At 40.1% G+C, this 144,179-nt stretch overlaps 3 protein-coding genes and 2 pseudogenes across 6 annotated transcripts in view; 4 read left to right on the top strand and 1 right to left on the bottom strand.

Annotated features, from left to right (window-relative positions):
• fkbp8 (FKBP prolyl isomerase 8) overlaps window positions 1-15,206 on the top strand; it is an 18,321-nt gene extending 3,115 nt beyond the window's left edge. The window contains exons 4-9 of the mRNA XM_088349757.1: window positions 1,569-1,657; window positions 1,745-1,965; window positions 2,284-2,456; window positions 3,922-3,999; window positions 11,530-11,664; window positions 13,893-15,206. Coding sequence (XP_088205883.1) covers window positions 1,569-1,657; window positions 1,745-1,965; window positions 2,284-2,456; window positions 3,922-3,999; window positions 11,530-11,664; window positions 13,893-13,979 — 783 coding nt within the window. The 3' untranslated portion in view covers window positions 13,980-15,206. The remainder of the gene's footprint in view (window positions 1-1,568; window positions 1,658-1,744; window positions 1,966-2,283; window positions 2,457-3,921; window positions 4,000-11,529; window positions 11,665-13,892) is intronic.
• Window positions 15,207-25,376: 10,170 nt separating this feature from the next.
• On the top strand, window positions 25,377-90,694 carry ell (elongation factor RNA polymerase II). The gene is made up of 12 exons (XM_088349119.1): window positions 25,377-25,609; window positions 51,175-51,219; window positions 60,721-60,842; window positions 62,824-62,987; window positions 66,879-67,129; window positions 67,209-67,333; window positions 76,047-76,125; window positions 79,428-79,992; window positions 85,031-85,094; window positions 85,922-86,093; window positions 86,178-86,222; window positions 89,282-90,694. The coding sequence occupies exons 1-12, from the start codon at window positions 25,475-25,477 to the stop codon at window positions 89,384-89,386; spliced, it is 1,872 nt and encodes a 623-aa protein (XP_088205245.1). The 5' UTR covers window positions 25,377-25,474; the 3' UTR covers window positions 89,387-90,694.
• Window positions 90,695-98,524: 7,830 nt separating this feature from the next.
• On the bottom strand, window positions 98,525-98,653 carry LOC148355862 (U2 spliceosomal RNA; annotated as a pseudogene).
• Window positions 98,654-102,788: 4,135 nt separating this feature from the next.
• Window positions 102,789-133,369, top strand: dot1l (DOT1-like histone H3K79 methyltransferase). Of its 4 annotated transcripts, none has more exons than XM_088349739.1 (29): window positions 102,789-103,091; window positions 113,056-113,099; window positions 113,184-113,258; window positions 114,131-114,194; window positions 114,325-114,553; window positions 114,634-114,728; window positions 116,203-116,265; window positions 116,339-116,394; window positions 116,475-116,554; window positions 116,683-116,751; window positions 116,839-116,945; window positions 117,115-117,156; window positions 117,234-117,329; window positions 117,441-117,654; window positions 117,735-117,848; window positions 117,926-118,017; window positions 119,590-119,691; window positions 119,939-120,076; window positions 120,966-121,091; window positions 121,208-121,623; window positions 121,691-121,796; window positions 121,869-122,018; window positions 122,090-122,132; window positions 123,384-123,979; window positions 124,047-124,252; window positions 125,212-125,285; window positions 125,363-126,004; window positions 127,646-128,290; window positions 131,854-133,369. In XM_088349739.1, the coding sequence occupies exons 1-28, from the start codon at window positions 103,011-103,013 to the stop codon at window positions 128,194-128,196; spliced, it is 4,671 nt and encodes a 1,556-aa protein (XP_088205865.1). In that variant the 5' UTR covers window positions 102,789-103,010; the 3' UTR covers window positions 128,197-128,290; window positions 131,854-133,369. The 4 variants fall into 4 exon arrangements, with proteins under 4 accessions (XP_088205865.1, XP_088205866.1, XP_088205864.1 ...); XM_088349740.1 differs by having other exon boundaries at window positions 117,438-117,654; window positions 121,691-121,790; XM_088349738.1 differs by having other exon boundaries at window positions 117,438-117,654.
• On the top strand, window positions 131,156-131,245 carry LOC148355861 (U2 spliceosomal RNA; annotated as a pseudogene).
• Window positions 133,370-144,179: the final 10,810 nt, after the last annotated feature.

Below are 144,179 nucleotides of genomic sequence, written 5' to 3'. Positions count from 1 at the left end.
GGTTTTGTGTTCTGCATTCTGATTGGCCTTACAAAGTTGGACCTCTCCACCCACTAAACTTGCTCTGGATCCACATGCAGGTTTTTGCCGCCCCCTAATGGCTCGCTAGCGCTTTCTCAAAAATGTTTGATAATGGATATGGTTTCTGTTGGACCCAGCCAAAAGGTATATGCAGTTTTCAAAAATGTCCACATGATGTTGTCAAAGAATCATGTAAATTGAAGTGTATCGTGTCCCAAATCCATAAAGTTGTGCAATACAAATAGCAAGATAATGAACTTTCTGTTGTGCCGTGCATAGTCTTAACAGGTCCTAGTTCAGCTTAGTTATTAGAGCACCGGACCACCAGTGGTGTGGATGACTTACGAAAAGGGCGTCGATTTTATTTCGTCGCACCGTTTCTGGTCAACTTACCAGTGATAAAAGGTTAATTCAATTATGTGTTTCCCATGTTTCAATCACAATAAAGAACATTTATTCCCATCTAGATTAACATGCGTATCTGGTACTGTGACTTAAGAAAGTGTGATAGTGGAATAAAACCCAATGCCGCGCGACCCATGTTTGAATCCCGTTACAAGCAAATACGCTCACCCAGACTGTTATCTTGGAACAAATACTGTATAGGAGAGAAAAATTAAAATGCTGTCCTGCATTGTTGACGGGCTGGACCAAATATGGAGGTGGGCTGTATAAAACCCGCGGACTATAGTTTGGGGACAACTACTATAAAGTATGAATGAATGAAAACTTTATTTCGAACATTAAAATAAAAACAGGACAAAAACAATGAGTCAACAACAAAATAATGTTACATAACATGTTCGAAAAGGGGTAGTCAGGAGCAGATGCTTATTTTCCCTACCCCTTCATCTTCCCTATTAAATACATTTTACAAATCCTCTTCTCCTCTTGTGTCTAATATAACAGAATATCATCAATATACTTATTACATAGCTCAGATATCAATAATTATAATAATTATAATAAACACATATTTTATACACTAATCTTCGTAATACCCATCCCTCAATGTCATAATGCCACTAGTTACCAAATATCACTGCGGCACCAATGATGATCACAACAATAAAAATAAACCTAATATTTATAACAACAGTTATGATATAATAATGGCAACAATAACAGAAAGTTAACCATAGTTTTAAAGGCAGTATTTCCAATCTCAACTCATATCCCAATTTCTTCATACCTGTATTTCGCCAGTAATGTTTTTTTGTATTTAAATTTGAACACATGGATAGTTGGACATTGTTTGATCTCATTTTGTAAATTATTCCAAAGTTTGACTCCACACACAGACACACACATACTTTTCCTGATTGTTCTCACCTTTGGGATTTTGAATTTACTACAGCCCCTCAAGTTATAATTTCCCTCTTTCCGAACGAATAATTTTAATAATAAAGTAAGCCATATATGCAAGCCTTGGCCAACTCCAGCTACTCGCTCTTTCAGCTGCTCCAGGTGTATGAAGTTCGATCAATGCTTGGTTGTCGCCCGCTTCAGCAATGTCCATGTTGCATTGATGTATTTTCCCCTTCCAGGCCCTGGATCTCACAGTGCTGCTGATGGAATTGGGCGAAAAGGCGCTGGTCAAAACTACGGCCTTATATGCGTACGGCACGAGGGGAAGGTGATGGTGTTTCCGCTTTATCAATTGAAACGTTAAACAGGCACAATTTCGGCATATCACATGCAATTCTGGATGTGTTTTCTCCAGCTGTGAACCAGAAGTGCCACCCAACGCGGATCTGTCCATAGAGGTGGAGCTAAAGGAAGTCCGCGACGCCCCGGACCTGGAGATGCTCCCACCACGCCAAAAGATGGCGCTGGCCAACGAAAAAAGAGAAAGAGGCAACGTCCATTATCAGCGAGGAGACTTCGCCTTCGCCATCAACTCTTACAGCATCGCCCTGCAGATCACCGAGTCCAGCTCCAAAGGTAGCCTAAAAAGTTCCGCTTAGTTTGAACAAGGGGTGGGCTAACTATCAGGCCGACCAATGGATTTAATACGGCCTGCGAGAAGCACACAGAGTTCGTACGGGTGCTTGAAATCCTTGAAAATAGTTGCATTTTTGCTTGAAAATGCTTGCCATTGTTGCCATTGTCATGTTTCTCGGCAGTCTGACTACACACCATGCAATAAATTAAGAAAAAGTTGATAAAATGACGCCGCGGCTGAAAAAGTTTGCCCACCCCTGGTTTCAACGTAAGTGCGAAAGACACTAAGCATCAGCGGGTTGTTTTTTTTTGTTCCAGTGGACATCACGGCAGAGGAGGAGAACGACCTCATCGACGTGAAAGTCAAGTGTTGGAACAACATGGCGGCGGCGCAGCTCAAACTGGACCACTACGACGCCGCGTACAAGTCTTGCGCGGCCGCCTTCACGCACCAACCCGAGAACGTCAAAGCACTTTTTCGAATGGGCAAGGTACACGGTTCGATTCTTTACATGAGAAGGCCGTGCAATGTTCCTTCTAAGATTCCTCGGGTCTGAGCGATCACACACAAGTCTGTGGGCATCGCTTGGAACAACAGTTGGCAACATCAATCCAGCAGGGGGCAGACAAAGTTATTATTAAACGAGTCAAGTCATGTTTATTTGTGACGCCCTTAATCACAAAGTCTCAAAGGGCTGCACAGATCAAAGACTATTGCAAACTATTATTACAGACTATTATTAGACCATCCCCTCATCTAAAACCTACAGGAGGGCAAATGATACACATATTATAAATTAAACCCGAGATCAAATCAAGTTACATTTTGGAGGCATTCCGGCAACTTTAGTTAGTTTTTTTAAAGAATAATGGAATATTGGAAAGCTGACACGGTCTATGTACATCAGTTGTTTTAACAACAACTATTATGAGATTTCCGTTTTTAAAAAAGTATCTTTTGTTCCATCATACTAACATTTGGGGGATTTATTTAGTTGGTTTCACAATACGGAACTGCATTTGATAAAATTCTTAGTGGAAGTACAATGATGGCAAAAGACTGTTACATTTGAATCATTTCCAATTTTTTGAATGTAACTCGAGCGATCAGAGACCCCCCAAAAATTGTTTTTTTACCCTTTTTCCTTCTTTTTTTCATTGCTTTTTGTTTGTTTTTTTCCTAGCTTTTTACTTTTTTCCTTGCATTTTTTCTTCTTTTGTTGTCTAGTTTCCTTTTATTTGTTACTTTCTTTTCTGTTTTATCCTAGCCTTTTCTTTTCTCTTCTTTTTTGCCTTTACTTGCTTTTTTTTTTTCCAATTTTTGACTCTTTTTTTCTTATGTTTCTTTTGCCTTTTTTTCTTTATTCTTTTTCCCCCGTTTTTAAGTCATTCTGTGCACAATGCTACTTAATAATTGGTAATATATAGATGAAAGCAACAAAAACAATCTGGAGAGTCGTTTAGTGAGCTAAGTCGGTTCTCTGAAAGAAAATACGAAAACTTGCACGGCAACATTGACCTAGTCACGGAGGTAATAAAGGTTACTTAGCTACGTAGATTTACTGTGCAGGCAATAATTGAAATAAACCACACTTGTCTCTTTATATTTGTTTGTCTTCGTAATTATAATAAATACAATACTAATAAGTTTTTAAAACACCAACTCTGCCATCCCGTCGAGCCATCCCGCCTCTCTTTCGCAAAAACTCGCTTTCATTTACTCAATCTCGTGCTGACATTGACTTCTAAATACCACGGAGGGAACCTTTTTTTGTTTTTTTGTCTTTATCCACTGTAATTCTGGTCGAATTTGCTTGTGAAATAATTTCGCAATTTTGAGTGCTGATTTTTAAGCGTAGGATAGCTTTTCTTGTGCGCTGAGAAGGTCGCAGCTTAGAGGGAACATTGCAGCCATGTGAGCATTTCATTGGACCGACAACTGCATTGTAAATACAGGTGCTGGCCTTACAAGGCGAATATGGAGAAGCCATTAAGTTTTTGAGAAGGGCCCTGACGCTGGAACCCAGTAACAAGGTATTGTGCAAACTGTAGTACTACTGGAATTTTACAGACTGATTCGAAAATGTATCAGGTAATCAGAGACATTACCATCCGAGTCGGAGCCGAAGAGATTAATTGGATAGATAGATTAGAGGTAAGATCGGGCCCAAAAAAAGCACCCGAACCCGACGCAGGCCCGAGGGGTATTAAACCCGACCCGGACCCGGCCCGACTAATTAACTGGATTTGCTGGCCCGGCCCGAGGGGGCCCGAAATTACATATTTTATTTATAAGGAGGGGTGATTTATGATAACAAATTAAACTCTGCCTTTTGTTACAACATCTAGGCCTAAGTTAAATAAAACTGTATAAACATTTACATCTTTTATATTTCTGTGTCTGCACTGCAATCTGTCATTGACGTTTTTTTTTTTTGAGGTAGCGAAAACATTTAAAGGCGTCCGTCATTTTGACGACTTGATCATTGGGCCATAATCCACAGCAGCAGTAGTAGTACGCCTTTAAGATTTTAGCGCAGCACTTACATTGAGAGGGGATGTTGACGTGTTGTGCCGACTCCTATGCAAATCCACCCCCCCCCCCCCCCCCCCCCCCCGATCGTATTCTATATAAAACGCTTATTAAAACAATAAAGCGAGCTAATTATAATCATTGGGAGATCCTAGTCTATATAATGCGTTTATTTAAACAATAAAGCGTGATCGTATTCTACAAATTGCGTTTTTTAACGCGGATGAAAATCTCACCAACGTCAATGTACGCTTCCGACAAAAGCGATCGTATTCTATATAATACGCTTTAAAACAAAATAAAGCGAGCTAATTATAATCATTGGGAGATCGCGTTTATTTAAACAATAAAGCGCGATCGTATTTTACAAAATGCGTTTTTTAACGCGGATGGAAAAGTCACCAACGTCACTGTACGCTATGATTTCCGCAATCACAACTAATTGTACACAAATAATATTTATTTGATTTACTATAATATCCGTATGTAATGTCTTTTTTATTGTGAATGAAACCCTGGTTGCATTGGATCCTGCGGTGTAAACAAATTGTTGTTTTTTTCATTTAAAATCGGAGGGGGGGAGGAATTTCCATAGGAGTCGGAAAAATAGCGATTACAGCTCCTTCTCCGTTTTATCCAAATTATTTATTTTATAACAAGTATTCCTTGGTCTAGTATCCATACATAGTTTAAGTATATATTTTTAATGAACATTTAACACATTATTAATTAATTTAAAAAAAAAAAAAAAAAAAAAAAAAAAAAAAAAAAGCAGGACCGAACCCGACCCGACCCGACCGTATGACTGACATTTCAGGGCCCGACCCGGCCCGAAATTGCCTCGGGTTCGGGTTCGGGTTCGGGCTCGGGCCATAAATCTTACCTCTAAGATAGATGGATAGATAGATACTTTATTCATCCCCGTAGGGAAATTCACACTTTCAGCAGTATCCTTGTGTTGAAAATAAAACAATAATAAAGTAAAAGGAATATAATACATAAATACCCAATGTAATGTGTTGATATAGAGTATTTGAATAGTGCAACATAAAATACACACTGTAATAAAAAATAGGGTAATATGCAATGTGGGGGTGTGGTTTAATGTGGGTTTTTACTCCCCCGGGTGGAGTTGAAGAGCCTCATGGCATGAGGAAGAAATAATCTCCTCAGTCTGTCCGTGGAACAAGATTGTGACAGCAATTAAACTCACTTTGAGATTTGAGATTGTTTTAATCCCAATGTACATTTTCAATAATGTACCCACATGATTTATACCAGGGCTTGTCAATCCAAAATGTTGAAAGAGCCATATTGGATCAAAAAAACAAAAACAAAAAACCTTGTATAAGCGTAATAATGAAGGCAACACGTATCTATATTCGCTATATTAGCCTACTATCAAACTGACTAAGTTGGTTACAAATACATAATGAGCCGCCATGAATAAATTAGCACACATTTTGAGGAAAAGCACAATGTGACCACTCAGTTGAAGGATGCAATAAGTTCAACTTCATTATAATATTTATAAATTTTCTCCCCTCAATTATCCAAATATGTTGCAAAATATTCCATGTGCCGCTGGACTCGAGAAATCTAGTTTCAAAGCCGACCGATTGGCTCTCATCTTCTATAAATGTGATGTCATCGAAGGAAAGCAACACTTTCAAAATGGCGGATCCCGATAACACAACATGTGAGGCAACTCTGAAACAGACGATTTCAGTGAACGGCGATTTCATTCCGCTCATTTCTGCTTGAAGAAATCGAAACTTAGCATACCGTGTCGCTGAAGGCCTTTGTGACTTGCTTTGACCTCCATAAGCTACGTTCCTTCTTTACCTTCGTCATCTTAGCCCTCGTCATATTTGTTTTCGCCTTCTTTTAGGTAGGTATTGTGGGTTTTCGTGTTGCCGTTCGTATAATTTGGACCGACTAGCTCCCCATTAGTGTCACGGCTGCCGAGCTCTTACCGGTTTAGTTTGCTCCCGGCTGCTGTAAGTTGCTTGGCTGGCTAGCCTGGCGTTTGCGCCGGTTTTGCCGTGTCCCTTGGTTTATTACCGGCCCATTTTGCGTTTTTTGCCGCTTTTAGTCGTTTGTTTTGAGTTAGCCTGACCGCTCAGCCTCTTTTTTCCCACCGAGGTTGTGGCCGCCTTTGGTTGTTCAGTACCGGTTAGCCCCGTTTGCCAGCTCTCTGTGTGTTTTTTAGTGAGTTAGCCTCTTTTTGGCTGCTTGGCCCTTGTTTTACCCTTACCTTCCACACAACACTGAGGCATTCTCCACAAAAACTACCGAAACTGTAAACACTTAAAACCACTTCGAATGGTGGTGTTCCTCCAATGATGTCACAGCTCGGGATGACTAAGACAAGACATGCCGTCTTCAAAATGCTCAGAATAATCGGAATACAGTGGAACCTCGGTTCTCGACCATAACCCGTTCCAGAACCCTGTTCGAAAACCGATTTGTTCGATCACCGAAATCATTTTTCCCATTAAAAATAATGTAAAATCGTTTTAATCCGTTCCAACACCTTCAATGTTTACCTTGAATGTTTAACGTAAACACAAAGCTAACCCAGGCTAATCGTACGTCCGCGTTATCGTAATCTTCCGTACGAAAGATTACGCTAACATGAACGTGTAAAAATAAAAACAATTAGGTCGTTTACAGGTCATATAGCACCCGGGTCTCCACAATAAGTGGTTAGCGGTTCATTGGAAAGGGGGCTCCGTTCCAACACCCTGAATGTTAGGCTCCGTTCCAACACCCTAAATGTTTGCCTTGAATGTTTAACGTAAACATAAAGCTAACCCAGGCTAATCGTACGTTTGCCGCTTGCACTGACTTTCTTCGGAGGCATAATAAGGGGCTAAAACACCCATACGCCGCTTAGCGTCGCACCCTAGCGTACGCACTCACGCATTACCGGCGTTCGAACTCCGATTTTTTTGACCGAACAGCGAAGCAAGAATTTTTCTAAATTTTGGGTCGGACTCTGATTTGTTCGAACTGAGAGGCGTTCAAAAACCGAGGTTCCACTGTATACTGATGAAATTGATAGAGATTTTGAGCAAAAACCATGTGCAGTTTCCTCACATTTTGCTTGTAAAAATATTCGGAATAGCGTTTCCATTGAGTCCACTAGAGAGCGCCACATTGCAAGCTATCTTATCCCCCAATCTGATTTATCCTCGCAGAGGATCTGCTTTCTTTCAGTAGCTTTAAATAGGTTTTGCCTTGCCCGCCGCTGCCACCTCTCTTGCCTTCTGCTCTTCCACTCCCACAGATGGACATACAAGGTTGTGCCACAGTGTGCAACTCAGGACACCAAACCGCCTCCCACAACAATCTGTCAAACACCACTCTGCTTTTTCTGCTTTCTCCAGGGTGTCGAGCGTAGATGAATGCGCATTTCATTCAGTTTTTTGCATTAGCTAGTACCGTTAACTGCGTAAAAACTGATTTAAGTTATTCTTGTCTGGTCATATACACAGTCAAGTCAGGTCAAGTCACATTTATTTGTATAGTCCTTAAACACAAAAATGTCTCAAAGGACTGCACAGGATTACAATGACACCATCGCCTGATCTTAAACCAACATGCGGGCAAGCAGGGTTGGGTAGGGTTACTTTAATTGGATTACTTTTGGATTACTTCAATACCAAATACAGTGGAACCTCGGTTCTCGACCATAATCCGTTCCAGAACCCCGTTCGAGAACCGATTTGTTCGATCACCGAAATCATTTTTCCCATTGAAAATAATGTAAATCTTTTTAATCCGTTCCAACACCCTGAATGTTTACCATGAATGTTTCACGTAAACATGAAGCTAACCCAGGCTAATCGTTCGTTCGCGTTATCGTAATCTTCCTTACGTAATATTACGCTAACATGAAAGTGTAAAAATAAAATCAGGTCGTTTACAAGTCATTTAGCACCACAAGTGGCAAGCGCTTCATTGGAAAGGGGGCTCCGTTCCAACACCCTGAATTTTGGGCTCAGTTCCAACACCCTGAATGTTTACCTCGAATCATAAAGCTAACCCAGGCTAATCGTACGTTCGAAAGATTACGCTAACACGAACATGTAAAAAAAAACAAAAGATAAAGAAAAGAATTATGAATAGGATTTCTTACCTTTGTGGTGGTCAGCAGAAGGCGCAGGCAATATCAGACACTCGCACACACGGACTTTCATATTTGGCTATTATGTCTTTCTTAAAGGAAATAGTTGTACAAACAACATCGCACCCTAGTGTACCGGCGTTCGAACTCCGAATTTTTGACCGAACAGCGAAGCAAGAATTTCTCGACATTTTTGGTCGAACACCGATTTGTTCGAACTGAGAGGCGTTCGAAAACCGAGGTTCCATTTTATGCTAATAAAAGACAAAAGAAACTAAATATAAATAAAATGATGACTCACAACACGTGGTAAGCTTTCTCGCCTGGCTTTGATCTCCGGCAAAACGAACATAAAATGCGTCAGAAACAAAATGAAAAGCAATCCAAACAGCTTGCCGACATCATTTTTGCCGTTCCGTGTATTCCGTTACTCCCCAAGCCTGCACAAAATTTAGTCATTTTATTCCTATTTAGTTTCTTTTGTCTTTTATTAGCATATTTGGTATTGGAGTAATCCAAAAGTCATTGAAAGTAATCCAGTTAAAGTAACCTTACGCAACCCTGTGGACAAGGAAAAACTCAAAACCTCAGCGTGAGGAAAAAAGGATGTTTTTTTTATCCATAAATTATCTTGAAAGCCATAAAGTATTATATAGTAACCCCTAGTTCTGTAAAAAGACTTAATGTACATCTTGTTATAAGGCGCACCCCCAAAAAGTCATCTTTTGTCATGTTATTCATACATGAAGCGCACCGGACTATAAGGTGCACGCAGTTGAGACCACAGCAAGAGCTACCAGAGACATTTTGGGATTTCTGTACACTTTACGGTTCACGGATCCCTTAACCCACATGTGTCAAACAGGCAGCCCGTGGGCCGAATCAGGCCCGCTGAGGATTTTAATCCGGCCCGCTACACAACACTGAGCGAAGCGCAAGAGAAAAATGAGCTGTAGTTTAAATAGCAAAAGCATCTGGTGTAGTATTTCTCTCCCTCTTTTTCTCTCTCTCATTTTTCTAATATTTTTTCTTTCTCTTTCTTGCTCTCCTTTTCTCTTGCTTTTTTTTTCTTTTTCCTTCTCGCACTCTCTCTTTCCCTCTTTATTTTCTCTCTCTCTCTTTCTTTTATTTTTTTCTCTATTGTTTTCTTTCTCTCTCTTGCTGTCTTTCTTTCTCACCCTCTCTCCCGCTTTTCTCATTTTTTTTCTATTTCTCTCTCTTTTGCTCTTTCCTTTTTTCTCACTGTCTCACTCTTCCTCACTCTATTTCTAATGCTCACTCTTGTTCTCTCTTTTTCTTACTCTATCCTTTTCTCCTTTCTTGTTCTTTTGATCTTTCTCTTTCACTTTCTTTAATTTTCTTTTTTGGTCTCTTTTTACTCTTTTTTTTTTTCTCTCAATGTGTTTCTCCTTTTTTCTTACTTTCTGTCTATCGCATTTTCTCTCTCTATTTCTCTCACTTTTTCTCCATGTTTCCGTCTCTCTCACCTTCTCTGTCTCTTACGCTGTCTCCCATGTTCTCTCTCTCTATCTTTCTCTCTTCTTTCCCCCCTCCTTTTCTCTTTCCTTTTCTCTTTCTTTTTCTCAAACCTACTAGTCCGGCACCCGTGAAATTTTTCTTTTAACCATGTGTCCCACAATCTACAACCACCCAACTTGAGGAGATGGCGAGGTCCCTAAGAATTCCAGCCCTTGGGAAAGTGACGACTTCCCTCTCCTCACAGAAGAAGTAGAAGCAGAAATGAACTCACTGAAGAACGGAAAGTGTCCAGAATTTGACAGCATCCCATCAGAACTCACACAAAAGGTGGTGAGGACACTGTAGACGTGTGGACAAAGATTTTCAAAAAGATCTGGCAATTTTGCAAAGGTAGCTCGTCCTATTGGTACTTTTAGCACGTTACAGCCACTTGACTTCCACATCAGAACTCTGCATGTGATATTCAACAAGTCCCATGATTCAGGCATTTTTAATATTTTCCACGGTTTCATTCTCTAGTCACTTGGCTGCAGGCTATGACTCGCCGTTACCCGCTGTTCTCATTGTTAGCTTCTCCTTGTCTTTTAGCATCACTCTGCTTCCTTAGATGGACATCGCCAAATTTTGTGACTCATGAACCCGACACGTGACAAATGTAGTATTTTACTGGCTTTTTTGTAGCTTCTGCTAGCCACTAAAGTAAGCCATTTATACTAGCTCTGACCAACTCCAGCTTTTCACTCTCTTCAGCGGCTCCAAGTGTATCCAGTAAACCGAGCCTTGCGTGCGATCGTGGCAGAGTCCCGTGATTCAGATGTCAGATTTTTTTTTCACTGTTTTCTTCTCTAGCCACTCACGTTTGCCATCCTGCTGCAGGCCGTTATTGTTGCCTGCTCCAATAAATAAGGCTTTCTTGGTCTTTCAGTGTAACTCGCGTTTAACAGCTGGTTCTGCAAGCTAGCTTCTCTCGCCAGATCTGACCAACTCCAGCTCTTTTCAGCTGCTCCGGGTCGCTCGGTCTTCAGTAACGGCTCGCAGGGATTAACATCCGTTTCCATGTTTGAGGCGTTGATTCACACAAACGCGTGGTACAGGAATCTTTCGATAATGGAAATAATTTTGTTAGCCCTGTCGGTAGTCAGTCTATTTTATGTATCACCGATAGCAGCGCCACACTGCCGTTAAATTGCGTGGGAGAGAGCTTTTTTTTTTTAATGGTAATTTTACACTTACAGTAGCGCGGTAGACGGAGTGATTCTCAATGTGTGCGATACAAATGTGATACTATTAACACCACCGAGCTTTTTTTTCCCCCCAATTTGTTTTTCTGATACTATATACTGTATAGCAATACTACTTCTATTTCTCTCTGCCCAGTTTTTTTATTAAATAATGTGTTTCCTATTATGCTCTTCTGCAGACTATCCACGAATTGTTGTCCAAACTGGTGAAGAAACACTCTGAACAAAGAGGGGCAGAGCAGGCCATGTATAAGAAGATGCTGGGGAATCCCGCCAGTAGCGGGACACAGAAGAGCTGGAGCAAGGCATCATGGGTAAGTCCCTCTCTGATGTCCTCCTGTGCAGTTTTTAAATGGAGAAGCGATAGGGTAAAGATTTCAAATTTTAGATGATAGGTCAAAGAGTATCTGCTCCTGACTAATTAATTGGTTATTCTGTAATCCTTTGCACTGTGCAACCTCTGCAATCCATTATCCCTCATTGCATATTGTTGCCAGCAGAGCTTAGCTGAGCATACTTCTACGGACCCGGCGTCTTCTTTGCAGGTCTGTCCAGCAAAAGAGTGAACTGCACTCAGACGGCCGCGATCCGTTATCACTAATCGCATATCCCTGCAACGAGGGGCGAGCAGAGTACATTTTTGTCCTGCATTGTGGCTCTTGTTTAGGGATCCGTTTACCAAAATATGTACTCCACTTGTGTGGCCACGTTCCATTACCCTCAGTCCCCTATTGCTGCAGAGCGCAGTTTTCGTCAGGCCCGGTGCCTTTTTTTGACATATCTGTATTCCTGCCTAAAATGAACTGCACCCGTGCAACCGCGATCTATTATCCCGAATCGCAATATTGTTCTGAGGAGTGAACAGAATTTGAAAATGATTTTTAAAAAAGTGTATTTATTTTCTTAGTTTTTCTGCAATTGAATTATAGTAGTATTTCTTAAGTATTTTATGTTTTTTAGTCTTACTGTAGTTTTAAATTTGAAGTATTTCTGGAAATGGTAAATGGACACTTTTCAAGTCACTGAAGACCTAAATCGCTTTACAATGTGCTTCACACTTACCCGTTCAGACACACACTCGCACACCAATAGCAGCCATGCAAGGCGCCTACCTGCTTATCGGGAGATTTAGGCGTTCAGTGTCTTGCCCAAGGACACTCCGGTAATTATCTCGAAGGAGCTGGGAATCGAACCTGCCACCACTCTGGTCCCAAGCACTCCACCTCTTGAGCTACTGCTGCCCAATTAGTATGTAGTATTTCAGTGGGATTTCTGCAGTAGTATTTATGTAGTATTTCAATAGTAGTACTTTGTAGGATTTCTTTTGGATTTCTATATTTTTTTTGTAGTACAGACGCTGCCTTACTTACGAACGAGATACGTTCCGGACGATCGTAATTTGAATTTGTTTGTAATTTAGCTTCGGTGCTAGATTTTGTATGTTTAAGGTTTATATAAGTATGTTGAAGGAAACGAATAAGTAACCATTATTGTTTTGTACGGAAAAATAAACATTTCATAAAATAATATGCTCTATAAAGATAGATGAGGTGAAGTTTAACTTACTTTTAGAATATGGGCTTCAAGAGTTGGGCAACTTCCTCCTGCGTGGTGAGAAAATAGCCGAAAAAAAGCGATCCGACCATTTTCTGAACCTCATCAAGCTTTCCTATTCCACTTTAATTTCAAAAGAAACGACTCACTTCTTCTTTACACTTTACACCAATCCTATTGAATGGATGCACGAGATATTTAACAATAATAATGTCAACGTTACTAGCGCGCTAGAGATACAGTGCAGTGTGTTCGGGGAGGATGCTAGGTGAGCTCCCACAGCGCCACACGCCGGTAGAGGCGGAAAAAAGGACTACAGTACTGTCCTGTACTCTGAAAAAACTGCAGAATACAAAATCTAACTTACAGCAATGTCCGCTTATTTTTCGACATCCCGAAAAAAAAGTTCGTATCTACCGTTTTTCATAAGTCGAATGGTCGTAAGTAGGGGAGCGTCTGTATTTCCATATCAGATTTTTTGTGTTTTATCTCTAGTATTTTGTAGCATTGCTATATTATATGTTTCTTTTCAGAATAAAAGCAAAATAACATTTTATCGCCTGCTTTTAAGGACTAAATTTGATGATTAGTTTTGAAGGAATTTTGTAGTATGATTTTTGTTGCAGACATAAAAAGGGGCACAGGGGACACAGTTAGCGCAGATAATATACAGATATTAGTAGTAATTTACTTAGTATTATATATGTCGTGTTTAAGGGGATTACCTCATGTGCAGTCCCTTCTCAAGGTTTCTTCATTTTCCTCATGTTGAGGTTTTTGAGTTTTTCCTTGCCCTCATGTCAGTTTTAGATCAGGGGATGGAGTCGCAATAGTCTGTGGTTTGCAATAATCTGTGGTCCGTGCAGCCCTTTGAGACTCTTTCTGATTAAGGGCGTCACAAATAAACATGACTCGACTTCATTATCGTTTGGCGAACCGCAGTTTGCCCACCCCTACCCACGATGCCCTTGTTTCTGTTTGCTCACAGGGTTTCAGCTGGAAGTGGTTATTCGGCGCCACGGCAGTCGCCATCGGCGGCGTGGCCCTGTCCGTCGTCCTGGCCGCCAGAAACTGAAGCCGGCCTCCGTTCTCATTCCGATTCATTCCCGATTTCGTTTCGGTCGGACCGAGGAAGAAGCGCGCCCGACGGTAGAGTTTGTTGTTTTTATGGCCAAATGTCGCGCAATGCTTGGATTGATTTTGGTGGAATTGTAGAGAGGATCTCAGTCAATCCACAATTTGGGCTTGCATTGTTATGTACTGTGTTCTTTTGTACTTTATAATCCCATGTTCCTTGTTTTCCTTTTTTATCTTTTTTTCCTTCTTCCTTTTTTAGTTTTTCTCTCACCTCTATATTTTCTATTTTACTTTTTTGGATTTTTCCTTTTCTAATTCCCTCATTTTATTTTTGCCCTTTTTTCGTTTTTTCTTTTATTCACTTTCAGCCCAATTTTTCCTTCTTTCATTTTTCCTGCTTTTCATTCTTTTCCCTCTTTTTCTTCTTTTCTATTGTTTTTTTTATTGTTTCCAACTTTATACTTTTTCCATTTTTCATTTCTCCTTTATTCTTATATTTCATTTTCTTATTTTTTTCTTCTTTTATTGTCCTTTTTCTTTTCCATTACTTTTTTGGTTTTTGTCTCTTTCTTTTACCCTTTTTTCCTTTCTTCTCTGCATTTATATATTTTCCTCAATGTTATTCTTATTAAATTTTTTTCATCTTTTTTCTGTTTTTCTCCCTTTTTCTTTGTTATTGTCTTTTCTTTTTTTCTACTCTTTCGCTTATGGTTCCCTATTCTTTTATTTTTGCTTTCCTTTCCCCCTCACCTTTTTAGTAACGAGCCGAGTCTTTCCAGTTCCCACCCTACAAAAGAAAGTGTGGAATACGGCACGAGGTACAAAACGCTCGAATGAAAACAATGAGGGCGCTCTATGCGGTGATCAGGAATGCGGTTTAACCGTCCTACCTCCCCGTTTGTCGTCATCCCATTAACACTGTTAAATTCCAATTGACTCACATTGGCTGTGAAGACCGGGGCCAGGGTGCGATAAGGACCAGTTTTTGACAAAATCAGATTATTTATTTGGGGGGTATTTTTGTCACGTGTTGCTCAGGTTTTGACCGCTGAAGACCAAATGTGGACCGGTGTGACATCCGACGTTCAGTTTCATGTCAGGTGTTAATTTATTTGAGTGGCTTTGTAGGAATGCATTCAAGAAATGTAACTTCAGGAAAAAAAAAATCCCTCCATGATCGGTTTGTGGCAAAATTTTCCTCTCGGAATAAACGTTTTGCTCATTATCGATGTGTGCTGGGTTATTTTTAGGATGAATTGTATATTTTGTTTTTTCTGTGTACATGTACACACATTTTCCATCAATCAAATGTATTTACCTTCTGCCAGCAAAGGCCTTTTGGGGTTTTGCTGACTCGGTCAGCTTTCCGAGAAAGACATTCTACTCTCCTAGGGCAAAAACAATTTGTCCAGGATCACAATCTGTCACAAGCAATCAGGTAGGGCACGCTAGGGGTGACTATGCCAAAAAATAGCACTTGGTTTAGTTGACTCAGCAGGTAGACATTCCACTCTCCCAGACCACATCGACATTGAATGGAAACACCATATTTTACAGACAGTCAGGTTACCCTAGATGTGAAAAAATGACACCCCAAAGACCTGGATCAGCATTTTGGGTTTTACTGACTCAGCAGGTTTCCAAGAAAGACGTTCTACTCTCCAAGCACAGCACCATTATGGCCAGGATCACAATCTTTCACAAGCAATCAGGTAGGGCAACCTAGAGCGGAATATGCCAAAAAATTGACTCTGCACGATTGGTTTAGTTAACTGACTCCACATGTTCTCCCAGAAAGACATTCCACTCTCCCAGACCACAACAACATTGAATATCAACACCATCTTTTACAGGCAAACAGATAGGTTACCCTAGATGTGCATTTTGGATTTTGCTGACTCAGCAGCTTTCCAAGAAAGACATTCTACTCTCCTAGGGCAAAACAAAATACCGCTTTGGAAATACATCAATTATACTTATAATGAAATACTAAAGAAATACCAATTCTATATTTTAAACAACTACTAGAGAAATATTACTACAAAAATGCTACTACTAGAGGATTACAATAGAAATACTGCAAATGACACCTATAGCAATAATCACAAAAATAAAACTACAGTAACACTGTACTACAGAAATACAACAAATATTCTAATATGGATATACTACAAAATATAACAGAAATAGTACAAAAATACGGGGAAAAAAATCTACATCATAAAACTGTAAAAATACAACATATATACTCCAGATATACAACAAAAAAATCATCTTTCGAAATACAACAAAATTAATACAGAAATACATAAAAAATGACTACTATGGAAATACTCCAGAAATACAACAAAAATACTATAAAAATAAAAGTACAGTAACACAGTCATACAAAAGTACTACAGATATACAACAAACATTCTTGTATGGAAATACTGCAAAATACAACAAAGACAGTACAAAAATACTACAATCATAAAACTACTGTAATAATACAAATACAACATATATACTCCAGATCTACAACAAAAAATTTACTTTCAAAATACTACAAAATTACTACAGAAATACATAAAAAAGGACGACTATGGAAATGCTCCAGAAAGACAACAAAAATACTACAAAAATAAAGGTACAGTGACACTGTCATACAAAAATACTACGGAAATACTAGATATGCAACATTCTTATATGGAAATACTACAAAATACAACAAAGACAGTACAAAAATGCTACAATCATAAAACTACTGTAATAATACAAAAATACAACATACATACTCCAGAAATACAACAAAAAAATTATTTACTGTAATAATACAAAAATACAACATATATACCCCAGATATAAAAAAAAAAATCTACTTTCGAAATAGAACTAGTACTACAGAAATACATAAAAAAGGACTACAGTACTATGGAATTACTCCAGAAATACAACAAAAATAAAACGACAGTCATAAAAAACAACAGAACTTCAATAAAAATCAGACTTCAGAAAATAAATAAACTACAGTGATACTACAGTAACAAATGAAGTACCCGGTACTTAAAACAGGAACCTAATATACGATTTTGCTCTAATTGTTACAAAACCGGCAGCACGGCGGCGCAGTGGTTAGCGCGTGTGCGGCACAGTTCTGAGGTCAAGAGATCGAACCTTCCTGTGTGGAGTTTGCATGTTCTCCCCGTGCTTGCGTGGGTTTCCTCCGGGCACTCCGGTTTCCTCCCACATTCCAAGTAAAACTGATTACCCCCTCCCTCTGGTGGGATTCTTTTTTTGTGGCGACGTCATGATGTGACATAATACTCCCTGCTTCTTTAAAAATAAAACGCTGCTTAGAAATGCTTTACTGTAATATTTGTACACAAAATATTGTAGGCTAGGATCGAGAATATCCAGAAAGCGGGTAGTCGTTCAAATTCAAAGTATTTATTGTCATATTCACAGTAAAGAACCATGTTTCCCCGGACAATTAAATTCTAACTTTGCTGTCCACACAGTTGCCAGCGTAAAAATAGAAACTAAGAAACTATACACATGTATCCATAAAATAATATTACAAATATTCAAAAATACAAACTCAAGATGAGTGTTTACTCTATTACATTGAGTTTTGGGACATTTTATACTTCTAGGAGTATTTTTAAATCACTACACTTTTACTTGGCTAGATTTGTGAAGGAGAAACTGTACTCCTACTCCGCTACATTAGGCTACGTTGAAGCCGTTACTTAAATCCCCTCCACGTAAATACGCATCTGTCTCTGTTAGGGTAAGTTTATTATGTCAGCGACCTCATTTCTTGTATTTAGATTTGACTAGTGACCCTAAAAAACACCAGGTGGCAGTTGTGTCAGGGTTGGATAGTTTTTTTTGTACTGTATGCGCAGTTTATATAACTAGCCTCACACATTTTTGGATCCAGAGACGGTTCACTCAAACAAACTGAGTACACAGACTTACAATTACTGTAATAAACTAATTTAAGTTGCTGGACTTTAATGATTTCAGAAACTGATTAAATAGGTGTTTAAAAAAATCTATAGGACATTGCTATAGTTACTCAGTACTTTTTTTGCTTTTACTCAAGTAATTATTTGGATGACTACTTTTTACCTCTACTTTCTAAAGTAAGAGTACTTTTCCTTGATTACAGCATTTTGACTACCCAATCTTTGATAATCCCATATAGTGTATGCCAAAATGTTGACATTAAAAGGGTAGATTTGATCATGCACAAATTTTGGCCCTTTTATTTGTTAAAATTATTTTCACAATACACCAGGCCTGGTTAAAAAAATCACATCTTTGACAATACCCAGCAGTGGAGAAGAGGAGTGGTTTGAAGCCCAGAGACAAAATGGATATGGAGTGTCTCAGCTAATTGAGTTGTCTTTCTTGTCATTTATATCAACGTTGTGATAAGTGGTATGCAACAAAATTGTGAACATGTCACTCTAAGGTAAACATTTAATAAAGATTTTAAAGAGAAAACAAGATAAAAGATTATCAGTATAAAAAAAAGAACATATAATATTTGCAACATAGTGTTTAGAGATAATAGTGAAATCATAGTGAATGAGAAAGAATAGCGCATCGAAACAATTGGCAATGAAAAGAAGTCCCAGGTATATATTTTCACAGTTTCACTTAGCAGCAGCAAAGATATGTTTTCACAGTTTTGTGCACTCTTTTAGGGTGGTGGTGGCCCTGGGAAGGGGCTGTCTCAGTGGGGTTACTGAGTTACATTTTGAATAAAGTAACTAGTAACTGTAACTAATTACTTTTTCCAATATGCGCCAACACTGTTGGTGAGTATCATGGGCATAAGCAGCCTGTTTTTGGGTGTGCTCAAGAATCCCCGAAATCAATTTAAGGACCCCCAGAAATTATAGCCTATTTAAAACTATTTTCGTTAATGGACAGGATAGGCTTGAATAGAATGAAAAATGCTAGCTAAAAATGTTTTCTAATGCAAAACAAAACGAAAATGTAAACAGCGCAGTGTCGGAAACACCCCACTGCCTTGAAATGGTTCAGTTCATTTGATTCCTAGCAGAGCTCTCGCCCCGTTCCCCTGCTCCTGTTTCGCTCAGCTAGTGTTACTTGCGGCATAGCGGCGGAGTCTGTGGAGGCTCCAATGTATTAAAAACGCTCCCTTACTTGCGACCATTCGACTTGCGAAAAACAGTGCATAGAAACATTTTTTTGGTATGTCGAAAAATCTCCAGACGTTGCTGTAAGTTAGATTTTGTATCTTGCACCTTTTTCCGAGGTCAGGACGTACTGTAGTACTCCTTTCCGCCTCTACTGGAGTGTGGCGCTGTGAAAGCTCACCCAGCATCCACCCCGAAGAAGAAATCTGCTTCCTCTTCCTAGTTCGTGTGTCAACATACTATAGTGTATCTCCAGCGCGTTAAAAACGTTGACATATTTATTGTTTAATATCTCGTGCATCTATTCAATATGTTTGGTTTAAAGTGTAAAGAGGAGGACAGATGTTTCTTTTGAGATGAAAGTGGAATAGGAAGGCTTGATGCGGTTGAAAATATGGTGGGATCGCTTTTTCCCGCCCACTTTTTCCCACGGAGGAGGAATCGCCTAACTCTTGAAGCTCATCTTCCAAAAGTAAGTTAAACTTCACTTTATCTTTATAGAGCTTATTATTTTATGAAAATATTAATTTTTTTTAGTACAAAACAATACAGGTTACGTATATAAACCTTAAACATACAAAATACAGCACTGAAGCAACTTACCAACAAATTCAACTTACAAACAATTGTTCGTAAGTAGGGCAGCGTCTGTACATTGAGAGTATATTATTATAGAGGCCCAAGAGTGCCACAATTCACTTTAAAAAAAGAAACATCTGAAGGATTTTATACATTTTACTATAAAGGATTTTATACGATTAAATACAAGGTACATTTATCGAGTGCAATGAAGATTTCCCCTGAGTGGGCTTCAGGTCACGCTGTTCCAAATTCGGTATTTTTTTAGGCTGAGGAATTTTGATATCAGAAGGACGTCAGGCATTGTTTTGATAAACGCTCGGTGTTGTTTTGAGTTTCTCCAGACATGGAGGCGAGGGGGGTGGACCCCACGTGGGGGCTTTCATTGGCACGCCCATGGGAGGAGCCGGCACACCAGCTTGCGGAAAAAACGTGGGCAGAGGAAGAAAGGCAGAAGATCGAGAGACGAGATTTGACGGAGAGCAACACTAATTCGGCTAATTTGGCCATATATTCGATGGAGTTCACTTAGTTAAATTGTGTAAGAAATTAAATCTGTCCCCGTGTGGAAATGCCGGCCTCTTGTCCATCTTTTCCATCAAGAAACGAGCGCGCATTGTTAGGAGAATGTAGGTTGTGTTTGGTTAATGGAGTCAGATAACTCATTCGAACAATTTGGTAAACGGTACATTTTTAATATTTTATTTCCTAACACATCCAATCAATAAAAACAACCTTAAAACAAATATTCTATTGATAAAAAACATTTTTAAAATGAACAAAATATTTCAGTCTGCTTATGTTCCAGCCCGGCGTTTTTGATTTTATATAAGCCTATCCTCATCTCATCTCATCTCATTAGCTGCACCGCTTATCCTCAGAAGGGTCGCGGGGGTGCTGGACCCCATCCCAGCAATCATCGGGCAGTGGGCAGGGGACACCCTGAACTGGTTCCCAGCCAATCGCAGGGCACACAGGGACAGACAACTCATCCGCTCATTCACACCTAGGGACAATTTGGACCAGCCTGAAATATATGTTTTTGGAGTGTGGGAGGAAACCGGAGTGCCCGGAGGAAACCCACGCAAGCACGGGGAGAACATACAAACTCCGCACAGGAAGTCTGGAGCTGGATTTGAACCCATGACATGAACTGTGCCGCACAAGCGCTAACCACTGCGCCGCCGTGCTGCCCCATATCACCCATGTTTTTTTTAAATTTATTTATGTTCCCTATGTTTTGTGTACTGTCACCCAATGCTAGATCTACTCCACCCTGGTCCTCCTGGAAGGGGGATTACCACTTATGAGGCCTCTTCTCAAGGTTTTGAGTTTTTCCTTATCTGCATGTTGGTTTTAGATCAGGGGATGCAGTGTTCTCGTTTACCCGCGTCCCTGCGTCCTAGAGGCATCATTTTTGTTCGGGACACATCGGGTCAAATCAACATGCGTCCGCGGGACGCAACGTTTTTGACACCAAATTGTCATTATTACCCGGTTACTTTTTTTTTTAACAAAGATTTACCGCACTCCAAACTTTTCGTCAGGCAGATCCGCCATTGTTGTTTTGGTCTCGCGCCGATCTCGGCAAACGAGATCTTGTTGCTTCGAAATGACGTCATTGTTGCGGCGGTTGTCGAGTGAAAGAGAAGTATGCCTCCGTAAAAACAGTTGGTATTAGGTGCAAATCAACAAAAAAATTGGTCATTTCTTCAGTGTCGGTAATAAGTCGAAACATAATACAGAGAGTGTTAACAACGTCAATCATTCCGGCACGAAAAAAACGGCGGAGAAATTCTTCAGAAGACCGCGATGGCAAGGAAAACACACGTGTTGAAGCGAACGATTTGACGAAAGATAATAAACAAAAGAATACTCCTAGCAAGAAATGGACTTTTCTGCCAAAACCGACTAAATTATATTCCTGGTGACGCTATGAGGAGGATGATAATGGATTGGACTTTGAGAAGGCATTCCAACTGTGGCAGGACAGCAAACCACCAAGAATATATGAACTGAAAAATCTGAAGTGATAACTGCTTTGTATTACCAATTAACTGTGATGATTAAAACTGAATGAAAATATAGATTAATATAATTATTTCAGCAATAATATTTTGTATAATGTACAATATTGTTGTGAACTGAAAAATCTTGAAGTGATAACAGATTTTTATTACCAATAAACTGTGATGATTAAAACGGAATGAATATATAGATTTATATTATATATTTGTCGCCGAATTACAATTTCAACCTGGATAACACTAAATTTTGGGGAGCCATAGATCTCTGTTGGGACCCATAGATTTTTGAGCATGCGAGTCCCTGGGACCCATTACCTTTCACTGGTCAAATGAACACTGGGGATGGTGTCAATGTAACTTGTCCTTTGAGGCATTTTGTGATTGAAGGCGTCACAAATAAATGGGACTTGACTATCATTTCTGGAGGTGATTGAGCACCCCCAAAACCAGTTACGCTCATAATTTAAGTGTTATAATACTTTAAGGGCAGCACGGCGGCGCAGTGGTTAGCGCGTGTGCGGCACAGTTCTGAGGTCATGAGATCGAACCTCCTGTGTGGTGTTTGCATGTTCTCCCCGTGCTTGCGGGCACTCCAGTTTCCTCCCACATTCCCAAAACATTTCAGGTTCATTGGCCGGTTCAAATTGTCCTTAGGTGTGAATGAGCGAGCAAATTGTCTGTCCCTGTATTCCCAGGTTGCATGGACGGGTGCTGGAAGAAGTTGAAAGTTTTAGGTACTTGGGTTGTGATGTGGCTGCAGTTGGTGGAATGGAGTGCGAGGTATTGCACAGAGTGAATCAAGGAAGCAAGGTTTTGGGTGCTCTGAGGAGAGTGATGAACAACAAGAGTATGAGTATGGATGTTAAGAGGGGACTGTATGAGAGTGTGATTGTGCCGACTGTGTTGTATGGTGCAGAGACTTGGAGCCTGAACGCAGATTTAAGAAGGTTGAATATTTTTGAGATGAAGTGTTTGAGGAGTATGTTAGGAGTGACAAGATTGGATAGATTGAGAAATGAAATTGTGAGAGACAGAACTGGAGTAGTCGTGGAACTGAGCAAGCGTGTTGATAAGAGAGTACTCGGTTGGTTTGGACACATGGAGAGGATAGATGAGGAGAAAATGTTGAAGAGGATCTACAGAGCAGAAGTCAATGGAAGGAGACCAAGAGGAAGGCCGGGATTGATGTGGATAGATGGTGTTATGAGTGCTCTGCAGGAAAGAGGTCTACATATAGTGGAAGCTAGAGCTCTTGTTGGTGATAGAAAGGAGTGGAGAGGTGTTGTGAAAGGATAGTGGGATTGTGGACGCATTCTTAAGGATGGGCTGGGCACCCTTATGATGCGGCAGGGGTAAACCAGTGAAAGGTGTCGGGCCCTGCTGTTGAACAGAAGAGTGTGTTGTGTCACCCTGACCCGAGTGACATGGCCGCTTTCTTGTGTCCCGTTTTCATCTGGAGGGACAAAAGCATGACCAACTTGGGTGCCGAGGTGCCTAACTTGTTTGGGTGCTTGGGCAATTAGGTTGGCCATGGTCCAAACATTTTTGTGTGTTTTTTTTTGCTATTTATTTCCCTTTTATGGTCTTTGTTATTGTATGTGTTTGTCTCTCTGTCGGTCACCCCTCTTGAGGGATATGACGTAGGTAGGTAGGTAGGTAGGTAGGTAGGTAGGTAGGTAGGTAGGTAGGTAGGTAGTATTCCCTGTGACTGGCTGGCAACCAATTCAGGGTGTCCCCTGCCCACTGCCTGGAGATAGCTGGGATGAGCTCCAGCACCCCCGCGACCCTACTGAGGATAAGCGGTGCAGATAATGGATGGGTATCACTTTAAGAGAAATTAAATTTGGTTTTACTTCGCCAAAGCTCAGAATCTAGAATCGCCCCTTGTGAGGACCGTATATAATATTAAACACTTGGCATTTTAATCAACAACATCGTTCAGTTTTCTCTAAAAATGGGTTTGGTTCTTTGGTTTGCACAATTTTATTGACACTATTAACAGCAAATAAACAATGTGAGGTTTGAACAATTTTTCTCGACAATTTTAACAGCAATTTAGCATATTCACAATTTCGTTATACTGTATCTGACAATATGACGTTTTAACCATTTTTTCCGACATTTTTAACAGCAATTAAAAACACAATTTCATTATATCATATCCCAGCAATATGAGTTTTTATCGACACTTATCTTGCTAGAACGGTTGGAAAAATGGATTGGTCTCTCAGGAAACGTCCTATTATGGTTCAGATCCTACCTCTCAGATAGGACACATTGCGTTAAATATGGCGAATTGACATCTGAGCCATTTAGTGTTACTTGTGGTGTTCCGCAGGGTTCAGTGCTTGGCCCCCTTCTTTTCAGCATTTACATGCTTCCACTAGGTGATATTATTCGCAAGTATAATATCAGTTTCCATTTCTACGCAGATGACACTCAACTCTATCTCCCGATGGAGGAATCTGCCACACTAAACTGTGGAGATTTGGAGGCCTGCCTCACTGAGATAAAAGAGTGGATGTCACTCAATTTCCTGCTTCTTAACTCTGAAAAGACAGAAATGTTAGTTATTGGTCCATCTAAGTCCCGTGACTTATTCTCTAAAACCGCTGTGAACATAGACAATTGCCACATCACACAGAGCGACTCACTTAAAAATTTAGGTGTCATTTTCGACCCCGATCTGTCCTTTCAAACACATGTGAAGAAAATTACTAGAACCGCTTTCTTCCATCTCCGTAACATTGCTAGAATTCGTCCTATACTGTCTCAGTCGGATGCGGAAATCATAATTCACGCGTTTGTTACCTCCCGTCTCGACTACTGTAATGCACTACTTTCCGGTCTTCCGATGACCAGACTCAAGAGTCTCCAGTTGGTACAAAATGCGGCAGCGAGGCTTTTAACAAGGACAAAAAAGTACGATCGCATCACTCCAATTTTGGCTAACCTGCATTGGCTCCCTGTTAGCCTAAGATGCGATTTTAAGGTTCTCCTATTATTATACAAAATCCTACATGGACTTGCTCCCTCTTATCTTTCAGATCTGATTTGCCCCTATGTCCCGGCCCGAAGCCTTCGTTCCGAGAGCGCCGGTCTTCTGGTGATCCCAAGATTCAAGAAGTGTTCCGCTGGTTCGAGAGCGTTCTCCATCCGGGCACCGGTGTTGTGGAATGCTCTTCCCCCTGAGATCCGATCTGCAACCTTGGTGGAAATGTTTAAATCTAAGCTTAAAACTCACTTTTACTCTATAGCATACGAATAACCTAAACTTCTTATATGTCATAACTTGTGAAGCCCTCAGAGACTAATTGTGATTAAGGGCTATACAAATAAAAATGACTTGACTTGACTTTTAACAGCAATTAAATACATTCACAATTTAATTATTTTTACAGTATCTGGTATTTTTATTACGTAAATATTTTTTTAAAAATAGACACATTTAGATAAAATACACCTCATATTCTAACAATATGAGGTTTGAACAATTTCACAATCAATATTCAAAAACTAACATACAAGGCAACCATTGACGCGCTTGTATGTGGGCGTGTCCATTAAAAAAAAGTCCAGTGACGTCATCAAGTGACGACAGTATTTGACTACGCGATTCCAAAGAAACGGGAAAGCTTTACGGCAAGGCTTGCGTGCGCGTGCACGAGTGCCCGCGTGCTTGCCTCCAGCGTGCCCGCGCGCGCGTGTGTGCGAGCAGAAGGGCAGCCAAGATGGCGGCGCTGAAAGAGGAGCGGAGCTACGGGCTGTCCTGCGGAAGAGTGAGCAACGGCAACAATGTCTCCGTCTTCCACGTCAAACTCACTGACAGCGCGCTCAGGGCCTTCGAGGGTTACCGAGGCGGCAAGGTAAGAGCAACTCCCGGGCTGCCCTTTCCTCGGGTGGGAGGAGGAGGGTGTTGAAAGTGTCCCCGCGAGGGCTCTGACAGGCGGCGGTGGTTGGTGCTAGTCAAGCCTGAGTGTGGAGGGAGGGGGGTCCGTCCACACCAACTCGCTAACCCGCCTCTGGAGCCCCCACAGGCGGCTACACTAGGGGGAGCTAAGCGGCCCCCGCCGGTTCTCACTCCCAGTCGAGGCGGCTAGCTACTTCAACCAAGCGACACCCTGATTTGAGTCTGAAACCAGCCAGGGAAATTCGGTTTTTAGATTATATTTCCCCCTTCCATGGTGAAATGTCGTATTTCAGTCCAAACTCTGTCCTAGAAAGTTTTAGAAGTCTGGTTAAAAAGAAAGAAAAGGTAAAGTTAGCAAGTGGCAGCTTGTTCATTAAACCGTACGACAGGTACTAAATAGTTCACTTCTGCCTTGACATAAGAGTTAAATAAGTTCTTAAATGCCCTACACTACTTAATTACTTGTATCTCTATTATAATATCCAAATTGAAAGAAGTAGACTTGACTTGAATTAAGAGTTGAATAAGTTCTTTCCTCATAACTCCAAATATCCTCATTAAAAGAAGTGGAAATTACTTAAAATCATTTCCAAACCACCTTCAGATCAGTAATGCCGTCACTTAAGTGCCTGACCTACCTTCACAACCTCAAATACTTGTATGTCGATTAAAATATAGCAATTGAAAGAAGCAGAATTCCCTTTTAACCAGTTTTGAACCTTCTTAGTTCATTTATGCCTTGACAGAAGAGTTAAATAAATTCTTAAATGCCCTACACTACTTAAATACTTATCTCGATTATCATATCTAAATTGAAAGGAAGTGTACTTGACTTGAATTAAGAGTTGAATTAGTTCCCAGCTCATAACTCAAAATATCCTCATTAAAAGAAGTGGAATTTACTTAAAATCATTTCCAAACCACCTTCAGATCAGTAATGTCGTCACTTAAGTGCCTGACCTACCTTCACAACCTCAAATACTTGTATCTTGATTAAGATAGAGCAATTGAAAGAAGCAGAATTCCCCTTTAACCAGTTCTGAACCTTCTTTAGTTAATTTATGCCTTAAGTTAAGAGTTATAAGTTCTTAACTACCCTACACTAATTAAATACTTATCTCAATTATATCCAAATTGAAATAAGTGGACTTGAATTAAGAGTTGAATTAGTTCTTACCTTCATAACTCAAAATATCCTCATTAAAAGAAGTGGAATTTACTTAAAATCATTTCCAAACCACCTTCAGATCAGTAATGCCGTCATTTAAGTGCCTGACCTACCCACATAACTCCTATTCCTATTTCAATTAAAATATCGGCATTAGTAGAAGCGGAATTTAGTTAAAATCAGTTCCAAACCTGAGTCAGTTATGCTGTGCCTTGACTTAAAAGCTAAATAGGTTTTTGGCTACCCTTCACAACCTCAAATATTTGTATCTCAATTAAAATATAGCAATTGAAAGTAGCAGAATTCCCCTTTAAGTTCTGAACCTTCTTTAGTTCATTAATGCCTTGACTTAAGAGTTAAATAAGTTCTTAACTGCCCTACACTACTTAAATACTTATCTCAATTATCATATCTAAATTGAAAGAAGTGTACCTGACTTGAATTAAGAGTTGAATTAGTTCTTACCTCCCAACTCAAAATATCCTCATTAAAAGAAGTGGAATTTACTTAAAATCATTTTCAAACCACCTTCAGATTCAAGTGAAGTCATTTTTATTTGTATAGCCCTAAATCATGAAGAGTCTCAAAGTAATGCCGTCACTTAACTCATACTCTCATCTCAATTCAAATATCAGCATTAGTAGAAGCGGAATTTAGTTAAAATCAGTTCCAAACCTGAGTCAGTTATGCTGGGCCTTGACTTAAAAGCTAAATAAGTTCCCGACTATCCTTTACAACCTCAAATACTTGTATCACGATTAAAATATAGCAATTGAAAGAAGCAGAATTCCCTTTTAACCAGTTCTGAACCTTCTTTAGTTCATTTATGCCTTGACTTAAGAGTTAAATAAGTTCTTAACTGCCCTACACTACTTAAATACTTATATCTCAATTGAACTATCCAAATTGAAAGAAGTGGACTTGAATTAAGAGTTGAATTAGTTCTTACCTCATAACTCCAAATATCCTCATTAAAAGAAGTGGAATTTACTTAAAATCATTTCCAAACCACCTTCAGATCAGTAATGCTGTCACTTAAGTGCCTGACCTAACCACATAACTCATACTCTTATCTCAATTAAAATATCAGCATTGGTAGAAGCGGAATTTAGTTAAAATTAGTTCCAAACCTGAGTCAGTTATGCTGTGCCTTGACTTAAAAGCTAAATAGGTTTTTGGCTACCCTTCACAACCTCAAATACTTGTTTCTTGATTTAAAATATAGCAATTGAAAGAAGCAGAATTCTCTTAACAAGTTCTTTAATTCATTTATGCCTTGACTAAAGAGTTACATTACCTCCCGACCATAACTCATACTTGTACCTCAATTAAAATATCCCCATTAAAAGAACCTGACTTTCTTCTAATAGTTTCCGAACTTTCCTTTCAGTGGACTTCAGAGTTCAGTTAGTTCCTGACCACTTTGCATAAATCAAATACTTGTATCTTAATCAAAATATTCCAGTTCAAAAAAGTTCAGTTATGGCTTTACTTAAGAGTTAAATTAATTACTGACCACAGTTCATAACTAAAATACTTGCATCTCAATTAAAATATTCCCATTACAACAAGCAGAATTTTATTTAAATCAGCTGAACCATCTTTAGTTCAGTAATGCCCTGACTTAAGAGTTCAAATAGTTCCTGACTACCACACATAACTTGAATACTTGTATCTCAGTTAGCATATCCCCAATGTAAGAAGTTTGATTTATTTTAAATGTCAAGTCATGTTTATTTGTGACGCCCTTAATCACAAGGAGTCCCAAAGGGCTGCACAGACCACAGATGATTGCAAAGCACAGACTATTATGACAACATCCCCTGATGTAAAACCTACATGAGGGCAAGGAAAAACTCAAAAACCTCAACATGAGGTAAATGAAGAAACCTTGAGAAGGGACCGCACGTGAGGTAATCCCCTTCCAGGATGACTAGGCTGCAACGGATCATGCATTAACAAACAATAAAATTAAGAAAAAAAAATCTAAAATAAGTAAATAAAGTAAAATATTAAATCAAAAGGGTGACCACGTTGCAATGGATGTAGCATTAACAAACGGTACACAGATATTGTCAACATGAAATATAGGTCATAGGATAGAAGTGTTTTTTAAGCCTAGATTTAAACAGTTCCACTGAGGTTGCAGATCGAATTACAGTGGACAGAGCATTCCACAGCACCAGGGCCCGAATGGAGAACGCTCTTGAACCTGCGGATTTCTTCTTGGTTCTTGGGATCACTAGTAAACCAGCATTTTCAGAGCGAAGGCTCCAAACTTGAACATAAGGGGAAACTAAATCTGAAAGTTTTGAGGAAGCGAGTCCATGCATGATTTTGTATACTACCAACAGAACCTTAAGCCAACAGGGAGTAAATGCAGGTTAGCTAAAATCGGGGTAATGTGATCAAGCTTTCTTATGGTTTCCGAACATTCTTTAGTTGAGTTTTGTTTTTCCTCAAAACTTCAATTAGGTTTCGACCACCATTCATAACTAAAATACGTGTGCCTCATTTAAAATATCCCAATTGAAAGAGGCAGAACTACCTTTTAAATCACTTGCAATCATTCTTCAGTTTCGTTATGCCTTGACTAAAGAGTTAAATTAGCTCCCAACCACTCTTCGGAATTTCCTTGAGTTAATTTGTTACCAACAACAATTCAAAACTCACACTTATATCTACATTCAAATTGGTTATTGACTATCCTTTACAACCTCAAACACTTGTTTTCAATTAAATCATCCCATTAGATATAAGATTTATACTCTTTAAATCAGTTCCAAACCTTTTTAAGTTTTAGTTATGTCCTAACCACCTCACATAACACAAGTACTCATATCTCTAAGTATCATTGAATGAAGTTGATTGTACTTTAAATGAGTTGTGCCTTGACTTAAAGGGATACCAAAACTAAAATATTCAAAATGTGAACGAATAGTACGTTTTTGCATGATCTCAATATAAATATATGTATATAATATACCGTTCCAATTACTTTACGAGATGATGAATTTTTAAGACTGTCTGTCCTGTCTTTGACTTCCTGAGCGCTGACGTCATGTGAAGCACCCGAGCAAGCCAGTCACCATATTGGTTTACATGTTAACTAGTCGAAAAAGCTTTTAGTGCTTTTAGCTAGGTTTTTGTAGTTCTTATGGAGAATGCCTGGGTGATGTGTCGCAGGTGGGTGAAGCAATGTTACAGATGGCGATCAGCCAAAATGGGGTGAACTGGCAAACGGGGGCTAAACCAGTTGGTACACGGCAGGCCAAAAAACAGGAGCCTGGCTGAACGAGAACATGCAGTCAGCAGCCAGGATAACCGCAAGCCAATGACAAAGAAAACGAGAGAAATAACAATGAGCTCGGCAGGCAAGCCAGCTAACCGGGCTAAGCTAGACTACTCAAAACTGGAAGCCTTCGGGAGCCCGCACGCTAACGGGAAGCTATTGGACAATATTATATCAATTGCAACACATGAGGCCAAAAACACGAAAGAAAAAGTCACACATGCCTAAAAAAGGAAGCAAAGACAAAATAGGAATGCACACTTTACAAAACGGCAGGTAAACTTACCGCACAAAGCACACTGCTTGGACAAAAGAGTCAGAAGTCCTCCAGCGACACAGAACTCAAACTTCCAATTACTCCAAGCAAAAATGAGCGCTATTTCGCTTTTTGCTACAATTGCCGTCGGTTTTTCAATGGGACCCGCCATTGTTTTGGTCTTTGTTGTCTTCCGGTGATGTCATAGCTCTAGGGGATAGAAGATCAAACTGTCTACTTTGAGAATTCTAGATCCATGGCGCGTGGAATATTTTGAAACATCTGCATAATTGTGGGGAGGAACATTACACGTTCTGTGCCTTTTAGTAATCTCTTTAAGAGTTAAAACCGTTCCTGACCACCATTAAAAACTCAAATACTCTTATTTCATTTCGAATACCTCCTTTGAAATAAGTGAAATTACCTTAAATTAGTTTCCGACCACCCCACATAACTCAAGTACTTGTACCTCAATTTAAACATCCCCTTTAAAAAAAGCGGAATTTCCTTGAAATCAGTTCCAAAACCTCTTCAGTTCATTTGTGCCCTGACTTACGACTTAAACTAGTTCTTGACCACCCTACATAACTCAAATACCCATAGCTTGATTAAAATATGCCCGTTAAAAGAAAGGGGAATTTCCTTTAAATCTGTTCAGAACCGTCTTCAGTTTAGTTATGCCTTGACTAAAGAGTTTAAATAGTTAAATCCGTTATGAACCTTCTTTATTTCAAGTTATAGCTTGACCTGAGTTAAATTATCCTTTGTATCCGTTCCGAACCTTTTTTAATTATACATTGAGTTAAGAGTCAGATTAGTTCTCGACCACTGTACTTAACTTAAATTGAAAGACCTGGAATCACCCCATACAACTCATATACTCGTATATCAATTCGAATATTCCCATTGAAAGAAACCGAATTTCCTTTAAATAGGTTTCAAACTTGCAGTTCAATTATGCCCCAACTGCCCCACCTCACTGAAAACACTTGTACAGTATCTCAATTAAAATATCTCAATTGAAAGAAGTGGAATTTCTTTGACTTAAGAGTTGAATTAGTTCCAGACCTCCCCTCATAAATCAAATACTCATATCTCAAAGTATTCCCATTGAAAGAAAATTAAATAGGAGTTCAGTGTCTTCCCAACCACTTTTATTTCTCTTAAACTCTGATCTAAATTAAAAAGTTCGTATTTAAAGAGGAACTAATTCTTTAAATTTTGTTCCGAACCTTCTTTAATTATGCCCTGACTTAAGAGTTAAATAAGTTCCCGACCACCGTTCATTTTTTTTTTTTGCAAGAACACGGAACTGGTGTATTAACTTTGCATGAAATTCTCAGCGCCCGATGTCTGATCACATGACCTGTCATCATGGTGATCGCGTTCCCTCAGGCAGCCCTGTTTCCACAGACGTGCACGAAACGTTTTCCCTCTCTGGCCAGACAATGACGATGGAACTTTGTCATCTTTTTCTGATAGGGATAAGTTGTGTTGAAGAGTTAACTGCCTCTTATTATTAAGTCCATATCTTGAAACTCTCAACACACTGCTTCACTTCGCCTACTCGCCATATAAGGTAGCTTATACATGCTCATTTGCCAAATAGATACTTTATTCATTCCCGCAGGGAAATTCACATTTCCAGCAGAATCCCTGCGCTGAGAACAATACAATAATAAAGCAAAAAGAATACAATATACAAATACCCAATGTGACGTGCTAATACCCTTTGTAGCGTGTTATATAGAGTATCTAGATAGTGTTACACAGAATACACATTGCAATAAAATTCGGTAATATGCAATGTAGGGGGTTTGGTTTAATGTGGGCCTTTACTCTGCCGGGTGGAGTTAAAGAGCCTCATGGCATGAGGAAGAAAATATCTCTTCAGTCTGTCCGTGGTACAAGACAGTGACAGCAGTCTGTCGCTGAAGCTGCTCTTCTGTCTGGATATAATGCTGTGTAGTGGATGTGATGAATAAATACAGGAAGCAACACTAGGAAGTTGGGCATCTTTGATGTGTGGACACATATTTGTAGTTACATAGGCATATGCTATATCAAAAGAAAGCATTCATTAGGAAAAAAAACATTTTTTCATAACTCAAACCCTTGCTTCTCAATTAAGATATCTCCATTCAAGGAAGTGAAATTTCCTTGACTTAAGAGTAAAATTAGTTCCCGTATACCATTCATGCTTTTAATACTGTATACATTAGAACAGGTGAGCTCTTATCAATGTAACTTTCCACATTCCAAAGACTGTAATTTGTATTAATTTTTCTACTGAATTTTACAGAGGAAAAAAATTATGAGTGCCTGACACACAGTATTTTTAGGTTTCAACTGAAAAAGAAAATAAAACCGAAAAGTATACGGATTCCAGGAACTCCTCCGACTGTTTACCGGCAAGATAGTCTCAAAAGCTTGTGTCCTTCTACTTCCACGTTTTTGATAGCTGCTAGTCGGACTTTGGCTAATGTTTACCTGCTAAAAATACAGAGCTAACTGTGTGCAGTTGTCATTCGTTTGACTTGCAGTCGGTTGGTCCCAGAAGTCAAATGTTTCACACTAAGCTACGTACATTGAGAATTCAATGGAATTGTATTATTTTATTTCGAGTGTGACTCGTTAGTGTTGCTCCAACAACCGCACCATCTCAATAAATTCCCCCCTACTCCGGTTTTCTTGTCACTACTGACTCTCCTGTCCATTAAAATCCGAATCCCATTAAAATATCTAGTCATAAAGGGACTGTTCAGTGCACTAGGCTACAAGCTATTTATTTTTCAAGCGTTACGGCACACTTGAAAAAAGTACTAAAGTACAAGGAACTTTCATGTGTTATTTGCACTTCAGTTTTACTTCATCTGTTTGTTGTCTGACGGGACTTTCTTACGCACCTACCGTAAATGCATTTTTTTGTTTTATGAGAATTTACTAAACGTATTTAAAATGAGCAGTTAGTAAAATGCCCGTCAGCTGTGTACAATTTTGGGCACGTTACCTTCAAAAAGTACCGTAACTTCCGGACTATAAGCCGCTACTTTTTTCCCAAATGTTCAGCCCTGCGGCTTATTCAGTGAAGCGGCTAATTTATGGAATTGGCAGGAGTTTAAAAGGTAAGATTAAGACCAGTAAAATATGTGCGCAAAGAAAGACAGCAATCTCTGTTTTAGCACATATTTTCTGTAAAGTTAAGGTACGTTCCGATACTGAGAACGATGCCCTTGATAGCGATAGTTATGAGGAGGAGGTTGAAGACGATCTACCGTGAATTTCACATTTATGGGAAGCTTTTTCTTCACAGGTGTGTTTGATACATTGCGAGCGTGATCCTACTAGCGTGTTGGTACCTTTCAAAGGCACGGTTTGGGATGAAAGTTATATTATTATTATTAAAGCTTTGAAGACTCTCTCAGTGTAACCATGTATAATATGTATTTGCAACTGTATATTTTTGTAATGTATTTATTTTAGAGATTTATTCTGTTATGTGTTCTACGGACGAATCAAAAATAAGGGGCGGAGCAAACGCCGGCTGATGGGAAATGTGGTAAAGCTGAGTTACCGGTAGATCTGTCTGTTGTCGCAGCAGACAATAGTGGATATATATTTTTCCCACCCTAAACTTTGGAAATTTGGTATTCCTTGGAATACTTTCAACGGGATCCCGACTTTACAAGTCTGCATTATACTTTAACTACGGGTATCATTTTCTATTTGTGTTGTCAACTGTGGTTCTGGAATCGTGAGCTATCTATGAAGTTACAATTGTGGAACTTACAGCCTGGCCCGGTTAAACATGTGACCTTGTCGCAAGCTTTACTGCGGGCGCCCGCGGCTTATACATGGGTGCGGTTTGTGCAAGTACAAAAGTGCCAAATCACTCAAAAACCGGTGGGTGTGGCTTATAAACAGGTGCGCTCTGTAGTCCGGAATTTACGGTAATTTGTTAGTTACTCACGACTTCCAAAAAGTAACAGTTAGTAATTGAATTGATCTGTAATAATACTAACTAGTTACCAGGGAAAATAATGATGTCAATTACTTTGAAAGAAAATTTTGTATATCAAATCCTTCGAAACGGCTGAGCAGTATTCGAGTCAGTTGAATAGAGAAGAACAAGCAGGTGATTGTGTTATAATAGCTTGTAATATTTATTGCACCTTACCGGCAACAGATTTATTCTACTCCTTGACGTTCAACAAATATAAACAGTAAACAATGTAATAAAAATAAAAATCCGCAGTCCACGATATCAAGTGAGTTTAATAAATTAAATAAAAGGAAAAGAGATAAAAGAAAAAAAATGAACTTTACGTTTTTATAGAAACACTTTAACACTGAAAAACAGGAAATAAAATCAAAATATTTATGAATTTACAAGAAAAAGATAAAATGCAAAACAATGTTTACCTTTTTGACCCTCAACAAATTTAAAGTCAACAGACAACCACACAGAATCCCCCAAAATGCATATTGATTAATCTTAAGAGAAAATACGCGTCTCAAAATAAACCAGCTGTTGATTGGTGGGATGCCGGCTCCCTTCCTTTACTTACGAAAACTGGCTTTTAGAGACTTTTAGAGGAATGATATGAGGCGATTGCCCCAGCATCCACCAATGACTCAGCCCTCATTTGCCTTTTCTGTCGCAGTGTTAGTAAATACCTTTTTCCTAATCACGATACGGTATTCGCTATTTTCACTGGTGACGAAAATAGATAGATGGATAGATAGATTATTCATCCTCGTACGTAAATTCACGATTCCAGCATTATCATTTTGTTGTTTATTAACAGATTAACAGGATGGCCTCGGGGTGCTGTGTTGTAGTTTAGCAGCAGCGGAGTGGATGACGCCACACGCTAGGCCAAAAGTTCGACGTCCCCGCAGCAGATGGAAATCTTTGTGCCACCTCGTGTTCACGTAGATAGCGAGTCCGCCTCCTCTCCGCTTCCCGCAGGCTTTTGTGTCTCTATCTGTCCTAACAGCGCCGAAGCCGGGTAGCTCCACGTTAGCGTCCAGGATGCTAAGACGTGAGCCACGTTTCCGTAAAACACAGCAAACTGCACTCCCTGTGCGCTTTGATGTTTTTCACCAGCACAGCCAGTTCGTTGGTCTTATTTGGTAGAGAGTTGACGTTTATCATGATTACGGAGGGTACGGAAGGCTTATAACACCGCTAGCCGCTTAGCCTTAGCTCCGGCTTTGCATCCACGATAGGGCCTCCTCATCACGCCGGCACGAGAATTCTTCAGGGCAAGGAGTTGATTCCTCGAATAAACGCATTTTTGTGCGTTAAAACCTATAACGATAGGATAGAAAGTAACCCAAAGTATAGTTGTCAAACGGGACAAAAAACACCAAAGATAGACGCAGACACTTAAAACAATAAATCACAAAAAGAGCGAAATAACACAGAGCTGCTGGAAAGGCTTCCGCTCGCGGCGGTGCCTATGATGAGAAGTACGTGACGTAAACAACCCTGAGGAAAACCGCACGCTGCAGTTGGCGTTCTGCAGCCAACGAAATACACAGCATTTCATTGTCGGTAACGGCGGGGAAAAAAAAAAGGTAGATTTCTCCATTACTGAAAAAATAACAGTTACGTAATTGTTTTTTATAGCAGCTTTATTCCCAACACTGGTTATTTATCACTTTATATTCTGCCTTCTTGGCAAGTCAGGTCAAGATACCTTTTAATGTTTTTTGGTGGCTGGTTCAGTTGGGACTGCAGCCAATGAATTCACATTTTCGGTTTGGCTCAAAATGTTAATCTCTCTGCATTCTGTGTACATAGATCAAAACGATTGAGCCGTTTCCAGTTTTCAAATAACTTTTTTTTTACAACCGTATTGTTGGGCAAATTTCCATGCTAAGGCAAGGTTTACACTGCAGACAAATGGGACCAGGTTTCAATCGGATATTTTTCAGTCAATGCAACCTCGATGGGACCTTCCTTAATCCCGATGTCGGATTGAATGAAAAACGACTGACACAGACGGTTTAATCGTCCGAAAGAGTCGCCACTTGCAGAAGCTGCGTCTGCTTGCCCGCAGGTTTGCCTTCTAGCATTTCAGCCTCTATAAATATTTGACAGGAAAAACCTGGTCGGTCAGAGACGAAGGTTTTATCTGCTCATACAATGTTTGCGCCGCTAAACGCTGATAAGCACCAAATATAAATTGCTGGGGATAGTTGGCGTCTTGCTGATGTTTCGTTGCTTTTTGAATATGTGATCATACAAATGGAAAACGTTTGAACTTATATTTAATGCTGCAGTGTGTAATATTGGACCACAAGATTGTTCTGAATGGTTTTGTTTTTCTGAAAATGAAAATGAAAACGAAAATGAGTGTGAGGAAGCACCAGAAAAAATACAAACTACAGAGACGCAACAACACAACCTTTCCTCACTTCTTTGCCTAGGCTTTTCGGGAAGAAAGAAAAAGTAAGATATAAAAGTAAGGAAAAGAAGAATGAAGAAAAAGTGAAAAAATGAAAAAAGGAAAAGGAAAATAGAAACAAAAAAGGAAAGAAAAATGACAAAAATAATACTTGGACAGGAACATTTTTTACTTTTTTGTATTTTATATTTTTGGAAAAGGAAATCATGAAAATTATGTGCAAATGAAAGAAGAAAAGTTTTTGGAGGGTAGCCTTGGCAACAAGATGGCCGCAAATAAGGTGAGGATCACCTTATGTTGAATAAATGCTAATTTCTTGACCACCCAGTATTTAAAAAAAAATGCATGTTCACGCACTAGTTGATACAGTTTTGCTTATTCTTCATAACAATATTTTTTTTTTTTCAAATGTTTTTTTTTTTACCACCAGGAGCCGCCAATTAAGACACACTGTCACTTTAAAGTTTAATTCACATGATTAGCAATGTTAGTAGATCTTTTTGTTTTTAGAATGTATTTCATATAATTTTCCGTTACCCTTCCTTCCCTAGCTGTCAAGAAAAAAAACAGGTGATCTATTAAGTAAATTTAATCATTGTTGAAAATATTAATATGCATTTTGCTCGTAATTAATATGCTCGTAACTAAGTTGAATAGAAAGTTAAATACTCTTTCTACATTGATAGCATTGAGATAAATATCTAACGTCAAACCTAGACAAAACCACAGGCATAACCACTGAACTTTTAGGGGTGCTTAAGCATTTTTAAAACACACTTTTAAAACACTCTTTCCTTAAAGGACAGTAAAGGCTTGAATATTATTAAAATAAAAAAGGTAAAACAAAAAATGTGTACGCAGCGTCGGAAATACTCCACTGCCTTTAAATGGTTCATTCCATTTGATTCTTAGCCCTGCTGTCGCCTTGTATTTGGCTCCATCCATCTTCCCACCAACTAATGATCTTTCTAGTCCCTCAGAAGAATAGCAATCCCAGAGCATGATGCTACCACAACCATGTTTAACAGTGGGTATGGTGTTTTTGAGGTAATGCTAGTTTCTCTTTTCACAGACCTCTGAGACCATCACAGAGCAGGTGCATTTTAACTGAGACTCAGTATTAGTTATTTAGGTCGACATTGGATCATTCAGAAATCGTCAGGTGGATTCAGTTAGCTGAGCTGAGAGAACAGGGGGCCAATATTTTTACAACACCTACTTTTCTTTTTTTTCCCCCCTTTTTTTTTTTTACCCGTTTTAAATTATTCGCTAGACACTGTACGTTATGGGTTTGTTGCGTCACGTCTTAGTTTCAAGCAGGGGTGTCAAACAGGCGGCCCGCGGGCCGGATCAGGCCCACTAAGGGATTGAATCCGGCCCGCGAGACAACGCTGAGGGAAGCGCAAGAGAAAAACGAGCTGCAGATTGAAATGTATCCACTTGATGTTGCCAAAGCCAGGTGCCTCCCATAAATGTACTTGTATTTCTTTCTCTCTTTTCATCCCTTTTCCTCTCATTCTCTTTCACTCTCTTTTTCTCTTTATTTGTTCCACTTTGTCTCTTTCTCAGAGTGTTTTTACCTTCTTTTGCTCTCTTCCTTTTTTCCTTTCTCTTTTCTCTCTCTTGCTTTCCTCTTCTCTCTTTCTCCTCTTTTCTCTCCTTCTCCCTTTCTCTTTTAATTGTTCTATTTGGATATCTTTATTTATCTCTTTCTTCTCTCACCATTTCTTTTTATCACTTTTGTTTCTCATATTCTCACTCTCTTTCTCCCTTTCTTTGTCCCACCCTCTCTCGTTTTCTCTCCCTGTCTTTATCTTATTTATTCCTCTCTAATCTAGTAGTCCGGCCCCTGAGAGAATATTTGTTCTATCGCGTGGCCCCCGAGTTAAAATGAGTTTGACACCCCTGGTTTAAAGCATGTATGCAGGTGCCTCTCGGTAGCATCAAGGGGGAAGGATTGAGAGAGCGTGTGAGTGATATAAACTGTTTTCGCGATGACGTCCGACGCTCGGCAGCTTTCATCAAATAGCGAGACGAGCGAGGCATTTTGATGCTTCCTGTTTGGGACGTGACTGTCAGCTGCTCGCGCTCTCATTACGACAGCACACGCCAGAGCTCGCCTCCCCCACTCCCGGTTATTTTATAAGCAACAAGTGAGCCAATTAGACAGACGCCGGGAGCTCAAGACGACTCTTGATCACACGCTTTAGGATTTAGACGCAAAGGATAAAGTAATTGCAGCGCAACGATTTTGCAACGTTTGCCTGTAATTTCCAGTTGGCTTTTTTTGTTGTTGTTTTTAAATGGCGTTTTGAACTTTGGCAACTTCTGCCTCAGCGCACGTTTTTTTTCACTAATGAGCCGGTTGGTCTCGAGATCTTTAGCATAACGTGATATGCAAAAATAGGAGAAAATTCCAGGTTAGTTGGCTAAGCCTTGCGTAGTAAGATTGTTTAGTTCATAATTCTAGTACCATTCCTCAAGTTTTCTTCTGGATGGTTGCAATGTGATGAGACACATTATTTGCATTTTAAATTCATGCAAAAACAAATTAATCCACTCTGAGGGGAAATTGTTATATGGCGGTTGATGGAAACCTGTGATCGTTTGCTAATGCTTTCCAAACCCCTGCTACTCCATTAAATTATATATACATACCTAAGATTGCTTACAAAATGTAACATGGTAATTACTACTTACATGAAATATATGTGCGTATGATTGAATAGCAGTACAAGTAAGTATGCGGACGCCCACGAGGAGTCTCAAAGGGCTGCACAGACCACATACTTATAACACTATTCCCAGATCTAGAACCGACATGAGGGCAAGGAAAAACTCAAAAACCTCATCATGAGGAAAATGAAGAAACCTTGAGAATGGGATACAGGAAAAATGAAATTTAACTTTTTAGGTGTGACATGACCTGGTCGAGTGGAATAGCAGGTGGATGGAAAGGGGGGAGTAGACGATAGACTGTTTGAAAATGACACTGATTTTAAATCTTGAACTTGCGAGGATTGTCATGCCCTCAGATGACTTTCTTGCTTCAATTACCTCTTGATGAATGTCCGACTTTCGAGGATTTTCATGTGCCTTTTTATTTCATCATCAGCTTTGTTAGCCTGGGCATTATATTTTTGCTTCTCCGTTTAGCATTACAGCAGGTTTCTGGACCCATAGCGATTAACTACCGTACCAAAGTACTGTATTATATCGCAGTAAGTTGACAAAGTTTTTACATGGCACATAGATTGGGAAGTGAGCGAAAGTGAGCATCTTGGAAGGCAGTTCAAGTCAATAGCATACTGACATCTTTATGAAGCAGTGACGCAAACCAATAAAATGCCACAACTGTAGTAGACGGGCATCTTAGAGACAGAACTTCACAAAGAAACCAAGTTTTTGGGCACAAGAAATACTTTATTGTTCGTGTCACACAGTGAGGAAACGCCATAGTGAGGGGGCTGAAAAAATATCACAGGAACCTGGGGGACAAAGCAGTGTACCTACCACCCCTCATCTGCTGCCACAAAATATATTTTTTCACACTGTCCTGTCCTCTTACTATGGTTTTTATTCTACCTTTAAAGGTCGACAATTGGCAGCTGGGTTTTACCGTGTCATGTACAAGGAATATCACCCTATGAAGGCAACATAAATCGGGGAGCAGTGACTTGCAGAGTCAGATTACTTACCAGTACCATATACTAAGAATAAAGATTTCCAAAGGACGGTGGTGGAGGGCCACATATGCGTACTCGCTGTCCTCAAAGGACCTGATATCACTTATAAATGTAACGAAATGTAATTGAATGATATGTAAAATAAATATGAGGGTTTAATGAAATATAACTCATTACACACGTTACATTGGCATTGAAAAAAGTTGCTCCACGTATGTGAAATTATAAAGTAAATATATAAAAAAAAGAAACACGGAATCTTAATTTTTGGGGATCACGTATTCCTCATTTCCAATCATTGGGACTGGTAAGGAAACACGGCCGCATAGTTGTCCTGAGCCGTCACTTTGTGGGTATCGTCAGTCTTGTTCCACAGACAGACTGGGGAGATAATTTCTTCCTCATGCCATGAGGCTCTTTAACTCCACCCGGGGGAGTAAAAGCTCACATTAAACCCCACCCTCATATTTGCATATAACCCTATTTTTATTACCTTGTGTATTTTCCGTAGCACTATTTAAAACTATATCAACACGTTATATTGGGTTTTTTTGTATTGTACATCTTTTATTGTGTTTTATTTTTCAACACAAGAATACTGCTAGAAGTGTGAATTTCCCTACGGGGATGAATAAAGTATCTATCTCGTCGATGGGCTTTGTGGGAAATGTAGTGTTGCTCAAAGCACTCATGTTTAGACGCTCAGAAATTTTAAGCCCTCACGCGGGCCAAATAAAATGATGCTGCGGGCCACATTTGGCCCTCGGGCCATGAGTTTGACACGGTGAGCTCTTGGCTTGGCATGAAAATGGCGTTTTTGCTATCTTTAGTGTTTTTGGGTTACTTCAAATGCTAAACCTCAAGTTATAATGTAGTGCTACAACAAAAATTGTGTCGAAATGTAAAAGTTTCAACAAAAAAAAGTCAGTAATCATTTGTTACTGACTTTAAGTATTGTTTTAAAATCTGATATTTATTCTGAAAAAGACGAACAAATAATACAGGAAGCAATGGAGAAGGGCTTAGTTGGGGGGGCCCGTAAGCTCGAAGCGTGTTTGCATGTGCCGCTGCAATGGTTATTTAAGGAATGCTGACTCTCCAGTTTCAGCTGATCATGGGACACGGTGAGAGGCAGAGAGAGAGAGAGGGATGACCGTACCCGCTCAGGCCAAATATGACTCGAAATGTCACAGTGATCCTCGCTCTTGTGTGCCAACCTCCTCACCGGCGATCGCGTCGCCCCGGTGTCACGCCAAACGCACTCCCCGACCCACAAAACGGAAGTGACGGCGCTCGCGTCACGCGTTGCCCCGGGCACGCTTGCAGACTCCAGGCGGCATGCCAGCAGAGTGAGTTTATGCACAGGCAGGCTTTATCTTCCCGATAAACCTTTTGTCACATTAATGATGTTGTGCCACTCACCGGGGAAGTACAAACGAAACAATCGATGGCGGCGCCTGTCTCAAAGGTTCTTTCTTTATGAGAACGGGTGGAATGAATAAATGGGAAGGGCTGACTTTAGCCCAAAAAGTATTTGCTAAATTGTCGTTTATTTGGAAATGACTGAATTAACATTAAAACTGATTTTTAAACTTCCTCTTGCAAGGATTGCTGTGCCCTTAGACTTAATTGCCTCTTAAGTATTCTGATCATTGACTGGTTACAGGCATATTCCTTAGCGAGGGTAACAATTGTTGTACCATCCATCCATTGTCTTCCGCTTATCCGGGGTCAGGTCGCGGGGGCAGCAGCCTTAAAAGGGAAGCCCAGACGTCCTTATCCCCAGCCACCTCCTCCAGCTCATCCGACGGGATCCGGAGGCGTTCCCAGGCCATCCGAGAGACATAGTCTCTCCAGCCTGTCCTGGGTGGGACATGCCCGGAACACCTCCCGAGGGAGGCGTCCAGGAGGCATCCTTATCAGATGACCGAGCCACCTCAACTGGCCCCTCTCAATGCGGAGGAGCAGTGACTCTACAGAGTCCCTCCCGGATGACTGAGCTTCTCACCTTATTTCTAAGGGAAAACCCAGACACCCTGAGGAGGAAACTCATTTCGGCCACTCGTATCCGGGATCGTGTTGTTTCTCTCTTAACCCAAAGCTCATGACCATAGGTGAGTGTAGGAACGTAGATCGACCGGTAGATTGAGAGCTTTGCCTTTTGGCTCGGCTCCCTCTTCACCACGACGGACCGTTACAGGGTCCGAATGACGGCAGACGCTGCACCGACCCGTCTGTCGATCTCCCGTTCCATCCTACCCTCACTCGTGAACAAGATCCCAAGATACTTGAACTCCTCCACTTGGGGCAAGATCTCATCCCTAACCCGGAGGGAGCATGCCACCCTTTTCCAGCTAATTGTTGTACCTTATTTGTATTTCATTATCATTTTAAGCTTTGTTTCCATTATTACCATTGCTGCAAGTCATTGGACCCATAGCTAATCAAACTAAAGTTGGTCAATAGAGATTCTCAACTAGACTTGGCATTGTGGGAAGGAGTTCGGCCAATTGCAAATGAGCATTTTCATCAACGAAACCAGACCAGAATCTTACATGAGGTCGAGCAATCATAAACAAAAATCTTGAAAACATCAGCGGCTTATAACTTGCACAGTCATACGCACGAACACAGCACAGTATGAAGGTTGTATGTATTTGGGCATGCAAAACAATTTATTATGCGGTGGGTAAAATGCCCTAATCAGGGGCAGAATAACATCGCATTCCATATTGTAAAGGCTGCCGTAACCCAGGGGTCTATTGTTTACACATAAGTGAGAAACAGGATACACACATTCCAATATTTGTGTCCTAGCCAAGCTGTTAGATGTTTTTGCTCTGTTTGGAAAATAGTCGGTCTACAATGAAAAATCCTTAAAATTGCAAATCTTGTGTGTGGTTCACATATTTGGTGCGTTTATGACAGTTTCCAACTTCCATCCACAAATTTGTTCCCAAATTTTCCAAGAATTTGGGTGATAAACTAAATCAACCTAATCCAGAAACAAAAAAACAATATTGGCAAAGTACAGAGAGGAAGAAAATGGCATCTGAATGATGTAGCAAATAGAAGATGCAAGCAAATACACATTGTTATTATTATATTATTATGATTTTTATAATAATTATCATTAATATTGTCATTAATTGTTGTTATTATTGTTGATATTGGTGTCTGAATGAAATTAATTGATTACTTGCATTATATGTTTAACAGATGGGTAAGACTAAATTAACCTGGTAATATAACTGTTATCATTATTACTTTTAGAACATTTATGTGAACTATCCAAATAATGCACGTGACCAGAAGCCTTATCTATAGATGGGTCAAGCTAATAAACTTTTTCTTAATTCCAACGACTATTATGTTATTGTTATCATTATCAACTATATGTCTATGCTTATTGCTATTGTTAAACATTGTTATTTTATACCTGTCATCATCATATTATGCAAATCCATCACAATCTGGACCTATATCTATGAACAAAAAACTATGAGGTGAATAAATGTTGGTGAGCATAGTGAAAAACAAAAAAAAAAACCGTAATCTTAAAAAGAACACAAAACAGACATAAACTTCACATCTCAGAGTTGGGGCAGACAAGTGGGAGCTTGATGCTGGAGGCATCTGGCTCAAGCTCCTGTACCTTGTCTTTTTAATGCACGGATCAGGACATGTTTGACATGTAAATACACCGAGGATCTAGATGTGGGATGCAATTGTTAATGAAATCTCGGGGTAGGATTTATTAAGCATATGCTTCTTTCGAACATGTACGATAACATTGTGTGTTTTATTGTCTTTTTTTTAATTTGTTTTGTTTTTGCTTCGTTCTGTTATGTTTGAAATCAAAGATTCATTCATTCAAATTGAATTGTGTGAACATACATGAAAAAAAGAGACCTGACGTTTATCTTCATAGGGATGTTTTTAAAACCACATAAAACAAATGCAAATTGCACTGAAGAAACTGGTTTTGGAAATAAACAATGACGGGACTTGCCATCACGTTGCACGTGCACATAATATCCATTGTGTGACAGTCATGTTGTGTTACGTTTTATATGCAAAATGAGAAGTGATATTGTTTTGTTTTTTTTTTCAACAGAAACCGCGTTAATGTTTGCCCTTGGTGAAAGCCTTGTTTCTTTCTTGCATTAGCTCCACATTTTCCGATGAGGATATCTTGTGAAACGAAAAGCCCTAAAATTGTCCAAAGGAGCTTGACGAGGCAATTTTGAGCGCAATCCTTAAAAAAGTTTTACGCTAAATCAACTCTTAAGCTTTCTTAGAAGCATCGCCTCACACTCCTTTTAAGGTCATTCTAAGTATGACTTACTGTGTGGTTCCCAATTGTATCTGGATTTTTAAATCTATTCATTCTAATCCTCCAGCGATCCTCAGCAATATATCCCGCACGCCTGACTCACCGTAACAACTACATAAAAACATGAAATGTAAAAATAAGTCTTTAAGATTATTTGAATTACATGTTTTCAGTGCGGAACTGCCACTACTGTAGTGGCTATGCAATTTATTTGTATGTGTAGCCCGCCTCCCTATTTTTTTGCAGCAATATATCGATTCACTGTCAAGTAAAAATAAATATTTAATGCAAGGTACAAAGATACTGGGATACTAGGGGCAGCAACCTTTTTGCAGTTGAGTTTTTTTTACTTCTTGGCATCAAGGGCTACCAGTTTGATATGCATTTTGAAAATATTGCAATGCTGTTATTTTATTAGTACAGACTCTCTTGGTAAGAGAACCTTGTGGCATTTGAAAAAAAATATATCTTCCTTAAAGGACAGGTTAGGCTTATATAATGAAAAGACGCTGGCTAGAACATATGCAGAAATTTGAAAAAAAGGAAAATTTTTATAATTTCTCTACACCCAATCGTTGTATAATTGTATAGTTTGGGGCTCAGCAACAAGCGGCTTTAGAGCCATATGTTGCTCTTTGCGGCTCTCTGGTGCTTTTCGTAATGGAAAATAATATGGTCTCTTTTGGAGGAAAACATGACATTCGTAGCGTTTGTTGTTAGTTGTTTTCAAGGATTGAAAATTACTTGAAGTTTGGGTGTTGCCTGAAACTGTTGCCGTGTTTACCATTAAGTCTGCTTAAAAATGACACTGGCAATATATTTTGGTGGCTTCGCTTTGGCATTTCAATAATTTTCCCTTTTTGATTAACTGCAGCTTGCATTAGTTTGCATGGCATTGTCCTACTAAAGGTCAGCGCCCCATACGGGTCGCGCCCAATAGGACAGGTAATGCTACACCTAAACTGAAATTTGCAACTATGAAATTTGTATTAGTGCAAGGATTTTTTTTATCAACTATGGACATTTATTATGGGACATTCAAAAAAATTGGTAGATTGTAATGGGAAGAACTTCCTGCATACTTGTGGCTCTGTAATATACATGATTCACACCGGATTTCTTTATTTTAACGGTCCTGGGGTAATTGGAAAGTTGGCTTTGAAAGTGCTTGAGTTTCTCCATTAAAAAGGTGTTCGAACCTTGTAAAGAACATACTTATGTGGCCATAGCCCCTGATATCACAAACTTGAATCGGATGATTACAAACATGATGATATCAATGTCCGTTGATGTGTCAAGTACGTGTCGGGCATTGCCATCCACAAAACTGTGCGGGAGAAGTGAATCCCAGGTGTTAAATATAACACGTCTATCCAGGCATCTCGGAATTCCTTGACACTCCGACGTCGGCTCTTTTCGGCTCCGCTATAAATGCAGATTCTAGTCTAGGCATCATCGATCCCCCAAACCTGTGCTCTGTCCCCAAGGTTAGCTGTGTGGAACATTCTGGGATCAGGTCCCACACAATAGTGGCATGTCAGCAGCCTATTCAAATGAACAGGCTGATGGTAGCACTCTGCTCCTGGAGCTCGGAGGGGCCTGGGGGCTACGGTGCTAAAACTGGTTCGGCTTCAGAGGTAAGATCAGGAGGGGGAAAAATAACCAGCCCGACCTGGCCTCGCAGGTTTTAATGCCCGTCCCAGCTTGAACCGTAACCAACCCGAACGTTCATTTTATTTTTGAGGACTAGGGAGGAAGAGAGGTGAATTAATATGCAAAGAAAGGCTACACAAATAAACATGACTTGACAACAAATTAAAGCCTGTCTTGTATCAAAGTTAAGGTTAACCATTTATATTTGTGTGTCTGCAGAATTTACAATAACAGACCATTTCCATTATTGAATTCATCTTGTAAAGGTTTTTAAGGTTGCCCGTCATATTGCTGGGTTGAAAATTGGGCCATGAACCACAGCAGCGAAACATCCTTAAGAATTTAGTTCAGTACTTTAAGAGCGGGAGAGAGACAAAGAAGTACGATGACGGCCTGTCAAATTAATTTTTATACATATTTTTTTTTATCTAAAGAGTTCTTATTGTTTTAGTATACATGTTTAATATTTGTTTAAAAATGAAAAGTCAGCAAGAAAGGAATTCGGCCTGACCCTAACGTAATGATTGACATTTTAGGACCGACCTAGCCGGAAATTCGTGTTGAGCTAAGATTTTGTCCTGGTCTTGGAATGAGATTTGACCAAGGCTAGTGCTCTTTCATAGATTCTTGATTTTTCTCTGAGGTTTTAAATGTATGAAATCATCCAGATTTGGGAGTTTTCTTTACATGGTAACTAATATCTGGTGGTAAATTTAATGCACATTTATAAATAATGGGTGGTCGTTGCATTGGTCACGATCTATCGGTCAATCATTGCGTAACATTAATAATTATCAGCCAATAGGTGGGTGATATTTTTTTGGTGCTTTTTTTGCTTCTATTTGTTAGTGTAGCATGAACATAGTGAAAGTAATAAGAGTGCTGATTCGAGTACAGACAAAATAGCAATCTAAATTCCAAGGAAGACCTATTTAGCTCTGCAAAATACGTGATTCACACCAGATTTTAATGGTACTGGAGAAATTGGAAAATTGGCTTCGAAAGTACTTGAAAATTGATTGAATTTGACCATGAAAATTGTTAACAAACCCTGTAATAATTACTGGGAAACAAATATATTTTATTTGTATTACGAACTTTAAATCCCCCAGTCTGAATCAAAATGACCCAATTAAATCCTTTTTAATAATTGAATTTTAAGCTAACTCAAATGCATATTAACATTTCTTGTAATTTTGAGGGAGCTGATTTGTAATTTCCCGGCATTTGACTCACCAATCTGTCTTTAAAGCAAGTTGCTTTCTGAGTAAAGGCTGTCACGTGACCAGTTAGTTTTGCAGAACCAGCTTCACTTAGTCCGTCAGGAATGTCATGGCAGGATTTGCACCACCTCTTTCTCTCCCTCAGTCTCTTAATCGTATGACGGGAATACAATTCCTTTTTTCAAATGTAGATTAGAGCCCAAAAAAGCTTTGGAAAAGTGTATGTTAGTTCTACATACCACTACACTACAATTCAGGAGGACCAATTTAAAGTCAACTGACTGATTAATGGATAGCGGGTTTTGTCCAGAAAAACACGGGGCTTTATAAATGGAAACAAATCATACTAGTGACTTGCCGTTAAAGTCAAAAGTCACAAAGAACCTTTTGTTGCATTTCACTCACTCGTGATGGAAGTCGGTTGACTATACATTCCAGAAAAATCGGTTTCAAGTTAAAAATCAAGTAAATTATAGGCTCGACAGAAGATCGAGTGTTGCGTATGAGAAAGTACAACCTTTGATTGACTTGCCCTCACGTGAACTTTGATTTTTATTTAGAACAATATTGTTTGGAGAGGGAACAGCCAGTTTGACTTCCTCTTCGTGGTGTGTGCGTGTCTTCTCTCTTTGTAGGAATCCGATTTTTAACATTTTCTTCTGCAAAGAATAGTTTCGATTGGTCTGTCTTTTGGCTGAAAATGGTTTGCATTTTCTGGACTAAAAGTCACTCTGAAGTAGTAGATGCACCAGACAAAAAAAAAAAACCAAGTTGCGCTGAAGTGCAAGTCACATTTTTGGGGGAAATGTATTTGATAAAATCCAACACAAATACTAATGGCAAACAATTTAAAATGAAAATATGAGGGGCAACAGAGGGCTCAATGGTATGCTTACGTCACATGACACAACCGAGAAAGTGCCTGGTATGTTAACATCGAGAGTTATTCCGATAACTCATTTAAGGCCAGTCTACAAGTACTATATACATTTGCGTAACATTTTTTTTCTCTTCTAAGTACTATCTCAGCTCATCTCATCAGCTGTACCGCTTATCCTCATTAGGGTCGCGGGGAGGCTGGAGCCCATCCCAGCCATCTCCGGGCAGTGGGCAGGGGACACCCTGAACTGGTTGCCAGCCAATCGCAGGGCACACAGGGACAGACAGCTCATTCACACCTAGGGACAATTTGGACCGGCCAATTCACCTGAAATGCATGTTTTTGGAACGTGGGAGGAAACCGGAGTGCCCGGAGGAAACCCACGCAAGCACGGGGAGAACATACAAACTCCGCACAGGAAGTCTGGAGCTGGATTTGAACCCACGACAGGTTCCCATGACATGAACTTCTAAGTACTATATTAAATGTTTATGTCGAAAAGCAGGTAGGCACCTTGCATTGCTGTCACAGCTATCCATGTGTGTGTTTGTGAGATTGAATGCATAAGTGTGAAGCACATTGTAAAGCGCTTTGGGGAGGTCTTCACTAACTTGAAAAGAGTATATAAATGCAGACCATTTATCTTGAAGTTCCACATCTAATCTTAAACGATGTTCACTAAATCGTTATCAAATACAATAAAAACAATTCTATTTGTAATTCTATAGATCCAAAAACTTTTACCATAACTCCCACTGTTGCTCTAAATAATCTGTAACTAAAATCTTCATCTTTGGGGTCATTTTTCATCAATTCAGCCGACTCTTCGATTGCAGTTATGGTAATGTCTGAAATAACGTCTTCCCGGACGCCCGGGGCGTGCATCTTATACGTCGGGCGTACAACTTACAAAACGTCTCCGTCTCCGATTTTGAAATGTTCGTTCGGTTTGGAAATTTCGGGATTTCGGTTTGTTTGGCAATTTGCATACTCTGCAGCCAATCAGAAGCCTGCAATGAATAACTTCGTGCATCCGGACTTTCCCGAGCGTTATAAGGTAGTGCATTTGCATATCATTTTCCAAAGTAGAGGCACAGAGAACACAAGAAAATGGATAAGTGGTTAGGAATCAAGCCAAAACCTCGGCCCCAGAAGGAATATTCAAAAGAAGCTAACAAAATTGATGACGCTACAAAACGTAAACGTACATTAAAAGCATCGTGGAAAAAGGAGTTCACGTGGCTTGTAGCAGACGACGCAACACAAATGTTTTATGAATGAAGATGAGTACATACAGGTACATACTGATGGCAGATGGAAAACAGCCATGTCATATACATGCAATGAATGTTATAAGTAGATTTATAATAAACTTATTTTAAAAGTGGTGTTATGTTGTATAGTCTGATTATCAATCCTTAATACTTTGCAACGTTTTTTTGGGGGGTTGTTGTTGTTTTTTTGGGGGTTTTTTTGTTGTTTTTTTTTGCGATGAGTCGTCTTAATGCGTTTCAAGTTGTGAAAAATGGGGCAGGCAACTTAATGGCTGGGCAGGCAACTTTTCCGAGTTGTCTGCCCTGGTGTCCGCTAACTTTTTGTCATGAGTTTCAGACACTGGTTATGGGCTGCATATTTTACCACTTGCATCTTGTAAACGTCAGGTTGTTTTCTTTTCGTTGCCATTTTTGCTAAACCCTTCTCGGTTGTTTTGAAGTTACCACCGTTGTTGAAATCATTAGCGTAGAGCGCCCTCTAGGAGTTCAGTATCAAAATGTCCATAGAACGGTGCTAATTTTGCACAAAAGCTCCAGAGAATAAGATGTACCCCCTGCCAAACTAGAAATACAAATGCGACCTATAATCCAGTAATTTGAATCAGTTAGTATTCACATAAATACTGCTCTTATTTTGCATCTGGATAAAATAAAAATGCAAACTCTTCATTGATAACGCTACTTTACAGCTAATCATTTATATGCAGGGTTCGTACAGGTGCTTGAACGTCTTGAAATGCTTTCATTTTAATGTCTCGTTTTCAAGGTTTGAAAACTGCTTGAATTTTGGGCGAAGTGCTTGTAAATGCTTAAAATTGTTGCCATTTTTGTCAACAAGTCTGCTTAAAATCAGTCAGACGCTGACCTCTGGTGTCTTCGCTTTGCCCTTGTATTTATTCTTCCCGCGAGATTAATTGTTATTGGGTGTTCTTCTGTCTTGGGTGATAATGACTCTTGTTTGCTGTGTCGAAAGCTTAAAGTATTTAGAAAATTTTAACTAGTTTATAGTCAATGTGTCACACCAACAGACCCCTTTTTGGCTGAAAATCGTGAAATAATCCTTTATATGGAAGCTCATTAAATTGTTTATTGTTGAGACACTTTAGGATGATAAGCTACACAACAAACTTTAATTACCCAAAAGCTTTAGCAAAGCACATAAAGCAATTTGATTGGGTGACCGGTAGGAATAGGCGGAGCCTCAACACTCTTGAGTAACTACAATTGAGCATTTATATCTATTTAATGCTCAGTGAAACTGTTTTTTAAAAAATGGGATTCGAATTTTGTTAATTGCTGGATTGTGGTGACGTTTGTGTCTTTTTCTGTCGTTTCAGGTCCTGTCATCACAACCATTAATCACATTTAATGGAAATCAAGGGGTAAGTCTTGCAAATCACACACTTGTGACTTATGTGTACTACTTTAACTCGATGATTGAATTAACTAATGTTGGGGTGGAGGAAAATTGGAAAAAGAAATCGCATCACAATTATTAGTAGATGAAAACACAATCTCTTTTATGACATTTGTTTTTTGGGGCGGGTTGGTGGGGGATATAATTTGCTCACTTATGATCACTTCCCTATGTATTTGATTTAAAAGTGATACAAACAAATATGAGTTAGCCCTTGCTATAAAACTGTCTCGCTAATTCCCCGATTTACAATGTGCTTACTGTGTTCTGCATTCTGATAGGCTAATCGGTACACTTCTCTGATTACTATTTGACAGTACAGTACAATGTTTATAGAGTACATTCAGTTCTTAAACAAATGCTTGGAGCCTGTTAAAGGGTTTATTGGTTGCTCCCTACGTCATGGATTTAGCCTATTACTGGTCTCTTTTCACTGTAAACCCCGCAATAAAGAGTTATCTGTATTAAACCTATTGTTGTAGTAGGATTTGGCCCCACTGTTAACAGCGGGTCAATTTTGACCCATGATTTAATGGCCCCTGAAACACATAAGTTATTACATTTTACAACCTTTACACGGGTCACTGGGGACCCTAACACAACTACCTATGCCCTCTAAACATTTGGCAAGTTTAAGAATAACACCCATATTCAATAAACATAATTTCTACTCGTTTCAAATTCCATGGAGGGCTCCTTTAAAGTGCTGAACCCCTCTCTATAACAGATCATATTTGATGAAATAATAACAATTCATTACATTTATAGGTGTTTTTTGCATGCATTTTAGTTAAGGATTTTTACAATACTCTGGTTCTAGGTTAATTTAGAAAAAAACTTGTTATTTACATTAGAAAAAAAATGACTATCAGCCTCCCCTGACACTCAAAAGAGCGATTTAGCAATCTTTAGGCTCTGCCCATGTTTAAAGCCTCCAAAAAAAAACAAAAACTTCTTGCAGTTTTTTTGAAGATCACACTCTTGTTAAAGGCTATCTTATATTGTCACATCACAAACCTTGATAATATTAACCCCATTGGGCTTTAAAGGCTTCCAGACATCATTTATCAATGTTTTCGTCCACAATTGGCAGCTTCCTTCATGATCTATTAATCATTACACCCATCCCAGTATCAAGTTGAGATCAGTCACTTTGACACGTTGCAATTTCTTTTGCCTTAACACAAGGCCAAACAAACAAAATTTCAATAAGCTGTATGAATAATATAAGATTGGATGCATTAGTCACTCTGAAATCAAAAAATCGAGCTATCCAACTTGCCAGTATGTTGTTTCAAAAGTTTTGTTCCTTAGACACTTTTGAGTAGAGCATTAACACAATTTTTGCAATTATTCCGTTCCATAACCATTAAGTGAATTTCTGCAAAGTAGGAACCACATGAAATATAATAGAAGCTTGACACTATGAATCTGTTTATTTGTGCGCATTACTGTGCACGCGCAGTTTCACTCATCAGAGATATTTTCATGCTGCATAACACGTGAGACTTGGGGTGCTGAGACGAATGATCCACACAAACTCTGTTTAACTTGCTCAAAAAGCCTCATACGTATTGGTTGATTCTGATCCTGATCAGAAAAAAATTGTAGCGATCCTTTGATGTAGCGCAAGTCTATGCTTCCAGTGAGTCACGTACGAGCATGGCTTGTAAACACGGGACGCAGGACTAGAGTACATTGTTGAAGTGAGTACAAACAAGCATGGTACTTTGTTGATCTTGTTTAGTGAGGGATTTAATACTCCACTACATTGTAGAATCCTCAAGTTCGTATTTATCCCACACAAACCCAAAGTTTTTCTGGACTTTTGTGATTGGACGCGAGTCTAATAATACATTGAATGCCTTCCAAAGTAACTCAGCAGACTCTCTTCTTTCGGAAAACGTGTTGCCGCTGAGGTCAGAATGTTCAGCACTAGTGTGAAAACGACTAAATGACACAGCAGATGCTTTCACGACACCATTTCAAGCATTTACTCTCGAGTCTCGACAACTCGTGTGCACCAAGTTTTTAGATTTGGAAAATAGATAATGTCATCAATTACTGATATCTGAATCATGTGAATCAGATGAAATTTCCAAGTTTCGGGTAAATTTGCCCATGAATGTTCAAGATGATAAAGAACTTGGCTCAAAATACTTGGGTGTGCTTCTGAAAGGTAGGGCTAGGCACATTGTGTACCGATGTAAGAATCGCCTTCCTTTTTTAACCATACAGTTTTATTACACATTGTCTTGCGGAAATGCCATGATGTCACACTATGCTATTCAGAGGGCGGAGTCAGTCAAAAGCTGGTATTTGAGGATGCCTGTTAACAGTTTATGGTGCAAATCTCAACATTTCTTTGTCATCATCGGTAGTGTCTCCACTGTTATTGAAAGACAATAGTTGGACATTATCAGATAATGTAGAACGATAGTCTCTCCCCCTTTTGAGCTGGATCAAAATAGTTGTTAATTAAAAAAGAATTGTGATAAACTACTGTAAAATTTTGACTTTAAGGCGCACCTGATTATAAGCATCACACAGTACAAGGTTTGATAAACTAATACGTGTCTGTACGATGTCACCAGTCACTGAAATACGATATGCCACATATCATTGAAAAGCTACAACTCTTGTGATTCATTTCAAAATATACTCATCAGAGAGAACTTTCACAATCAGTCTGAAACAAAATACCTGAAAACTAGACAGCCGAGGTAACTCACCAGTACGTCTTCTGGCCGTCCTCAGCTTCTTTAAATGTCTGCCAAAATAGCTTTGTGACTTCAAGGAGACTCCATAGAATCCAACTGTGTGAAATATTTACTCCAAAACACACAATAATGCCGACAGATAATTAGGAATCCGCCTCAAACATTTCTGCTTCTTGTAATCCGTTCGTTTCGCCGTATTATTTCCCTTTACAAATAAACAGACTCTTAAAATGATTCCTAATATGTTAGTTAGCGCTCCCCTTACAATTGACACCTTTTCCATGATGAGGGTATATTCATGCTAAAAGCGCTAAGTTACATTGAACTTGCGTCTTCCTTAACACATATATTCCACCTGTCTGACTCTTACAATTACTGCTCGGGCGCCCCTGAAGGCCGTTAAAAATTCATTAATTGGCTGCAGGGTTGAAAGCTTGGGGAAAAGTCGCGGCTTATGGTCTGAATTGTACGGTATGTTTCTGTGCATCACCCAGCCGTTATTTGGAATTCCTTAGGAGTATATTCAGTAAAATGTATCTATTATCTGCACCGCTAATTCTCAGCAGGGGTTGCTGCTATCTTTTGGCAGTGGGCAGGGGACACCATGAATTGGTTGCCATCCAGTCGCAGGGCACACAGAGACAGACAACTCACTCACTCATTCACACGTACGGACAATTTCTGACCTGCCAATTAACCTGAAATGCATGCTTTTTTTAAAAGGGGGAGGAAACCCATGCAAGCACAGGGAGAACACGCAAACTCTGCAGAGGAAAACTGGTAGCTGGATTTGAACCCATCACCTCAGAACTGTTCTGTGGATGGGGGCGGTATTGCTTTAGAAATATAATCCGATACGGATACCTGTTGTAATGAGTAAGGTAATCCAAATACAGTGGAGCCTCTGTTCCCGACCATAATCCGTTCCAGAACCCTGTTCGAAAACCGATTTGTTCGATCGCCGAAATCATTTTTCCCATTAAAAATAATGTAAATCGTTTTAATCCGTTCCAACACCCTGAATGTTTACCTTGAATGTTTAACGGAAAAATAAAGCTAACGAAGGCTAATCGTACGTTGGCGTTATCGTAATCTTCCGTACGGAAGATTACGGTAACATGAACGTGTAAAAATAAAAAACTCAGGTCGGTTACAAGTCATTTAGCACCCGGGTCTCCGCAACAAGTGGTGAGCGGTTCTTTGGAAAGGGGGCTCCGTTCAAACACCCTAAAAGTTGGGCTCCGTTCCAACAACCCTGAATGTTTACCTTGAATGTTCAACGTAAACAAAGCTAACCAAGGCTAATCGTACGTTCGTGTTATCGTAATCTTCCCTACAAAAGATTACGCTAACATGAACGTGTAAAAGTAAAAAAAAGGATAAAGAAAATAATTATGAATAGCATTTCTTTCCTTTGTGCTGGTCAGCAGAAGGCACAGGCGGACAGTGGGGTTTTCCCTAGCAAGATCAGACTCGCGCACCTCCTTCATATTTTGCTATTATTTCTTTCTTAAATGCAATAGTTGTACGCACTACTTTTCTTTTTTTCACCTGTAGCAACTTTGCTGCTTGCACTGACTTTCTTCGGAGGCATAATTAGGGGCTTAAACACTTGGTACACCTATATTAAAAGCGAAAGCAAAACGAAGCACGTCCGCACGCGATAACAGTTGGTCACGAAAAGAGCGATCTACACCTATACGCCGCTCAGCATCGCATCCTCGCGTACTCACTCACGCATTACCGGCGTTCAAACTCCGATTTTTTTGACCGGACAGCGAAGCAAGAATTTCTCAATTTTTGGTCGGACTCCGATTTGTTCGAACTGAGAGGCGTTCGAAAACCGAGGTTCCACTGTACCTTAATATTGCAGTAATGTAACTTTATTATTTTAGATTACTTTGGGATTACTTGTGAAAGGTAGGCCTAGGCATATTGTGTATCTAGTTAAGATTCAGCTTCTTTTTTAACCAGAGTTTTACGACACATTGTGTCGCAGTAATGCCATGATGTCACATTATGCGAGTAAAAGAGAGGAGTCGGTCAAAAGCAGATATTCAGGGATGCTTGTTCACAGTTTAGGGTGCAAATCTAAACATTTCTCTGCCATCAGATGTAGTGTCTCCACTCTAATTGGAAGACAATCGTTGGACATTGTCATAGCCAGATCGTCTCTACCCCGTTTGACCTTTTGTCCACATGGCGTCCATTGTCACTTTGCTTCTTCGTCTTTTAGTCGCCTCCGCAGCTTTGGAGGAGGGAACTGTGCGATTTGTCGTTTTTCTAATGAGTCCATCCTGAAAAGCGGTATTGTTTTTTTGATGCCAAGCAGAATGAAAAGATGAGCAGGCTTTCAGGCAGGACAAAGCAGTCGGGGGGAGGCTTGTTCGGACAGCCTGTTTAAATCCACTTGTACCAGTAGCCAAAGCTATAAACAGGGCATTGTTTGTAGACAGGATGTGCTGTCTCATTTGGTGTTTTAGGGATGTCTTAACACTTACTTCATCTGTTTTGTGGTTGCAGTGAGGAAAAGCACTTTAGGTGCATTTTAGTCTTCGTTCTGTAATAAATCCAAATTGTTTGCTTACACTGTTGCTGCGTCTTATTGCTGGACTCTGGAAGTAGTTATACTACTCGGCTCTGGACAAGCAAACCTCCCCCAACCTCATATTTTCTGTCTACTTAAAGTAAAACAGTGCTTTCTTATAGTCATTTTCTTTTTCGAATACCTTTCTGGTTCGAAGTTATTTTTTTGCTTTAAGGGGGGTATTTTTTCCTCTTATCATGCAAATGAAATTCTTTGCTGTGCATTGATAACCCTTTTTGCTGATATGCTCCACATTGATCTGTTTTTGTGAATTATTTCTAAGTAGACGCCCTAAATTTTAATAGTACATTTTTGTTCCCCCCTGAAGATAAAAAATGTTCTTTTTGTAATGGCAAGTATATATATATATATATATATATAGATATATATATAGATATATATATATATATATAGATATAGATAGATAGATACTTTGTTCATCCCCGAAGGGAAATTCACATTTCCAGCAGCATCCCTGAGCTGAGAACAATCGAAAATAACACGGGAGCTGCTGGAGTGGCTGCCATTCGTGACGGCGCCGGAAGAAAAGATTCAATTTGAATCATGTACAAACAATTGAATCATGTACAAACAAACAAAATATTATATATATATATATATCTATCTCATCTCATTAGCCGTACCGCTTATCCTCATTAGGGTCGCGGGGGGGCTGGAGCCCATCCCAGCCATCTTCGGGCAGTGGGCAGGGGACACCCTGAACTGGTTGCCAGCCAATCGCAGGGCACACGGGGACAGACAACTCATTCACACCTAGGGACAATTTGGACCGGCCAATTCACCTGAAATGCATGTTTTTGGAACGTGGGAGGAAACCGGAGTGCCCGGAGGAAACCCACGCAAGCACGGGGAGAACATACAAACTCCGCACAGAAAGTCTGGAGCTGGATTTGAACCCACGACAGGTTCCCATGACATGAACTGTGCCGCACAAGGGCTAACCACTGCGCCGCCGTGCTGCCCCTTATATATATATATATATCCTATTAAGTAGTTGCCATAAAATGTAAATAAAGGTATAAATGTGCATTCCTGTCACCTCAAAGATAAAATATTTATTTTTTTAAAAATGTAGATTTTGTGTTGGACAATTGTTTGCCAATATGCATTGACCATCCATCCATTATCTGCACCGCTTCTCCTCGGTAGGGTCGCAGGGGTGCTGGAGCCCATCCCAGCTGTCTTCGGGCAGTGGGCAGGGGACACCCTGAACTGGTTTCCAGCCAGTCGCAGGGCACACAGGGACAGACAACTCGCTCGCTCATTCACACCTAGGGACAATTTGGACCGGCCAATTAACCTGACATGCATGTTTTTGGAATGTGGGAGGAAACCGGAGCGTCTGGAGAAAACCCACGCAAGCACGGGGAGAACATGCTAACTCCACACAGGAAGTTCTATCTCATGACATCAGAACTGTGCTGCACACGCGCTAACCACTGTGCTGCCCTTATGCATTGCCCACCTGTTGTAAATCTATTTCAGAAGATGTTGTAAAAGTGAATATGTATTTTCATAAATTAACAAAGAAAAAAACGTTCTTAATTGAAACATAGGGATAAACAGTTACGTATCTGTACATCTCCCATCTGTTATGGTGAATTCTGTTCTATAGCATATAAATAACCTATTATTTTATGTTGACAATATATGTGTATTATTTGCCCTCATGTAGGTTTTAGATCAGGGGATGGTGTCATAATAGTCTGTGGTTTGCAATAATCTGTGGTCTGTGCAGCCCTTTGAGACTGTAATTAAGGGCGATACAAATAAACATTACGTCAAATTGTTTCACTTATATATATATATATATATTATATATATATATATATATATATATATAAATCAATGTGGATTTTGGGTCACAGAAATGCAATATTATTCCGTGCAAGGAAAAAATGGAAGGGGTAGGCACTTGAAAGCTTCAGAATACTCCCTTTTGTGTATCATATTATTGTAAAGCGTTTTTTGTACAAATATTTTCTACCTTTTTTATTAAGTTCTGCGTTTTCTTGTGTTGTACCTAAATAAAAAGCAACAAACAAATACAATTTAATTTAAAACATGTAATTGTTCTGATAAACAAAAGTCATTGTTTTTTTGTGTATAGGGATATTCACATTTTACTTTATACATATGGAAATTTGACATAATTCACAATATTGAAATTGTAACCTGAGGACGATTCCAGTTTTGAATTTAATATTAGGCCCAGCAATACTCACACTTGCAAATTGTGCACATGTGGTGATTTTGGGCCTGGTCACCATTTGGTGAGGGGGAGCCTCGCTCTCGACTCATTCTTTATGGTGAGTCATTGAGTCAACTGCGTCAGTCCTCCGCAACTCCTTGCATCACAATCACTCTCGCGTCCATCTCCTCTGCTTTCTGACTTGTCCCATTCGAAATGCAGCGTCACGTTTTACGTCCGTGTAATGTATACCTGCAAAGCAGTGAACCAACTTTCTGCCAATGACATTAAATTATCAACATGTGTGATTTATGTGGGCCGTGTTTTTATGTTTTGTTTTTTTGATCAGTGGAATTCATATAAAATGGAGTCTTTACAACTGAACAGTCATAAAGAGCCCTAATTATTTCAGACCAAGCCATTTTGCCAAGTTTCAGCAGCTTTGATGCAATAAATGCAATTAAATATACAAAAGAGGATTCAATGTATGATGGGCCCCAGCACTCCTGTAACCCTAGTTAGGATAAGCGGTGCAGATGATGGATGGATTAATATATCAAAAGTTTCTTGGGGCATCACATGTTATACGAGTCTCTTTCAATAATGTTATAGGTTTGAAATGTCATTCCTTTTTTTCTAATAGTTTTTTTTTTGGTGGGGTCAAATTGTCCTTTCTTGTTTTGATTTTAAACGTCCTCCCCGAAAGGAAAAATATGGAACAGGTGTCGCGGCTGAAACCCTTTGGCTTCAGCCCAATCACTATGGACACATGTTTATGTATAATAATATTGTATCGTGTAGTTGTTTGTGTGCAAATAGTTTATTTTATTTTGTTAATTAATGATAGGTGCTGTATTATGCTGTGCCTACATAAAAAGCCACAAACTGGAAGAACCAGTGTAAAGCAATGATTAAAATCAGCAAAATGTGCAGGAAATTGAAGACCTGCATTAATAGTGAGCCACCTGCACTATTCACACATGCCAGTCCTTTGGGTAAACAGAACTGAGTCAACTGCCCTTTAAATGCCTGTGGGCAGAGGTATGAACTAAAATCAAATTAACCAGTTTTCCGATATCAAATCACAGGTTTGCCAAAAACGTCGCAGAAAAAAAATACCTTCTTATATATATATATATATATATATATATATTTCTTTTTGTATGGATGTATTGTATGAACATTTATTCTTCTTTTCTATTAATAGTATTTTTTCTTCTTTGTTGTTCCTTCTGTTATTTATGAGTGTGTCAAGTGTATATATTTTGTGTTGATGTAAGATGGTGGAATCAAACCTCTGTCAAAATTGGTGTAAGAAATAAGTTAAAAAAAAAAAAAAAAAAAAATACCTTCCGTAATTCACAGTAATAAAAGCAGTTCTGTAACTTTAAAAATGTTTCCTGTTTTCTTTCAGTAAGAATAAGTCTCGTGCACATATGCTTAAGCCTTGGGTGGATGTTATAGTTCACAATTCAAACAATTACGTGTTTTAATTGAAATAAGATGGAAAAGAACATATTACATGAATTCCCACGCTGTGTGGATAGCAGATGTTTCCAATGTTTTCCTCAAGTATTTTTATTCCTTGCAGTCTTTTCAGGCTGGGGTTTCTTTCATGTTTAGGCCAAGTAGTCAAGATAAAAATCCAGATTATCCTCCTATGAGATGCATAGCAGAGGGAGGATTTATTGCAAATCAAGTAATGTATTATAAAGAGCCATTCAATGTTTAAATGTTGTTAAAATTCTTATTGAAGTATATCATGTAGGTCAAAACCTGTGTCGTTTCCTCGTAAAGTTTAAATGTAATTGTATAGCTGGCTCAATAACTCCTCACATTACAACAAAACTATGCCATTGTAGCATATTTACTTTCAGTGTCTCACTTTCTGTATTCATTGCTTCTTCTTCGAGTCACATGTTGTTGTTTTTTTCTCTTCTTTTGCAGAAAATTTCAATACCACGGTCAGAAATTTCCAATGAACTGCACACGTTTACTTTCTACCTGTCCAACGTGGGCAGAGACAACCCACAGGGCAGCTTCGACTGCATCCAGCAGTACATCACCAGGTGAGGCTCCCGTTTGACTGATCAACATTATCAGCAGATACAAATTTTACTCAGTAATATAATAAAAAATTATTTATCAGTGTCCCATTCTGTCTCTCCATTAAAAACCTTTTGTAGGTCTAATGCAGAAGAAATTAAAGGGTTGCATTCAGATTTTTTTTGGTTTGAATTGGTTTTAGTGTGTTATTTAATCTATATATAAGGCAAACTGTTCAGAGGTTTTGAAAAAATGAGAAAATCTTACCACACTAGATCCAACTTGAATCCACCTGTGACCTAACTTTATTTCTGTGTTGAGACCTTCTGTTCATCAATTGAACCTTGATAAAGAGCAGAAAGGACAAGAAACAATTTTTTATCTTTAGTGTTCCTTTAGTGTCGCTCAAGTGTTATTTTTAGATTTTTAAAGGAAAAGCCCAAAAGCGGGGGTCAACATCCTTTTTTAAGCTATGAGCTACTTTTTTGTTACTGATTTGTTCGAAGGGCTACCTGTTTAATATGAATTCCTACAACTATGCTGTTACCCTGGTATTACGGTTACTGTTAGGTCGCAATTATAAGAGATTAGGTTAAAATGGGCTCAGTCAAGTTATAAAACACCTGTCTTGTATAAGAGTGCTGAGTGATTTACAACAACAAAAATGGCTGATTTTAAAACATTTTTGGGAAGAATGGATTATGTATTTAAATAAATTGATTATGTCAGTTAGTTATTTTGCTAGTTAGAAATTAAGTTCCCTAGAAAATCACAATGACCCATCATTGGTGAGCGTTTTACAGAACTGGTCCAGGGGCTGCCTACCACAAGCACCATGCGGGTGAAAACAATAAAAGCTTATTCATTCATAGGAAGGGTGCCTGTATTATCAACTTCATCTTTACTTTAGAAAGAAAGGGCCTTTTCTTTTAAATGGCCTTTCAATGTAAATTTTCCGTTTTTACAGCAGGCAATTCAAAGGCACGTGGTAGTGTGAAAATGACCCCAGGGTTTAAGTTTGAACTCCACTGCTTAAGACCAAAAGACGCACACAAACACTGCATTTTAACCGCAGTGTATCAGCTCCTCAAGTCAAATTTATTTATACAGCCCTTAATCACAAAAATGTCTCAAAGGACTGCACAGGATTACAATGACACAATTACCTGATCTTAAACCAACATGCGGGCAAGGAGCAACTCAAAAACCTCAGCGTGAGGAAAAAGAGAAACCTTGAGAAGGGACCTCACAAGTGGTATCCCCCTCTCAGGATGACCAGGGTGAATTGCATTTAGCATTACAGTACACAAACATGGTAAACACTAGGTAACATGTTGAAAATTCTCCTCATCCCCTCAATAGTCAAAATATTGTCTCCAAGCCTAAAGTCATTTACAAGAGCTACCTAGTGATAGGCCAGTGTATTTAAAAGAGGAAGTCCGTAAGACCACTTCTCCTTGAGTCATACAAATTGACCTAAGCTGTTAATTATTTATCCTTGACACCCTTTTCCCCAAATCTCATTGGCAAATTCTCTTAGCTGTCCCACTCTGGAAGAAGAAAATCCTGACTAAATTAAATCAAACTGAAACTTAAGTCAGAGTTGGTAAAGTACAAACGCAATAAAAGGTCACTCGGAGTTCAATCTTTCTTTCGATTGGCTCCTTATCAACTCACCAATCGTCAATGTGAAAGTAATGAGAACAACGCTCTCATTTGCTGCCAAATTGTCAAGGTGGAGGCGTGAGGGTGATTATACAGAAAGGCATGCTGAGTTCATCCGGAGAAACCCACAGACGTGAAGTAATTGGAAACGTGACGGTTGCACCCAAAGGATGTCGAGTGCTGTAAAACTGTCTTTGGTTACAAATTACAAGACGGAACATGTCGTTTATTTAAAAGTTTAGTTTGTCATAACATGCCACACTCCCCCCCTCAATCGAACTTTTGAGTGGCCACACCCTGTCCTTCCTCTCTCACGGTTCCTCTTCTTTGTTTTGGCAGCGAGGGTAGCATTCAGCTGGATTGTTTGGGTGCCATCCAAGACAAGATTACCGTTTGTGCCACCGACGACTCTTACCAGAAGGCCAGAGAAAGCATGGCCCAGGTGGAGGAGGAGACGCGGAGCCGGGGCGCCATTGTCATCAAGCCCGGCGGCAGATATGTTGGTGAGGACAATCCCACAAAAACAAAACGCCTCATTAAAAAAAAAAATCAATGGGTGTGATGGAGAAAATTGAAGCAGACTGCTACCTCCCAAGCTGCCTGGAGTGGAATTTAAAATGACCACAACCGTTGTGTAAACGTTTTCTGGAGCGTATACACGTTGAATTTTAATTACAGTTTTCAACATTGGGAGCAAAATTAGAGCCCCATAAAATGTTAAAAGAATCTAGAGCTGAAGCAAAAGTGAGTTGAAAATATCATGTGTAGCATTTCCCAATATCATGAGACGTCAGTCAATAAGGTTCAGATGGAGGTTCATTGGTAACCTATTGGAAAATTGTAATACGGTAGACCCCAGGATCTGACAATAATCCGTTCTGAGGTGGGGATCTCAAAGGGGAATTGCTGTATAGCGGGCAATAGAATCCTATGTTAGTGTATTTTCACGCCCATACGGTGCACACAAGTCTCTGTTTTAATTCAAAATGTGAGCATCGCCCAGCAGACGTGACTAAGGACTGAAGTACCCGCAAAAGTTGAAATTGTGGGCCTCACCCCTAAAGTTTGAAGTCTGCATGTGGTGATTGCATAACGTGTTAGATTTGTTATGATGCTGAAAATAGCATAATGGTACGGGTATGGAGCACATTTTAAACTGGCCTCCATTAACTACGCTAAGGAACACTGAAATCGAGCTCCCACAAGAGAACTGAAGATTAATGGATCGAGGGTTCGAATAGGGAGGTAGCTGAAAAACGAGCGCCGACAAGTAAAGAAAATGCAGCTGAGCTTCCGCAGACGTAAGGCAAGGTGGCTCGAATTTGAGGACTCGAGCACTGGGTCCTCGAGCACTGGGTCCTCGAGCACTGGGTCCTCGAGGACTGGGTCCTCGAGGACTGGGTCCTCGAGGACTGGGTCCTCGAGCAATGGTCAAGCGGCATAAGTGTTTCGACTGTCGCAGAAAGTGACTCTAAAAATGAACAGTTTGATGGAGATTTGGCCCAGCTGTTCGTGCAGAAACAGAGGATGAATACTTCGATGGCTTTGTTTGATAAGGTTTAACAGTTAGAAATTAAAAGAATACCAAACTCAGTTTTTCTCTTTTTTTAATATTTTTTAACAGTATTGTCATATCCTGAGGTTTTGTTTTGTGATAAATTCTTAAATAAACCACTACCAAACTTAGTCTTCTTCCTGCTGCTCTTTTTATTATACACACACTAATATTCTTGAGAAGGAAATTATATGTTTTTGAGGTGAAGTGTTTTAGGAGTATGTTAGGAGTGACAAGATTGGATAGATTGAGAAATGAAATTGTGAGAGACAGAACTGGAGTCGTAGTGGACCTGAGCAAGCGTGTGGATAAGAGAGTACTCTGTTGGTTTGGACACATGGAGAGGATAGAAGAGGAGCCAACGTTGAAGAGGATCTCCAGAGCAGAAGTATATGAAAGGAGACCAAGAGGAAGGCTGCGATTGACGTGGATGGATGGTGTTATGAGTGCACTGCAGGAAAGAGGTCTAGATATAGTGGAAGCTAGAGCTCTTGTTGGTGATAGGAATAAGTGGAGAGGTGTTGTAAAAGGATAGTTGGGTGTTTGGACGCGTTCTAAGGGAAGGGAAGGGCAGGGCACCTGTATGATGCAGCAGGGGTAAACCAGTGAAAGGTGTCGGGCCCTGCTGTTGAACAGAAGAGTGTGTTGTGTCACCCTGACCCGAGTGACTTGGCCGCTTTCGTTTGTTGCATCTGGAGGGACGAAAGCATGACCAACTTAGGTGCCGAGGTGCCTAACCTGTTTGGGTGTTTGGACATTTGGGTTGGCCACGGTGCAAAAAATTTTGTGTGTTTTCCTATTTTTTTCCTTTTTTAATTTTCTTTATTGTATGTGTTTGTCTTGCTGTCGGTCACGCCTCTTGAGGGATATGACCTACATAGATAGATAGTATTCTTGCCTGTAAGGAGGTCGCGTGGCACTCATGGCTAATGAACAAGGGCGCTGTATGTGTTGATAAATTAAATAAATGGAAGCAGCTACAGAGAGTGCGCCTTTTAACACTGTGTGCCTTATTGGCGTGAAAATGTGATCGCTCCGGTACCCGAGATAAAGTAATAGTAAATAGTAGGGCTGCAACAATGATTCGATAAGAGTTGGCAACAAATTTGATCATCGATGCAAATAAGAATGCATTGAATTTCCTTTTCGTCAAACTTGAAGTAGTACAGATGCTCCCCTACTTATGAAGTTAAATCTTTTTCCGTAAGTTGCTTCAGTGCTAGATTTTGTATGTTTAAGGTTTATATAAGTATGTTTAAGGCTTGTATAAGTAACCCATATTGTTTGTACTAAAAAAGAAACACTTCATAAAATAATATGCTTTATAAAGATAAATAAAGTGAAGTTTAACTTACTTTTTGGAAGATGAGCTTCAAGAGATAGGCGACTTCCTCCTCCGTGGTAGAAAGTCGCTGAAAAAAAAGCGATCCAACCATTTTTTTCAACCGCATCAAGCTTCCTCATTACACTTTCATTTTAAAAGAAACGGCTCGCCTCTTCGTTACACTTTACACCAAACATATTGAATGGATGCACGAAATATTGAATAATAAAAATGCCAAAGTTCTTAGCGCGCTAGACAGTACAGTATGTTTACACACAAACTGGGGCTGTGACAGGAAGAGGAAGCCGGTGGATACAGGGTGAGCTCTCACGGCGCCAAAGCCGTAGTGGCGGAAAGGAGTACTACAATACTGTCCTGTACTCGGAAAAAGGTGTACAATACAAAATCTAACTTACAGCAGTGTCCAGATATTTTTCTAAATCCTGAAAAATCTTTTCGGATCTACCGTTTTTCGTAACTCGAATGGTCGTAAGTAGCGGAGCATCTGCACTTCGAGACTGCAGTTTGTTGCACAAGGTCATCTTGATCCAAATCCAAATTTATTAATAGAGCACTTTACAGACACTAAAATGCAACTCAACGTACTAAATGAGAACATGCAATGGACAGTAAGATGACTCGACAAAGTACTCTCATCCTCCTATTTTGCCTCTTTTTTTGCACTTAATCAAAAACACCATCTTTCATTTTTGCAGATGTTTAGCATACATCTGGATGTATTTTTGTTTGTTAGGCTATTTGACCAACACTTGGCTTTTTTTTGTTTTATATTTGAATATTCTGTTGTTTTGTGCACTATTTGTCTGTCTGTCCTGAACTTCAATATTTGAATGGAGGAGGAAAACAAAAACGTGTGTTAAAAAAAAAAAAATAGATTCATTGATTGATCTGGGTGAAAAAAAATCGACCGATTAATTTGTAATTAAAATAATATACTGTATAAGTAAAAATGAAATATTTACCTATTGGTGGGGGAGCAGAGGGCAATCGATGGCCAAATATAAATTAAATTGATTGCGAAGATTCTCATGCCCTTAGATTTATTTCCTTTTCATCTCCCCCTTATTTTTGATACTGGTCCCAATCATTGATTGGTTATGGCCTTAGAAGTTATTGAGAGTACCGATCATGTGTTCCTTCTTTATATTTATTGGCAATTGCAAGCTGAGTTTCCATGGTTATGTTTTTCCTTCTCTTCTTAGCATCACTGCAAGCCCCGGGTAACAGCGAATAAATACACGCAAAATGATTTCTTGTCCTTGTCGGATAGTGGCTTAGAATACGTTTAAGGGGCCGAAAAACATTTTATTCCATACCACGAAGTAAAAACAAAAAGTGGGTCTGTCTATCTTGGTGGTCTACTGCAATTATTTGTACAACTCATTGAATACATTTTCAGTCTGTGCTTAACGTGACCCATAACTGGAGGTTGATCACCCTGATCTTAAGTCTTGTTATCTGCAAACCAATCAATCCTCTTCGTTTACCCCGCAGGAAAAAGGGTTCAAATCCGGAAACCGGCACCAGCCCTGTCCGACGTGGCGCCATCGCGCAGGACCTCTCGGCCCGTTATTATCTCCAGCAGCGCAGTCAAGAAATCCAGCACGCAGCACAGGCCGCTCCGAGAGCGCCTGGTCCACCTGCTGGCCCTCAAGCCTTACAAGAAGCCCGAACTGCTCCTCAGGTTGCAGAAAGACGGCCTATTGCAGTCTGAAAAAGACTCCATGGATAGCCACCTGCAACAGGTTCACACAAGCTCTCATAGAACGCAATGACTTGTATTCTCTTCTGCATTCTCACCGGTGATGTATTTTCATTTTCCAGGTGGCAAACTTGAATGCAAAAGATAATACACTTACTTTAAAAGACTTTTTATATAAGGAAGTTCATAAAGACTGGCCGGGATACACGGAAGGAGACCAGCAGCTTCTCAAGAGAATTTTATTCAGGTATGGTTGCTACTAGAGTATCTGTGACACACACTTGCAGCAATCAATGTTTTATTCAATGACAATCTTGCAGTCCTTAGTGATTATCATGCATAATATGCACCATCAACTAAAAAAATATGAATTTGGGTGGTTATAAATGACTATAATGTTTCCTTAATTTGTCCAATGGTGTGCTGTATAAAAAAACAAACTAAAAGGGATCCCGAAAATTAAATCAGATGATCTAAAATTGCAATAGTGCAAGTAATTATGTAAAAGATGATTCTTTATATACAAAAATAGTCTTAAGAAAAAGGAAATGCTAAAAAGAATTTTGTTTAATGTTGAGAAAAAAATGTGTTTTAAATGTTTTTGCAAGCTAAGTGGCCTTTGCCAAAGATGTTAACCCTATTTTAATTGTTATAATAATACCATCAGAGTTAAAGCTTTAAAGCCGCTTTAACTTCAGTGACCTCTACACCTGCTTTAAGATGTTTTATCTCTTGAGTGAAACTTAAATCACTCGTGTTATATCTTTACCTCTTTGAATTTAGTTAAAACAGAATAGAATTTAAACTGCGCATTAAGTCTTATAATTAAGTTTGACAGCTGGAATTGCAAGTAAGATCTTGGGCCGGAAACAGACCCGAACTTCAGGCCGGGCTTCTTTCCGAAGTTATATTGTTCAGATGACTATCATAAAGAACATGCTTACCAAACTATCAGTTTGACTCCAAATTGCCAAATCGAAAGACATTTTCATCTTTGGTGTCACAGTAGAAGATGTGTCACTTCCTCTTTCTACCTCTACGTGGTTTACATCAGACGTCATTTCCGTCTCTCGCCAATAGCTTTTCAAACTTTCTGCTTTTGGCCAAATATTTAGCTTTTTTGTAGTCTGCAGAATATTTTTTCTTTTCAATGCCAATTCGTTCAGTTTCATTTCGACGCACCTTGGCGGAAAACCGTTCACTTTGGGGCTGCACTTGGTAGTGCACACTTGATTTGAGGCACTCGGCTGGAAGTAAACACGAAGCTGCGTACTTCAGCTGTCACGCACAGCACCAGAGTAAACCCAACACTCTGCATAAAGCTTCAGGTTCACTAAGGGCTCGGTCATTCAAATCAAGTTACCGTATTTTCCGCACTATAGGGCGCACCGGGTTATAGGGCGCACCCCCAAAAAATAGTTTTTGGTCCTATATCTTCCATAGATAAGGCGCACCGGATTATAAGGCGCTACAATGGGAACGTCGACAAAACAGTCAGATGATTCAGTCCAACTGATTACCCCCTTAACATTCCCAAAGCTTGCAAAGAAGCAAATACGTGTCGTAGACACGTGCGGATGCGGTGTCTGTACGATGTCACTTAAATGCGTCATTTCAAATATCATTCGGAAGGTTAAAGTCTTGGAATTCAAGAAATGCCAACCATTCCTTACTTTCTATTTTCTTTTTCGCTCGCAACTTTACTGTGCATATGACAATAAACACTTGGAATTGAGTTTAATTCACTCAACTCATCCAAGCAACATAAAGATCGTTCTAAAACAAGATACCGGGAAAATATAAAGCCGCATAACTCACCTAAGTTCTCACGTTCAATAATGATACGCAATCATGGTCTTCTTACAACCGTGAGTGTAGTAAATCCAGGAGAGCCAAATATTTACAAATACAGACTAATGAAACATGTTTCTTTATGGCGTACTTTAGCAAGCTTGCTATTCAGTCATCTTTTTCGGCCAATTGCAGGGTTTGTTTTGGCCCTCTAGCGTATCCGAGGCTCCGAATAACTTCAGCCAATAGCGATCGATGTAACGGATGATTGACACATCTTTTTCGGCCAATTGCAGGGTTTGTTTTGGCCCTCTAGCCAATCCGAGGCTCCGAATAACTTTAGCCAATAGCGATCGATTCAAATAATGATTAACACATTGGTTAGCCAATGAAACGCCGGTATATAAATTCCAGCATACACCGCGGACTACTCCACGTTCAGGGGAAAATAGAGTCGGCGGCTGTTGCGTAAGTTGCGAGACCTTGCAAATTTAATATTGATCCATACCAGCTCAGTAGCCTAGATGGTAAGGCGCCCGCTTTGAGACTGGGAGGTTCGGGTTCGCGCCCCGGCCGAGTCATTCCTAAGACTTAAAAAGTGGTCGGCGGCGCCCTCTCTTGGCTGCGGCTGCATCGGGTCAGATGCAATCGACATTTCGTTCTGTGTACATTGTTACACAGAATGACAATACAAGGAAATTATTATTATTATTATTATTATAAATAAGGCGCACTGTATTATAAGGCGCATGGTCAGCTTTTGAAAAAAATTAAGACTTTTAGGTGCGCCTTATAGTGCGGAAAATACGGTAATCTGTCTGGTTCTGCCGGGTTCAGGCTTATATTGTCACGGTTGCCGTGGCGCCCAATTAGCCCCGCCCGTGTGGCGCCGGCTGCAGCTTGTTAACGGATTGGCTTCCCCTCTATTTAACCCCTGTCCTGTCAATCCCCTTTTGTCAGTACGTCTGCGAACCTTAGCTAACTCTAGGCAAGCCTTTTTCGACCCTGACTCCCACCTGTTTTTTGCTCCTGTCTGTTCCCCGGTTTCGACCCGTTTTTGATCCTGACCACGTCTACTCTCCTGTCCCGGCTTTCGACCTTTTTTTTTCCTCGACCAAGTCTACTTTCCGTTCCTGGCTTACGACCACGTTTTTGCTCTCCAGTCCCAACTACTGACCCGTTTTTACGTTCCCAACACCGCCATCGCTCGCCACGGAAGATCCACTTCCGCGTTCAGAACGACCTGCTTCCAGTGTCCATCAATCCCCTGATCGTGGGCGCAACCCTTTCCCTTTCTAATAAAACTTGTGAGAAGCGCAACGCAAGTGGGTTCTGTCTCCGTTCTGGTCCTGACATATATACCCATGGGCGGAATCGGACAGGGGTTTTTTTTCAGGCCCGATCTTACCTCTAGCTAGACTTGACTTATTTTATGCCAGCCTAATAAAAATGACTCATTGTCTATGACCAAAGATGAAAAAAGGTCACCATGTTACAAAAAGTTCATATGGTATTTTCTTCTTGGAGTATTTATTTTTGAAAGGAAGAAATTACAATAATGCATGTCCGTATTCAGAGACTAAAATTGTACTGCAATAATCTTTTTTTTCTGAGAAAAGTCTATTATAGGAATAGTTTTCGTCACGGCCCTTCACATCATGTTTCACATTGAAATGAATTTTCTGCAGTTATTAGATGTTCTCACACAATGAACTCTAGCAGACTTTCTAGTGAGAAGCCTTGGTCATAAGTTGACGCCTGTTGACAACAACTTGTCCTTATAAAAATCTAGGCTAATGTGTATCAGATGGCAGCTGAACGTCATTGTTTCCGTGTTTAATGACACGTAATTATGAGTGTTTTAGAAAGCACCTATTATATTTTGTACCATTAAAAAAAATCATTTGTGACTTTTCATCAGAGCAATGTGTTATGTTGAAGGACTTCAAGAAATATTGGCATTCCTCCAATGGGGAGAAATCAACTTCCTCCATACCTGCTGGCTAGGAAAGGCTAGCTTCCACTCTGCTAAATATAGATCAGAAAGCAATGCTAAGTGGATCACAACAACTCAGTTTAACACGATAAGCTTGTTTGTGACAAACTAATGCTACCATGTCATATAGTTTGTGCTATTTGAAGTGGCTCACAGCAGTGGCGGTTCTACACTGAATTAGAGCACCTCCAAGACTTTATCAACTTCCGCTTTGAAAATCTCACTGCTTGAGCTGACGTGACTGGCAGAGTGAGAAAAATGCGCAACAGTTGGCCTGTATTTTTAAAGTTATGAATAATTTGCGTTATTTGGAAGACAGGAGCCACCAACTATTTTTTTTGTATGAAGTAGTAATACAGGGCAGCACGGCGGCGCAGTGGTTAGCGCGTGTGCAGCACAGTTCTAAGGTCTTGGGAACCTCCTGTGTGGGTTCAAATCCAGCTACCGGACTTAGTGTGCGGAGTTTGTATGTTCTCCCCGTGCTTGCGTGGGTTTCCTCCGGGCACTCCTGTTTCCTCCCACATTCCAAAGACATGCATTTCAGGTGGATTGGTCGGTCCAAATTGTCCCTAGGTGTAAATGAGCGAGCAAGTTGTCTGTCCCTGTGTGCCCTGCAATTGGCTGGCAACCAGTTCAGGGTGTCCCCTGCCCACTGCCCGATGATTGCTGGGATGGGCTCCAGCACCACCGCGACCCTACTGAGGATAAAGCGGTGCAGCTAATGAGAGATGAGATGAGTAGTAATACAGAGACCCCCCACGCCCCCCAGTCAAAGGTGAAGTGTCCCCCACGCCGTCCCTCTCCTACGCTTTTCCTCGCCTCAGTCTCTTCGCACACCTTCGCAGCAAGCAGGGGCGTCAAAGCTGGAACGAAGGGGGTAATTGATATGTTGTAAGACAATACAAAACCGCTTTGCGGCGCACATTTATTATAATTGCTTTTTTTTTTATTTTGGGGGGAAAATCTCCTGCCACCTCCCATGTGTCATGGCTAAGATGCCGCCCTGGGTGGCTGCCCGCCGCCAGTGGCTAACAGCATGTCGCTAATAATAAAAATACTTGTATTGTCGTTCTTTGTAACAATGTACACAGAACGAAATGTCGATACACCTGACCCGTACAGTTAAACTGTAGCGAGCCGATGCAGCCGCAGCCAAACAGGGCGCAGCCATTTTAGTCATTAGGTGAGCAAACCCCCCATTCCACCCCTTAATGCTGAGCGCCAAGCAGGGAGGCAATGAGTACCAATGTTGTAAGTCTTAGGTATGACTCGGCCGAGGCTCGAACCAGCGACCTCCCAGTCTCAAAGCGGGCTAATGCTAGCTGTTGCTGATAAAATTGGCCTTACAAGTTGCAGGGTAAGAAATTTTCAGTGTTGTGTATAAAACCAGTTAAAATAAAAATCATCACTGATTTTTTGTATTCTTCTTAGTGGATTAGTGCATCCTGATTGTATTGTGCTACACACACACACTTTTCAGTAACAAAGGACGAGTACAGCAACATGACTGAAGTGCACGTGACACAACAGAGTTCCAGCAGTTGTTGATATCTTGTGTGTGTGTAGCTGTAGTGCAAGGTTCAGCCATACACATCGTTTGACTATTCTTTCCCCAACTAACACATACATTATAAAAACGTTTGAATAATTCTTTGTAATGATGCAGTGCACTTTAGTTTTCACTGAAAGAAAAAAAAAATCAAAGGATTCTGAGTTTTTGCTAGCCAAAGTCCGGCTAGCGTTTACATGCTAATGCTACAGAGCTCATTTACTATAGTTAGGCTGTTCTTATTCATTAACACCAACAATGTTTGTGACATTGAGTCAGTTTGTCCCTGAAGTCAATTTGCTGGTGCCGTGAGACATTGATCCTTCTGTTTTCGTGGTTAACCAGAAACACCTGGGAAAGTGAAAATCTAGTGTCACATCTTCATTAGAGGGGTCAATTTGCCTCGAGATTGCGTCAACTGTAACAAAATAACAACTATAGATCTACAAATGATAGCACATCGTTGAATGGACGGTTTAATCGTCATTGTACAAATTAAAACTAATTTGGAGGGCTTCTTCTGTCAGTGAAGAAAGCAATTTAGAGGGTGTCTGGCTAGCTGCTTGCTAGTATCGGGTGTACTTGAAAAGAGCCAAGTCTCTCGAATGTAGCGGTTTCCCACAAGTTGTAGCTCCAAGTCATTTATTTCATGGATTTGGCATTGGGGACATGACAGGGTAGCCTGTGAGGGTTGTTAGCTTAGCGATAGCAGTAGGCCAGACCTGCAGACTCGGTATTGCCTTTTCCTTGACGTCAAGTGTCGCTTCACCGAACTGATAAAAATCCACGGAGAACAAGCTTGTGACCTGCATTTCTTCGCGCTCCTCTGACTTTCCTCAAAGTCCAATTAGTGTATTTCTTTTCAACATATAACGAGCCGCAAATATCCGGAGACTGCGCATGCCTATCCAGGCTGTGTGACCGACAACATACAGCAGCCTATCACAGTCGTGCATGAAGTTGGTCACCCCACCTAATACACGTACACATACAACCTTCCCCTTGTGATATCTGTGCGCTCTCTGAACAAAATGAACAATATGGTTGTATCAATGACAAAGAAAATTCAATCTCAAATCCGCGAAGGAGTGAACCAGCAATAACCGAAGAGCAAAGTAGCGAGGTGTCTGTATTTTAACTTGACAAATAGGCATGTGTGACTCCTTCGTGCGTTAGTCTGCACAGACTACCGGACCACCATAATCAATACATTTCTACTCCCAATTTCTTGTCTCTATTAACTCTCCTGTCAATTAAAGCTAGAAAAAATGAAATCGTGGTGTAAATAAACTTAAGAAGAGGAGCGCATGATTATGTCGTGAGGGCAGCTACAAACTACCGTAAATTCCGTACTATAGAGCGCACCTGATTATAAGCCGCACCCACCACATTTTAAGAGGAAATCCGATTTTGTACACACACAAGCCGCACCTGTATATAAGCCGCATGCGCCCACTTTTAAACATGTAACACAAACACAAAATTAACCCAAACCCGACTTCAAGTCCCGCGATTGAAACTAAATGTCCTTCATTAAAGTCCAAAGATCACAGCCGGCAAAATGAACGGAAAATGATACCGGTACTTAAGGTTTGATGCAGACCTGCAGAGTCCGGGTCCCGTTGAAAGTAATCCAAGGAAAAAAGTGTATATTTCCAAAGGTAAGGGTGGGAAAAATATATAAGATGAACACATTTACTCACACAACTCCTTTTTCTTTTACCAACTTTTTACCCCCCCTTCTTTCCTTGTCTGTCCCTCACCTTTAGCGGTCCCCACTTAAACTCGGCACCCCGCGTTTGTTCCGCCCTTCCTTTTTCATTCACCCGTGCAAAACATTTCAGAATAAGTGTCTAAAATAAATACAAATAAGTAAATTACAAAAATATACAATAGTAAATACATATTATACATGGGTTACACATATTTACAAAGAAAGACGGTACACCGAGAGAGTTTTTTTTAGTAATAATAATATAGCTTTCATCCCAAACTGTGCCTGTGACAGGGCAGTTAATGGTCAAGTCAAGTCATTTTTATTTGTATAGCCCTTAATCACAATAAGTCTCTAAGGGCTTCACAGATTAGTATACTATGTTACACAGACTATTTTTCAGTCGACAAGAAGAGTAGGTTATTATTCATAAGCAATGGAGTAGAAGTGAGTTTTAAGTTTAGATTTAAACATTTCCACTGAGGTTGCGGATCGGATCTCAGGGGGAAGAGCATTCCACAGCACCGGTGCCCGAATGGAGAACGCTCTCGAACCAGCAGAACACTTCTTTGCTCTCGGGATCACCAGAAGACCGGCACTCTCAGATCGTAGGCTTCGGACCGGGACATAGGGGCAGATCAGATCTGAAAGATAAGAGGGAGCAAGTCCATGTATGATTTTGTACAATACTAAGAGAACTTTGAAGTCACATCTTTGGCTAACTGGGAGCCAGTGCAAGTTAGCCAAAATCGGTGTTATGTGATCGGACTTTTTTGTCCTAGTTAAAAGCCTCGCTGCGGCGTTTTGTACTAGCTGAAGAGACTTGATTAGCAACACTCGAGCGCCGCTGGCGGCCGTTAGAAATATTACATAAATTGGCCGCATCACTGAATAAGCCGCAGGGTTGAAAAAAGTAGCGGCTTATAGTCCGGAATTTATGGTATTTGTTTTAACATGCCCCTTCACTCAGTACTGTACAATGATCTTGCTTGTGTTATTTCCAATCTAGATCTCTCAACAGTTTTACTTCTTCTGTATCCCTTTTTTGTCTGACTGGATTTTTCAAATTCGAATTTTTGTGGTCTTATGAGAATGAAATAAATGATATGCTTAAAATTAGCACGTAGCGTGCATGCCAGTTGTTTATCATTACCATGTCTTCCAGATTATAAATCGTTTTTTGTCTCGGTTTGGCCGGGGTGCAACTTGTACTCTGGTGAGACTTATCCGTTAAATTATTAACACGTTATTACCAGGTGTATAACTTAACATTCTATTTTCACACTACACTGCAAGAGGGCGCTCTAGGCTTTAGTTAATCATTTCAACATCGCCGTTGTGCCGAAAAATGTCCTCCCGCGTCACATGTCACTAGCGCAAACGTCAAGTGAATATTTTCAAATTACTCAAAAGCGATTTTTATACAAGGTGCAAATGCTCTTTGTTTAACTGTACTAATCCATTCCCCGAAAATGAAATATGAAGTTGTTGTAAGTAACATTTGCGCGAGTGACTGATGCCGCGTTGTTGTTGTTGTTGTTGCTGTTGTTGTATTTTTTTTTTTTTTTTTTGCAGGGGCCGCATTTTCTTATTTTTATTATAAATTTATAATTATTATAAATTTATTTATTGCCTTTCAAGGTGACATGTACTCAAGTGCGACTTGTATGTTTTTTTTCCTTCTTAATCATGCATTTCTAGGCTGATGCGATTTATGACCCGGAGCAATTCGTATTACAAAAAATCCGATGTTTTACCCTTTTTGGCAAATCAGTGCAGAAAAAGTATTTGTTTTGGCCTAGCATTACACATTTTCAGCATCGTCCCCTATCTGTGTGTCCAAGTTCTCACCATTATTGATTATAAAGCACATGTCATTTATCAGGAATGAATCCGTGTTTTTCTTCCAGGAAGCAGTGCCAGTCTCAGAACAACACCGCCCCTCCAGAGAGCCCACCTAAGGAGTTAACGGCCAGTTCACCATCTCAAGTAAGATCCCTGATCCCCTTTACACACACCCCATCCAAGGCATAAGGGGCCTACAGTGATTAAAATCAATTACTTGTATTATATAACTGCAATTGAAGCCTTTGGAAGTGTATTGTTCTATTGGCTTTAGCTCACAAAACACTTTGCCTCACTTTTCAGTTTATTGGCAGTTGAGTTGCATCTTATAAAATACTTGTCAGAATATCCATTCGTGGATCATTTTGGTATTTTTATGTATATTTTTCTTATTTTACTAGACCGGCACAGTTCGGAGGTCATGAGATCGAACATCCTGTGTGGAGTTTGCATGTTCTCCCCGTGCTTGCGTGGGTTTCCTCCCACATTCCAAAAACCTGCATGTCAGGTTAATTGGCCGGTCCAAATTGTCTTTAGGTGTGAATGAGCGAGCAAATTGTCTGTCCCTGTGTTTTTTTGCGACTGGATGGCAACCAGTTCAGGGTGTCCCCGGCCCACTGCCCGAAGACAGCTGGGATGGGCTCCAGCACCCCGCGGCCCTACTGAGGATAAGCGGTGCAGATAATGGATGGATGGATGGTTTAAACATCAAGTAAAACAAATACAATTTGAAAAATTCCAACGTAATAAGTTAGAAAATTTGTTTGTACCCGTTTACCTTTTGGGAGGGCATGAGTGCCCACAAATAAGTCTATTGAAAGCACCTTGATGAGAACAGATTTCTATTTTCAATTTAGGCTACGTATTTAAAATTCTAAACATTAAAGATGACGTATTTTTAAATATTTTGTGCAGTTGTGCCTCTGCTCAAAAAGTTCTATTTTCGAGTCAACAAAAAAATAGTTTTAAGTGGTGAAAAAAAATCAGCCAGAAACCATCTCAGCATCGATAGAGGTTCCTTTGGGCTAGTTGTCTGTGTAGCCCAATAATTCCTCTTTAATAAACAGACTAGTAAAAATATTTGATATAGGCCATGAGCATCTAAACTTTGGATTGACATATTTTTCGACCTATAGCAGGCGCGATCCACAGCCTGCATTTGCCTACATGGGCCTGCATTGCTAAAAAAGATGATGCCTCCTTTATCTCTAAATAACAAGTGACCAATTCTAATGATGATTTACACATTGGTTAGCCAATACAATTGTGAATAAATCGATATGAAGATGTCCCTATTGTATTCAAATTCAGCCCCGAAATAAGCGTGCATAACACCAATAGTCATTTATTTTTTACTCACCATTATAACATACAAGTATGCACAATCATTGACTTCTGGAGAGAGCAGTCAAACATTTACAACTCTCTGAAAATATCTAAAGAATTGACAAAAGTAAAATACACAGATGTACAGTATTTGGTGATGCAAACTGGTCGTCTCCAAATGGCCACTTTTGGAAACGGCCAGACCTACCATTAGAAAAATGGGTAAAATACTGTACAACGATTGGTTTTTCAGATTGTGATCAAATTTGACCTGGGACCAGGTAAGGCTTCAAGCAATTATTTCACCTGTTTGTAGGTGATATTTATATGAATGTTAAGGGGTTTGGTAATGGAGAAATTGAAACCTTTAAAAAGTGCTTGAATTTGGCCATGAAAAGGGTGTACAAACCATATATCTTATTACGAATAGTTCATGTTGAACACATTTTATGTTTTGAGGAAATACAAAACTCAATTCCAATGAAGTTGGGAAAGTGTGTTAATTGCAAATAAAAATTGATCCAAGTAAATTGCAAATTCTTTTCAACCCATATTTAAATGAATGCACAGCAAAGACAACATATTTATTGTCTTCACTCATAAACTTTATTGTTTTGGGAGAAAATCATCAACTCTGTAATTTGATGACAGCAACACGTGCCAAAATAGTTGGGACAGGTGTCAATAACTACTCAGAAAGTGGATGAATGGAAATCAACCAACTATTTGCAGGTGAACAGATGAATTAGCAACAGGTGAGAGTTGTTACTGGGTATAAAAAAGGGAGACCCGAACAAGCTAAGTCATTCACATGCAAGGATGGGGCGAGGTTCACCTCTTTGTGAACAACTGCGTGAGCAAATTGTTGAACAGTTTAAAAACAACATTCCTCAAAGTACAATTGCAAGGAATTTAGGGATATCATCATCTACAGTCCATAATATTGTGAAAAGGTTCAGGGAATCTGGAGAAATCACTGTGCGTAAACGGCATGGCCGTAAACCATTATTGAATGCCCGTGACCTCCGAGCCCTCAAGCGGTACTGCATTAAGAACCGACATCAATGTGTAAAGGACATCACCACATGGGCTCAGGAACACTTTGGAAAACCACTGTCAGTCAATACAGTTCGACGCTATATCCGTAAGTGTGGGTTAAAACTTTATGTTGCAAAGCGTAAGCCATTCATCAACAACATCCAGAAACGCCGCAGGGTTCTCTGGGCCCGAGCCCATCTAAAATGGACTGATACAAAGTGGAAAAGTGTTCTGTGGTCTGATGAGTCAGTTTTCCAAATTGTGTTTGGAAATTGTGGACGTCGTGTCCTCCGGTCCAAAGAAGAACAGAACCACCCAGACTGTTATGCACGCAAAGTGCAAAAGCCAGCATCTGTGATGGTATGGGGGTGCATGAGTGGCCAAGGAATGGGTAACCTGCACATCTGTGAAGGCACCATTAATGCAGAAAAGTACATTCAGGTTTTGGAACAAAGTATGTTGCCATCCAAACAGAATCTTTACCATAGGCGCCCTTGCTTCTTCCAGCAGGATAATGCCAAGCCACACACTGCACGTCTCACGACAGCGTGGCTTCGTAGTAAGAGGGTGCGGGTGCTTGACTGGCCTGCCTGCAGTCCTGACCTGTCTCCCATTGAAAATGTGTGGCGCATTATAAAGCGCAGAATAAGACAAAGGAGACCCCGGACTGTTGAACAGCTGAAGCTGTACATAAAGCAAGAATGGGAAAGGATTCCACTATCAACGATTCAACAACTAGTCTCCTCACTTCCTAAACGTTTATTGAGTGTTATTAAAAGGAAAGGTGATGTAACACAATGGTGAAGAAGCCCCTTTCCCAACTACTTTGGCACTTGTTGCAATTATAAAATTCTAAGTTTATCATTATTTGCTTATGGAAATAAAGTTTATGAGTTTGAACATGGATAATCTTGTCTTTGTGGTGTATTCATTTAAATATGGGTTAGAAAAGGTTTGCAAGTCATTCTATTCTAATTTTACTGACATTTTAAACTTTTTCCCAACTTCAATGGAATTGACTTTTGTAGTTCAAAAGCAGCAGACTTTTCACTATAGGTCACTATTTGTTTTTTTTCTGTCAGAAACGTCCTGTCCCAGACTTCATTGACCCCCTGGCGAATAAGAAACCGAGGATATCGCACCTCGCCAGCAAAGCTGCACCAAGTCCTGTCAATGGCAAACTGAGCTCATCCAACGGCAAAGGAGAAGCAGGCGGCGGCCACTTGTCAGATGGCGCCCTGACTTCTAGTTCCCAGCCGCTCCCCATGCTGGACATCCCCCGATCCTTCGAAGCTCTCTCCGATGTCAGTAACGATTCGAGCCACAATGGCAAAGACTGCGACAACCAGGAAACCACGGCAGAAAGACTCACCCAAGCACCTCCACCTCCTACCGCACCACCCGCTCTGCCCGTCAGGGCGTCCCCGACGCCGCTTCCACAGGACGGGAGTCCTTCGACTGCCTCTAGCAGCAGCAAAAAGCCTAAGAAGAAATCCAAGAAACACAAAGACAAGGAGAAGAAAGACAAGGGGAAAGTCAAAATCCAAGAGGAGAAGAAGAGTCCACAAGCAGTGCCTGAGCCTGATAGAACCTGTGAGATGAGCCCAGAAAACCTCAAAAGCAGCAGTATTCCACTCAAACACACAAGTGAGTACCTCATTTTTAAAACGACAAGCCTTCATGACGGAAGATTGGATTCGGCTGCTTGAAGTGGTGGGCAGTCGGGAGCTGCTATACCCAATTTGGATGCCAATTGGCGCTAAAGCAGACCACCCAAAAGCAGCCGTTTATTGATTTTTGTATTTATTGTGGGTCCCTTGACACGAAACTTAAAGTACAGCTCTGAATATTTTCACGGATATCGGTTGAGCCATTTCGGCGCCTGTCAGACATTTACACAAAAATTGGGATTTATAAAGTACTTTTGATGATAGATAGATGTCTCATACCCTATTTATTCGTGTATAACACACATTTTTATCATACCTAAAATTAATTCAATTTTTTTACGGTAGTGTTTGACTTTATTTGTGCAATGATTGATCAGTCGAAAAATATTGCTAACCCCATTTGCACATTGGATGCAACGGAACCAGGTTGAGGCAGTGAAAACGCAAAATCCTAACCGCTAGAACACCAGTAATATAAATGATACACGAAAAATGTTTTTCTCCCATTTATGTCCAAACAATCAAATTAGCTTGAACAGCAGATGGTTCAGCTAACCTATTTATATATACCATTATTGCAATACCTTTATTTTAAATGGCTCGGATTTCATTCCGAGCCAGTAAATATGACTAGAATGAAACGGATCATAAAGATTTTTGGTTAAAACATATAAAATACCTCAACAGAGTACGCACACGAATATTCCCAGTATTAAAAAAAAGAAATCAATTTTATGGGTTTTTTTTGTTCAGGTAAAATGTTGTGTATGACTTAAGGCTCAATTGTACAAACAATTATTTCAAGGTATTAGCAAGCTCCAAGTGCCTTCTCGTATCCATTTTACTGTCAAGCTATAAATAAATAGAAAATATTAATTTAATGATATTTTAAGAGGGGTATTGCTGTATTTCTTTTATCTGGGATTTATTTAGAGCAATGGTTCCCAAATTTTTGCAGGTTTGCGCCCCCCTTGGCTCACCAGTGTATTACGAGCGCCCCAAACCCCAAAGCATTGGTTATTTCTTTGTGCCTTTGCGAACTTTTTGCATACGGCGTGAAGGGCGCAAATGCTGCTTTGATGGAGGTTTGTTTACCTCTCAGTCCACTTGTAGATGCACCTTCTTCGTCTTATAATCCTTTTTACGTGCCGTGATAATTCCGCAAAGGGCGTTTACTTCTGTTCCATGTCCACTTCGTCAAAACCAAAATAGGTCCAAACAAGTGATGTACCGCCCTTCTTCGGTGCAAGCTTCGTTTCCTTTTTGTTTGTTGACCCTGGGACTATGTTTACGGTACCGCCCACTTTGGAAACCACTGATTTAGAGGATACGATTTGTTTGCAAAGTATATGATATTGATGTTTCGTAACCGCATCAGTTGACCTTTGAGTTTTGCTCACGCGTAACTGATATTTTTGTGAAATTAAAGGACTTATTAAAGCATATCATTGATTAAAATACCCAAAAATATTAAAATTTTATTGGCAAATTTTACAATCGCAAGATTCTTTTAAGCTTTGTCATAAACTGCTTTAAAGGTTTCCCATATAGGCTGTTGTGCCCATTGGCACCTGGTAGCACCCAAAAAACTCAGAGATAGCCCACGGACTGTTTCTAAAAATAGCCCACCAGTGATGGGTCATTGTGATTTTCTCGGAAATGTGATTTGTAATTGGCATGAGAAAACTTTTATTACTGGTTTCAAAGACATGATGATTTTTCCCAATTTTCTTTTTTAAATTATATTTGCAGTTAAGGAAGCTGAGTGATATAATCTTATATGTAAAATCACTAAGTGCCGCCTCATACAAGGCAGATGTTTTTGAGTGACTTTTTTAAACCCTACTTCTATTAATTTCAAAATGGTAATGACATAATAGTAAGATAGTAACAACACAGTAAAAACATGATTACGTTTTTAATAAAAGGCACATCAAAATGAGCCTTTCTCACTAATCGGTAACTAGAACATTACCTCTAAGCTTCAAAATGTTAGTGATCCCTGCTCGATAATGCTAGATAGTGTGCCTGTACGCCAACCGATGAGTCCATATGGTTTTGGACGATGACATTTGGGAAAGCGAGGCAGCGAGTCTTAGTTGGGTGTTACATTTCACAATATGCCAGGTGCCGTTATCTCTTGATTCAAACCTGACACCATTTTGCAATAGGGATATCATATTAAAGTGTCATTTTCGAATGTTTTCCTACTTTTTCTTTACAAATAAGTGTATTTCTGCAGCGGGTATATCCCGATGTGCCGATGCAAACATCAGCTTTGTCTTAACATTAAAAACGTACTCGGTTAGAAAGAAGGAAAGCGTTTCCTGTTTTATTAGTCAACACTGAGTGACTCACCTTCGGAAGTGTGTGACTCATTGATTAAACAGAGACCTCTGCTGGAAATTGTACATCCTCATTCAGTTGAGTTGAACTGCCAATTTATGAATTATGAATCATGACGGCTTTAAATGACGTTCAAAAACATTAGGAATGCTCTAAAGTTTTTCTTTTTGCTAAATCTGATAATGGCCATGAATTATTTTCGTAGTCATATTTGATCCAGTTATTTTTGCTTTACCTAATCAGTGAGGCGCTGTTTCCCATATCAAGTTGTGTCTTTGTCAGAATTGCATGTCAGAATAAAGATAATTTGGGATTAGTTGGTTCAAAAACAGTAAGAGTTCAAACACAAGCAAATTTAGACAGTATTTTATATAAGATGACAGATGAAACTCACTACTTCAAGCAGATACATTGGTGCCTGTCTTCAAGGTTCGTACGGGTGCTTGAAATCCTTAAATGCTTGAATTTTGATGTTGTGTTTTCAAGGCTTAAAAAGTGATAACATTTTGGGTGAAGTGCTTGTAAATGTTTAAAAGTGCCATGTTTCTCAACAAGTCTGCTTAAAAATGACGCCGACACTTCTCTCAGGTGGCTTCGCAATGCGATTGCATTTCAGCTTCCTTCGTGATTAATTGCATGGGGCGTTTGTTTGAATGGCATTGTCCTATGAAGCGTCGGTGCACCCAAGAGGAAAGGTGCATGCCACACCTAAACAAGGCACCTTGAAATATGTATTTGTGCAGGGATTATCATTTATGGACATGTAATCTGGGCCATGCAAAAAAATTTTGGTAGCGTTTCCCAATTGCAAATTGAAATGGGAAGAACTTCCTGAACCTGAAAATGTTTTTTTTTTTGTTTTTTTAAAGTTTTGTCTCAAAAACAAATATATTCAGGATCTACTCCAGATGAGGTCATGGGTTCAAATCCAGACACCAGCCTTTCTGTGTGGAGTTTGCATGTTCTCCCTGAGTCTGCTTGGGTTTCCTCCAGGCTCTGTTTCCTCCCACATTCCAATAACATGCATGGCAGGTTAATTGGCCGGTCCAAATTGTCCCTAGGTATGAGTGAGCGTCTCATTGGTTGTCTGTGTGCCCTGCTATTGGCTGTCCACTGCTTGGAGATGGCCAAGATGGGCTCCTACGACCCTGCTTAAGATAAGCATTAGAAAGATATGTAAATCGCAGATATATTTGTGGCTCGGCAAATTATATGATTTACCCCAGATTCTTTTCTTTTATTGGTACTGGAGAAATTGTAAAATGGACGTTAAAAGTGCTTGAATTTGGTCATGAAACCTTTATCTTGCGAAATGAGAGTTGGCTGAAGAATAAACTATTGTCACGTTTTTAAAAAGAAGACCAAAAAGATAGTAAAATTACCTATACTCTCACAAGTAAAAGACACTCTTGTCATGTGGTCGACAGCCATTTCATTTGCTTACGTTTTACAAGACCGGTTATAAAACCAGACTCTTGATTATATGCCACAGTAGGCTTACCGTAAATTCCGGACTATAGAGCGCTCCTGATTATAAGCCGGACCCACCACATTTTAAGAGGAAAACCGATTTTGTACTTACACAAGCCGCACCTGTATATAAGCCGGATGCGCCCACATTAAAACATGTAACACAATCACAAAATTTGCCCAAACCCGGCTTTGAGTCCCGCGATTGTAACTGAATATAAAGTATACAGTCCAAAAACTACAGCCGGCAAAATGAACAGAATATGATACCGGTACTTAAAGTTTAATGCAGACCTGCAGAGTACAAGTACCCATTGAAACTAATCCAAGAAAAAAAGTCTATATTTCCAAAGGTAAGGGTGGGATAAATATATATCCACTATTGTCCGCCGCGACAACAGGTCTCACTCACTTTTACCCCACTTCCCGTCAGCCCGCGTTTGCTCCGCCCCTCTTTTTTAATTCGCAAAACATATCAGAATAAGTGTCTCAAATAAATACATCACGAAAATATACAGGTACAAATACATATTATACATCGGTTACACATATTTACAAAGACGGTACACCGAGAGAGTTTTCAAAGCTTTAATTATAATATTATAACTTTCATCCCAAACCGTGCCTGTGAAGGGTAGCAAAACGCTACTAGCAACAAGCTCGCATTACAGAAAACTGGTCCGTTAAAAAAACATCGTACTTGTAGAAACCACGGTAAACCGTCCTCATCTTCCTCCTTATAACTGACGTCATCAAAGTTGTCTTCCCCAGTATGGGACAGAGACTTTGACATATAGACGTCGTCTCACGCTCCCTTATTCCAAAACACGCTAGCAGCACGCTCGCAAAGTGAAGTTTACGTGCAGTAGCTCTGTTTCCTTCTTTATCGGACTGCTCGTTTGCTTTAAGCTTGAAAGCTACGTCAGGTGCCTTTCTTTTTGCAATTTGCATGATTAGGATATGTCTACGCCAATTTAATTTGTGCACAAGCTAAGAAGTTGCAGTCTTCCTCTGCGCATATATTCCACCGGTCTAAATCTTACCTTTTGTACACGAGCGCCGCTGGCGGCTGTTGGAAAAATGACATAAACTGACCGCATCACTGAATAAGCCGCAGGGTTGAAGGTTTGGGAAAAAAGTAGCGGCTTATAGTCCGGAATTTACGGTAATATGTTGACATTCCTGCTATTGTGTTTCAGCTCTAAATGGGATGTGCAACAGTACCAGTATTTCACCGTCACCAGATGTGACCGACTACTTATTGTAAGTACTACAATCGCTGTTTTTGATGCATTTATTGTGGAACCTCTAAAATAGTCCTAAAATGTTGCGAAAAATCAAGTACAGTAGACTCCGAGATAAGACATTCATCTGTTCTGAGCTGGGAATCACAAGGGTTAATTGTAGTATGGCGGGGAATCAAAACATTTGGTAATTACCCAATACATTCCAAATCCCTGGTACCTAGGGAAAAAAATATTAAATTAGCATTATACATTTTAAACATCGGTAACAAAGAAGTATATAGTCAGTCAGATATGTGCATATGACTAATTACAGTTTACGGTTGGTGTGACTGGTAGCACTTGAGCTGCTACAGTGAAGTTAGTGGGTGGATGCAGAGGGAGGAGGAGGAGACAGTGGATTTGATTTAAAACTGATCTTAAATCTTCCTCTAGCAAAGATTGCCATGCGCTTTTAAGATTTTGGGCTTTAATTGCCTCCTTTTTTTTTTTTGAACAATCGTCTGGATCAACGATTGGTTACGGCTATACTCCCTATCAATGGTAACGATGCCTCTCCCTTCTTCATAACTCTTGCTAATCGCAAGTTTTGTTTCCATGGTTATCATGTTCATCACTGCAAATCTTGTAACCTATAGCTAAATAAATGAAAGTTTACTCCTTGAGATTCAAAACTGAACAAAACGAAACAGAGGGAGCATTATGGGAGAGAGTTCAGACAATAGCATATCTACAGCACCATTATGCGTGACCCAAACCAATAACATACCAGCATCTCAAATGAGCTCGACCAATAGCAGGCAGGTATCTTGGACACATAACTTGCTTTTCTTTCTGTTTTCCCAGGAAGTACACAATGATCACGTCTCCAGAGCAGCGTCAGAGGTACAAAAACGACTTCAATTCAGAGTATAGCGAGTACCGCGGTCTGCACGCTCACATCGAAAGCATCACAAGGCATTTTTCCGAGCTGGATAACGAGCTCAAGAAGTTGCAACAAGGCACCGAAAAGTACAAGGTAACATTTTGGGGGGAGCTTTGAATATATTTACACCATGCCAAGATTCAAAACAAGTGGTCTCATGTGTTCTCTCCCTTGCAGACAATCCATAATCAGATACTCCAAGAGTATCATAACATTAAAAAGGTAGGTGTTACTCGTTCATCTAAATAAGTGATTTCATAATCATGAATACTCTATTACACTGGTTCTCAACTGGTCTGACTTCAGGACCTACCCTTCCACCCTAATGACAAGCTGCGACACAAATCAAGAAAAAAAATCCACTTCCCAAATGTATCCAATGAAAGGATTGTGTGGTTTAAAGTGGAGCTAATGGAACTAAATGACCAGCAAAACCAAAACAACAGTGTATACTCTCATATAAGCTCACATCGCATATGAGTGACCCCTAATGGCTAGGGTAGGCTCCCTTAATCACTAGGGTCGTCGGAGCACCATTTTCTGTCAAGTGTCTTGTGCAAGTACAGCCTGGCGGCGCCTATCCCTCTGTTTCCACCCGGTCTCCAACCAGGGACATTTCACGTGTGAGGCGAATGTGTAAACCACTAAACTACAGACTGCTTTAAAAAAAAGGCCAAATATCATAAATTATAAATTAAGCATTTTCCTAAACATCGAAATGTATTCATGTAACTAATAAACATTAATATACTGGTAAAAAGCTAGTGAATATATAACATTTTTAAACCAATCACTGGAGCAGTGCTTGAAAAATGCTTAAAATTGTTTGCATCGCCATGTATCTGGGCAGTCTGACTCATTCGTATACAAGTCCTCAGTGGGGTAAATAAATGATTAATTGCAAAAAAAAAAAACTTTACAATTATATATTAACCCATTTAGACACAGATCCTCTGAAAAACAAGCAACATCCATCCATCCATTATCTGCACCGCTTATCCTCAGTCGGGTCGCGGGGGTGCTGGAGCTCATCCCAGCTATCTTCGAGCAGTGGGCCGGGAGATCCTGAATTGGTTGCCAGCCATTCGCAGGGCACACAGAGACAGACAATTCACTCTCTCATTCACACCTAAGGACAATTTGGACCGGTCAATTAACCATGCTTTTGGAATGTGGGAGGAAACCGGAGTGCCCGGAGGAAACCCATGCAAGCACGGGGAGAACATGCAAACTACACACAGGAGATTCGATCTCTTGACCTCAGAACTGTACCGCACACGTGCTAACCGCTGCTCCGCCATGCTGCCCAAACAAGCAACATATTTAATTGAAATAAGTAAAACAAAAAGCAAAAGATCTGCAGTCCCTACGATTGAAAGACTGAACACACTCTGCTTCGGAGCAATCAATGCCATCAAAATGAGCCCAGATTTCAGCTTTTTATACTTAAAATACTTTTTTTGTCTTTTGTATTAAGTGTCTGAAACTCATGCAAAAAAATTAGCGGACACCAGGGCAGACAACTCTGAAAAGTGGCCTGCCCAGCCATAAAGTTGCCTGCCCCATTTTTCAAAACTTGAAACACAATAAGACGACTCATCAGAAAAAAAAACATTGTTGCAAAGTATTAAGGATTGATAATCAGAATATATAACAGACCAACAGTTAAAAACTAAGTTTATTATAAATCGACTGAAAACATTCATTGCATGTACATGACATGGCTGTTTTCCATCTGCCATCAGTATGTACCTGCAATTACTCATCTTCATTCATGCAATGTTTGCGTTGTGTCGTCTGCTACAAGCCACGTAAACTCCTTTTTCCACGATGTTTTTAATGTACGTTTACGTTTTGTAGCGTCATCAATTTTGTTAGCTTCTTTCGAATCTTTCTTCTGGGGCTGAGGTTCTGGCTTGATTCCTAACCACTTCTCCATTTTTCTCGTGTTCTCTGACAGTCTACTTTGTAAAATTATATTCAAATGCACGACCTTATAACGCTCGACAAAGTCCGGAAACACGAAGTTATTCGATGCGGTCTTCTGATTGGCTGCAAATTTGCAAACGGACCCTTATTCCGAAATTTCCAAACCAAACGAAGATTTTAAAATCGGAATAAAGCAAACAGTTGATTTGAAATAAAAATAAAAACGAAAGATTTTTTTTTTCTTTCTTGAAAAAGTTGTCGGCTACCCGGGCGGAGACGTTGTTTAAGTTGTACGCCCGACGTAAAAGATGCACGCCTTGGGCTTCCGGGCAGACCTTATTTCAAACACTGGTATTAACCTCAATTATTACCCAACACCTATAGAGCCCTTTCTGTGTCCGTAAACAAGTGTGACATAGCAAATCTGGCAGGCATTGTTGAGGCAGAATTCATGTCAATTTATAGCAGCTCATTAACACAAAAAGATAGGATCAGATCAAAATAGCTTCAAGTATTTGCAAGCAGCAAGATGGTGTCTTTTAGTCATCAAAGTCATCGTAGAGTGGGGTGAGGGACAAACAGAGTTGCTGGATACAACCGGAATGTTTGATGTTTGATCTTACATTACACATAGTCCAGTGTTTTTTCCGAATCGCTCAGTCCACAATTGAATGGATTTGGAAGTACAGTCCATAAACATGCCCGATTAAAGTCACCGTCAACAATAAAGCTCTGTTGGGGTGTGCAAGCTGCTGTTTATTGATAGCAGCGGGCAGGAGATTTAGCACTATGCTAACGTTAGCATCCGGTGAAACGGTTAGCGGTGTAAAGTAAACAGCAAACACCAAGACTACAGTTAACTCTCCCGGTACATAGAAGGGTACATATAGAGTATTTAAATAGTGCTACGGAAAATACACACTGTCATAAAAATAGGGTAATATGCAAATGTGGGGGTGGGGTTTAATGTGATCTTTTACTCCCCCGGGTGGAGTTAAAAACCTCGTGGCATGAGGAAGAAATTATCTCCTCAGTCTCTGTGGAACAAGACTGTGACAGCAGTCTGTCGCTGAAGCTGCTCTTCCGTTTGGAGATAATGCTGTGTAGTGGATGTGATGAATTGTCCATGATTGACCGCAGCTTGTTCAGTGCCCGTCTCTCAGCTACAGTTGTCAGGCTATATTTGGCCATAAAGAAGGTGTACAAACCCTATATAATACATACAGGTAATCATGAACCCAATTGAAGTAGGTTGAAGCGTTTTATAGTGTCATAAAATTACTCAAACTGCATCTCAAGGTGCCTTGTCCATCTATACTTATTTTTAATTGTCCTCTTTGTTTCCCTCGCAGATTAATCCTCACTATAGCCAAGAGAAGAACCGCTGTGAATACTTGCACAACAAACTCGCGCATATCAAAAAACTCATCAGCGAGTACGATCAACAGCAATTTTGAAAGTCCAAGTACCGATCCGTACGAGAAAAAAGGAAAGAAGAACTGGATGATTTTTTTGTTCTCGTTTTGGGACAAGGATACTCTCATTTAAGCCAAAGGCTCACGTGAAGACTCCAACAAGGACGTGGAACCGTTGTCCTCTCTTTTCTTTTTTTCGTGGGAGACGTCGTCGCCTGGCCCGAGGAGGCTGCGTGTTTTTGTTTATTTTTCTTCTTCTCAGCTCTAGGCGAGATGCGAAAGATTCAGGGAATTTCGGAAAAGAAACCCTTCTTTTCGAGGAGATGTCTGTCCTGCTTTTGAGACTGGGAAGTGCAGGTCAAATGTTTAAGTTAGGAAAAAAACGTTGGAAAAAGTCTTCCCCGCCTTATATATATGGAGATGTATTTATTTTCACAGAGTGACGCGGGAACACCAGCGCTTTTTCAAGGCTTTTTTTTTTTCCCCGTCGCTTGAAAATTCAGCCAGTATTTTATTCAGAAGCTGCCTTTCGCCCTTCATCCTTCCCCCCTCTCTTGTAAAGCGACGGAATCGCACGCGAGCTTTACGGAAGTCTTAAGCCCAACCGCTCCCTTTACCCACGAGCCAGTCCGGATTCTCATCACACGTGTGTTATGACAGATTTCCGCACGACTGTTAACATGAAGCCATCCACCTCTGCAGCGGACGTATGCCCCCCCCCCCCCACCGCTCTACCACTTTTTGCCTTTTCCCTCAAAAAATTTGATGTCAGTAGAGCCAATCGGTCCAGAGTTGACCGGATGCCTGCTTTTTTGGGTGATGGTTTTACTCTATCACATCCGCCCCATAGGAAAAACATCCCCTGCTTTATGTGACTATGACAAATCTGCACTTTTTCTCCTTCCTCTTGCAACAATGTTATCAGTGAAGGTGTTCTATTTTTATTTCATTTTTTCGAGAGCGCATGCTTTCCGATCGAACAATCTTCGCATCAAAATCCGATGCGGTCAATTGAACTCTGCCGGTATTTTTGTTTTCTCGCTTCAGTGCTTTTTTTTTTCCATCATGTGAGAATTCCCAGCGACGTTTGTTTGCAACCTGTCCCGGTCTCTGAGGGACATCCATTGTGAGGGAATATTCGACCGCACAGGGAGTGATTGTGCCAAAAACGGACCCTGTTGTCTCACTGATGTGCAGGGAAAAGGAGAGGGGATGGGAGAGGAGACCCGGGCGGCGGATGAGTCTGGAATTTTCAGCGCTTAAAACCCAAAGCAAGCTTTTTGAAAACCATAAGGGACTGGGACTGAAATGAAAATCTTTTGTTTCAATAAAAATTTGTTCAAATCCTGATTGGTCAAGCTCCTAGCTTTATTATTGCCGCGTTATATTGTTTTGCTCTTTTGGGGCTTTTGTGATTGACACATGGCAGGTTGTGATTTTTCTTTTTTCAGGAAATTGAAGACGATCCACACATGAACAAATCTGACTAGGTGAAACTTAGTGACAAAATCCTCGTATCCTCATTATCTGTCTGAAATGGGTGAGTCGTTTCGATTTAGTTTGAAATGTGTTGGTTAGCTTCTTAGTTCTTATCCAATTTGAGCCACAAAATGGTGCCAGTGATCTTTATGGCGGAAAGATTAACAGTGAGGATAATAAGTATTTGAAAACCTTGCTATTTCTCCTACTTAGAAATCATGGAGGGGTCTGAAATTTTCTTCGTAGGTGCATGTCCACTGTGAGGGAGATAAACTAAAAAGAAAAATTCAGAAATCACAATGCGTGGGAAGGCAATGCAAAGATGGGTAGTGGCTGGGTCTTCCAAATCAACAACAACCCGAAGTGTACAGCCAGGAAAACCAAGGAGTAAGTAGCATATCAAGGTTCTAGCATGGCCCAGCCAGTCTCCAGACCTGAGACCAATCGAATCTTTACAGGGAGCTCAAACTCCATGTTTGTCAGCGACAGCCTGGAAACCTGACTGATCTAGAAAAAATCTGTATGGAGGAATGGGCCAAGATCCCTCCTGCAGTGTGTGCAAACCCGGTGAAAGACTACCGGAAATGTTTGACCTACGTTATAGCAAACAAAGGCTAATGTACCAAATATTAACATTCGTTTTCTCGGGTGTTCAAATACTTATTTGCAGCTATATGACACAAGTACATTGTTAAAAAAATCATGCATTGTGATTTCTGGATTTTTCTTTTTAGTTTATCTCTCTCACAGTGGACATGCACCTACAATGAAAATTTCAGACCCCTCCCCTCCATGATTTATAAGTGGAAGAAATAGCAGGGTGTTCAAATATATTCTTCACTGTATTTCTAACCTGTTCTGGTTTACACTTTGAATAACTTGTTACTGCCGCACAGAGGGGAAAAAACACGTTTCCACACACAACTGTTATACGATATTACATAATTTTCTGGTTTTTGTAAGACTCCGATAGTAGATTAAGTTTTGTATTAGGTGATAATCATCCCTTTTGCACAGAAATCATGCAACTTTACAGAACTCCTACATTAAAACGTGGAAAGTTTCATAGTTTTACATATAGATTAGAAGGTTTATTGTCTTTCAAGGATTTATGTACACAAACGTTGGTGCATCTTATATATTTGTACAAGTCCAGTCTTACTATCTCTAACCTTGTTGTCCAAGGTGAGTTTTCTCCATAGTTTTCCAAATTGTAAGTAATATTAGTAGTATCCAGTGGTCACTAATCTTTTTGTTAGTGATTAGCGCAAATGGCTACCAGTTTGACATGCATTTCTAACTTGTTCTCACTAGTAATTATCAGGATTAGGTTTAGGATAGGCACTGTCAACTACTGATACACCCACCTTGTAGAAGGGCATAGAGGTATTTACTTCAATTATAAATTATAGGCTAATTCAAGAACAAAAATTGGGGGGATTGGTCATGTATTTTACGGCTGCAACAACTAACAGATGAAATCGATTATTTAAAGCGTTTGCGACTAAATTGATTGTTGAGTCGTTGTATCATGCGATTTATGAGCCACTAATTACGTTAAATCAATGCAATTACGAGTGCACACAATTTCGTGGCGCTGAAAGTTATAGTACCACTTTAGTCCGGCAGAGAGCGCCAATTTAAAAAAAAAAAAAAAGATCTTTTTAATGTATTTTTTGAACGTTACAAATTTGGAATGAAATATTCAACTTTCTAGTGTTTGACTGTTTCATCATGAAACAGTTACAAATGTTTAAGGGGACAGAATTACAGAGAAAAACTGAAAATACTGTAAATGAAAAGGAAAATTAATGAGAATTATAATAATGACACGTTTACACAGGGGGCAGTCTTAAGTATATTATATATCATTTTTATATTCGGAACGTTTATTATATTTAAAGATTCAACCCCCAAAAAAGCAGTTTGTTGACGAACTTTTGAAAAGTAAGTTTGTTTTTGATACTACTTTGCAGGTTAAAAAAATTGCTACCCATAAAATGGAAATATATGATCTGGGATGAAGAGTATCTTACATATTTGCAAGTGTATAGCATATATTTGTATGTATTTTAGTTTATTGTCAAGTCAATTGACAAACACTTGGATTGTTGGAGAGGGATGAGCGCCACCAGGCTGTACTCGCCCAAGATACTCCACAGGGAGTGGTGCCCCTATGACCCAACTGGTTAAGGGAACCAATCAACTATTATATCATAGAATATTGTTGTTTTGTGCACTATTTGACAATATTTGAAAAAAAAGGAAGGAAATAATCATGTGTTTAAAAAATCCGATTCATCCCAATTAAATAATCGAACGATTCATCAATTAGGAAAAGAATCGTTAGTTGCAGCCCTAATTAGTATTTAGACACTGATCACGATAATGATGAGTCAGAAAGTTTCTAGAAAGTCACAATGACCCCTCAGTCTGCGGGCTCGCTGATGTCTGCAGGCCCCACACTGGTGGCCCCCTGTACACAGCAATCCAAGTTGAGCTGCAATGAGTTCCATGGATGCTCTGGAAAACTTTTGGATTTAATTCATCTTTAATGGCTCAATATGTGAAACACACATTGAAATTTTCTGTGTTTTTTTGAAAGTGCAAAGAAATATCCCACATTTTTGTTCTAAGTAGTCTATGTTGAATAGTGTATTCCAGAATAACAGCCGTGTTCACGAAAAGGCGAATGATCCAGCAGAAATAACAGCCAGTAACAGGGTTAGGTAGGGTTACTTTAACTGGATTACTTTCAATTACTTTTGGATTACTCCAATAGCAAATATGCTAATAAAAGACAAAAGAAACTAAATATGAATAAAATGATGACTCACAACACGTGGTAAGCTTTCTCTCCTGGCTTTGATCTCCGGCAAAACGAACATCAAATGCGACAGAAACAAAATGAAAATAAATCCAAACAGCTTGCCAACATCTTTTTTTGCCGTTCCATGTATTCCAAGCCTGCACAAAATTAAGTAATTGCATTCATATTTAGTTTCTTTTGTCTTTTATTAGCATATTTGGTATTGGAGTAATTGAAAGTAATCCAGTTAAAGTAACCCTACCCAACCCTGGCCAGTAATACGGTAACACATTTAACAATGCCTGACATGTTTGTGTTTCTTATCTAGGATTTGTTCATAGAGAAGTTGCTCGTGAATTGAGAAAAAAATTACACTACATATGTAGGTATTAGGGCAGCACGGCGGCGCAGTGGTTAGCGCTTGTGCGGCACAGTTAATGTCTCGGGATCCTGTTGTGGGTTCAAATCCTGTGCGGAGTTTGTATGTTCTCCCCGTGCTTGCGTGGGTTTCCTCCGGGCACTCCGGTTTCCTCCCACATTCCAAAGACATGCATTTCAGGTGAATTGGCCGGTCCAAATTGTCCCTAGGTGTGAATGAGCTGTCTGTCCCTGTGTGCCCTGCGACTGGCTGGCAACCAGTTCAGGGTGTCCCCTGACCACTGCCCGGAGATAGCTGGGATGGGCTCCAGCCCCACCCGCGACCCTAATGAGGATAAGCGGTACGGCTAATGAGATGTAAGTATAAACAGTGTTTCTTATTGTGATGTTACCCAATTTGACCGCAAGGGGGCAGCACACTCCTTTCTATCAAGTCATTTTTTTCTGCCCTCTTCCAACAAATATTACAGCAATTTTACAAATTATCGAAAGATTTAAGGATTTAAGACCGAAGCTTATAGTAGACTTATCGCCTCAGTGACTTAAGACACTTCTATCATGTCGATTTATTATGATGCCGACTGGGTGGAAACATCTGTCCGAGACCCTGGACATGCATGTCTTAAAGGCATCTAGATCCAATGTCTCCAGATGTAATCTGACACCGTCTCAGAATTCCACATGGTCGCTGTTGCCCCACTTGGCCAGGCCTGGTGTGTTGTTATGCTGCAACTGGCTCAAATCCCGAAAGTTGGCCTCATGGCTGAGGGAGGAGGAGGGATGCGGTCAGCGGGTTCGTGGTGGCATTCCGTTGCATGGCTCTCCCCTTTCAGCATACAGCCGCTCTATAGTATGTGCTGACAAGTTTTTGCTCTTATGGAAGCCACTGGAACGCGTCCCCCTCCCTATCTCTTTGTAGGCACGTGTTCTGGTTTGGATTTAACTCGTTGTGTCAGTAGACCCCCGGCACACGACAGTAATCCCTTCAAAAGTGGGGATTGCAAGGTGAAATATCTAGAAACCTATGGTAACTCGCTAATGCGTTCCAAATTCCTGTGGTACAGGTAGAAACAATTACCGTATTTTCCGCACTATAAGGCGCACCGGGTTTTAAATTTCTTTAATTGACTGATTTAGGGGCGAAATTTCATTCGGACACGCAACAAAATAAATCTGGCATGAATCATGTCAACATTCATAGGTACCCAATTCATCTTTTGATTATACAAATGAACACTCTGGGGATTCAAAACTGTATTAAACACCTGGAGAGTCTGGTCACTTCCTGTAGGTGACAAAAATGTCTGTCAGTGAGCACTGTCGAGCATGTAAGTTTGTAGATATTTGAGGTTCCTGCTCGTTTTGGGAGAGTTTGTGGTTGGGAACGGCTAGGGGACATGTATTTGTAGTAAGTTAGTACCGTACAGCTGATTTTGTTTCCATGGTTATCATGTTGTTGCTTCTCCCTTTAGCATCTCTGTAAGTGTTGGGACCAGTGTTCCCTCTAAGCTGCGCACGTGCGCAATTGCCCATTGATCGCACATTCTCAGCGCACAAGAAAATCTAGCCAGCGCACAAAAATGAGGGCTCAAAATTACTCATTAAGAAGCCACTTAAGTCAAAGTTACAGTGCATGAAGGTAAAAATACACGGGTTCCCCTGACGTTGTGTCCTAAATAAGGAATTTTGAAGTCGAGTTGAAGGAGAACGAAGTTGAGTAAAGTTAGTAGAGAACCAGCTTCTTTGGCTCGACTCACTAAAAGGAACCGGCTCTTTCGGGTCCTAAACGGCTCTTCAGGTTGTTTTTGCTTCTTTCATCCCAACACGACCAAATATTATGTAAAATTATGCACAAAATGACGGGGGGAATAGAACAAAAAAGAAAAAAATACCAAAATGAAAAAGTAGTGAAAAGCTGAGAAAAAAAGAACCAAAAGGAAGAGAAAAAAAGAAGGAATATTTTAGAAAGAAGCCAGAAAAAAGAAAAAGAAACTTAGGAAAAAAGTCAATAGAGAACAAAAAGAAAAAAGTAACAGCTCGGAAAAAATAAACAAAATGAGACTTTTTTTTTTAAAGGAATTTTTAAAAAGTAGAAAAAACACAGAAAAAGAAGAAAAATTTTGTGTTGCATTCAAATAATTCCCAATTCTATCAAGTGAATCTTGTTGCCAACATTGTACTTCAACTCAAAAATGTGATTAAGTACAGCTCTGTATCTTACAACCGACTCAATAAGCCCCCAAAAATGTTAATGTTATGCGACAAAATCTATCAGGAAATAAAAAGAAATGGATATCTTGTGAAAGAATGATAAGAACAAACGACGTTTGTAGGTCGTACAACCTTTGCAATAGTGCATGAGTCAATTCATTCAAAAGAAAAATAAATAACTTTGCATCGCTGGAAACTCGGCAAAATGTAACTTGATGTCAAGTTTTGGACATGTTTGATAATGATTTAGTTGCCACACTTGGGATTATGGTTGCTCACTGTTGTTTCAAGCGTTGCTCACCGACTTTGTGTGAACGCTCAGGCCCGTAAGGAAAATTACAGGGAACATTGGTTGGGACCCATAATTAATAAAGTATTATCACACAAACCCGGAGTCTTTAAGAAGCACACGAGATTCTGATAAAAGAGAGGAAGCATTGTAGGACAAAAGCATATTGGAATCTTTGATGCAGACCGTTATTTCTGATCAGTATTTAGTTATATTTGAGGTGCCGGCTAATTGTTTTTAAAAAAACTAAATGATTTAGTGGACGCAATATAAGCACTAGCATAGTTTCTGAGCTCTCTGATCTTCTTTCAGGAGTAGTTGCGTCGTTACCTTTATATAAAGGCTCTATTGACGCACTCATGAATGAGTTTACTGCTACCCTGGCTAGTGTCCTGGATTCCGTAGCGCCCCTACGCCTTAAATCAGGACCTGAAAGACACACGCCTTGGTTTACTGATGAAACTAGATCGCTCCTTGTCGACCAATAATAAACAGCCATCTTGGGGACATTTGAGGCACATGACTCTGAGAGTCATAGGCACTATTACTGCAAAGTTCAAATGATGCACGTTTTTGGGCATGTAAAAAATGTGTCTTTGATGTTGTATAGTTGGTAAAATGCTGTAACGAGGGGCCGCAACAACATCTTAATCCGCATCGTAACATGAAAATAACGTCAGGACGCCATAACCCGAGGGTTCTACTGTACATTTTAGGATGAGGGTATAGTGCAAGGTATATAATTGAAGACATGAAAATATAGAAAACTCCTTCGGCATCAGAGACAAGTTTTTTGGTTTGAACAATTTTATTGACACTTTTAACAGCAATTAAGCATATTTACAATTTCGTTCTATCTCATCTCATTTCATTAGCCGTACAGCTTATCCTCATTAGGGTCGCGGGGGTGCTGGAGCCCATCCCAGCCATCTCCGGGCAGTGGGCAGGGGACACCCCGAACTGGTTGCCAGCCAATCGCAGGGCACACAGGGACAGACATCTCATTCGGTCATTCACACCTAGGGACAATTTGGACCGGCCAATTCACCTGAAATGCATGTTTTTGGAACGTGGGAGGAAACCGGAGTGCCCGGAGGAAACCCACGCAAGCACGGGGAGAACATACAAACTCCGCACAGGTCTGGAGCTGGATTTGAATCCACGACAGGTTCCCATGACATGAACTGTGCCGCACAGGCGTTAACCGTGCTGCCCTCATTTCGTTCTATCATTTTCTAACAATATGACGTTTGAACAATTATTTTTAACAGCGATTAAACACATTCACAATTTCATTATATCATATTCTAACAATATGATAGATGATTGTCAGAGAGACAAGTATATCGATTTTTACCAGTGATGGCCGCCTGTGAACAAGTGAAATTGTGTTATTAATTACAATCATTGTGTCAACATAAGGGGGCAGCACGGCGGCGCAGTGGTTAGCGCATGTGTGGCACAGTTTATGTCTTGGGAACCTCCTGCGTGGGTTCAAATCCAGCTCCAGACTTCCTGTGCGGAGTTTGTATGTTCTCCCCGTGCTTGCGTGGGTTTCCTCCCACATTCCAAAAACATGCATTTCAGGTGAATTGGCCGGTCCAAATTGTCCCTAGGTGTGAATGAGTGAGTGAGTTGTCTGTCCCCGTGTGCCCTGCGATTGGCTGGCAACCAGTTCAGGGTGTCCCCTGCCCACTGCCCGATGATGGCTGGGATGGGCTCCTGCACCCCCTGCGACCCTACTGAGGATAAGCGGTGTAGCTAATGAGATGAGGTGTCAGCATAAGGGGTTTTTTTTTTTTTGGTTTGAATAATTTTATTGACACTATTAATAGCAAATTAACAATGTGTCAGCATAAGGGGGGGGTTTGTAGAGGTTTATTGTTCTATATTCTTTATCAATTATCCGTTATCAGTCAAATCATAATACACTACAAAGCCAAGAGGCCGAGACACTTGCTCCCAGCCAAGAGGCTGGGTCAAGGTCCTAGCCACAGGGCCGGGCAGCGATCAGTGCGAATACACCATCCCCGGAGGTACTGCAATACCGGGCCGATGCGTGGAGTGGACAGAGCAAGCTCTTATTCCATCTCCCGATTGCAAAAATCTACATTTGATCTTAGCCAAAAGCTAGCGAAACTGTAGTAGCCATTCAATAACCAACACATGCCGAAACAGTACCTTCTTGATCATGGTATCTCCCCTGCCAGGTAAGTATGGCATAAGGGGGTCTCATAATGACTAAATGATCATGTTTGGGAAGCCTTTGTCGACTCCAACGCTGCAAATGGTTTTGTTATTTCAAAAAGGGGAAATCGGTGACATCACAGTCGTGATGATGATGTAATACTGTCCGTATTACAGAGCTGAGCAGTCAGCATTCCTCACTTTTAAGGTGTGACCCAACTTGTTTGTTTGCAAAAACAATTTTGCGAAATGAAATGATCTGCATTTATATGGCGCTTTTCAAGTCAATGACTTCCCAAAGCGCTTTACAATGTGCTCCACATTTCCCAATAGCGGCCTTGCAGCCATGTAAGGCGCTAACCTGCTTATTGGGGGTATTAGGGGTTCAGTGTCTTACCCAAGGACACTTCGACATGTATGAATTAGTATTTAATTTACACAGTGGAATCCCTACCTCGAAATCGCCACCGTATTTGTCTTGTGTCTTGCTTCTCCGTTGTATTTCTAGGCACCAGTTTTAATTGGCATTAGACAACAGTGCCCTCTAGTGGTTAAATATGACAAACAAGCGCTTTAAAAGAATACATTCTCTAACGAGAAAGGACTTCACGTCATCGGGGCATAAAAATCTCACTGTTTTGAAGTCAACAATGTTGACCTATATGAATGGTGTAGATCTCAGGAGAAAATCTTTTGGGGAGGGTTATGTGAGATTTCCCTGAGTGAATCGGACTTTTGAGTTTAAATCAGTGCAGTTAATGCGGGCAGAAGTACTGTGAGGAACATGCATTCGGTTTTATCTCATGATCATGGTACCAGAGACCCAAATATTAAAAAGAAAGGTGGCATTCCCAGGGAGGAGAAAACATGTCAGGTGAGATGTTTGTGGTCACTGGATGATGACCAAGATTAAGTCAAGTCATGTTGATTTATGACTCCCTTAAACACAAGGAGTCTTAAAGGGCTGCACAGACCACAGATCATTGCAAACTACGACTATTAATATACCACGCGAGGGCAAGGAAAAACTCAAAAATATGTAAAGTTTGTTTATTTGTAACACCCCTAATCACAAGGAGTCTCAAAGGGCTGCGCAGGCCTCAGATTATTGCAAACTTCGACTATTAATATACCATCCCCTGATCTAAAACCTACATGAGGGCAAGGAAAAACTCAAAAATATGTAAATTTGTTTATTTGTGACACCCCTAATCACAAGGAGTCTCAGAGGGATGCACAGACCACAGATTATTGCAAACTACAGACTATTATGACACCACCCCTGATCTAAAACCGACATGAGGGGAAGGAAAAACTCAAAAACCTTAACATGAGGAAAATGAAGAAACCTTGAAGGGACTGCACATGAGATAATCCCCCTTCCAGGATGACCAGGCCAAAATGGATGTTCCAATAACAAACAATACATAGATATTGTTGACATAAAATATAGGTCATAGAATAGAAGTGTTTCTTAAGCCTAGATTTAAACAGTTCCACTGAGGTTGCAGATCAAATCTCAGGGACAAGAGCATTCCACAGCACCGGGGCCTGAATGGAGATCCCTCTCCTGCGGATTTCTTCTTGGCTCTTGGGATCACTCGTGGACCAGCATTTTCAGAGCGAAGGCTCCGGGCCGGAACATAGCGGGAAATCAAATTTGAAAGATCTAATGGAGCAAGTCCATGCATGATTTGTATACTACCAACAGAACCTTAAAATCACATCCTCAGCTAACAGGGAGCCAATGCAGGTTAGCTCAAATCGGGGTCATGTGATCAAACTTTATTGTCTTGGTTAAAAGCCTCGCTGCAGCATTTCATACTAGCTGAAGACTCTTGATGTTGGACTTGGGAGACCGGAGAGTAGTGCATTACAATCATCGAGACGGGAGGTCACAAACGCATGAATTATAATCTCCACATCGGATTGGGACATCATGGGGCAAAATTTAGCAATGTTGCGAAGATGGAAATAAAGCTGTTCTAGTAATTGGGGTAAAATATGATGCTTAAATTTTTAAAGGTAAACACAACGACTATTTTTTGACTAAATTTGGTCTTGGTCCGTTAGGCTAAATGTAAAATTAATTTAAGATGTTATAAAGCTATTTGTACTGTTAGGGTTGACCAAGATTTGCAGTGACGCTAAAGGGAGAAGCAAATATAGGATGACCATGGAAACAAAATATTTCGATTATCGAAACATGAGTAAGGAAGAGAAATCGTTACCCTTACACGGCTGTAACCAATGGACGATCTGTAATTGAAGCAAGGAAATCGAACAATATTGCAAAGTCTTTAAATCTGTTACATTGTTAATCGGCCGTCGTCTCCCCCTCTGCATCCACCTGCTACTCCAATCGACCCACGAAAGTCATGTCCCACCATAGCTGAATAACATTTTGTTTTCCATTTTATGTATGTTCGGTATTCAATCATATACACATAAATATTACATACTACAATGTTTTAATTTTAATGTTTTTATCTGGTGTCATGGATTTTGGGATGAATTACTATAGGTTTCTTTCCCCTGCTATAGGGCAATTTCACTTTGTGAGCAGAACCTCTGAACAGATTTATTTCTATTTCCCGGAGGGGTTTAATGTACTGCATAATTGTAATCTGTTGATAGAGGCGTAATGTGATATTGTCGTTGTTCAGTGCCATTTTTTAAAGGAACTTGTATACATGTGTAACGGGTGTAATAATAACTATTGTTTTATTGAAATTCCTGCTGTAATATGTTGTATTGTTTTTGTGTAAATGTCCTGCGATGATGAGTCACAACACGTGGTTAGCCTTCTCTACTGGCTTTGATCTCTTTGATCTCTATAAGGGGAATTAGCATTTTAGCACAACATGCAACGTCCAGGAAAACTAACATAAAAGGCGACAGAAACAAAATGAAAATAAATCCAAACAGCTTGACAACATCAATCACATTACTGTGCGTGTTGAGAGATTTGTCAGCTGTGGTTTTAATGTTTAAAATTAACTTTTTTTTTCGGAGCACCAAGACATCGTGTCTTACCGTTGACAGCTCGCTGTTAGACTGCCAACAAACCCCGCCTTCCGGTCACATGTCAAAAGCTAAACCAAACCTTACCCCATACCAGCAGATGGCACTGTTGGACTCATCATTACAGGACACTTACACAAAAACTATACAACATATTTCAGCAGGAATTTCAATAAAACAAAAGTTATTATTACACCCATTACACATGCATGCCAACTTTTTGGGATTAAAACACTGTAATTGCTATCACTGACACAATTTGTCCTATTTGAAAAGGCTATAATTTTCAGGGCGTTTGGATTGAATTTTGGGGTGGTTGGGAACCCCCCCAAAACGGTCTGGTTACGCCCATGGTGGAAAATGTCTAGTAGATTTATGAATAGAGGTTTAGAAAACAATGTAATTTATTTGTGACGTGACATTTCCGTCACTTAATGACGATGTATTTATATATTTACAAATACAGTAATCCCCCAGTTATCGCGAATAATGGGGACCAAAACCACACGCGAAAAAAAGTCCGCGAAGTTCAAAAATGCTTAAAAAAATGTTGTTGTTTTTTTAATTTTATTATTATTTTTAGACCTGGTTAATGGGGACCAAAACCACCCGCGAAAAGTGAAACTCTGCGAAGTAGCGATGCCCCTTCAAAAATGCTTTAAAAAAAAAAATTAATTAAATTTTTTTTTTATTTTATTATTATTTTTTAGACCTGGTTAATGGGGACCAAAACAACCCGCGAAAAGTGAAAACCTGCGAAGTAGCGACACCCCTTCAAAAATGCTTAAAAAGAAAAAGATTTTTTTTAATTTAATTTTATTATTATTTTTTAGACCCGCGAAGCGCTGAACCCGCGAACGTGGAACCGCGAAGTAGCGAGGTCCCACTGTTCATTCCGAGTGACGAAAAACGGGTGAAAAAAATGGCGCAGCCAAATCAAACATTTGTAAAAGCGTCTCTGACACGCTTCCCCTACCACAAAGCTCCTCCCCCATTCGTGACGTCACGACCCCCAGTGTGAGAGTGGCCTCCTGCCATAGTTTCTCAATGCCGGGCAAGATGGCGGCCATGCAGACGAGGTGTTATTACCACCGGTCCTTTTGATGACCAATTCCCAACCAAGTCAACCGTCCACTCGAGCGTATTCGACGCCCTTTCCAGAGCGGCGGTTTTAGTTTTTTGAATTCCGCCTTCTCGAAAACGCCTTCGGACTCAACATGCACTCGCTGTAGCTCGCGGGGAGCAGTCTAGTAGCTAGCCTAGCTCGTTAGCCCGCCGTCAAGTGGAGAATGGGAGAAAAGCTGGAGCTGAGGCTCAAATCGCCTGTCGGGGCTGAAGCGGCCGGCTACCCTTGGCCCTTACCGGTATATGTAAGTGTTACTCGTTAATGTTTATTTTCTTCTCCATTTGTGTGTGTTTTGGCTTTGTTCACCTAGCCCCTCTTTCTCGGTGTTAGCCACTTCCGAGCTCCGGCACGCTAGTGAGGTTCGGTCAGCCCCCGCTGTGTCAACTGAGGACTTGGGCACTCGCTCACCTTGTGTCACCTTTTCTCGTTATGTTGTCACGTCGGTTAGAGAAATTGCTTGACAATTCAAGTCATAAAAACGCGAACTCTTATTCGTTAATGAGATATTTATAATTCTGTCTCGCATGCCGAGTGAGAATTAATATACAGTATGACCCCGGGATACGATATTCGTCCGTTTTGTCAAGGTGTATTAAGCTAATGCAGGGGTCGGGAACCTTTTTGACTCAAAGAGCCATAAAAGCAAAAAATATTAATTTTATTTTGGGAAAGAGCCACACCATATATTATGAGACAAATTTACTAAATTGCTAAACCCGCGCCCCAGACAAAAGCATAGTCTTCAGCACATTTATTTTTGATGATTTGATAAAAATTATGAAAAGAGAATAATGCCAGAGCCCCTGTCCCTAAATCAACAAACATACCACTTTAAACTTGTCTCTTTCTTGCAATTACTCAAGATCGGTTAAACTCCTTTTTACCCTTTTTTTTCATACATATTGGTTTCAAAACCAGATGCAAGCAGTTATTGTGTAAAAACGTCACAACATTCTGCAAATAGGGAGCCTGATGAGCTCACTTTTGGCGCAGACGGCGTAGGGCGAGAGATGGGAGGGAGTGCTTGCACATTTTGCATAGCTCCACCCATCCCTCCCATTCACCCAATTAAATGACTAAGTTCTCTTCCGGTGTTTTGGCGTATTTACAGTTCTGTGGATTCATCATAAGGTATCTGAACACTGAACACAGATTATACAGTGAACTTTTATATAAAGGATTCTTTAGCGTTGTACAGCCAAAACGAGTTTTTTTTCCCCCCTTTTTTTGTGTGACACCTTGACTGTAAATCGTAGTGAAAGCGTGCCCTATATATACTGCGAAGAAATCTCATGCTAACTAGCTTTGGTTTGGCCTTACGTGGACCTGAATTGGATAGACATTTCAAATTTTGAACAAGATGGAGAAATTTTCCATGCCATCCAATTTGTCTCTGAGCCACAGATACTCATAGAAAGAGCCATATATGGCTCGCGAGCCATAGGTTCCCGACCCCTGAGCTAATGTGTCCACCTGAGACAAAAATTTATTTAAAAAAAAAACTATTCTAGACAACTGACATATATTTACCTTTCCACCTTAACCAATTGCTCCTCTTGTTAATGATTGCATTCCCCTTATTAGGCAATAATAAACCTTACCAACACAACGTAGCACCTATTTACAAGATAGCAATCCATCCATGACGCCCTCTGCTTATCCTCAGTCGGGTCGCAGGGGTGCTGGAGCCCATCTCGGTTAACTTCGAGCAGTGGGCAAGGGACACCCACAGATACAGACAATTCGCTCGCTCATTCACACCTAGGGACAATTTAGACCGGCAATTACCCTGATATGCATGCTTTTTGGAATGTGGGTGGAAAGCGGAGTGCCCATGCAAGCATGGGGAGAACGTGCAAATCCCACAAAGGAAGGCTGGTAGCTGGATTTGATCCCATGACCTCAGAACTGTGCCGCTAACCACTTATCAGCCGTGCCACCCAAGACAGGCTATCACATCCGTCTCAATCTAAACTTCGAAACCAGTGTCTATCAACTCGTGGGTAGGCTGGAGACCTGTTTTCAGTGGGTGGGTCATTGAAAAACAATCCTGAGAAAACGAGGTCATTTACTCTCCTTAACTGTACATGACGATAATGTTCTGCCTGATCTCTTCTGCCTGTTCAATTGGTGTGTTAGAGAAGGACCACATCTCATTTTATTGTCATTTTGCTGGTTTTATTTCCCTTTTCTGCCCATAATAATGGGCCCCGAGAAGGTTGGTGATAATTAGAAGGAAAAGTAGAAAAAGGTGACAACAATGATCAAGTCGAAAAAGGAAACTAGTCCAAAAGGTGAAAATGGTGTACAAGTGTCAGCTGTTGAAATGCTGCTTGGAGGTCAAGTAAATGTTAAGAAAAATTTATATTTCAAGCTTCTTAACGGTGTATTAATCTTTGAACTACACAATTAAATAGTTATTGATGTTTAGATACACACTTTATTAATATGTTGAATTTATTTTTGGTATGTGACTGTTTTAAAGCAGTTTTAGGGTGTCACTTATAGATGACATAGGCCTATATGTGAGTGTGTATATACAGTATTTGCAGTTGTTTTGTGGTCATCTTGTTTTTTTTAGGGGGGGTGAATACATACTACTATTTCGGCTTTCAACTCAACTATCCATTCATTGGATACATTTCTTCTTTCTTGATTTTTTTTGGGGGGGAGCTTGTCAATAGGATGGAATGGTGGGTTCTTCAAGTCAAGCCAGTTGAGGAACACTGTTTTGAATTATTTTATAAATCCAGATTTGCTTGTGCGTGCGTCTTATGGGCTCCAAAACGGCTGAACTGATTTTCAAAAAAATTTACACAGTTGTACTTCAGGCCTCTGTGAGTATATATATAGTTAGGTTTTGTGTCAAGGCATCCGAGAGATACTAACAAAATCTATAAACATCTGCTTTCGTGTGGTCTGCCTTCATTGGGTCTCTAACGGCAGCCAAATTGGGACCTGCAGCTCTCGACTTTCAACCACTCCAAGAAGCCAAATCCAATCTTCCATCGGCTCGTCAACACATGGCAGTAATGCTTATAAAAAGAAAAAACAATGTAATTTGTATAAACAAGTCAATTTTATTTACCAAATAAAGACCCGATCCTGGATCAATATTGCAAGTGTGTAGCGACAATATCAACAATCTTCGATGACGTTGTTTACTAGAAGTGATCGAGGCGTCCGAATTCAAGCCGAAATGAGCTAGTTGAGGGGTTTTCTCTTTTTTTTTTTGTTTCCCGTACAAAAATTGTTTTCTAGTGTGAAATGATCAAAATACAATTAAAAAGAGTTGACGCGTATGATATTGTACAAATGAAGTAAAAAAAAAAAAAAAATATGGTGTGTGATTCCTTAACATATTTTGAAGTGTGTCCGACATGTCTGGTACTAATATACAGTGTAAATGTAAATAGTGTATAGCAGGGGTTTCCAACATGGTGCCCTTGGGCACCAAGTAGCCCCCTAAGAAGACCTCAGGTGCCCATGGACCAGCTCTGAAGACTGCTTACTGCAATATCCTAGTAAATTTGATCCCTAACTGACACGAGACATACTATCAATGTAATGGAAAATAATGTTTGGAAATTGGGTTGGGTTGGATCCTTTAAAGGCACTTTTTTCATGTGTTGTGTCCTGGGCAAGTACAGCCTGGTGGCAGCCACAAACGGCCCCGGGAAAACTATTACATTATCTATATATGCTTAATATATATAGCACTGACTTTCTAAAACAGGCCATGGAAATTTTATGTAAATATTGTATCAACTATCGTTATCAGTTGAGTCACTACTCAATAGCTATTCATTTCGTATGCACAACAAACGATGTTTAGGTTTTAAAGACCAATGCTGATGAATAATTGCCAGTCATGATGTCGCTACAAGCGTTCAAACGATTTGACATGCACAGCCTCCACGGTCATTAATAACTTACAAGACATGCAATAAACCTGTTCAAATCTCCTATTTTGAGTGACAGTGTTATTAAAAAGACTTTGTAAACAAAATATATTACCATTGCTCGAGTAATATTACCTCTTGGCTGTTATAACCCTATCAATTCCTATACATCAATTAGGAAAAGCTTCAGTTCTCTTGTATAGGTTTCGAAGTGTTGTCATCGTTGTGTTTGTGCACAATAAATGTCGATGCATAGGAAAAATTAAAATTAGACTGACAGTAGGCAATGAACTTTGAAATGCATTTGTCCCTCGCTTGATTTTTATTTTTAGTGTTTGTGTCTGGTTAAGAAATTGAACTGCAAGTACTCGTGTGTGTGTTTGTGTGTGTAAGTGTATATATGTATATAATATATATGCGCTCCTCCCACACACACATGTATTCGTTTGTTTTTGTTCTTTGACTGAACATCTGTTTCAACTTTGCACATGCCTTATAGCACATAGCTCAGTGGCTAGGCTGTTTTGTCACACGCTATGGTTGAGTGCAATTCCCAATTAATGCCTATACATCGAAAGCGAGAGGGAAAATGACACACTAATTATACATTTACTGAACATGCCTCTATTTTTTGTTCCTATGCAGTGTGTAAAGAATCTGCTGTATTCAGGCAAAAAGCAGGCTGCACCAAGACTGTTCAGCAGCTAATCACATGGCTAAGACAGCCATTCACACCAAATAAGAATTTCTTGAACCTAACTAGCGTGTGTGTTTTTGGAATGTACGAGGAATCTGGATTCCTTGAAAGCATTATAGCTTCCATCTGGACTTTTATGTCTATAGATTTTGGTATCTGGTAATGTATTTCGATCATATTCAAGCAGCTAGTCTGCAGAACGGCAGAATGTGATACTTGGCGAATAAGTGCTGACAGGATTACATTTTTCATTATTTACTAAGTATATTCGTAATTGTTGCTGTTGTGCACGTTGCGGCTTCTCATTTTTTTATTTGCACACGATCCTGAAGAAAATCGAAACGGGTGTTCAGCCGAGTTTTTACCAACATTCAACTGTTCCTCTGCTTCCATTTTTTTTGTCTAGCCTTTAGACTTGCTAATATTTACATGCTAACACTCTAGAGCTATCTAAAGTTCAGCTGTTTTAATTTGTGTGTGGCATTCAATTTGTTTGTCCCTGGATGACGCTAAGCCATGTGTGAGAATTTCATTTACTCTTAACTCATTCGCTACCAATGAAAATCAGTTCTGACTTAAATGCCATTGGTGGTCTCAGATGTCAATTCTCCGTTTCCAGGGTTGGGTAGGGTTACTTTAACTGGATTACTTTCAATTACTTTTGGATTACTCCAATACCAAATATGCTAATAAAAGAAAAGAAAGAACAAAACAAAATCTGAATAAAATTATGACTCACAACACGTGGTTAAGCCTTCTCTCCTGGCTTTGATCTCTTTGATCTCCGGCAAAACTAACATAAAATGGGACCGAAACAAAATGAAAATAAATCCAAACAGCTTGCCAACATCATTTTTGCCGTTCCGTGTATTCCGTTACTCCCCAAGCCTGCACAAAATGTAGTCATTTTATTCATATTTACTTTCTTTTGTCTTTTATTAGCATATTTGGTATTGGAGTAATCCAAAAGTAATTGAAAGTAATCCACCCTGTCCATTTCCCATTTGAGTAGGTTGAGTAAAGACTTTCGCTGAAATATCTGATATGTTCGTCGCATTTTTTCCTTTCACAAGGAGGAAATAAATGTGATGTACATATGGGATCATGTCACTTAAGTCTTAATTCAACCTATTTAAATGGAAAATGAAGGTTTGACATCCAATGCTGTCAAATGCACTAAATGTAGAAAAGATTTTTGACATCTATAGTCTTCAATGGTATCGAATGAATTAATGTTTTTCATGACAGATATGCAAGTGTGTCTTGTCGGTTGCATTAAACTGCGCCAACTACTGCACCATTATCAGATACCCATTCCTACCGTTGTCACTATTACTGCCCCGACCGTTAAAAGTTAAAAAAAAATCGCAATAAATAATACCTTAAACCCTGATGGACTAGATGACAACCAGGTGACTTCATACTCTGACTGATTCCCACTACTCTTAAATCCAGTGTTGACAATTGCCGTAGCGCTGTGTCCGGGACCCAGAAGAAGACGTGAAAGGAAGTGGTTGGCTTATGAAGCTCTGAAATGAACCATGTTTCTACGCTGTAATGATTGCGGTAAGACTGTGGCACTAAGGAAGAATTTCCCCCTCTTTTCTCTTAGAGAACACTCAATGAGGGGAGTTTCGCTTCTTTTTATTTCCTCTCCGCCTACACTGCCGCTAAGTGCGGAAATAGTCGTCGCAATCAGCCACACCAGACTACGTTTGGGTGTAAACATTGACCCTCCCTTTTACGCTACAGATAGCGCTTTCCAAATTGCTTGGACTGTTGAGCCCGTTTCATTTCGTTGTGGACATGTGCAAGAACTAGCTCGGCGGGAATTTGAGATTCGGTTGCGCCTGTCTGAAGTCATTGAGGCTGACCCCCGACCGTTTTTAAAGCAGTGAGACTTCCTCTCTCCTCCCCATGTCCATATGGGACAAAACTGCAGGGTGATGGTAGCAGATGCACTCCGAAGCTCTTTTTTAAATGTCCTCCTATAGGAATTGACTCCACTCTCTGATAGATGATTGCATCACTCTTACCCACAATGCATGGGCGCAGTGTTGAAAGCGTTCTCCACGCACACAACAAGGCTATTGTTGGGGTACAAAGCATACACTTATATTGTTGTGAGTGGGATGGGTTGATAACGTTGACTTTACAAGTAGGCAGTTGTCTAATTGGAATCTGGAGTCATATTCTTGGAGCATTCTGAATGAAATGTTTACATGCCTAGAGACGAATGAATAACCCTGTATACCTGGCATTTAAGAGTATTTCAGTTCGAAGGGTGAAGCACGGGGGATCTTTTTACGCAAAACGATATCATTTCCTCATTTAACTTTTGACATCTAAGGGTAATTAATTCATGGCACTCAAAAGTGTACCCTGTTGTTTTACCCTGTTTTTAAAGAGATACATTCATGGATGCATTTTTGCCATGGGGGCAGGAAATCTAATAAAAATGTCCTGGAGAAATAAATCAATCAATCCAAGTAAGACTTATTTTTGGCGAGTAAACCGGAGTTTTTGCCTATCATATTTTTCTGTGCTACAAGTGGCACAGTGCGTTTGTGCATAAAAATAAACTGCACAATGGCAAGTAAACTAATTTCTTGTGTTACGCTATAGTACACACGCTAGATATATTTACGGTCCCATCTGTGTGGTTATTGGATTAAACTGTTATTGACCGGGTTTCCCGCAAAAATTGAGGTAATACTGTACGTTGTTCTACTTAATAAACAGACTATCATCTAATATTTAATTTGTCAACATGTGCGTTATGTGTTATGGATTCAGGTTTGGAACAACTTTTAAGGCCCAAAAAGAACTTGTATCACAAATTCCAAGGCATTTCCGTCACAAATTCTGCTCTCGAAAATGGAATGGAGACCATTGATACTGACAAGCCTTGTCCTTTTTAGGAAAGTTTAGTTCATTCAAGGTAAACAATCCCATTATTAAAGGACATAGGGTATAGTCACTGTGAAGGTGACAACAAATGTGATCTGACTTTATTGTGCCATCAAGTCTTAATTCAGCTGTAGTCCTTTAAGCCTCTGTCATCTTCACACCTCCTTGATTTGTGACGCTTCCGAAAATACAGCGAGATACGACGGTGTCTCCCTTTCACTGGTTTATTTTTAGCTTCAGCTTCCTGCCAGTGTTGCTGTGTGCGATCATGTGTCTTCTCATGGCATGCCAAATGTGTATTTACGTGCCGCTGCGCTAGGCTGTTTGTAGTCTATCGATGTGGCATTGTTGCGATGTAGCTCGCAGTTATGTTGATAATTTACTGCGCTGACAGAAATAGATTTTCCTGTCGTGTTGAAATGTGCACATGCGCAACCTTGCAGAGAGTTGGCGGGCAGTATCGCGCGGGAAGCTGCAGCCTGTGAGCTGCTTGCCGCGGAATCGCTGACAAATAGCAACTTTCCACTTTCTCCCACACAGTCCTGTTCCAAGATTTTCTGCTCTTGTCCACCTCTCTACTTTCACCTTTATTCCCTTGCTATTACTCTTCTCTCACTTAGAGGTACTCCCTTGGACGTGTACTGCAGTGCGAGTAGGGAAAGTGGGTTAGTGGGTCATCTCAGGCGCACGCTGCCAGCATTCGCTCTGTAACCTGAGCGCCCCGTTGCACCCTGCAGTCAAGATTACCGACGGCCACTGCTGAAGGCTGTCCATATTAGAAAAACATTGTCTTTCCTGTCATTGATTAAACAACATAGTCTACATTGTTTACAACGAGCTGAGATGTTGGACTCCAGGATAATCATTGAATTAAAAAAAAAGAATCTCAATAGGAAATATTTACAAGTAATGTTTTTAGACTGGCCTTGTAGACTGCAATGGAAAAAACTGCAATTAATAGATCCCACAGAGAGCGCTAAGCCACACCCACCATATTTACAGTATCTATTTCGCATTTAGGTCTTTCCCCAAAATCGTGCAGCCCTACCTCTGATCAATGCTACTAGTGCCCCAGACACACTGTCAAACCATTTTTGATACAAAACACACTACCCTCAACAGTTTCGGGTTACAAAGCCACTCCCAGAACAAGATAAATTTGTAAGTAGAGGTACCACTGTACAAGCGTGCGGATCACATGTGATACAAAGATGGACGATCTAAATCGGCAGCCACCGAGAACCTGAGAACAAGTGCTTTCGGATCTATTAATTACTTTCCAAAAATAATTAATAAATAAAACGTGGATATAAATTTCCATGTACATGGAAAGTCCATAATCCAATGGTAGATGAAAGCCCTTGGTGAAAGAGTTTCTCCGCCAGGATCTCTGGGATAATGGTGTGAAATGCAGAGCTAAAGTCCAAAAAATGCATCTTGACATAGCTCCTCTGACTGCTATTTTATGCTAAATCGAATAAAGATTAAGATGTTCAAGTTTAAAGGTGGGGTGCGTAGTTTTGGGTGTTCTTCAAAAAGTTAAACGTCATATATTTTATCTATAAAGTATGTTAACAAAGCCCAACAGAGTTCAACAAGCTCTTATGCTTTATTTTCTCATATCTGATTTCATTTTACTTCTAGTAAAGTTGTTAAGGTGGAACACGAGTTCTTTTTTTGTTTCTATTTGTTAGATTAGCGTGAAAATGGTGAAAGTAAGAAGAGGCCAAGCAAGATAGTTTGTTCGCGTGCGGCTAAGAAATATGCGTACTTGCATGCACATCATGAACGAGCTGACTTAGGCTGCAATGCTGACACAAGCCAGGATGTTGCGGCACAGAGTAAACTGATGATCTTTCGTACCGCTCCTTTAACAAAAATTCTTATTGGAATCTCCTGTGGGTACAAGCTTTCGGTTGAAAGTTACATTGCCTGTGATTGGTTGTTAGCCAGTCAATGAAAAGTTCCTCTTTGCCAAATTCCGATGGGATAAGCAGGAATATAAAATGTATTCTTTTATCTTTAGGACACCACAAGAATTTATTTAAAATAATAAATTGAGTCATTATTGAGGTAAATTGATTTATACGTGGTCACTTAGTTATTTAAAATACCACTCCAAAGACTGAAAAGTTACTTGAAAGTATTAAAGTGGTTGAAGTTGTCACTGAATGTCCAATATTGTTTGGGACTTTGAACATATTAGGTTTTAACTTGTGTAAAAGTGTCACCCATTCCAGAAGTCCAAAGTTTTATCACCTCTAGAGCTCATAAAATGCGTAGAAACCTCACATAGGCCTATCAAAATCCTTTTTAGAAAGTTTATTTCCTTAGACCTATTGAGGCGATAATGCCACTACAGTCTCTTGTTTTTTTTGTTATACAAATTAAAATTCCCGAGCAGCCCTGTAGCATGACATGCTGTGTTTGTATTGGACTCAAAACATTGCAGCGTGGCTACGTGTGTAATGACTGAGAAAAGCAAGCACGGGGCTTGTAATCATGAAGTCATTTCCCATTAAGCGCCTCACTCTGCTTGTGAGTAATTCAACCAGGCGGAACGGTGTATGCATGTTTAATACTCTTCTGTTACAGCTCATTTTTTAAGTGGTTATTTGTTATTTTTTTCCTCGACTGCCTTACTCTGTGTTCTGATTCACAGTGACAATCCAGTAAGTGTCACTTCTCTTTCTTTCCAGGATAAACACCACGATGCTGCCCATGAAATCATCGAGACCATTCGGTAAGCTTCTGCACCCTGACTCAACACTCAGGTTTTTTTTGTCGAGTGGATCGCTTTGTGACTAAATAGTGTGTGTTTCCCAAGGTGGGTGTGCGAGGAGATTCCAGACCTCAAGCTGGCAATGGAAAACTATGTGCTCATCGACTACGACACCAAGAGGTGAGGCTCAGAATGTCACTTGATCACTTTGACTTTAAAAAATGTGGAGCTGTTCCTAGAAAAAAATAAAACTAGAGAACTAAGTCAATGTAAACTTTAGGCTTCGACATAAGGGACATTAGACTCAATCTAATTACTTCCTCTTACTATTTTCTTTGCTTTGCCCATTTTTCCTCCCTCTTCCACTTTTTCAAAGGCAAGGGAACAAATTTCTCTAGAAATTTGGAACCTTCGACCTGCTTACGTCATCATTCCATGATGCTTTGGTTGTGATGTAATGTATGCAACAATTGTTCAGTTCTAAACAGTAACATTATTACTGGTTACAACACTAAACTAGTGATTATCTTCCAAAAGTGGAATTAAGAATGCCGCCAAAGGATTACTGCCTTTTGCTCTTGTTTATTCTTCTCTCCTAGCCTCATTGATATTCCTTGTCTCGCAGCGCCTTCTGTAGAAATTCAAGTTGTATAACCCAGCACAACAAAAACATATTAAGTTGCTTCCTTCCCTCCAATGATCGGCTTCAGCTCGTCGGTAAATCAGAGGGGGCGTAGCTAGGGAGAAGGTCGACTTTGTGAAAACAAGCATGTGTCTCTCCTTCACCTCACTCTCATTTTGGGGAGCATTGTGACTTTTTATTACCCCCTTCATGAACGTGCTCTGTTAGACTGAGGGGTAAAATTGAGAGAAATGGGGAGTAATGGGATCGAGCCCTATTGTCCTTCTGTCGAGTATTTTACTGTAAAATAAGGCACACAATAATCTTTTTAACGTACAAAAAAACATATTTTTCAATAATATGATTTCAGTGCGTGCTTTATACTTCAGAATTTCTGATCTACTTTTCGGTGTGGTTTTGATCGAAACAGTTACGAGAGTATGCAGAGATTGTGTGACAAATACAACAGGGCCATTGACAGCATTCACCAGCTGGTAAGCACAATATGTCAAGTTAATGTAACATAGTAGAGATGTGTAGAATATTGCTCGGCACGCCAACTTTCGACAGCACATCATAGAACCATTTCCTTCAAGGACATTGACTTTCTCTTTCATCCTATAGTGGAAAGGGACCACCCAGCCAATGAAGCTGAACAAGCGCCCTTCCAATGGGCTGCTGCGGCATATCCTCCAACAGGTGTACAACCACTCGGTGACCGACCCCGAGAAGCTAAACAACTACGAGCCCTTTTCGCCCGAGGTTTATGGCGAAACGTCTTTCGACCTGGTGGCACAGATCATCGATGAGATGGAAATGATGGAAGACGATACCTTTGTGGATCTCGGCAGCGGTAAGCCAGCTTGAAATCACAGTGCAGTTGTATTCCTTTGTTCTAGAAAGGTAAATATGTTCATTATTTTTGGTTTGTAGGAGTGGGTCAGGTTGTGCTGCAGGTTGCCGCAGCAACCAATTGTAAACACTACTATGGCGTGGAGAAAGCAGACATTCCAGCAACCTATGCAGAGGTAACTAACACTCGCACCTTCGCAACTCAAAACATTTGACAAACTGTATTTCATTTCCTCGATCACATGGCAATGAGCTATTTTGCCTTAGTTTAGCTTTAATTCAAATTAGTGATTGCTGATAAACTGTGTTGCAATTTTAGAGACATATTACAGGGTTTGAAAGGATGCTTGAAATCGTTGGAAATGCTTAAATTATGATATAGTGTTTTCAAAGTCTTGAATTTTGGATGAAGTGTTTGAAAATGCTTAAAATTGTTGCCATTGCCATGTTTCTTGGAAGTCTGACTCTATACACCATGCAAATGAAGCCTTTATTTAAAAAAGTGTGTGAAAATGATGCCGAGATGCCTGTTCTGGTTTGTTAATATGGCGTTGTCCTGTCACCGACCCCTAATGGTCGCACTCAAGAGGACGGCTCTATTTAAAATAAAAAACTGCTCTTTTGCTCAGCTCACTGAAAAGAATCGGCTCCCAAACAGCTCTTCAAATGTCTTTTTTTTAATGATTTATTATCAATAATAATTAGACATTATGCACCTAATGACTTTGTAATTATTAATTTCACATGTTTTGCAGGGAATCCTTAAAAAATATATGAAATATAAATTGAAATATTTACAGATATTCAAAAAAATTGTAAAATACAAAGCTATTTGAGCTTTTAGCACACTAGATAAATTTAAAGCCAAACAACAACACAAATTCTCTAAAAATGCAAAAACAATAAAAATCTAAATTAAATAATAACTTTTCAGTTCTATAAATAAATGATAAAATGCAACAAGAAAAACTATTTATAATTCTACGTTAACCAATTTAGGCATAGATCCTCTAAAAACATGCAAGAAAATATATGTAAAAATCATTAAAACAAAAAGCAAAACATCAGCAGTCTAATATTAAAAGATTGAATGTAATCAACATCATTAACATGAGTCCAAAGTTGGTAATTTTTTCTGCTTTTTATACATACGGTACCTTCTTTCTTTTTTGTCCTCCGTATTGAACTCCATTATAACCCAACACCTATAAAGCCCTTTCTGTGTTTGTAAACAAGTGCGACGTAGCTAAGCTGCGTGTGCATTGTTGAAGCAGAATTGCAGAATGTATTTCCGTTTATAGCAGCCCATTGACACAAAAAGATAGATCATAAATAGTAACAGCTAAACTGAGCAAAAAGGATGTGCTAGCAGCAAGATGGTGACTTTATTTTAGTCATTAAAGGCAACTCACAAAAAAAAAAACGGCTTTTGACCGGTTCTGGATTTCTACTTTGAAGGTACTGAAAAATTGGCCTTGAAAGTGCTTTGATTTGGCCATGAAAAGGGTGTTCAAACTCTAATAACAGCATATCATAAATGACACATAGCATCTACCGGCTGAGCAACAAGCCCATTAAATATCCGTACTTATTTCTCAGATCGATCTGATCGTATTTATTTGGTCGTAATGTTTATGTTGCTTCCTACAGACAATGGACAAAGAGTTTAAAAAGTGGATGAAATGGTACGGGAAGAAACACGGGGAGTACACTGTGAGTGGTGTTTTCTTATCTATTACTAGTCAGAAAACCAGCACTGATGAATTATTCCCACTTTAATCTATAGTTAGAAAGAGGAGATTTTCTGTCAGAAGAATGGAAAGAAAGGATCGCCACCACAAGGTCAAAAATCATTATCGCTGCATTAAAAAAAACTTGCGAGACATGTCATAATGAGTCCTTTTTCTTTTTCTGTCTTGCAGTATTATTTTTGTGAATAATTTTGCCTTTGGTCCAGAGGTGGATCACCAGCTGAAGGAACGTTTTGCTAACATGAAGGAAGGTTAGTAACTCTTATCTCCTGTTTTCTGTTTAAAAGAACAAAATAAAACTGAATTTAGTGTCAGTTGTTTCATGCTTCATTATATTTCCACATAATTTGACGATTTTTTTTTTATTATTATTTCCCAGGTGGAAAAATTGTATCCTCCAAACCCTTTGCACCTTTGAACTTTAGGATAAACAGCCGAAACTTGAGTGGTAAGCTTCATGCTCTCTGACGGTTTCCTCTTTCTTCTGGTCAGTGATTTGCAGGATAGCTTTGATGCTCCTCCTTGTCACCTGTAGATATAGGCACAATAATGCGTGTGGTAGAGCTCTCGCCATTGAGGGGCTCCGTGTCCTGGACTGGAAAGCCAGTTTCCTACTATTTGCACACCATCGACCGCACCATAGTAAGACCCATTATAAATGTATTTCTTTACCGGGCAATAGTGTTTTGAGCTTACCTAACTTGGTTTCCTTTTCAAATGATACATTTTTACTCTGCTCAAGACTGTTCTACTCAAGCATTTTAAATGTATTTTTTTCTAATTGAAATTATTATTAACTTCTGATTTTCAGCTTGAAAACTACTTCGCGAGTCTCAAAAATCCAAAACTCAGGGTAAGTATCGATATTTGCCTTCTGTGTAATTATTTTGGGTAATTGATGTGTCAAATTCTTGTATGACCCCAATACAGGAAGAGCAAGAAGCAGCTCGGCGACGACAGCAGAAAGATACGAAAGAGAGCAAAAGCAATAGCACCACACCTACCAAGCTTAAGGAACAAAACAAGGTAGGATGCACTGTCAATACTGTACACGTAGTCAAATTTTACATAGAGCAATATTCTTTACTGAATGAAAAACAAACACACACTCTCTGCATCTTTTTGATATTTTAGCAGGATTCCTGTGGAGAGGAAGAGCACTCCCCAGTGGTGACCGTGGTCAAGCCCGCCGCTAAACCCCGTCCGACAAGACTGTTGGCCAAGGGTCGCAAACTGAACAACAAAAAGAGGGGCCGACCCAAAAAGGCGGCGCCGGCTGTCACTAAGAAAAAGAACCAGAGCGCGTTGGACTTGCTGCACGCCAAGACCCTTTCTGCAGCGCCCCCTCAGGGTGAGAAACGTACAATTCAGATAGAGATTATTCTTATGTGGCATTGAAAGTGGTTTAACGTATACTAATTGTGTGCGCAGATGCATACCTGCAACCGCGGAGTCCCTTTTATCAGCTACCTCCGAAAGTTCAGCACTATCCAGCCAATCAACTGCTGCTGAGCCCGACCCCTCCCGGTCTGCAACAACTGTTAGGTAAGCCGAGGACAACTTTGATTCAGTCCGGTTTGTTTTTGCAATCTCATGATCGATTGTCCCCTGTGTTCTGTCAGATAACATCAAAGTTCAATACCTCCAGTTTATGGCCTACATGAAGACTCCTCAGTACCAGTCCAATATTGAGCAGCTTTTAGAGCAGGAGAAGGTAATAAAAATATTCCTTTTGTTAGGGTTTTAACCCTTAACAATCCACCAGCTGACCTTCAGACTGTTGACTGTCTTCACGATGTCACCAGTCTGTGGAATATGTCATGCCACTTATCACTGGAAAGCTTAAACTCTTGGGATTTAAGATATGATACCTTTTAAAAATCTACTCATCACAGAAACATCACAATGTCTGAAACCAGATACCCTAAAACTATAAAGCAGGCATAGCTCAAACATCACGTGCTCCAAGAGTCATCTGATGATGTGATTCTTCTCAAACATTGTCTAGTTACATTCACGACAGTCCATTTAATCCAACCTTGTAAAATTTTACTTCAAAACACACAATAATGCTGACAGATTAAAAAAAAACCGCCTAAAAGCATCCCTGCATCGTTTGATGTTGCTTGTTTAAATCCATTTGTTTTGCCCCATAATTCCCGTTTGAAAGTAAACAGACTCGTAAGATGATTTCCAATATGGCCAATAGCCTCTGACCTTTCTATTTACCTCGCTCTGGACAATTGCAAGCTTTTTATCTCTGTCCTTAGGCTCCGATAGCCTATAAAGGTCTGTATTGAGAACGGACATGACCTACTTTGGCTTAAAAAAATCTTCCACCAGTAGTGACCGATTCAAATGTTGATTGACACATTGGTTAGCCAATGAAACTCCCAACATAAATTCAAGCATATTTACAATGTCTATTCAAATTAGAGCCAAAAATAAATGTGCGTAATGCAACTCAGGAGCTAGTTTTACGCACGATTATCACGCACAAGTTTGCAAAATCAGTGATTGACTTTTAGAATGAGAAGTCGAACGTTTACAACTCTTTCACAATGTCAAATTTGAAATTAGGGGAAAAAAATTGAGTTGTAACCTGGTTGTCTCCAAATGGGGAGATTAGAAAACGCTTTGACATACCTTTTAGAAAAATGTGTAAAATGCAATGTTTAGTTTTTCAGGTTGTGATTAAATTTGACCTCGGACCAGATGAGGCTTCAGGTTGGTGATCCCTGGTTTATAGACATAACCAGCTCAGTAGCCTAGATGGTAAGGCGCCCGCTTTGAGACTGGGAGGTTCGGGTTCGCGCCCCGGCCGAGTCATTCCTAAGACTTAAAAAGTGGTCGGCGGCGCCCTCTCTTGGCTGCGGCTGCATCGGGTCAGATGCAATCGACATTTCGTTCTGTGTACATTGTTACACAGAATGACAATACAAGGAAATTATTATTATTATTATTATTATTAATTGATTTTCTTTTGTTCCTTTTAAAAATGACAAGACGCTAAAAGACTTTCATGAAGAAATCTAAAAACCAAATCATTACAAAGTAGAATTTTCTGCAGTTAAAATGGAAAGGACTGATCCAACCTTTAATCTGATTAGGTAGATTCTGATCTGCAATTCTTGGTTTTTTTCAAGGTCAAATTTAAATCCGATCCAAATGAATTGGATGGTCAAAAATTAGGACCTTTATTTATCTTGACTAGTTCGTGAGTTAACCCGTTTTGCCTTATATCTTATTCCCTGTGCTTTGGTGTTTTTTTTTGTTTTGTTTCTAGCAAAAACACAGGGATTTGTCCATGCAGGCAGAGCAGCTCCATTCCATTTGCCAGTCTCACAGGGAAAAGATCAAAGGTCTCTTTCAGACCAAACTTGATGAGGTGAGTGCCACCACAACAGATAAACCCGTGTCTTTATCCGAGTACAATGCTTTGTGATTTATTCATGTGACTTAAAATCAGTCCTGATTTTTGCAAAACATTTTTCGTCATTGAGGCTGCTTTTCTTTCTTTTTTTTACAAATACATGAAACAAACCCTTGTGCTGCGTCAAATACTGGCATCAAGGGCGCTCTTGTCTGGCGCGTTGAAATGTGATTTTTGTCTGTGTGTGTGTGGGGTGGTTTAGTTGGGAGTGAAAGCTCTCACTGTGGAGGACCTGCTGCAAGCCCAGAAGGAGATAACTGCCCACAACCATCAGCTGAAAGAACAGACCAAGCAGCTGGAGAGAGACATGGCTTTACTGCGAGATCACAGCATTCTGCTGGTTAGTTGATAGAAATTTGGGAATTTGAAGTGAATACATTGCCAATTAAGTACTACATTAACATCACATGGATCAAATGCCTTATATTTTGGTGACCTTGATCTGCAGTTTATTGCTATCTAGGGCTGCAACTAACAGCTATTTTATTAGTCGAAGAGTCAGAATATTGAAACGATTAGTCAAAGCATCAAATCATTATTAAAAGAAAAATCTTAAATTTAGCATGAAATTAATTCAATGATTTGGAAAATGATAAGAAAAACAAGAACAATGGTTACAGTGGAAAAATACATCTTTTTATTGAACATATTGCAGATTCGTACAAAAATGACGTTTGTTGATTTTATGGTTTTGCATTTAATTTCCATACGTTTCTCAGGCACAGTCTGGATCAATCCCTCTGTTATAGCGAAATATAACGCTCATAAAATGTGCAATGCATGTAATCGAAACCCTATTGGCTTGAATGTTACTTGAATCTTACCGAGGCAAGTCACTTTGTTTCGTTCAACTGTCCAAAATGATCTTTAATGTTTGTGCGTCACTGAGCGACCGCTATCATATGCACGGCCTGCTTTACAAACTTGGCAAGTGGTCTTTTTATGTGCCATATCCTGGCTTAAATGCTCCCAAACTTTATGAAGTTTTGTACACGTATTTAATGTTTCAATACTCTGTTTTGTCTGCGCTTGAGTGAACCTCAGCAGAAATTATACGTTATGTAGAGAAAAAAGTCTGTTGGGAAAAATGTGGTCAGGCGACAATAATCGACAATGGAATTCATTGTTTTCTTTTTCTCGTAGCGTTTTTTGGGACAACCTAGACTAAATGTTGCAGCCTTACTTGTATCCCATTAAGTGTGTATTGTAAACATGAATTCTGCCTTCAGTTAAAGTCTCGATGTGAAGAACTGAAACTGGATTGGGGCTCGTTGTGTCTGGAGAGTCTGCTGAAAGAGAAGCTGGCCCTCCGCAGACAGATATCCGAGAAGCAGAGGCACTGCTTAGAGCTGCAGGTAGGGTGTCTATTTTCTCCTCATTATGAAGAAAATACCTAGAATGCTCGCAAATGAGTGCAAGTTTTTGTTGATATTTTGCTGAATGACTTAGTGGCGCCCTCTGGTGTTTACAGATTAGCATTGTAGAGCTGGAGAAAAGTCAAAGACAGCAGGAGCTGCTTCAGCTTAAATCCTACAGCCCTCCCGAGGGTTCTCCTTACCAGAAGAACTTGGAATCCCGTTCATCCGCCGACATGGACTCTAAATTCGGTCCAGTTCTCAACGGCATAAGCCCCGAACGCTCTGTCAATGGTACCGGCTCGCCCTCTTTTGAGCGCGGGAACACCAAAACGGAGCTTCTTTCACGCTACCTGCCCATCTCCCCCGACCACGACATCTCCTTGCCCGAGACTCGGCAGAGGCAGCACGTTTCCCACGCTCTTCCTGACTACACACGCTTCTCCCCTGCTAAAATCGCCTTGCGAAGGCATCTCAACCAGGAACCCCCAGCTGCCGGCCTCTTCAGAGGTCCTGGGCTACCCACACACAGGTGCTGCTGAACTTCTCCTCAAAGCTTGAGGATTTTTTTTGAACGGTGTCAATGTGTTCTATTTCAGAGGGGAACTGGGTGGCCTTAACTCACCTCTTGGAACCAAGCAGAGTAGCCCATCCCCTCATGCATCGGATGCCCAGAATACTCTAAAAGGCGCTGAACGGGTACCGGTAATTGATTTTACCTTGTCTGTATACGAGATGCTATTCTGGTTTCCAAGCACTTATTTTTTTTCCCCGCAGGGTGGAAAGGAGAAGAGTCCATCTGTGCAGGCAGACAGCAGTATCACAAGCCTTCCAATAAGTATTCCACTGAGCACTGTTCACCCAAGCAAACTTCCTGTCAGCATTCCACTTGCCAGCGTGGTGCTGCCAAGTCGGGCTGAGAGACTGGTGGGTTTTCTCAACACTGAAAAGTTTTACTTTTTTATTCGCCAACACGTCTCGCTTTTTTTTCATTGCAGAGAAGTACTCCCAGTCCTGTGTCTCAGGCAAACCAAATTAATGGTAAGGACATTTCATATGCTTCTGATTTTCATTTTATTAAGGAACATTCGTGCATATCAAGCTTCACTATTTCTGTCACGTTGGGTTATGAAAAGAGGTTCCAGTTTACAATATATAGTGTTCACATTTTCTTGTCTTTAAACTGCTTGAGGCTGTTATTCTTCAGCGGATAAAGTAAAATAAGCATGTTTCTAAGTGAAAATGTATTCTACTGGCAGAAAATGAAAATAATTTTTCTTATTTAACAAAATATATTTTTTATTTACGACAAGTATAGTAATCTTCTATTTACCATATCAGGTAATTTTGTTTATTTTAGGTATTTTTCTCATTTAAGTAGACAAAGTTGATTTTGATTTAATTGTATTTTTTTCACATACCTTTTTACATATTCAGATCTATTTTAACTGTACTCTGTAAAAAAGAGTGAAGAAGGGATTCGGACTCTGGAAGTGAATGATAAAATCTTTTATAAATTAAGAAACATGATACTTTTAAATGAGCAGGAAAAAAACGACCTATTGTGATATTTTTACGACAAAATGAAAATAATTATATAAATGATCATAAATAAAAACTAGAATAGAATAGAATATACCTTTATTGTCATTGTTACAACATGGGATATATTGTGACAACGAAATTGGACGTGGCACTCCAGTGCCACATTTTACAGTGAGGATATAAGGTAAACAAAGAGATAAAGGAACAAAGAAGATGTTTGTACTGTCCTTGTTGTATAGACTTTGTTTTCCTCCGGAGGGGGGGTGTATGAGGGGGTGAGGGACAGACAGAGATGGGCAGATCCAACTAGATGTTTGATATTACTGTACACACGGTCCAGTGTTTTTTTCCCTAATTGCTCAGTCCACGTATTGAATGGATTTGGGAAGTACAGTCCTTAAACATGCCCGATTAAAGTCACCGGCGACGATAAAAGCTCCGTTGGGGTGTGCAAGCTGCTGTTTATAGATAGCAGCGGGCAGGAGATTTAGCGCTATGCTAACGTTAGCATCCGTTGGAACGTAAACAGCAAGCACAATGACCACAGTTAGCTCTCTTGGTAGATAAAGGGTCTACACGATACTGCTAGAAACTCTATATCGAGTGAGCAGTGTGTGTCAGTGATCCGGCTGTTATTGTAGCGCATAGTCCCCATCCCCTGTTGTAAAATGTAGTTTTTGCTGTACGTTAATTATCTGAAATGCCCTGCAATTGTGTTTTTTTTTCACTCTTTGTCGTTCCCTCTAGGATATACATCTAGCTCAGGGCTCCTGAATGGAGGTCACCACCCAGAGGAACAAAATGGTGCTTCTACTTCGCCTTCACACACAAACACGCCTCTGTCGGGTCCCATGAGCAGAGGGGGGCTGATCCAGAGTCCTTCAATCAGCACCGGAGGGGTTCTTCATTATGCAGACGGGCCGCCGAGGGTCCTTCCAGAAGACGGTCAAGAACGCCAGGAGACAGATTCCGACACAGAGCCCCAGGACATCGAACCGCGGAGGAGAATCTTTTTCTCCTCCTCGTCCTCATCATCAGGCAGCGGAGGCGGCTTGGCCGTAGGGTTGCGCCTCCACCATCACACCGGCAGCTCCACCAAGCAGGGATACCACGGAAACCAAGGAAACCACAACCACCAGTCTCCCGGCACGCAGCGTGCCCACACGCCCCCCAGCCACACGTTATCGCACGGTGTCAGTTTTCAGGAAGGACGCAGGCGAGGAAGGCGGAAGAGGAGCTCCATGGGGGCTATCACTGCCAGCACCTCGCCAAAAAGGAGGTCTTTCCCTGGTGTCAGTGCTACTAATCACTCCTCCGGGTCACCACTCAATATTAACTCCATGGTGAGTACTCCACAGACGCAGTTGACCCCCGCAGCTTTAAGTGTGTACTCATGACTGTCTTCGACAGGTGAGCAACATTAACCAGCCCCTTGACATCGCTGCCATTTCTTCACCCGAGCAATCCAGCCGCAGCCCTGCCGCGACTGCTCCGGACCAACCTCCGGTTCTGAAGAGGGAGCGTCCCTTGCTGGTCAACGGCACCGGTCGTTACTCTTCATCGCCCAGCACTGATGATGAGGACTCTGGATACCCGGTTGATAATCAAAGCTCGCGGTAATTCTGTTAAGCTCTGACGTTTTCCCTCATACAACATCTGTTTTGTCATTCATTTTTTTGTTCTATTCATGGACTAAAATACTTGATAGATTTTGAATTTTATCTAGCCCTATAATGCGGTTTTTTATTTAAAAATTGCTTTAAATGGTCAAGCTTTCAAATGATAATGATCTACTAGGAATGTGTTGTCATGGGTTTGCATTCGAGGGAGCAAATGGGGCCTGCCGACCATTTTCTTTTTGGGCCTGCAGTATAAATTAGGAAAATTTCCTCCTAAAATGTGTCTATAAATGTGTTACAACTCTACAAGGTTGGGTGGGTTGTTTGAGATGTCCTTAAATATTTTCTGCTAAATATGTGTTAAGAATGCACAAATGAGTTAAGAGCTCTTATGCCTTTTTCACTGTACCCATCTTATTTTTTATCTTTTAGCAAAACTGTTTGTGGTAGATCACATTTGGTAGGAGGAATGAGAATTGAGGCAAGGGTTTGAGAGTGATGTCCTGATCGTCCCCGCTTTTTTTGTTTCTATTTGTTAGTGTAGCATGAAATTGATGTGAGTGAGAGAAAGCCTTCTTTAAGTGGAGTCCAAACGCCAAAAGTTTATTCGAGCATCTGAGAAAGCAAACCTATCATGAAAGAGCTGACTGAGGCTGCAATGATGACACAAGCCAGGAGACGGCGGCAGCAAGTAACAAATTCAGTACAAATTGTTAGGTTTCTGTTTCCTAACATAAAACCGGATTCTGGTTTGCTTGGTAAAACACAGGCAGAAAGAAAATCAGAATAGGTTTTTTATCCTTTTTATTTCTTGTATGTGGGGGTCAGAGGGAAAAATGGGAAATATTTGGTGTAAGAAAAATGTGTACCATGGCAATAAGGGTATTGATTTTAAATAATGGGATTCATAGTTTGCATTTTTGACTTGAGCGTTTTTGTGTTTAATTTTCTTGTAGCATTGAAAGGAAAATCGCTACAATATCTTTGGAGCGCAGAGAAGGACACAGTAGACATGGTGATAGTGAAAGAGGTAATTCACAATACCCCCTTTAATATGTCTTTATTGTGATATATTTTGTGTCTTTACTTTCTGGGTGTGCTCACCAGGCAGAAAATCCAGTAGCAGTGGCAACAGCACAGGCAGCGAGGCCTCCTCCTCCTCCTCATTGTCCTCCACAAGCAAATGGAAGTCTACCTTTTCACCCATTTCTGACCCCAAGCAATCCAATTCCGACCTGAGGCAAGGAGGTTCCCCGTTTGGTATGGGAGGGTCGAATTCAGATGCCGATCACAAGCAACATCCCAGGAAGGGCAACGATGGAGATTTGTCTGGCTACGTAAACCAGAATCCTTTCCTGAGTCAAGAGTCTAGTAACAGGACTACCGGTAGCGTAGGAGGACATCTAGGCAGCGGTTCGGACCCCCGCCATGTTGTGCAGAAGCAGAAAGGTGCTCGGGACTGGGAGCTTAAGACGAGCAGCAGCCATTCCAGTCAGAACATTTTCATAGCTGCGGCGGCCAGCAGTGGGACAGGCATACTGAGTGGCAAAGTGGGTGGAGGCCCCGTCACAGTTTCAACAGGATCTTCGGCGGGTCAGTACTTGGGCTCTCAGTTCCCACTCGGAGGGACCTCTGTCTTACAGTCGCTGTTCGGGGCCCAGACAGGAAGCTCCGGTGCCAGCCCCAGTACACGACTGGTCAACGGGCACAGCTTTCCTAGCGCCGGCCTTGCAGGTGGAGCAGCCGGAGGTGAGTCATTATTGTTTATTTATTTTTATTTTTTATATATATAAATTAAACAAACAGCGCGAGTAGTAGTTTTAGTGGTAGTTCTGTGAAAGGAAGCAGAACTGACCTGCTAAAAGAGAGGTAAGTAGAGGCCCAAGTTGTTGCCTGCATGCTTGCCTACCTGGCCGTTTTTGTTGCTGGTCTTTGATTGGCTGCTTGGCTGCAGTTTTTAATACCCTTATGGCTAAGGAAAAAAAAAAGTTTTTATTTTGTCATTTTTTTTTGTGCGTGTATTTTTTTTTTTACCAGAGTCATTTCATTTACACGCTAATCCCACAAATATGGATTTAAAAGAAACATATTCTGATTTTAAATGTTGTTGCCTCTTAAGGCATCTTAAGAAAAGTCTGGCTTTAAAAAAAAATGCGTCTCATTTAATATCTACATGTTGTACTTGAATCCCGCTGTTCTGTCTTGAGAGCAGTTCATAGTCACCCTTCCTTTCATGCTGCAAATAATAGTCAACTACTTAACGACTATTGAAACAATTAGTCTAATAATCAGATATTTTTTTGCATACAATGTATTGAGATTTGATTTATTTTGGGCGGTTTTGCTACTTCACGGATTTTCATTGTGCATTTTGTTCTGCATTTTGATTGGCTAAACAGTCGCCCTGTGTCTGAAAGGGTGTTAATGATCTTGTGGTCCAAGCTGTACATTTATGTAAAACAGCTTGATGGAACTACATTATATATGCGCAAATCTTTTTCGAATTCAAGTTTCTTTAAAAGGCATTATGTCAACAGAATGGACAGACCAAAACATCAAAAGGCAGAGGAAGATGTTTTCTATGGCCAACAAATTTGGACTTCTTGAGCCGCTAAACAGGCTCAGAAGCCACATGCTATAGCACTACCTGGCATTATATTTATTTCTTATTATCTATTGTATAATATATTACACATTATATTCATTATATATATTATATATTTCGGGGGTCCAATATGACTTAAACCTTGTGGGTCGCTGACCCCTGCCTCAATTAAAATTTTTATAACGTCCACATGATGGCGACAAATTTGCATGTTAAGTAAAACCGTGTGTGGGGATAAATTTCGCTCCTCAGCGTAATTTATTTTTAATTATTATAATTTGACAGTACAGTAGTTATTTGTCGACACAAAATGAAAACCTTTTATTAGATACACAAATTCTTGAGCTTGTAAATTGGGTTTGTTAATTGGTTTAAGTGTATAATGTTGAGTGTTGAACAAACAAATAAATGAATAAATAAAGGGTTATACTTGGTGGGTTTTGACCATTCGCGGGACATTTTGGGGCATTACGAGGGATTTCTGTATTTCTATTATAGACTTTTGTCGATACGTCAACTTATCAAGCCAAGACAAGCTCATTTGATTCCGTGTTTAATAATTTCTACTCGAATATGTTCCCTTAAGAGCAAAGCCTTATTCAAAAAGGTAAAGTGATCTGACTCTTGTTTTGCTTTGTGTGCGCTTGTCTGGAGACTCGCTTGGCGCTACTTGGCTCAGCCCTTGCTTCTCTCTTTTTCCCTCCCCATGCCCTTTTTTTTCCTCTTTTATGCTTCCCTGCTGTCTTGCCCCCCTGCTTCCTCCATTTCTGCCGTATGATTTGCAGGTACCTTTCACCACGCAGCTCCCTCAGTGTCATCCCATCAGTTTGGGGCCTCGCTGCCCGCATCCGGAGGCCTCGGCTCTCTGCTCAGTCTCTCCTCTCCCCAACCTGCTTCCGTGCCCGCACCACTTCACCCACCTTTGCAGTCGCAGGCCCAGCAAAGTCGCACCCAGTCGGTTCTGCACAGCCCCGCACCTTCCTCGCTTTTGCTGCCCCCTTTGCCTCCATTGCACAGCGGCCCTTCTTCCTCTACTTCAGCCCCCACGCCCGCTGAAACGCCGCCCCACCCATCCCGTCACCTACACTCCTCACTTCATCAACAGAGGGTGCACACCCTCACAGTCTCCTCTTCCTCTTCTGTCGTTTTGTCCGCCAACTCTTCTTCTATGCTTTCCTCAATGTCTCGTCCATATGCGGTGCACTTCTCTCCACGCTTGCCACCCCCATTGCCCTCTGCCAGCATTTCGGGTGGTGGCGGGAGCTTGCGGAGGACTCAGGGCACACATGGCAGCTTCACCATCACCGCCCCGCTCCCGGGATCCCGACCCAGATAGGTTTAGGGAGAGGAGATGGGGGAGGTGGCGTTTTGGGCAATCAGGGAGAGGGAGAGAGAGACTTATATGAAGTTCATTGTTCTAAATGAACAAGGTAAGTTAGTCTCGTGAGGATTGGTGATTTAGTGGTGAAGTGACTGCGCCCTCACCACCACAACCCAGGTTGGAATCCCGTTGCATTCAATGTATTGCGATACAGTCCATTGATGATTGATCATTGCTCAAATAGGGTAGTATGCCATAAGACATTGTCCATTACCGCACACCTATAAATACTGTAGGCATTCACAGACTTATCCACTGTTTTCTGGGCTGTAAGGTGCACATAAAAAGCCCAAATTGGCCATAAGTTTGAAAGCGCACTTAATGAATTGGTGTGCCCTCTTTTACTGCAGAATACAGTGTGTAAAAGGTTTACAAGGTTTAACAGTATACTCCTAGATTTGAGAAATGATTGACAACGATAATAATCAGGGCTCGCCCAAAATCGCAATACATTGTATATAACGGGATTCAGACCCTGTCGTGGTAATGAGGATACCGAAACTTTTCCACTAGATCACCAGTGGTACCGCCGCCGCATGAAAATGCATTAGAGCTTATCTCTATATACACTCTTTTTACTCACAGTGCCAAAACACTGATTTGCTAAGTGCACTCTGATAGGTGAAGCAGTCTCCACTTCTTCACCTGTCATCAATATTTTGGCAAAAGACAGAAACCGAAAACAGAAAGCAATTCAACAAAAACCTCTTTAACGTACGTCGTCCTTTTAAACCAAGAGGTATTTGACACACAGGTGAAGAAATGCTGAGCCTTTTTAACCTACCAGAATGCACTTTCCAAATCAGAGTTTCTGGCACGGAGAGTATAAATAGTGTGGCAATGAGAAAAGCTCTAATGGCTGTTCGTATGTCATCTGTATCACAGGTGGTGGAGTGATGAAGTGTCAATGCCCTCCCGACTGCTTCCGCGTCTGAATCCCATTGCAAAGAATGTTTCGCGATTTTAACCGCGATACTTATTGACTAATTCATCATTGTACTTTTACTGTAGTCTCAATTTCATGCGCCTTAATTATATGACAATGGAATTATTTTTGAACCGGTGCACCTTATATCGCGTAAAAGACAGTACATTTTTTTTCGTACTTAGTATTTTATCCATGCATGCGAAGAGCATCGCTCACGGGGCTCCTCAAATGATCAGTTAGCGTCGCAGAAAGTGCAGCAAGAATTTGCAGTTGCCATCGGTCATTTGACATCTAGTCTTAGCAACTGAACTGGAGCTAGCATGGCTGCTAACATTAGCAAGTAGTCTTGCGGCTGCTAGAATTTGTCTTTAATTTCTATTAGCAACGTAAATGCTTTTTAATATTTCATAGTGTCTTATATTAAAGATGTCTGCTCAAAAATCACCACATAGGGGCCCTCTAACAAAGTAGTACCGTTGACTATTTTTTTTTCATGATTAAGGAAATAAGATTATTCGGTTTGAATACTAAATATAATCAAATTACAATTGTATTTATAAGAATGTAGTGAAGATTGTTTGCAACATGATTAGACATGGCACTCCATAAAAGAGAAAAATAAACAGAAAATCGGGAAAAAAAGGCAAAAATATTTACATGTTGGTGCTTGGAGATTGGCTTGAATTTATAATGCAAAAAACAATAGTACATTGAACAATAGTACCATATCATTTAGCAGTAACAAAATTCCAAATTAAAAAATTGAGAAATTATTCCTTAATGCTAAATAGATAAAAGAAAATGATGAATCAAGTTTCATTTATTTAATATTTGTTTTGGGGCAAAATCATGCTATCCATCCATTATCTGCACGGCTTATCCTCAGTAGGGTCGCGGGGGTGTTGGAGCCCATCCCAGCCATCCTCGGGCAGTGGGCAGGGGACACCCTGAACTGGTTGCCAGCCAGTCGCAGGGTACACAAGGACAGACAATTGGCTCGCTCATCCACACCTTGGGACAATTTGGACCCGGCCAATTTACCTAACTTTGGAATGTGGGAGGAAACCGGGGTGCCTGGAGAAACCCGCGTAAGCATGGGGAGAACATACAAACTCCATACAGAAGGTTCTCATAACCTCAGAACTGTACCACACACGCGCTAACCACTGTGCCGCTGTGCTGCCCCAAAATCATACTATGTCAAAAAGTAGATTACAATATGAGAGGATGTTTGGCCATTTTTTCTACTTCATGGGGCCCGTAGATATCAAGTACCGTATTTTCCGCACTATAGGGCGCACCGGGTTATAGGGCGCACCCCCCAAAAATGGTTTTTGGTCCTATATCTTCCATACATAAGGCGCACTGGATTATAAGGCGCTACAATGGGAACGTCGAAAAAACAGTCAGATAGTTCAGTCCAACTTATTACCCCCTTAACATTCCGAAAGCTTGCAAAGAAGCAAATACGTGTCGTAGACACGTGCGGATGCGGTGTCCGTCTGATGTCACTCAAATGCATCGCTCCTAATATCATTCGGAAGGTTAAAGTCTTGGGATTCAAGAAATGCCAACCATTCCTTAGTTTCTATTTTCTTTTTCGCTTGCAACTTTACTGTGCATACGACAATAAACACTTGGGTCTTTTTTTAAATTCAACTCAATTTCATCACAGAAACATCTAGATCACTCTGAAACAAGATACTGGGAAAATATATAGCCGGAGTAGCTCACCGAAGTCGTTGCGTTCAATAATAATGTGCAACCATGGTCCTCTTATATCCGTGAGTGTAGTAAATCCAGGAGAGTAAAATATTTAGAATTACAGAATGGTAAAACATGTTTCCTCTATGCCGTAGACAACCAAAAGCATGAAGAAGGCTACTCTCTCTAAGTTTCATGGCAGTAAATATACTTGGCCTTTTGTGTACTTTCTATGAAGTCACAAATTTGGCCTTTGTTACTTCTAGGTTCTTAGCTTGGCCTTTTGATTTTTGCATTCCGGAGATGGAATAAGAGCTTGCTCTGTCCACTCCACGCATCGGCCCGCTATTGCAGTACCTCCGGGAACGGTGCATTCGCAATGATCGCAACAAGGCTTTAGGGCTAGGACCTTAGCTTAGCCTTTTGGCTGAGAGTAAGTGTCCCGGCTCCTAGGCTTTGTAGCGTATAATGAACTGACCGATAACGGATAATGGATAATGAATAACGAAGATAGAACAATAACCCGTTAACCCCCCCACCACCACACTTGTTATTCACATTCATCTTTTTCGGCCAATTGCAGGCTTTGTTTTGCCGTTTAAGCCAATGCCAGCCTGTAAATGATAAAAAGGATCCGCCTCCTTGACCTCCGAATAACTTTAGCCAATAGTGATCGATTCACCTGAGGATTGACACATTGGTTAGCCAATGAAACGCCGGTAAATAAATCCCAGCATACACCGCGGACTACTTCGCGTTCGGGGGGAAATCTAGTCGGCGGCTGCTTGCCTTAGTTGCAAGACTTTGCGACTTAATATTGATCCATATATAAGGCGCACTGTATTATAAGGCGCATGGTCAGCTTTTGAAAAAAAAAGACTTAGGTGCGCCTTATAGTGCGGAAAATACGGTAGTTATTTATCAGACATATTAGATTGAAAATTAACCCTCTTTGTCTTTTGTTCTGCTTGCCTTTCCAGGTAATTGCTGAAAACTACCTCAACATATAAAAACTATGCAAATGTCCAGGTGTGGCCCCAAGGCGCTCTGCTCCTCACCCACTGGTGCTTTAATACTACCGGACGGCCTCCAAGACCGGCTACCGTACTTTGGACGCAAACATGCTGCAGTGATCATCATGAGCAGAACTCAAAGAAACTCATTTTGTTTCAAATTTTCGGGGGGAGAGGAGTAAAAAAAAAAAGTCAATCCGACAAGCACATAAGGAGCCACGTTCTGCTCGTTTCATTGATTTCTGCTCAGAAGTGCGTTGTTTATACTCTTTTCATCTTACATCTTAACCGTGAAACGAGACGTTCACACTGGATAACAACTCGCAGCTGGATTTGTAGCAAACTCCGACCCAGCGGCTCACAGAAGCCGATTTTCTAACTGGAGCGAAGCAATTTCCGCGTTTCCTTATCTCACCTCAGCGGCATCCGACTTGGAACATATCAGTGGAGGTAACGGACACGTTTACTCTAAAATCCGTAAATATTCGTAGAAGTTTTCTATGAAATGGTGCTCTGCTTTTGTCCTCTTTGGCACTGCTGTCCAGTTAAGTGAAGCTAAATCCAGGTAAATAACGACAAAAATAACAGGAGAAGAAAAAAAAATGGAAGTGCTGCTCGTGTGTCTGTATTTATTATTATCAATCAACTTTTTCCAAGTGGCACTTGCAGCACATTTTTTTTTTTTTTTACTTCTTAAGGTAAACTTTGTATATTTATTTTGAGCTGCTGGGCGATTTACACCAAGATTTTACAACTCTAAAACGCGTCAAACACACCCGATTTCACACACTGGGAAAATCTTTTAACCGTTTTCCGCAACAAACTACTGGACTACTTCACTCTTTTATATTTGTGTTGTCGTTTTTGTGTTTGTACTGTGAATACGATTCATTCTCTTGACTGTACAGGTGTGTTAGATTTATATATTTATGTGCCCCTATTTTTTCCTCTTTTTTTTTTTTGTATGTGTCCAAAAAACAATGGTGCTAAATTTGGACCGTGCCTGATTATATTTATTCACGTGGATGACCATCCTAAAAAAAGAAAGAAAAAAACTAAGGCGACACATTGTATTGTACGCAGGGATTTTTCTTTTGTAAACTCCTCTTTTTGGCCTTTTATTTCTTCTATTTAATATTATATTGGAGTGTACAACACTTTTGGAAAAAAAAAATCATTCAGTGGAAAAAAAAAACCCACGTTTTTGTACAAACGCGCCAACGAAAAGCTATATTTAATATGTAATTATATGTCTAAATATATATGAGGAAAAAATGAATTTATAGGTGCTGCATTGTGACTTCGGCAACCTTAACAAACGCGTGCAAAAGGTGCTGTGGCCGAGAAAACACGGCAGGTAGTTTTCCTGTCTTTTTTATTTTGGTCTGTGTTGTTTCTTTTTTCAACTCTTCAGGAATCAAACCAACATACGGTGCTTGTGTTTTACATGGATATTGAACCATAAACGGTGCAAACAAAGTGACATGTCTTACTGAGAACATTTTTTTTTTAGTTTTGTTACAGCGATTCTTCTACCGTAGGAGTGGGGAACAAAAACTAAGAGCAGTACTCAATGGTCAGGCTGAAAAAAAACCTGTCCACGGGGTTTAAACATCTTCCCGCTTAGGAACCAGGAGTCAAACTTAAAAAACATATACATAAAGCGGACACACCTTAGAGAATCATATCTCAGGAAAAATGGTTTAATTATAGAGACCCCAAAACAAACCACAAATATCAATATATTGCTACCCAAAAAATGCTATCGATCTACCCTGTTCATATCCCTCTAGAAGGTGACAGACAGCAAGACAAACACATACAAAAACAGAAAATCTAAAAAAAGGGGAAAAGTAACAAAAAACACACGAAATGCCCAAACAAGTTAAGCACCTTGGCAGCCAAGTCGGTCATGCTTTCATCCCTCCAGATGAAACGGAGACAAGAAAGCGGCCATGTCACTCAGGTCAGGGTGACACAACACTCTTCTGTTCAACAGCAGGACCCGACAGCTTTCACTGGTTTACCCCTGCCGCGTCATACGGATGCCCTGCCCATCCCTGAGAACGTCCAACAAAATAATTGCAATAGTTAAAAACTCCAGATAAGGCTAACTGGTAAAAGCGTTCTGTTACAAAAGCCAATTTTCTGAATTGAAAATCAGTGGTCGATTATACTTTTTAGTAACCCCAACCCACCCAAAACTGGTGATTATTTGGAGACTAATTTGGTCCATAGGCTAAACAAAACCCAATTTTTGATATTTTTCCATTAAATCCCGTCTTAAACAGACCAAATTTAGTCCACAACCCAACTTCCAATCAATAGCTGGTGCTAAGGATGTTGTTTTTCCCATTCTGAGCTACTGTATCTACTGATGTTCCCCAACCTACTGTAGGAAAGTCTGGAGCAAACAGTTGAACTCGTTAATCATTTACCGCCATTTCCCCGTCATCTATGTGCTTTCATTTCGTTTTACAGGTTTCTGATTGTAAAAATGCTTGTCAGACAAGGCAGCTCGGTGCTCCTTCACGTAAAACCAGGATTTTTAAAGATAAAGCATCAAAACGCTCCTCGCTGGTAACCCTTCCATGAGGGCTCATCCGGATGTGCAAGTGAGAACCCGCTTCAGGCCTTCACTGCCATTGACGTTTTTAGCCGTCAGTTGGAGTGACTAAGATCATGCCAATGACTTTTATTGTCTTAATTGGTAGGGAATGAGATCATTGCTGTTTAATTTATAGCTTACACGAGCCACGGAAGTTATATTGCAGATGGGTGCTAGACGTGTTAGGTTTTTGCATGGGAATCGATTAAATACGATCAAGCCAGGGGTCACAACACACCTAAGTTGCTCACCAGTGATGAATTATTGTGATTTTCTATGCAATTTGAGTTCTAACTGGCATGAAAAATTCTTGACATGATCTTTGTCTTTAAAGGTCGCGTCCGTCGTTAAAAAATTGAAAGTAGGACATATTCTCTTTTACGTATGTGTTCAAAATGCCCAATTGAGTTCAAAGAACCTTTATTATTATAGATAGATACTTAGATGTATAATTTTTTCGTGGCAGCACGGCAACGCAGTGGTTAGCGCGTGTGCGGCACAGTTCTAAGGTCTTGGGAACCTCCTGTGTGGGTTCAAATCCAGCTACCGGACTTCCTGTGCGGAGTTTGTATGTTCTCCCCGTGCTTGTGTGGGTTTCCTCCGGGCACTCCGGTTTCCTCCCACATTCCAAAGACATGCATTTCAGGTTGATTGGCTGGTCCAAATTGTCCCTAGGTGTGAATGAGCGAATGAGTTGTCTGTCCCTGTGTGCCCTGGGATTGGCTGGCAACCAATTCAGGGTGTCCCCTGCCCACTGCCCAATGATTGCTGGGATGGGCTCCAGCAGCCCCGCGACCCTACTGAGGATAAGCGGTGCAGCTAATAATGAGATACTTTTTTCATTCCCGTAGGGAAATTCACACTTCCAGCAGTATCCTTATGTTGAAAAATAAAATAGATTATACAATATAAAAAATACCCAATATGTTTTGATATAGAGTATTTAAATAGTGCAGAAAATACATACTGTCATAAAAATAGGGTATTATGCAAATGTGGGGGTGGGGTTTCATGTGGGCTTTTACTCCCCCGGGTGGAGTTAAAGAACATCATGGCATGAGGAAGAACTGATCTCAGTCTGTCCGTGGAACATGTTATTCCCCACTGTGCCCATCTGCTTTTATCTTACTTTTATCAGAGCTTTTTGGGATTTGGTTTTCTGTTAGTGTAGCAGGAAAATGGTGAAATGAAGGAAAGGGGACTGTTCCAAATAGAGTCCAAACGCCAACCCAGATCACAAAAAAGAAGAAAAGAATGTATATACATTTTTTGGGGTGTGCGTCTAAGAAATGCATGTTTAGCATACGCCACACAACAGCTTGATAAAGGCTGCAATGATGATTTAGGCCAGAGGATGGCGCCAGAGAGTAGAAAATGTCTATAATCCAGACAGTAGTTCTACGTGATGAAGTTTTCCAAAAATATTTTCACAATAAATTTCTATTTTGGAATCACTCTGTGCTGTTACACAAGGCAAACATTTTAGCGGCTGACTGAGCTATTTCAATCCTACTTTTGATGATTAAAACCCGATAAGAACATAGTAATAACGGCATAACTTATTTTAGAAACTGGTATCCAACTGTTGGTCCTTTGTGCTTATTAGCATAAAAAAAGTAGCTTCCGTCTTCAATAAGATTGGCGACCCCCGATTTCAGCTTGCATCGAAATGTATCTGAACAACATGACTGTTCTGTGCTAATATGGTGCTTTTTCTTATTTTCTTGTGATATAATTTTAGCTTTTTGTGTAAGTTGTACCTAGTAGTAATTCGAGAAATATATTTATTTAAATGCCATCAATTTTAAAGCGCTAATGCCAAAGAAAAGGCTTTCATTCAAGAGTAAAGCGGCAAGTTTAATCATCGATAACTCTGAGTTAAAGCTTTAATTGTCAGGACCAGAACGGAAACAGGCCCCACTCGCGTAACGTTTCTCACAAGTTTTATTCAAAGAAAAGAAGGGGGTTGGGCCCACGATCCAAGGATTGCTGGACACGGGAAGCAGGTCGCTCTGAACGCGAAAGTGGGATTTCCACGGCGAGCGGTGTCGGGAATAGAAAAAACGGGATCTGGATCGGAAAACAAGTCGAAAGCCAGGAGAGGAAAGTAGACATGGTCAGGATCGTTATTCGGGACGGGGGAACAGACGTGGTCGAGATCAAAACAGATCGTAGCGGGAGCAAAAAACGGGACAGGGATATAAAGGGCTTGCCGTGTAGAACCAGAGATTCGCAGACGGACCGACAAAAGGGGACTGACAGGACAGAGTTTAAATACTGACCGGGAGCCAATCCGTCAACAAGCTGCAGCTGGCGCCACACGAGCAGGGCCAATTGGGCGCCATGGCAATCGTGACATTAATGTGTTAATTTTTTTTATGTTCCTACTACGCAGCTTTTTTTTCTATTTGTTGAAATCGAATTTTTCTGAACCTTTTACTAGTGTAGCGCCATATTACTGCATTTTGTGTTTTAAATGAAGTTTTTGTTTTATTAAATCTTCACGCACCTTTCCAAAAGTAGCCAAAGTCAAAATAGTTTGTACCGTATTTAAAAAATATATTTCGAAAACAAATATGAAATACATTTTTATTTGTTAGCCATTGCTTATAACTGCCATTTAAGGAATGGTTAATATAAAATGTTTTGGTGCTAAAAAAGGATTTATTTTACATTTATAAACGCATCCAAGTCCATTTTAAAAGACAATCTTCCACTTCAAAAAAAAAAAAAAAGCTGGGTTCTGACTGGCACATCCATCCAGCCTTGCGTTGACCAAGCGAGTCTGCGTTTTTTTGTTTTGTGTTTCATTTTTTTCCAAAACTTTTCCCCTTTTGGTTTACTGACTGTTGTTATTTCGGGAGGGGGCTGAACGTCAATGCAGAGTGCAGCTTCTCGTGGGAATCGTGTGTTACTGCAGTGTGGTGATGGTGCTTTTGATCCTAAGATGTAATCGAGACTAATGGAATATCCATGTCACTATTAACCCCCCCCCCCACCCCTTCTGCGTTCTATGAATAGTAATAAAATGTTTCATAATAGGTGTTGTCGCTGTTCTTGTTGCCTGTGGATTTTTTTTTTCTATTTTTGCAGGACGCCTGGTTTCAAGTAAAGGATGTCAAAGGTAAAGTGTCTTTTTTTATAATATCTTCTTCAGTTCAAAGAAAATGTCTTATTTTTTTCTTAATGGTTTTTAGTTATCTGTTTGGTAGTTGGTTAGTATCTTGATATCCTTTAAAGCAGGGGTGTCAAACTCATTTTAACTCGGGGGCCACACGATAGAACAAACATTCTGTCGGGGGCCGGACTAGTAGATTAAAGAGAAAGGAAAAGAGAGATAAAGAAATAAGAGAAAGAGGGAGGGAAAAGGAGAGAGGGCGGGACAAAGAAGGAAAAAGAGAGAGAGGGAGAGTGAGAAACAAAAGAGAAAAAGTCGTAAGAGAGGGGGAAAAGAAAGGGAGAGGAAGAAAGAAATCCAAAGAGAAATAGAAAGACAGAAGGAGAGAAAAGAGAAAAGAAAGCGCAAAGGGTATGAAGAGAGGAAGAGAAAAGAGAGAAAGGAAAAAAGGAAGTAGAGCAAAAGAAGTTAAAAAGACAGAGAAAGAAACAAAGCAACAAAGAGAAAAAGAGAGACACAGAGTGAAAGAGACAGAGAGTGGGAGAAAAGGAGTGAAAAACAAAGAGAGCGATAAATACAAGTACAGTGTCTTTGTTCAAGGCACCTGGCTTTGGCAACATCAAGTTGACATATTTCAACCTGCAGCTTTACTCAGCAGCCAACCAGAAGCCTGCATCGAATGACTCCGTGCTTCCGGACATTCCCGAGCGTTATAAGGTCGTGCATTTGCATATCATTTTCCAAAGTAGACGCAAAGAGAACACAAGAGAAATGGATAAGTGGTTTGGAACCAAAACCTCAGCCCCTGAAGAAATATTCAAAAGAAGCTAACATAATGTATGACGCTCCAAATCGTAAACGTACATTAAAAGCATCGCGGAAAGAGGAGTTCACGTGGCTTTTAGCAGACGACGCAACTCAAACATCGCATGAATGAAGATGAGTCAATACAGGTATATACTGATGGCAGATGGAAAACTGCGACGTCATATACATGCAATGAATGTTATTAGTAGATTTATAATAAACTTAATTTTAAAGCGTTGTTCTGTTAAATATTCTGATTATCAATCCTTCATACTTTGAAACAATGGGTTTTCTTGCGATGAGTCGTCTTATTGTCTTTCAAGTTGTGAAAAACGGGGCAGGCAACTTTATGGCTGGGCAGGCAAATTTTCAGAGTTGTCTGCCCTGGTGTCCGCTAACTTTTTGTTTCAGACACTGCATAAAATCCAGTACAGTAAACAGAGATGAACCTACTCGGAACATAACCAATAAGTAATATTTGATTATGGCTCTGTCATTTATAATGCATTTTCCACATGCACAAAAGACAAATTTCCTTGATTCATAAAAATCCAAAACGTTAAGATTGAACGAAAGAAGCCGGTAATATTTGGGAACTGCCAGAAGCACATTTCGGAAGTTTCTATTTTAGAAAATGTGGGCTAAATTAACTACAGAGAAAAAAAGGAACAGGAGCTACTTTTTTTATTCTCTTAACCAATGTTCCCTGTCATTTTCCTTACGAGTCTGAGCATTCACACAAAGTCGGTGAGCAACGCTTGAAACAACAGTGAGCAACAGCAATCCCAAGTGTGGCAAGATCATTCATTATCAAACTTGACATCAAGTTACATATTGCTGAGTTTCCAGCAATGCAAAAGTTTTTTTTCACTTTTGAATGAATTGACTCATGTACTATTGCAAAGGTTGTACGGCCTACATACGTCGTTTGTTCTTGCAATTCTTTCACAAGATATCCATTTCTTTTTATTTCCTGATATATTTTGTCGCATAATATTCACATTTTTGGGGGCTTATTGAGTCGCTTGTAAGATACTGAATTTAATCACATTTTTAGTGGAAGTACAATGTCGGCAACAAGATTCACTTGATATAATTGGAAATTATTTGAATGCAACACAACTTTTTCTTCTTTTTTCCGTGTTTTTTTTTTCTCCTTTTTTAAAAAATCCTTTAAAAAAAGATCTCATTGTGGGTTTTTTTTTCGAGCTGTTACTTTTTTCTTTTTGTTCTCTATTTACTCTTTTCCTACATTTCCTTCTTTCTGTTTTTTTTCAAAATTTTTCCTTCTTTTTTCTCTTCCTTTTGTTTCTTTTTTTTCTCAGCTTTTCACTACTTTTTCATTTTGGGATTTTTTTCTTTTTTGTTCTATTCCCCCCTTTAAGTCATTTTGTGCATAACTTTACATCATATTTGGTCATGTTGGGATTAAAGAAGCAAAAACAACCCGAAGAACCGTTTAGGACCCAAAAGAGCCGGTTCCTTTTCGTGAGCCGAGCCGAAGAAGCCGGTTCTCTACTAACTTTACTCAACTTTGTTCTACTTCGACTCGACTTCAAAATACCGCATTTAGGACACAACGTCAGGGAAACCCGTGTATTTTGACCTTCATGCACTGTAACTTTGACTTAAACCGCTTCTTAATTAGTAATTTTTAGCCCTGATTTTTGTGCGCTGGCTAGATTTTCTTGTGCGCTGACAATGTGCGAGCAGTGCGCACGCGCACAGCTTAGAGGGAGCACTGCTCTTAACTGAAACAATTTTGTGGAATTTAATCAATTGAAATTCAATTAAGGAAGTGCAAATTAGCCAAAAACAATACTTTCTTCAGGGAAAAGTAAGGTACAGTGAACAAAGCACGTGGATTCCTGGTGTGTGATACCATAATGAATCATCTCAGGGGCTTTAGAAAACCTTGCCTTTGACATATGAGCCTCAAGGTATTCATTTGAGGAATTTGTCTCGGAAATAGGAAACTTGAATCTTTTGCTTGTACAGTTCGAACTCATCCAGGAAAAAAAAGCTGCAGAAACCAGAAGATGCCGTGTTCGAATCCCGCATCGGACAACTATTATGTAAGTCGCTGTTGTTCACCTGTTACTATTGATCTGTGTTTTTAACGATTCAAATTGAGTTGTGTAAGAACAAATGGTGATCATTGTGCCATTTATTTGGTCATTTTCTATGTTAAGGGTGTCAAACATACGGCCCGCAAGACGCATCAGGCCCGCCAAGGGGTTTAAATCCGGCCCGCGAGGCAACAGGTAGAGAAGCACAAGAGAAAAATGGGTTTCAGTTTTAATTAAATTCCCTTAATGTCGCCAAAGCACCTGGTGCTATATTTCTCTCTGTCTTATTTTCTATTTTTGTCTGTTTTTCTCACTTTGTTTTCTCTCTCTCTTTATTCTCTCTTTTCTCTCTCTTAGTGTCCCTCTCTCGGTTTTTCATCTGATTTGCTTTCTCTTCTTTTCTCTGTTTCTTTTGCTTTTTCTCTCTCCTGTCTCTTACTCTCTTGATCTGTTTAAATTTTTCTTTCTCTTGCTCTCTTTCTCTCAAAGAGAGTTTTTACCCTTCTGCTATCCGTAAGCTCAACGGGAATTGATTTAAGTTATTCTACTGAGGATAAGCGGTTGCAGCTAATGAGATGAGATGTTTATGGTTTATGCTGACTGAATAAATAAATACAATTCAAATTCTCTGTCACTCTTTTTTTTTTCTCTTTTTTCTAGCTGTCTCCTGTTTTCCTCTTCTCTCGTTTTTTCTTTCTTTCCCTATTTCTTTCTCTTTCCCTCTCGCTTTCATTCCATATCCTTTTTCTTCTTCCTCTCTTTCTCTCTTGTTCTCTTTCTCTTGCTCATTGTTTCACGCACTCTTCCTGTCTTTTAAATCTGCTAGTCCTGCACCCGTGAGTTTTTTTTACTCCCATGTAGCCCCCCCCTGATAAAATGAGGTTTGACACCCCTGTTTTAAACCCTCACGCATGATTGCATGCCTCCTGTTCCATAATACTTCATCCTTCCGACTTTCAAAGGAGTAGATCGACGTCCGTATCATCTCATCCCTCCAATTTTCAAAGGAATAGGGTTGACTGTCATGGAGTGCAGACCTCCCAACGAGGGAACAGACCTCCATGCAGCAAAGTCTGAAGATAATGTACCAAGACGACGGTATATCATGTCAAGAAGAAAAATGTGGAGCGTGGGCCAGTGAAAGATGCTTTAAGGTAATTCTAGAAGACACCCGAGAATGCTTGTGTTGTGAGCCGACCTTGACCGTCTGCATAACTGCACTGCAGCTGCCAGAGCATCAACATCTCCAAGGGAACTTCGTTGGGGACATTTTAGGAGACTCAAAAACATTGCAATAACAGGTACCGTATTTTCCGCACTATAAGGCGCACCGGGTTATAGGGCGCACCCCGAAAAAAATAGTTTTTGGTCCTATATTTGACATACACAGGGATGTGATTTTTCCGCTAATTCGCGGAATTCCGCTTTTTTTATCTCCAAAAATAAAATTTTAAAATTTCCGGTGTTTTAATTGGTAAAAAAAAACGATTTCGTCTCGACAGCATGCCATTTGAGTGTTTCCGTAACTGAAATGAAACGTACTTGCGATTGGTTGAAGTCTCGTGTTGACCAATAAACGCGCTTGTTATAGGAGTGTGCCATTGTTCATTTCTCACACGTTTTTGCCGGGTGTTTAAAGAAAGATGTCCGTGATCGAACGCAAAGATGCTCCGCGAGCTAAAGAAATTGATAAGATTGTAAAAAACAAGTTTCGATGGGACTGGTTGGAGAAGGAATTATCTACGAATGTTGGAAAGAAGACTGTGACGAATTTGTTCAATGACTTTATTCGGAAGATCGATCGTGCCGGGAAAGCACTTTGCATTTGGTGTCATGATACCATCGACTATGGTGGGAGAGGTTTCAAAGCTCTTGAAAGTCACGCAAAGAGCAAAAAACACGTGAAAGAACTCCAGTCAAGAACGACAAATTATTCCATCGCTGGAAGTTTCGGTGCCCAAACGAAAACTCCAAAACTTTACGGCCTCCATCCCTTATTGACATCACAATCGGAAGCGGTAATAAAGAGACGTGATCCACCCCAACAACCTGTACCAGTTGCTGATAGAGTCGTGAATTTTGAGGTAGGTGGTAAACTTTTCAAATTTATTTGACAGTTTTCCCATTTTTTTCGAAAATATTATAACGTAATAAAAATGGCCATAAATATTTAACAATTACAATAATAGATTTTCATGTGTACATTACACCAACACTTTACTGTAGGGCCTATACTTATTGTACTTTTTACTGCCCTGGTCCTACCTGGTTTCCCCCCCCCCCCCAGCTAGCAATCACCCCCCCCCCCCCCCCCCCCCGCTAATTTTCAGATAATTTCACTTTGGTCAAATCACATCCCTGCATACATAAGGCGCACCGGATTATAAGGCGCTACAATGGGAATGTGGACAAAACAGTCAGATAGTTCAGTCCAACTTATTACTCCCTTAACATTCCGAAGGCTTGCAAAGAAGCAAATATGTGTCGTAGACACGTGCGGATGCGGTGTCCGTACGATGTCACTCAAATGCATCGTTCCAAATATCATTCGGAAGGTTAAAGTCTTGGGATTCAAGAAATGCCAACCATTCCTTAGTTTCTATTTTCTTTTTCGCTCCCAACTTTACTTGAGTTTAATTTAAAAATAGACACTCCATCTTATCTGCACCGCTTATCACAGAAACATCGAGTTCAGTCTGAAACAAGATACTGGGAAAATATATAGCCGGAGTAGCTCACCGAAGTCGTTGCGTTCAATAATAATGTGCAACCATGGTCCTCTTATATCCGTGAGTGTAGTAAATCCAGGAGAGTAAAATATTTACAAATACAGTACAGAATAGTAAAATACTGTTTCCCCTATGCCGTAGTTCGACCTAACATGCTATTCACATTCATCTTTTTCGGCCAATCGCAGGCTTTGTTTTGCCCCTTTAGCCTATACGAGCCTGTAAATGATAAAAAGGATCCGCCCCCTTTACCTTCGAATAACTTTAGCCAATAGTGATCGATTCAACTGATGATTGACACATTGGTTAGCCAATGAAACGCCGGTATATAAATCCCAGCATACACCACGGACTACTCGCGTTCGGGGGAAAATCGAGTCGGCGGCTGCTTGGATTAGTTGCAAGACTTTGCGACTTAATATTAATCCATATATAAGGCGCACTGTATTATAAGGCGCATGGTCAGCTTTTGAAAAAAATAAAGGCTTTTAGGTGCGCCTTATAGTGCGGAAAATACGGTAATACACTCATCTTTTGAAGAAATGAAATGAAATTGATATGATCTGCATTAATCAGGCCACTCATGATCAGGCTCGGGTCCTGCAAAGCGCTCTGCAAAGCATACCGAATCCTGCTTCAGAATGTATGCTACGAAATGTAGCCATTCGTCTTGCACAGCAAATTTCAGATGAGAATTTTTTTCAGACGTCAAAGTCCATCCCTGACATCTGTGTCATTCGAGCAGTACAGAAAATAATTTGGGCATCGGGCTGTGGTACCGTTCAGCTTGTCTTCAGTTGTAATGAAGATATCAGCAAGATTTATGAGAAGACAAATGCAGCCAAGGAACCAGATGGTGAAGATGAGCAAGTGTGTTGTGAGGCCTTGGAAGTGATGACGCTGTGTTTTGCCTTGATGCCGACAGCCCTTGACACCCTAAGCAAGGAAAGGGCTTGGCAAAC

Source organism: Urocampus carinirostris, chromosome 12 (genome assembly GCF_059441175.1).
Source record: "Urocampus carinirostris isolate Australia breed hairy pipefish chromosome 12, RoL_Ucar_1.0, whole genome shotgun sequence".
Classification (NCBI taxonomy): domain Eukaryota; kingdom Metazoa; phylum Chordata; class Actinopteri; order Syngnathiformes; family Syngnathidae; genus Urocampus; species Urocampus carinirostris.
This window is presented reverse-complemented; position numbering and strand designations above follow the sequence as displayed.

What these genes read in the sequence shown, in the direction of transcription:
- ell (XM_088349119.1), top strand. Translation starts at nt 25,475, where the DNA reads ATGGCGGCGCTGAAAGAGGAGCGGAGCTACGGGCTGTCCTGCGGAAGA. An exon ending in CGGCCAGTTCACCATCTCAA is followed by an intron (nt 76,126 to 79,427) that starts GTAAGATCCCTG and finishes TTTTTCTGTCAG; the next exon opens with AAACGTCCTGTCCCAGACTT. An exon ending in TATTCCACTCAAACACACAA is followed by an intron (nt 79,993 to 85,030) that starts GTGAGTACCTCA and finishes ATTGTGTTTCAG; the next exon opens with CTCTAAATGGGATGTGCAAC.
- dot1l (XM_088349738.1), top strand. Translation starts at nt 103,011, where the DNA reads ATGGGAGAAAAGCTGGAGCTGAGGCTCAAATCGCCTGTCGGGGCTGAA. An exon ending in AGCTTTTAGAGCAGGAGAAG is followed by an intron (nt 118,018 to 119,589) that starts GTAATAAAAATA and finishes TTTTGTTTCTAG; the next exon opens with CAAAAACACAGGGATTTGTC. An exon ending in AAGGCGCTGAACGGGTACCG is followed by an intron (nt 121,797 to 121,868) that starts GTAATTGATTTT and finishes TTTTCCCCGCAG; the next exon opens with GGTGGAAAGGAGAAGAGTCC.